The sequence below is a fragment of the Musca vetustissima genome, unplaced genomic scaffold, assembly GCF_032173495.1.
Source record: "Musca vetustissima isolate MV318-11 ecotype Yass unplaced genomic scaffold, APGP_CSIRO_Mvet_v1 utg36595, whole genome shotgun sequence".
NCBI lineage: Eukaryota > Metazoa > Arthropoda > Insecta > Diptera > Muscidae > Musca > Musca vetustissima.
In genome coordinates, this window is record NW_026880470.1 from 49101 (window position 1) to 187379 (window position 138279).

A 138279-nucleotide genomic window follows, 5' to 3' on the forward strand; every position below is an offset into this window, starting at 1 on the left:
GGTAATTTGTTCGAAAAAAAGGGAATTATGAAATAGCACCATCATGCAACCAACTGCCTGTTTGCTGCTGCTGCTACCACTCATTGTTGCACAATGTGAAAGATTTAATTTTGCCGACTTTTGTTTTATATTTTTCTATTGTTAAAAAAGCCTAGACATTTTAATAAAAAAAGCTACAAGTTCCGAATAATCCTTGGCAAGATATATAATAAAAAATGCAGTCAACCTGATTTACATTTGGTTGATTAGGATCAGAAAGACCATAAGTCATTCTTTCATGAAGAATATCAAATCTGATTTTCAGTAGCTTCACTTTATAGCAGACCAACAATGTTTTTTTATAGAAAACGAAAGTTCTCCTTTTGTTTATATAAATGTCATACAATATTCTTCATAGAAAAATCTCAGGCCTTCTTTATAGAATATCAACGAATCGTCCTTCTAATATTCCAAAATATGCTATTTATCTTCGTTAAAAAGCCACATATTGATCTACTTTTTTATAAATTCTATCATTCAGAGTTTGTCTCCATAGAATACCAAGAGGTTTCACTTTTTTTCAATACCATATGAGAATACAAGCATCTTGCTATTCTATAATGAAGACACGTGTCGATCTGTCCTAAGTGAGACATCATGAAGCCATCGGTATCAGCCGGAATACAAATTACAATCGACACTGTGTGTCTTCGAAGACCAGCAAATTCCAACGCGAAAGTAGCACTTCGAATCAAATGTTGGTCTGTTATTTCGCTTGAGCAAATCAGGATTTTCAGTTCTAAGTTTTGAAAACTTTGAAAATTAAAAATACGAACAAGCGATGTCGAATCATTGTGCTCCACACAGAAAAAGAGAAATTATTCGTATAAAATATTGAATAGTGTTCACAAAGTGTTGCCAATGTCGGAATTTCTGTATTTTATGAATGCAATTCATAAATCATTAAATTCTGGTTTCTTGTCAGAACATGTTTATGTTCTGCGTCATTAGAACAATCATATACAAAGTTAAACATTCGATTGGGTGTTTAGCATTTATATCGAAATAATTTGGAAAATCCATGTGCGAATTTTGTAAAACCAATAAACGATTACAAAGATAACAAACATCAAGTAAGGGGAGAGGCGGAGAACGATATCAAAACAAAACACATCCGAACAGTGGATGGTGGTTGTATTGGTTGTGTTTTTGGCTTGGTTGGAATACATTTGTTTTTGTCAAAAGAGAAAGTGAGAGAAAAAATTATTGCAAATAGTGCTAAAGTAGAACGAAGTAGCGAAACAGTTGTAATATTAATTAAATGTTTATAATTTGTACACTTTTTTGATATAATGTATTTACCATTTATATCCAAATAATTTGGAAAATACACTTGCGAATTTTGTAAAAGTGTCAGAAACAATGGAATGCGTTTTGATTCTTTAAAAAATATTTTGTTAAATAAATTCGCGCCTGTTGTTTTATTAAAAAACATATATTTAAAAAATTCACACCTGTTGGTTTATTGAACAAATATTTTTTAAAAAATCTACGCCTGTTGGTTTATTGAAAAAATATTTATTAAAAAATTCACGCCTGTTGGTTTATTTGTACTTAGCATTTATATCGAAATAATTTGGAAAATACACATACGAATTTTGTAAGAGTGTCAGAAGCAATAGAATGCAGAACAAGCCACAATCGAGTGAGTGGAGTGAATTTATAAACGTTAGCTCCTACAAAATCATCCTGAAACATATAAAAAGGTCGTTAGCCCTGATAGAGGGGAAGTAGTTTTGTATACAAAATTACTTTTTTATAATTTCATTACACATTTTCCTTCTACATTGTCTTGTGAAATAAAATTCTGAAACTGCGTTCTCCTCCTCTAAATTTTCTCAATAATAAAATTCTAATTAATTTGAATAATTTTCAATGATAAATAAATTTGATAAAACTCTTTCTAAATAATTCCTTATTATAAGACAATTGATTATTTCTTAAGTGGTGAGAAAGTAAGAAAGGAAAACCGATGAGAGATTCAATGAAAATGTATGATAATTATTTTCCTTCTTTTGTGACGTCAAAAACTTCGTAATTTTTAAAAATAAATTCTTAAAGAAATTGTAAGACCCTTTGTTTCTATCCCTTCCACGAAAAAGGGATTCCAATCCTTTATTGGTGGTTAAAAATAAAAAAATAAATCTTTACTAAAAATATTATTTATTTAATTAAATCTACCCCTCAAGAAATAGACAATGCGGGCTTAAGGGTTATTTGCTTGTTTAGAAAATGTTAAGTGAAAAACAAAAACAAAGAAAGACAACTTGAAACATCAATTAATAAAACTTTTAACAACCTTTTGACACAAAAAAGAAGAAGAAGAAGGGACAACAACCCTTCAAAAGGTTACCCAGTTTAGGATTATTTTTGGTTTTCGCACAGAAAAGAAAAAAACACTGGGAAATAAACTTGGGAAAAGGTTAAAAGATCCCTTGAAAGTCTCCCCCCAAAGGGTAAATCAAATAAACACAACTAGTTGGATATTTTCTATTTTCTTTTCCATTTTTTTTTTTTTTTTGTAAAACCCATAAAGTTTTTGTGGTCAGAAAGTGGAAAGCTGCTTGACAGACAGACAGCTCAGCTGATGATGAACTGACAAGAAAATGAAAATTGGTTATGCCCTCATAAGTTTTCCACAAACATCGGAGTCATGAGTTACAATTTAAACAACAACAACAATGGAAATGAGTTACAAAGATAAACACACACCACTTGTCTTTAGGCAATTAAAATTCAACTAAAACAAATCTAGAGTTTTTCAGCCACCCGTATAGTTAGCATATTTGCTATGGTTGGCTTGAAATCTTACCCTCAGAATTTTGAAATCTTTAGAATTTTTAAATTAGATCACTGGTTTGCGGAAATGTTGCTTGTCATAATTATTTTTTTTTTTTCGAGAACCCAAAATTCAATTTTACACACACACAGAATAGAAATTCATTCTACCTAGTACAATTAACAGTTGTTTGCCATATCATGGCCAACCATTATCATTATCGCCATTATTATCTTAACCGTTGATCATCATAATAACGACCATGAATTAACTGACTCGCTGGCTGACTGGCTGGGTTGGCTGTATGCCATCGTTTAACATTTAACGTCGTTTCCAGTCGACTAATTTAAATACCAAGACCAAGAAACTTTCTTTTATTTATTTTGAAAATTCTTAAAGCGTAAGAAACTGATAACCAACAAAAACAGCAACAACGTCGCGGCAATAAGCCAAGCTCAAAACTCCCCCAGACAAGACAGACAGACACCTTGTTGATAACAAGTGGTAGCAGTTTCGAATACAACACCTTCCTCAACGTTTTGTTTTATATTTTTTTTTTATTTATTTTTTGTTGTTGTTGTTCTACTTCTGTGTTTTTTTGTTGTCTTTCTCCGGAATTGTATTGTTAACACCCAACTTATGGATAATCCATACAAAAAAGAATCTACCTCAACTCAATTGCTTTGCTCTGGCAATAAAAAAGTCTGTAAGAATAAAAATAAAAAAACAGCTGAAAAAACGAATAAAAATTCATAGCAACAATGAAACAAGCAACAGAAGAAGACAGTTGTTTGGTGTTTTCCCCAAAAACGAGGGAGTTATGAAAAATGCAAGGGGGGTACACATCATATGTCCCATTGGATCTATGATATTTTACAAAAAAAAAATATTTTTTTAAATCCACGCCTTTTGGTTTAATGAAAAATATTTTTTTGTTTTGTAAAATTTACGCCTGTTAGTTTTTTGTTTCATTAAAAAAATTTTTTTTTTAGAACCCGCACTTGTTGGTTTATTTAAAAATATTTTTTTAAAAATTTGCGCGCGTTGGTTCATTGAAAAAATATTTTTTTAAAAATTTGCGTTCGTTGGTTCATTGAAAAAATATTTTGTTAAAAATCCGCGCTCGTTGGTTCATTGAAAAAATATTTTTTTAAATTACACGTCTATTGGTTTATTAAAAAAAAATTTAAATACACGCCTGTTTGTTTATTGAAAAAATAATTTCTTAAAATCCACGCCTGTTGGTCTACTGAAAAAATATTTTTTAAAATTCACGCCTGTTGGTTTATTGAAAAAATATTTTTTGAAAATCCACGCCTGTTGGTTTATTGAAAAAATATTTTTTAAAATCCACGCCTGTTTGTTTATTGATTTTTTTTAATCCATTGAAAAAATATTTTTTTTAAATTTCATGACTGTTGGTTTATTAAAAAAATATTTTTTTTTAAAATTCACGCCTGCTGGTTTATGGAAAAAATATTTTTTAAAAATACAAGCCTGTTGGTTTATTGAAAAAATATTTTTTAAAAAATTTACGCCTTGTGATTCTTAAAAAAATATATATTTTTAAAAAATCCACACCTTTTGGTTCTTTGAAAAAACATGACATATTTTTTAAAACATATTTTTTTAAAACTCACACCCGTTGATTATTTATAAAAATATTTTCTAAAAAATCCATGGCTATTGATTATTTACAAAAATAATTTTTAAAAATCCGTGCTTGTTGGTTTATTTTGAAAAATATTAAAAAAATCCCAAAAATCCAAAAAAAAAAAAAAAAAATATAAATCCACGACTGTTGATTTTTTAAGAAAATATTTTTTAAAAATCCACGTCTATTGGTTTTAAAAAAAGAAATATTTTAAAAAATCCACGACTGTTGATTCTTTGAAAAATATTTAAAAAAATAATGAGATTCTTTAAAAAACATTTTTTTAATTCTATAATGTGATTCTTAAAAATTCGTTAAAAAATATATATTTTTAAATCGACGCATGTTTTTCCTCCCCAGAAGAAAAAATAATTTTTAAAAATTCACGCTTGTTAATTTATTGAAGAAAAAATAAAAATCCACGACTGTTGATTTATTGAAAAACATAAACATTTTTTGAAAAAAAAAATATTTTTTAAAAATTGAAATATATGTTTAAAAATTCCATGACTCTTGGTTTATTGAAAAAATATTTTATTTTGAAGTTAATTTCTGATCTACGACAGTCGATTATATAAAAAATATTTTTTTTTTTTTAAATCTAACCATGTTGGTTCTTTGAAAAAATATTTTTTAAAAAAACCAACTACATTGGTTCTTTGAAAAAATCGCTTTTAAATTTCAAAGCCTGTTGATTTTTTAAAAATATATTTTAAAAAAATCCACGCCTAGCGATGCTTTATAAAAATATTTTCAAAGTTTTAATGTGTTTTTATTTTTAATCCAAAAAAAACTAGAATAATTTTTTTAATTCTCGTCATTTAATCTTTTGAATCTAGAAGACTCAAAATTCATACCACATTTTAATTCCAAAATTACCAAATAAATTTAATAGGCACACCTCGGTTTCGAACTCCCGGAATGACATTAAAATCACGTGAAACAAATAGTGTGCTTTGCATACGAAATTATCTCTTTATTACGGATGTTTTATTGTCTTCTGCTGACACAGCTATGCTTATTTTACTGTATAAATCTATAAATTTCTCGATTCTTGGATCTGCCAGCTGACAACTCTTCTACCTATTCATTATCAAAAAAAGACCTGTAACTGTCTCCTCCGCCCCCAATAGTGTAGTGGTCAAAAATGTATTGGTTTTACTCCCATTATTTGTATGATTGTAGAAGAAGAGGACACAAACAATGACATTTCACCACATAGAAAAATTAAGAAAAGAACAACAAAAAAATTGTCATCAGATGTCAAATTAATGTAAATGAAGAACATAAAAATTGCTGGCACTTGGACAAATAATGCTCATTTGCTTTTTCTGCTGCTGCTCTTCTTGTGTCAGCCAGGCGGTGAGTTCTGTCTGTCCAACTTTTTCTCTTTGTTGGCTTATTGTCTTTGTTCTAGAAACAAAGCCACCGCCACAACCAAAAATAGAACAAGTGTCAAGCATAGTTAATGTCTGTACTCCGTACGGAACATATAAATTAGTTGGATTATTATTGGAGCAAGTGCGTGGGGCCCACATTAAAATGGCTGAAGAAAAAAAGGTTTATTGGAGTATGAAAATCAAACACACACACAGGGGGCTCACTAAATAAAATACCGTAATGTCACTGAGTCACACACACTCACATGGTAATATCTCGACTATTTGTTTTAAATGATGAGCAGCAACAGCTATTAAATGCAGAGCTAGCTCACCTCATGTACTGAACTTGGTGTGATGATAAAGGTTAGGTTAAGTCCCGCTGGGAGGTTAAATTTTAACAGCTTTTAAATTATGTTGAGTTGTGATGTTTTTGCCTTTGTTTCCAGTCAAAGGCGGCGGGCTAACGGTCTTTGCTTGGTGGGGTTAGATTTTCTAACAAAAAGTCAATTGTAATTAGAGCTGCTGAGACAGACACTTGGCGCAACTTTGGTGACACTTTCTCCGAATGAATTTTATGTTTAAAATATGGTATTGTCACCATTCTTATTTGATTATGTGTAGATAAGCTATAAACCTAATTGTAGGCAATCGAATGGGGTGTAAATTCCAGTTATTTGGGCTAGATCAAGTAGGGTTAGGAAAAGCAGCTACTTTTGTATGAGGAACATAACCTACAAAATGTAACCTTGACAACAAATCTGAGGCGTTATTCTTTGTCATGATACCAATTAGATTAGAAACTACGTTTGTGGAAAATCTTATGCGAATTGGGTTATGTCCTTCTAAGATTTTTAAAAATCAAAAATCGTTTAGTATTTAATCCAATTAATTTAATCCAATCCAATTTAAATAGTATTTAAATTAATTTCTTTAATCCATTCTTTCGGTTTTTTGAAGTTTTTCAATTCACGCTTTAACAGTTTTTCAAAAATATATTTTGATATAATATATATGTGGAACATAACCTACAAAATTTGACCTTGATGACAAATCTGAGGCGCTATTGTTTGTCATGATTCTAATTAGATTAGAAAATACTTCTTTTTTTTGTATTATGTACTTCTAAGATTTTTTAAATACCTAAAATCATTTAGTATTTTATTTAGTCCAATAGTATTTAAATTAATTTTTTTAATCCATCCTTTCTTTTTTTGATTTTTGAAGTTTTGCAATTCATGCTTTGACAGTTTTTCAAAAATATGTTTTTCTAAAATAAAATAAACATTGGCAGTCTTTCGAAAATATATGTAATAGTTGCTTTATTGAAAAAAATCCACGCATGTTGGTTTAAAAAAAAGATATTTTTTAAAAATTCACGCCTGTTGGTTTATTGAAAAAAATATTTTTTAAAAATCCACGCATATTGTTTTTTTTTTGAAAAAAAATGTATTTTTAAAAAATCGACGCCTGTTGGTTTATTGAAATAAACATATTTTTCTTAATCCACGCCTGTTGGTTTATATTTTTTTAATCCACGCCTGTTGGTTTATTGAAAAAAATATTTTTCTTAATCCACGCCTGTTGGTTTATTGAAAAAAAATATATTTTTTTAATCCACGCCTGTTGGTTTATTGAAAAAAAATCCACGCCTATTGAATTATTGATTTTTTTTTAAATCCACGACTGTTGGTTTATTGAAAAAAAAAAATATTTTTGGTTCATTGCAATATTTGTAAAATATAAAAATATTTTTTAAATATCTACACCAGTTGGTGTGTATGCCAGTTGGTTTATTGAAAAATATTTTTAAAATCTATACCTGTTGGTTTATTAAAAAAATATATTTTTAAAAAATTGAAGTGTGTTGTTTTATTGAAAAAAATATATTTTTTGTTTTGAAAATCCAAGCCTGTTTGTTTATTGATTTTTTTAATCCACTCGAGTTGGTTAATAAAAAAAAAATATTTAAAATAAAAATGAAATTAATATTTTTCAACGCTCGGATAGATATATCCCCGTATTGCACAATCAATTTGTTCTTTAAACATATTCGCGTTCAGCCTTGAATATTTAAAAATTTATTTTCAAAATTTACCCATTAATATAGTTTATAAAATTTAACAATTTTATAGCTGTTGTAAAAACTATTAAAAAATTAATTAAAAAATATTTATTTTGGTAGTACTCCAAAATACATTTAAAACATCAATTGAAAGAACACATAAAAAATTAAAAAATAGTATTCCAAAAAGTAAGCGACTATATTTTTTCAATCATTACCAATTATGTTGTAATAATTTAAAAAAATAGTTCCATATGATGGACATCCTTGAAGAAAAAGTTTTAAAAAGAATAATTTGTCCCATCGTATTGTTTTTCTCAAAACATTTTCTCCTTTGATTAAAATTTTAGCTATTGTCTGGATATAAAATATTGAGATAATACCCCAAAAATCTCTCTTTACAATTATCAAAATCATTGTTGACATTATTTGCAAATTTTGGTCACATCATCTCTTCTGCGCTGACTAAGAATAATGCTTGTAGAATTTTAAAATCTTCATTATAATATTTAGGGGTTTCCCCTGCTCTTCTGCCCACCTCTCCTTCCCCTTTTCTAATTCATAATTCATTCGCCACATGAAAGACAACAATTCAAATAGTAATTTATTTTTGTTTCTATAATAAATCTATCATGAAGAATAGGATTTAATGAAGATAACAGCAGCAACAACAACAATAACAAATCATTAAATACAAAAACAAATGGTATGACATAATAACAACAACAACGAGAACAAATGATCCGTTTCAAATGTTTTTTTAAATGTCAAAAGTATCAAAATGTTAATGCAAATGCAATATTATCTATTCTCCCGCTCTCTCTCCCTCGTCACGTTTCTCTTATTTGATATTGTTGTCTTGTCTTCCTTATTAAAACCGAACAACACAATTAATTCTCCCTGGGAATTCTCATTTATAATTCTCAGTACAACAGTCAACGATCTCCAAAGCACACTCGTTGGGGGGGGTTCTTTACACAATGTTAGTAGTGGTATTAGTGTGGATATCGTGTTAACACGATTTTGTTGTTTTTTTCTTCTAGTTAAGTGAGAGCGAATGTTTGTGTTGTTGTATCGAATGATTATTCGAAACAATGAATTAATTCTAAATTTTAAAATAAATTTGTTTTTTTTTTGAAGTCCAAGTTGTTATTATTGGTTACCAGTGTTGCTGTTAATAACCCCCAAAATGATTACGACAACTTTCGTTGAGGTTGAATTGGTTTGGCTTGGTTTGTTTGTTCGGTCTTGGGCTTCGTTTGGCCTATTAACACATTATCATGCTAATGAAATGCAAATTAACCTTTAGCGCGGTAGCCGAAGACACAGAAGGTACAACAAATTTTGTACTAGTCATAGAATAGAAATCGAAAAACCCCACATGCTATAACACGAGTTCGTGTGTGTATGTGAAATAGACAGCGAGTGTGAGAGAGAAAAGAGATGTCTTTAGATCGTATGATGTGATCATGCCGGATTTAATGCCAATGACGATAACAACACTGATGATGATGATGTTCACCATGAATTAACTAAAACCGAACCCTACCCATCATATTAATATGGAAATCAATCTTGATTTTCTAGCTGGTTTGGATGGCAGGCAAACGATGGCTGAGTGCTGGACCAGCCCCTCTTTTGTAATTGATAAATTATAGTATTTATGTTCATGGTTTATTAGAACGATATTTGTCAGTCACTTAAATGTGATGAATTGGTCATTATTGAGATAACTCCGGGAACATGGTGACATGATAATTTGTTAACAACAAAAAATAATGTTGGAGTGAATTTTGATGAATTTAAGGGGAGGAAATGTCAAATTAATAATAGAGATGTTCTAAACTTGATTGATGGTTGAGGAATGCAGAAATTAAGTTCTATAAACTTTTTAGGAGGAATAAAAACTGTTGAAATTTAATTTCGGCTTTGACAAATTTTCAATTAAGAGAATAAATTATTAGAAACCGTGTTTTAGTTGTTTCCGATGTGTTTAATTGATAGTTGAAAATAGATGGAAGGGAGATTGTCGTTATAAAATATTTTTTTTTGGAAAATCCAACAAATAAAAATTTATCATTTACAAAATCCAAGATTGTTGTTAAAATATTTTATTTTAAAAACTTTTATACTACATTAAAAAACATGATTTCCTATTTTATTTGTTAAAATATATTAAAAAATATGGATTAGTATTTAAAAAATATTTTTAACAGTGGAATTCATATTTGATAAATTGTATTTAAAGTAAAAATAACGGTTCGACATTTGTTGAAAAAATATTTAAAAAACACCATTTCATATTTGTTGGTAAATATTTTTTAGAACAATGTAATTATTAAAAACGATTTTATAATAAAATTCAGGTGCTTCAGGAGTTCACAAATGAATTAGTTCAAAAATGTATTCCTTAAAAATTACATTAATTTCCAAACATGTATTCATACAAAAATATATACATAAAAATATAATTTCTTATATTCATTAAAAATTATTTTTTTTATAAAAATTTGATGAAAAAAATTATAAAAGTCCAATATTTAATATTCATCGATTTTTTTTTTTTTGAAAATCTAATTTTGTAAAATTAATTTTAAAAATATTTAAAAAAATATCAGATAAAACAAATTATAAAATTATAGTCATCAAATAAAAAAAATTCAAAAAATTCCAATTTGTAAAATTATATTTAAAAAATATAATATTTAAATAATATTAAAAATTTATTTAAAAAAATATTTTTCTTATATTCATTAAAAAATATATGTTGTTATAAATTAAATATAAAATATCCCATAAAAAATTATAAATGGACCAATATTTAATATTTATCAAATATATTTTTTTATAAAAAGTATAATATTTCATAATTTATTTTAAAAAATATTTTTTTATAATTATTCATGTTTTATAAATTAAATAAAAAGTATCAAAAATTAAAAATTCATATTTAATATTCCAATTTTTTTTTTGAAAATTTCAACTTGAAAAATTTATTTAAAAAATATTTTCAAAAAAGAAAAATCAATCAATTCATATTACATGAAAATTATCTAAAAATATATATATAAATATATATAATCTTTATATATTTATGAAAAAAATTCATTCTTCTTCTGCCTTATAGCTATTAGACAATAACGCTTCAAAATTCGCATTCGTAATATTTATTATATGTTCAAAAAAATCCAATAAAAAATAACCTTTAAAAATTCCCTGTTTTGAAATTGGGTCAAAAAATATTATGAAAATATACTTTACTTATAATATACTTTAAAATAAAAAAAGCGATCTGGCTATGTCATGGCTAATTACTGCCAGGAAAAAATAAATATTAAGCTACAGACATTCAATTTGGAAAATTAGTTTAGGACCATGGACATATCGAAAATGGCACCTGACCCTTGAAAAGACATGTCTGAAATTCTCAAAATACCGATATTTGAGTTGAGGGCTACACTAAAACTTGTACCGACCTAGACCGTTTTGGTAGGAAGATTTGGCGCCCAACTAGAATCTAAAAAATATCAAATTGGAGTCAATTCGATTGAAAGCCGTAACCTAAATGACAAATAATGGTACAGCTAAAATTAAAATTAAATATTGGTAATTTTTGGAAGAGAGACTTTCTACCCACTAGACATAAAGTTATAGCCAATTTGGTGCAAAAACTTGTCCTAAAATACCGAAGTTTTGAAGGTACCGGTATATATATATTTTATTCTAACAAGTACGCCAATATTGGTTGATTTTGGTAGAAAGATTTGCTACTCAAAGAGTATAGGTTATTTTTTGAAAAAAAACATTCCTTAAAAAACTTTACAACTCATAAGGAATATTTCAAATAATATTTTTTTAATTTGTTTCTTGGAAATTGCTATTTTTTTTTAATTTGAATCTTCCTTTAATACTTATAGAATATTTACCCACTAATTTAATTTAATTTCACATAGCATTTTGTTTATGTTTTATTTTATTTTTTTCATAATGTCAAAGTATCAGCTGTTTGTTTTCACATTTTGACATACAGAGGTCACTTGAGCTGCTGGCAGCCACCAACCGCACATGGCATCTTGTATACGCTAGAAAATTTCCACTGGGTATTTGGCGTGTTTTTCCTCTTTTGGAAACTATTCGTGTAATTTATTGCTAAATAGTTCATTGGGACATAGAACATGCGAAAAAAATGTAGTGGGGGAAATTATGACATGATATCACGCAATTGCGTGATGGTGTGATTTCGATGTGAAATTCACATTAGAAAAATAAATACACACAACACATTGAGTGTTTTGTGTATATTTGATTTACAGTTACAATAAAATAACACTTTTTTGTAATTCATTATTTGGGATATTGCGATAAGTAGATTTAGTTTTTTATTTTTGTTATATTAGACGCTAATAGTATGCCAAAACAATTAAATATAAATTATTATTATGATTTTTTATTATTTATTTACTTAAAACTGCTTACCGGTTTTAATGAGAATTTGTTAAACAATTTTTAGTTGTTCGTCTTTTTTCTTCTTCAACAATGGAATTATATTCAAGGTTATAACTCGAATAACCACAAGGTATTTCCATAATGATGATCTTACCAACAACAAACAAATATTTTTGTTACAACAATTTGGTGTATTCTTTTTGCTAAAAAAAGTCGTGGTTATTAAATTACAAAAAAATGGAAAAAATATATGGCCATTAAATAAAACCCAAAACTAAGACGGCAAAGCCATGCCATGCCACCTTAACCATTGTAAAAACTTGAACTAAATATTATTATTACTATTTCTATATTTGTATAAAACTTTAAACACACACACACATACAACAAAGACTTGTTCAACGAACTCTACTTGGTTTTGTTTTTGGTTAAACTAAAACTAAAAGAAAAAAAAATAAACAATAAATCTAAAGTTCCCACGAAAACTAAAACTGAAATTAAGATGAAAAATCTAAATTGTCGCCAACTTGGTTATTTGTATTTTTTTTAATTTCAGTTTCAATTTCAAAATATCTCCTCCACCTCTTCTACTACTACTGTCGGTCGGTCGTCTCAGGTCTTGTCTGCACTTTTGTCATTGTGAATATATTTATTTTACCGCGATTCTTTTTATTCCAGTCATCCGTCCATCCATCTATCATCCGCTACTTCTTAGCAATTCTACTTTGTTGTTTGTATTGGCCCTCTAAATAAGCAATGGATGTATTTTTATTATTTACAAAAAACAAACACAACTTCCAAACTTTTTTAAATAAATATTTTAATAATGATTAAAATAATGAGACCAGAGACCCATCACAGTAAATTTATTTATGGGAGTGTAAATATCAAGTGGAATTATAATACCAACAAAAGTTAAAAAAATATTAATGACTTCTCTACATCCGCCGCCAATGCTTTTATGCTATTTACACTATTTTAATATTGTAATACGAAACAAGGCCAGCAAAAATGAGCGAAATAAAAAACATGAACCGGAAAATAAAATTGTAGCAAAAATATTATTTTGTAGGTCTTAAATCTGGAAACAAATCAGAAAAAATTCTAGACAAATATTCGTAAGATGGGTATGGATTTCTATTCAAAATAAAAAGGGCACGGATTTCTGTTCAAAATAAAAAAGAAACATGAGCCATTGAAAATAACTACAATTGATCGGACTATGTCATGGTAAATTACTGCCGTGAAATAAAAAACTAAATATTAAGCTGCAGACACTCAATTTGGAAAATAAGGTTAAATCCATTAACATACCGAAAATGACAGTTGACGCTGAAAAGATATGGCCGATATCCTCAAAATATCATGATTTAAGTTTAGGGCGGCTTCACCAAAACTTGGAACGACATTGACCTTTTTATACCCTACACAACTATGTTGTCATGGTATTAGAGCTTTGTACAGCCCCAAGAGTTTGTAACGCCGCGAAATATTGGTCCTAGACCCACCTTTAAGTATACCGATCGTCATATCTTGACTAGTTGAGTTGATCTAGGCATGTGTGTCCGTCCGTCCGTCTGTCCATTATAAATTGTAAACACGAGACAGGCCTCAGTTATGGACCAATATTCACGGAATTTTTAATGTAGGATGGGTTCTGGCCAATGAAGACCCCTATTGTTTTATGGTAAAGATCGGTTAATATTTAGAGGATGAAATGGACCAAAAACTTTATTTTTGTCTGATTTTCTGGTCGCTCCAGACGCTGCAATTATGGTCCAAACATCGCGAAAATTTACATGGAGAAGGCTATCGAGCCAAAGAATGCCTGTTTTGATGAATGGACGCAGACTTTTGTGTGACAAATTTCAAAAATTGTATTCTATAGCGTATTAATTTACTCCTGAAGGACACAGACCCGAAGAGTTGATAGTATATCCATGAGAAGTGATTGGCCTTTGAATTGGTACCAATTATATTGTCGTATGTACTCGGATGTGGGAGTTGCACTTAAATGTTTACAGGTGCTTACGTACTGAGATATTATTTAATAACCAATTTCCACACTGGAAGGCGAAAATATAGCGCTGATCGGACGCACGAGGGTCCAGGTATGGTCAAAGACAACGCCTATAATTTTCGGTGATGATTAGATAATAATTTTGGGATGAAGTGGACCGAAAAGTTAATTTTTGGTGTAATTTAGAGTCGATCTATAGGCCACAATTATAAGCCGAACATCACAACACAGCCCACGGTGAAGGGAATCTGGACAAGTAATTAGAGGGGCTGTACTGAATATTAGTAATATAGGAAGAGGTGTGTAAATATCGCGAACTATTGCCCAGGGTCAGAATAAACATCCGCAGAAAGTTAGGCCCCGTCCGACTATACTGCTCCGCTCACTGGTTTGTGCGTAGATTTTGGCGCCCAATGAAGAAAATCCAGAATGTCAAAAACCAAAGATAAATTCGGTTGAAAAACATATCCAAAATACCGAATAATGTTGGTACTGTTATAAGGAGGTGTAATCGAAAATTTGGGCCAATATTGACAAATTTTGGTAGGATCAAATATCCGAATAAATTCCTTCCTCTTAAAAAATCTGAAATTATAAAGAAATAAAAAATTTACCTCCAAGGATTTTTGGAAAAATATTTTATTGTCTCTGGAATCTCTTGTTTCGTATTACAATATTAAAATGGTGTAAATAGAATAAAATTTCCAACAAACAAACACACATCTATAACTATTTTTAAATTTTACAGCAAAGAAAATTAATGGAAAATTACAGAAAAATTTTCTCCCATTCACGAAATACAAAAAAAATCTGAAAATATTTTCCAATTTTTTGTGAATTATTACCAAAGAAACTAAAAGAAAACAAAAAATATAAAAGAAAAAAGACGAAAAAGTGCAGAAAAATTAGGCACACAAGAAGAAGAACAAAAATATATCAAAATACACAAACTGACAAACACACACCACATACACACACCCGCATAATACAACCAATGACGCTGAGATAATGTTGAGGACACCTACGCATTTTGTTGAGATCGGTACGAATTCAACAAAATCCAGCACACCGCTCATACAAAAACTACAACATCATCATCAGCAGCAGAAGCATCATCACCAAACGATTACCGGTACCAAGTACCAGTATCATGAGCAATATTCAAAAATTGTCGACAACAACAAGCAGCAGCAACAAGTGGTGGTGGATTATCAATTACAACAACAAGCAACAGCAACAAAGAAACAATCTACAACAAAAAACATTAAAAATTTGAAGCAGAAAAAGAATAAAAAATCCTCCACTTCATCATCGTCGTGCAACTCAACTTCCATTTCTTCGGGTACAAGTGACGATTCAACCTCCTCGTCCAGTTCCTGCGCAAGTATTGGTACTACGGCAAAAATCCTATCGCCCACCACGACGCCCTCGTTAACGTTCAAGGAACATTTCCTGAGTAGGGGCCTATTGTCGGGATCACCGTTTTCTTTTATGCGCCTGAAGAAGGCCAAAACAATTGCCACAGCGACAAGTAAAAACGCCCCAGAGCTAAGAAAATCATCTAAGCGTTTTGTCGATTTTGTTGATTGCAGCAGTGGCAGCAACAATAACAACAACAGCAGCAGCAGTGGTAAAGACAGTAATAACAGTTATTATAAAATTAGCAAAACGGGTGCTAGTTTAGCAACATCGGAAAAAGAAAACTCTGCTGTGGTTGCGAGTTGTCGAACGCCGTTGCCATTAATAGAAAAAACAACGGCGGCAACTGGAGCGGCAGCAGCAACTAAGTCAAGCTACAATACACGCACAACAACAACAACGGGTTATTTTGCCAATATTCTTAACAGTAGTAGCAGTAATAATAATTGTAATAGTAGTTCCAGCAATAATACCAAAAACCTATACAACAACACCACCACCACCAACAACAACAATTATTTAAGTTCATTAACCACCGATACAAAAAGAGAGCCAACAGAAGAATTGACAAACGACAAGTTGCCAACAAAGACAACAACAGCTGATAACAGTGTTGCCAATCAAGTAACAGAACCAGAACATCCTAGCACCATCTTGCCGTTTGTTTCATTTACAAATACTGTTGTGGCACCGCCTACCCTGGTAGCAGCTGGTTCAACACCAACCAACAACAGCAGCCGAAGCAGTTGCAATTCATCTACAACAACAATAACAACTACGACGACAACAACCATGTCGCCCACAACGCAGACACCACCAGCCGCACGTACTTCACTATTTGATTCGTGTCATCGAAAGATACGCCTAATTGGCGGTGGTCCAGTTGCATTTTTGGGCGGTCTAGTTGCGTAAGTGTTAATGGCCTAACTTTTTTATTTACAGTTATTTGAACTTTACATAAATGTTATTGTTGTTGTTTTATTGTATTTTCTTTTTATTCTATATATAAATTTAATTTAGGAAGAAAACAAATCCGCAAAACTTCTTTTCGAGGTCATTTATCTTTCAGACAACCATCGACCGTAGCATAAAAAAGTTAGGTTATTATTATTTGTTTTGGTGATTTTTTTCTATTTTTAGTTTTCATTTTTATCTTATTTTGTCTTCCTCTAAATTGTTTTTTTTTTTTTTTTTTTTGCTCCATTTCCTCATTCGACCGCCGACCATTAACTTTAATTTATGACAATTGAATATTTAAACCATAAATTTTCGAATACTCCGCTATTAGATTTCACAGCTCTTTCTTTGGCTATTATGGTGACCATGGACATTGTCCATATGATATTGGATGACCGACCACCAATTCATAATGGTAGATCGTGAACACCCCCACCTACACAAAGACACGCTTCTATTTGAATATGGATAATAAAATATGAGTTTAATAAACTTGTTTTTTTTCGTTTATTTTGACGATTGCTCTATTTTTATTATGGGATTAATAAATAATATTAAAATAGAAATATATACGGGGGGTTCACATGGTGTCAGGGTTAACGTGGGCAAAGATTTAGCAAAAAAAAAACTTAAGAAATATTTATTTTAAAGAATACTTCCTACGAAATTTAACAACATCTCAAAATATTCATCGGTGACCCCGTTATGCCGATATAATCAAGTCCGTCCGTCTGTCTTTGAAATAAAAATAGGTCATATATGATATATAGGCCCCTATATAAAGGACCCCATACCACTTTGGCTTCTCAGAGGGCAACAGATATCCTGGCAATAGAAAAATGTTTGATACAGGTTTAGGTTTTATACAAAGGACCTCATACTACTTTGGCTTCTCAGAGGGGAAAATAACTCATGCTAAAAATGTTTAATATTAGCCCAATTCTTTTAAATATATATCGTGAAGGACTTTGACACCATTTCCAATACATGTGGCTTTAATTTACAATTTGAGGTTATCGAAAGGTTTAAATTTTCAATATGAACCATGGTTTTCATAATCTGATATATAGGCCCGTATATGAAGGACCCCATACCTATATATATATATAAATATAATCCTTTTCCCTAATATGCGGCTATTATTTGCCACTTAAGGTTCTTTAAAGATTTAAATTTTCAATATGAACCCTGTTTTGTCATAATCCGATATAAACAGACATATATACAATAATGTAAGTCCATTGTTTTGATATGGGTAACAAAAAAAGGGTCCGCTTCATTTTAGTGGCACTAGGCGGATTAACAACCTAAATAACTGCATTTCGGGTTATCAAAGAATAAGGAACATTCTTTAAAAAATGTTCTTTGTTTCAACGTTCTTTGTTTCAGGGACCATTTAAAAATTTTGAAGTTCATAACCTAATTTACCAACCGAGGAACCAGAAAATGTTCCTGTCCGAACTTAACATACAACTTCTTATTCCCGAAATATTTAACAGTAAACGTATTTTCTTGTCGATGTAGATGTAGTTTGGTATTACAGAGTCTCAACGTTTAAAAACGTCCAGGAAAAAATTTTTAAATAGGGGTCCATGGCAAAAAGACGTTTTTTGGGTAAAATGGCCTATTTTTCTTTAATTTTTTTATCTGAGGATATAGTTTTTACTTAAAACTGACTATATTTAGCGGCATTCCAAATTAAAAGGTTCAAATATTTAAATAAACCACGATTTAAAATTGAGTAGCGCATTCAGCAGACTCAATTCAGAGAGAACTGGTGAGAGCATTTCGTCGTCTACACATTCATTAGCCTATGTCCATGGTTTGAAAAAAGACCCATGGTTTGATAAAGCCTAGCCGGATCTATATGACTGTAATTCGACTTCTTAAAGGGTAAACATTTTAAAGTATTTTTTCAAAATATTTTAAAGGCTGACGTCGATATGGATGCCATGTGAAATTTCAAAGTTTGAGAGGCCCTAGCCGAATTTTGCAACCCAAGTGACTGTAATTCGCCTTATCAAAGGACAATGAAGGGACATGAAAAAACCCCTCTCCTTCTCTATGCAGAAGTCATTTTCCAAGACTTCCATTCATAAAAAGCTTTATGTAGGCCTCCTTAAAGCCTTAAATATATAAAATCACTTCTATAGGCCGACTATGTATACAAAGCTCTACCCCTGCCCTCCTTCATATGAAAGACTGTATTCAGCATTTTTATATAAAAGTCCTACCTTTATTCGGTTCATCTAAATGTGGTAGCACATTTTCTGCTCTTTAATAAATTGAGTTCTTCCATACATAAAAGGCCTTCCACAGGTATTCTTCATATGAAAGGCCTTACATATGTTTTCAAAATTATAACGAGTGGTTTTTTCTAAGGCTGAAGTAAGCTCAGGTGCAGCCAGGTTCAACTCCCAGACCCACAAACCTTAAATTAAAACACGATTGGTAAAGTTCAATTCTTTATTGTAATACTTTTATGTTTAATTTGAGAGTAAGATTCGGATTATTTAAGTCTATGTAGTTGTGTGTAGATTCTTTAGTTATCGTTTCGGTGCGTTGGAACTCGTTCCGTTGGACTGATGGAGGTATAACTGGTGGCTGTAAACGGCTTCTAGTTGTAGCAAGTAGGCTCTGTTTGTGACAGACGGCAGCAGTTGTATAATCGGCTTCGGTAGTGTTGGTTGTCGGGTCGTGTTGACTTGGGTTGTCGTAGTCGGCTCGGATTGTGCTAATCGATGCGGATTATAGTAGTCGGCTCGGGTTGTAGGAGACGGCTGGGATCGTAGCAGTCGGTTGTAATAGCCTCGGGTTATGACAATCGGTTCGGGTTGTAGGAATCGGTGGGGCTTTTCGATTAAACTTTTTCTGAAAGATAGTAAAAGCGAATGAATCGGAGGAAGCTAAAGAATCGCAGTCGCAAATTAGTGGCTGAAACAAACGAAACACAGGTCGAAGGCCTCGATTATGTTTGACACAAGGTACTACTACTCAGACACTGCCACAAGTTAATTTCGCTCGAACATGGTGTAACTCCATCACTCGACAACCTCTGCCGACGAAAACTGAAATACTTGTGTATACGATAACACAAAGTGAATGAGAATTACTTCCCCATATTTCGATACTATTCTCATGGTTGTTCACTGAAGTCTACTTGTCTAATTTGTATTCTTGCAGTTTCTTGAGTTTACTGCTTAAATGTAGGTATCCTAGTATTATATGAATGAGGGACATATATTAATAAAGAAGGATATGTTGGGTCTACGATTTTTATAAGGCCTTCTACAAATCTTAAGAAGTTATTCTAAATCTAAATATATAAAGCCTTCTCCATGTCTTCCATATACAAAAGTCCTTTTTGAAATTATAGGCCTCACATAATCTGCTATGGGTTGAAATAAAAAACCAATAATTTCTAATTAATTTTACACAAAAAAGTTTAGATAAATTCCTATTTATTAAAAAACCAACCTCAAAACAATTATATCCCTCCCATAACACGCAACTCGAAGGACCAACTAGTTTAATATATGTCACATACATATGACATGCACGCTTCATAATCAATTATCCGGTATTTCAAATACATCTCTCCTCATTATCTTGGATATTTAAACAAAAAATCTTTCACTTATTAAAAATCCATTCTACATTCTTTCAACTCATTCAACACTATCTGTTGTTTGCTTCTATGGCTTGTCATGGCAAAAATAACAAAACAAAAAATATTTCTAAATCCGATTTGTGGTTTTTTGTTGCTGCTTTTCTGTATCTGTCTGTCATACCATACAACCACATCATATGTCATCTCTCGTTTGTAAGTATAATTGTGAAATGGCATGAAAAACCACAGCTAATGATAATTGTTTTGTCTTCTTTTTGTGTGATTGTTGTTGTTGGTTCTTTAATACGAACAAATAGCAAAAAACTAATAATAAATTATAAAATTTCTTTAATCATAATCATCATCCTCATCAAATACACACTGTCAGACAAAAGTGTGTGTAAACACCTTAGATGAAACATCAATCATTCATTACAGACAGCCATTCATTGTATGTATGTGTGTATGCGGTTGTCATTACTTTTATAGGTTATGCTAAAAAATTAAGCAACTCCGATACCAGTTTGTGGACTCTTTTTGTTGTTAATACCTAACTGGTGTCACATATCTGTAATACTCGTATCGTATCTTCAACTCCTTCACCAAGCGTTTGCCTTTTTTGCTTTTGTTTTTTTGAAGGCAAGAAGTGTCGTTTTGTTTGTTTGATTTTATTTTTTTTGCTTTGTCGTTCGTTATGAGTGAGAATTTCCTGTTCCTCGGTTAATGCTATCTATCGCCATATAATCATCATCATTCATCCAGCCAACCATCCATCCATCCGTCCGTATTTTTGTTGAGCCTTCGTACCGTAAAACGGTTCCACACAGCTGTTGCCACTGTAAGAAAGAGGTTCCTGTTTGTGTTTACTATGGGGGATATTGTTGGCAATTGGTTTGTCGTAGTTGTTGTTGTCTGATGTTGTTGTTTATTGTAAATGTTCAAGTTGACATTGCTGTTTACCTGGTTTTTTGCTGCTGCTGCCTCTTTGCTGCATTAAGTGGCTGCTTGGCAACATCAACACAGAAAAAAACCAGTACACTCTACTTGCTCACTGACTGACTGACTGGCTCGCAGGCTGGCTGAGTTACTCGTTCATGGTGTGGAACAACAACAACACACATTGGCTTATTTATTGGATACAAGTTTGTCCGTCCTCCCATCTATCTGGTCTTCGACGTCCGTCCGTCCTTCATGTTATTTAACTAACTGTGTCACATTGACCTGCTCCAACAAACTAGATACTGACGACAACAACAATAACAGCTTACATGTTATGCTTCTGCTGCTGCCACAAATAGACATACTTTTTGTTGTTGTTGTATCTCCCCCCAAACGGCCTGAAGGCATTTGGAGGCGAACGAGTGAGTGTGCAACACAAATATTATGTTTGAACTCATTGGAGACTGGATTGTGGATGGATGGATAGATGGCCGAAACAGGACAACCAACCGGGCAGCCAGTCAGGCAGTCGGTCAGCCAACAATTGCCAGTGGGAGCATAAAAGACAGTTCATATTGTATGTATGTAACTTTGCTTTGTTTGTTTGTTTTTTTGTGTTGTCCTCATAATGACGATGATGGCTGCTATGTTAGAAAAGTAAACCAATGACCAGGCTGGCTGGTTGACGTTGCAAACAACCAACGCAACAACCTAGAATTACAGGAAGTCCATATAAAAAAAAACACTCACACACTTGGACATACACCCGTTTGTCTTGAATAACACACAAAAATTGTGTTGGCCATGGCTGCCTTTGCATTGACCAAAGTGCCAGTTGGTTGAGGGACATAACATAATTCTTAAACGGTTTCCTCTAGAGATACGAACGAAAAAAATGGTTTAGCAGGAAATTTATTATCAACTCAATTGCTGTTCGGTGTTTGATTAATTAAAACTAAAGAAATTTTCCACTTACTATTTTAAGTTTTTGTTGCTTCTACTTTTTCTTCTTCGTTTTATTCTGACACCAGAATACCATTAACCTATTTTAAATAAATGTTAGCATAGGTGTTATATAAAAAAGTTGTCACAGCAGCGTTAGTTTATGGACACGATTTTTGTTTGTTTCTCAGATGTCAATGATAACAATATCCGCATTGAAATTAGAAACCCACTTTTTCCGGCATATAAATAAAATATATATTTGGTTGGTGAATGGAAATATAGAATGGGACATAGAACATTTATTAATATTTGGTCCTTCGAACCACTCCAAGCTCAAAATAAACTATCATAAATTCGATTCTCCATTTGGCAGCCACTGTTAAATTAAACTTTTGAAAACCACTGGGGGTGAAGTTAAAGAATATTTGAAATTATAATTGTGTGTTTGATCTACTGTCGATTGTGCTAGGTGATGGGACTTGCATCTATCGTTGCCTAGAAACAACGTCTCCTTGAATTTTGTACATTGGTTGGGGTCCTTGCTTGTTTAGTGTTGCTATTTTCCTCTGGGTGGCGCTGTCTTTCCTCATGTGCCGAAGCTGATTATTAGAATGTCAAGATTATTAGAATGTCTTATTCAAATAATTCCTTTCAGGTCCATATACTGTTTTTAGTGGTCCCCAACATTTCAACATAATTTTTTAGCTCTATTTTTCATTTGCCCTAAAATAGCAATAAGTTTCTCATTGGTCGAAAACATCTTCTCTGCGAGCACTCCTTTTTTAACCTGAGAATATAACCATTATTACTGTAAATAGATCTGTAAAACGAACATCTTCCCATCTTACACCATTTTGTCTCCAAATTCCGTGTACATAAAATATCGCCATCTGTGTATCGTTTTTTAGTAATTTGAGGTGTCATTTTGTTCTTCAAGCTAAAAAAGTGAAGTATCTTCAGTAAATTTTCAATACAATTTTTATCGCACGATTTTTTCAGTTGCTTCAAAAAGGTATTAGTTTTGGCTACCAAGTCACTTGTCAAAAAAATCTTCCCAGCGAGCAATCGGAGAACATGAAATAGTTGAAAGGGCCAGATCTAATTCATGGATCAAAAGCTACCTGCTACAGTAGATGTTGATGGTCCTTCCATTTTCAAGGTAGTCAATACCACTGTCAATACCGACTGTACCATTTTCCCAAATTACGGTAAAGGGCAATAAGTCCACATTATTAGAAATAGAGATTTATCTCATCTATGTTGCCGTTTTCTAGTGATGAGTAAATGCGCTAAGTCCAATTTATCACATGTGGCCGCCTGCATTTTTTTCTCTTCTGTACAATTGTAAAATATGGACTTATTGCCTTTAACACGATAAACCAGGGTGTTGATTTGAGTTTGAAGAGAAATTACGAGGCCATATTTCGTCCTCTGTCAGACATTGACCCAAAACGTCGAGTTTAATTCGCACACAGGCACAGCTCTAATCAATAACATATTTCAGGTCAAAAGTGAATTCAAATTGGATCCTCCTTGTACCGAATTTTTTTCCATAGCCAAGTGCTCGTGAACGTCTTCATTTTTAATTAATTTCCTGAATTTGATTAAATTTTCTTTGTAACAACAACCGCATTCAACATTATCGGTGTTCCTTTAACCACATATGAACGCATACATACAAATTCTTCACGATTCATTATTCTACGACATTTTTGAAAGCTTGAGGCAAGACACACATTTTAACCCTTCAAATAATCACGTTTAAATTTAACATCGTCATGTATCTATCAGTCCGGGAACTTCGTAATTAATCTGTTATTTAGTCCTGCCTTGTGATTTTTTGGTTCTCGAAATCATGAGCCATACCTAGCTTAGAAAATTGGTATTTCCGAATAAGTTATTACCTTCATGAAAAGTATATGCGCCATCTGTGTCTCATCTTTTTTATTTATGTTTAATTTGGTCCTTCGAGCTGAATATGTTCTAACATTATTAAGTTAATGATAAACCGATAAATTTCATGTACATTCGATTATAGTCCACCCACAGAAGAATTTTTGTATATAGTCCATTGTTTTTGGACAATATTATAATTTTAGCTACGTCTGAATTGGTATGTATACCAATTCTTGATTGTTCATTATTCTGCGACATTTTTCGAAAATTCGTAGCAATACACGCACATTTAAATATATAAGCACACATGCATTTAAATATAATAGCGCCATCTATCTGCCAGATTGGGGACTTTTCCATTAATCGGTTATTTACTCTGTTTATTTAATCTGTTTTTTTTTTGTTCCCGAAATCAAAATGTACAAAATTTCCATTCTTAAATAGATTATTACCTTAATGAAAAATATATTTAAACAGCGCCATCTGTGTCTCATCTCAAAAATTAATGATTAATATGGTCCTTCGAGCTGAATACGTTTTAAAATTCTTATTTTATAAGAAACCGATAAATTTCCTGACAGTTGAATTATTTATAGTCCACACACAGAATAATTTTAGATATAATCAATTGTTTTTTGGACTAAATCTAAAAAGTGAAATTTGTCATAAAATTGATTCCTACTATGAGGTGTTATTAACTCATTATTCAGTACTGCAATTTTCTACTGTGCTGAACCAAATCGACTTTTAAATCTAATTAAAAAAATTTAATCATTATTGCGGAAATGTGTGTAAACAAACTTCGCTAAATTCCCTTTAAAAAGTTCACTCAACCCTTCTTCCGTCAAGGATTGCAATTAACCGATTATTTTTTATTAATTACAAAAACAAATTACTGCCTATAAATTACGAATAAGTGGGGTCACAATTAATTTAAGATATTTTTTCAAACATTTCATGACCTTGTTTAATTAGCCACAAAATTATTCTCCATTATAAAAAATACCATTCACTTATATTTCGTTCATTCAATCATCCATCCATTGTTCTTTTTTGAAGTGTGCTCAACTTCAAGTCACTGAACTGCAAAAGATTTGAAATCTGAAATAAACAAAACCATAGGCGATTATATATGGCGGTGTAGTGATGATTGACTATGAAGCACAAAATGGCAACGACAATTTATTTAAAAAAATGATAAAAATAAATATATTTTTGTTTACTTTTTTTCTCTCATTAGGAAATAAATATGTTTGTATGACCGACCAACTGAAAGTCAAGGTCATATATTTGAAGTGTAATACAATGGAAATAAATATGGTGGTTCAATGGAGGTAAAAATACAAAGCAAATTGTGATTTTGAAAAATATAGGAAAATAAACTCTTTTGGGGTTGCCAGACTTACTTAGAGCTTTTTAATAATGAAACTTTTCTTTTGAATTGTCAAAGGCTTTGTACCTCACAATTTATTTAAAATTACCATTTTCGGAAACCCTACAAATCATGCCATAACATTCTCCTTCCCCCAGTGCATAGTTCGGTTAGTCAATCGACCAATTGCATATCGATCAAACAATCAATGACCGTTTAAAAATTAATAAAGGAACTGATGTCAATCAAGTGCGCGGCTCTCTATTGTTTTTGTTGTTGCTATTGTTATTATTGGTTTGGCGTTGCTTTCCGGAGTACCTAACTATATATCTACCGACTACTACCACAATAACTTTCGTAAACAATAACAACTAAACTATGAGCGTATTAAATACAATAAAAATTGAAATATAAAAATGAAAAACAACATAACAATTTGTTTTCTATAGTTTTATGGAGGGATGACTATTAATTTTGGTAAAAAAATTATTGATGAAATGATATCACTTGAAGAGATGGGAAACTTTGGAAAATGTTCCATGCTTCGTTATATATAATTAGCGCCACTTTATATATAACTAGCGCCATCTTTGTCTATTTACTACAGTTTATTTACCTAACAGGAATCAAAACATTGATAGTTGACACTCCATGCTGAGGCCTGAAAATATGCTATAAAATATGTTAACATATTTAATTGTTTTTTCCGTTTATTTATGTTAATTATTTGGTCATTCGAGCTGGATTGCATTTTGAATTATATTCTTTTGGAAATACTTTGTAAGGTCCTCTGTTACGTAATGTAGGATATTTTTGTTCTGATGTCCTCCGGAAAGTGATTTTGACAATTTTTCGAGATCTTGCACTAATATTTTTATGACGGATTAAGATTTCTCGGACTTTCTTTTCACTATGTTTATTACATCTGTAATTTGTTTTTGTTCCGAAATCAAAACGTACAAAATTTGCAATTTTTAATAGGTTATTATCTGTATGGAAAGTGTATTGAAGCAGCGCCATCTACGTTTCATCTCAAACAATAACGATTAATTTGGTCCTTCGAGCAGAATATGTTTTAACATTTTTATGTTAATGGGGAACCGATAAATTTTAGTTACAGCGAAATGGGCAATTTTAGATAAAAAAAAATAGTTCAGATGAAAGACTACCAAAATTCGAACTCTTTAAAAAATCTAAAAAATTAAATCTAAAATAAAATAAAGTTTTATACTCAATAATATAGACATACATTATGGTACAAAGCGGATGAAAGATGTCTTCGTGTTAGTATCCACTAAAAAATTGACATTTTGGGAGAGTACATATGGGATGAAAAAAAGTACAGAAAATTATGCATGTTTCTGGTCAGGTCCTATTAACTGGTTCAAAGTTCGTACTCTTTTCGAAAAACACATTCTTGATTTTTTAAATATTTTGAGTTTCTAATATTATTAATAATTTGATTTCATTAAAGGGTCACTATTTTAAACTTATTTAATAATTGGGCATTTCGATTTAATATAAAAAAGAAAATTCTCTCCCAATGGAAAGGACAGAAGATTTTGTCATTGCTGTGGAACATTTTAATAGAGAATTCATTCTCAAGAACTCTATTTTATACATGTCACAGTTTTTAGAAAGAAACCATATAAAGATACCTCCCAACCGAAAATGTGAACACCGGGATATACAATTTTAATCATGCTCATATTTTCTTGGTTGAAACTTGGTATTTAATTTAGTTCCATATTACATTTTAGTTCAGTCGCTCATTGGTATAAGTCTTCTTAACTGATGGAACTAAATGCCCGAGAAGATTAGATAGACTAGATGAGCAAAATAGCCTAGTACCGATAGTTCTTTTTGGTGAATAATTCTATTGAACTAGATTGTTTGGGAACTATTCAACTCTAGCCTTTTGTAATCCATTCCTTCATGGACCTTTTTCTGTTATTTTAAGCCTGGAAAATCTAATGGATGCGTTAGCTAGGGATTTTTTGTGGTGCAAAAATTGAAGAAAACTGTGTGCAGAATCTTCATGTTCAGCAGAGTTTGCCGTCGTTTATGTGGCAGCGTGAAAGAACTAGTTCGTTCTTTAGTTGCTTTAATATATGTAAGTAATTTGTCGTTGCGTTAAATTTAGGTCAAGACAAAAGTTTGTGATTGAAGTAACTGTGAAATAGTTCTTCGGATAACAGATAAATTACAAATAAACTATAAAGAACTACTTTGCACTTTCAACTGAATAGTTTATCTGAACTAGTTCATTCGCGAACTATACATCTTTACCATTGAGCTGATTGAGGAGTTTAGGTTCGAACTTCATAACCAGGTACGATTCTTAGTGACAATTATGGGGTTCCGCGGTCACAGTACATCATCTCCTGAAAAATGTCAAACTGAAATCAAAAACGAACTTGTAAACATTTAAAATCAAAATTAAACATCTTAAAAATAAAATAAAAAATTTTGAATTCAAATTAAAAAAAAAAATAATGTTTCTAACCGATTCGAAATGTCCCTCGTTTAATTTGATATTTTACCTATTAAAAACAACCATGGGGTTTTGTTTATAGAACGATTTTTTGTTCATTCCCCACAAAAAACAACAATAAAAACTTTTAGTGAAACAACAAAAAATGAATGGTGGTGACTGAATTTGTTGTTTTTTTATTAATTCATTTATTATTGGCTATTATTTACTATCGTTTGTGTTGTTGTTTTTGTTATTATTGCTTTCATTATTTACCTTCACTTTACAGCGATGACAGGTCGGTCATTGCATTCACATTGTGTATGTGTAATAAAAAATATATATTTACAAATTTATTGTGTATATTTTTTTTCAATCTATTTCACTTTTATGGAAATATTGTTTGTTGTGAATATCACGCATAGCACGTTTTAATTTGAAATATGATTATATTTATTGTCAATTGTTTAAAAGAAATTGAACGGGAAAAAATCAATTCAAAGCAGCTGCAACAACAACAACATGATATAACAAGGAAGTTCATTTCAATTTAATTGAAGGTCAGAAATTATTGCCATCGTTGAGTGTAGAAAAATATTTTGTTTTGAAAAAGTTAGAAAAAATTACAAATTTGAGTAACTCTCATCGATGGGAGAGGGTGTTATGTAATGATTATTTGGTCCTTCGATCTGCAGAGAGTCAGAGAAGTTTCTTACAATGTTTGTTAAAAAAATAGTATTTAAAAATAAAAAAAATGAATCCCAACGATTTTATCAAGTAGAGCTTGCCTATTGTTCTATCATTATATATTTGGTCCTTCGAGGTATCATTTTGTTTAAACTTTCCCGAACACTATATAAATATAGCTTGCCTATTCTCCTATCATTAAATATTTGGTCCTTCGAGGTATCAGCAATTTTCAAACAAATTCGTACTTTAAAATAAATTGAATCCCAAACAATTTTTCAACTTTAATTGAATCCCAAATAAAAATATTCAAAATTTAATTACTTCGAATTAATTGAATGTTTTTTATTTAGTCTATTCATACCCCTTCGTACTTTAATATGTACTTTATCTATATTATTAATTTGTATTTGGTCCTTCGACTAGTATTTTTTTTCAATATTTTTTTCTCAAGATGATAATTTTTTTCAAGAATATAAAACATATATCCACGCATTATATGAATAATTCCAATTTCTAATAAAGTTCCGCTCGCCACAAATTTCATTATATTTACCTTGAAATTGAAATTGTTCATAAATTTCCCACAGTGACCTCTTTTGGTAGTTTTCTTTATTTTTTATTAGTCATTTGTAGAAAATTTGATTGCTGCAACAAACGACGGTTTCCATGACAAAACGAAAATGAACACAAAAAATGATTTCTTATTTCCGTCATATGTAGGCCTCTGAGTATGCCGTTCGCTCTCTATTCTCAATTTAATTAAATCAACCACGCCAAAACCCATTTGTAAGCAACAACGGCTGCAGTAGCAGCCACAGCAGACAATGCAGGGCCGAAATAAACGTACGAATGAAAGAACGAAAAAAAAAACACCTGAAATTGTTGGAAAATAGCCAGCCAACAAAATGCCCTGCTTGTTTCAAATAGAAAGAGCACTAAAGGTTGCCATAAATTTCTAGCCATGTTACATCGATGATTTACAAGCTTCATTTACACGAAGTACCACAAAAAAATTGGTTATAAAACCCAGAAATGAAAAGAAAATCTTAACCAGAGACAATGTAAAAAATATATTTATCATAATATGTTACATGACCAGCATAGTGCAATTGTGGATTGCAATCCAAGATTATGGGACGAAGTGATTGAAGCAATATTTCGTTTTTTGGCAAAGTATTACAGATCGTTATACTCATACCTCCAGTTACTTAAGGAAATAAAAAAAATTGGGATCCAAAACCAATATTTCCAATGGGGCAAATTTTTTTTGCCACTTTTGAACACAAACTTTTAATATACATTCAAATTAATTTCAAAATCTGAGGTTTCAACTTATTTAGTTGAACTGAAAGGTTAAAAGGCCTTATAGAGGTCATACAAGAAACTTATCTTGCAGTTTCAGTGTTGAGAACCCCTAGACCTTCAACGGTCTACACTGCGTTGAAAATTTAATAAGAGAGCCAGCCACCAGCAGGTATTAAAGGAGGTCCTTTGGTAAAACTATAGCCCTTTGGGAAATTATGGGGCACTTTATTCTGCGATGCATCAACTGGGTTGTTGAAGGAAGGAAAATCCTTTGAGATTGCCAGTTTGGATTTGGAGCAAAACATTCGAAAACTCACGCACTGACAGCATTCTCTACATATGTCACCAAAAGCTTCAAACTGAAGTGAGGAACTTTTGATATTGGTCTGGACTTTGCCAACACTTTTGACACATTCTGGCAACACTGCATACTTTATAAGATGCAATTGCTCGGATTCGATCAACAATCTTGTCGCATGGTGGCAAGGATCGAGTATTTCGTGTAAGAGTAGAAGATAAGATGTCTGAACAGCGAACGGTCTAAGCAGGGGTGCCACATGGATCACTTCTATATAAACTGTTCGTACATGGATCACTTCTATATAACCTGTTCGTATGTGACATACCAGGGCCACCTGAAAGAGGACTGCTGTTAACATATCGCTTATTTGCTGCAAAACAGGCATAACTCAAAAACCGTGATTTTCTTGCAGCAAATGAGTGATATTCTGATGATGTGTGTTACTTGCACTACGAGGCCACTTTGGAAGCACTGTGGAAAGAAGATTGTATGTGTATATGGAAACACTTCACAATTACTTCATCAAATGGGGACTTAAACTCAATGTTGGAAAGTGTGTATCGGTGGTTTTCAGGGGCAAGCCCAAGTCCACTGCGAAGAGCTTCCGAAAAGACATTTCACCTATAAAGGTTGGAAATTAATTCATATCCTATCATTCATCATCCTAGGTAAAGTAGCTAATATACAAGCAAGTGATTCGGCCCATCATAACCTATTCCTATGCTCCATTGACAGACATATCATCAGCCCAAATGGAATGATTTAGAATATGGGAGAGAATTATATTGGCATCATGCGTAATAACAATGAGAACAACACTGGATAGCAATGGAATTTATAGACGTCTGGCCAATAGGAACATCTAACTTAAGCCAGTTTTTTTTTAATTTTTAAGGCATATAAAGTTGTAAGAATATCTGTATAAGTACAAGTTTGTTTAAAGGTTCGCCTAGCATTCCAAATGCGTCGCTAGATATAAAATAGTTTCGTAGCCTCCTTCGTTGCAAACCATATGGCATAGAAGAAGTAGATTTATAGTTTAATTTTATGCTGTAGCCATTAAGTATACTGTACAACTGAAATAATTTTCTAAATAAATGGCAATTTTGAAATGATAATCGAGGTAGTCTTCTATAGATGGCAAATGGAGTTGAAAAACGAGCCCTTGGCTGGGGATGTAGTTCGTCGCCTGGGTCAAGTGGGGCTTTAAGACGAAACGTCTGGCTGCCGCTGTGCCAAGCTGTCGCCAATCTTATGTGTGCCGTATCCATTCATCGGGCTGCACAGTGCAATGCTTCCGCCAATTTTCTATGCGCCGTTGTCATACCTCCTATCTCCGGTTCATTGGGCTGCCGCTGTGCCAAGATGCTGCCAACCGGGTGCCGTCAACGATCTTTGAACGGAAGCTGGCTCCAGCGTACGTGTCGACCGCTAAGCTATAATGAAAATACATCTGGCAACAATCATAACATATATTTGATCCTCAGGCGCAGCTCCTATTCATCACATCTTTTCATTTCAAAACTTCTACTAACACCAAATATCAAAGATACCAAAAGTCGTCCTGGGACTACCATGTGTTATACAACAACCAGGAGTTTTTTTCACAAGATTGAGAACCTGATTTTACAGCTTCAACGCAATCTTCTGGTGACAAAAATTGATGATTGCGTATTTTTTCTTGAAGTGCGGGAATAAAAAAGTCCTTGCGTAGAATGTTTTGGCTGTCCAGCAGATAACCTATAAATTAAGGCTTTGACAGAATTTTTATTAATATTTTTGATTTGTGTCGTTCTAAGTACGTTTATGCTAAAAAATGTCAAATTTTCCATTAAAATTATGTCGGATGGTCAGTAATATATATATATATATATATATATAACACCCTCTTAAATGGACTATATTTGGGCATTTTATTAGATTTCATTTCCATCGGTTTCTTAAGAAGTAATATATTTTTAATAATACGAAGTTAATTGATTAACTTGCGTCAACATGAGACCAGTATAAGAAGTTATAATGTTACCTCTGGGTGAAAGTGTTAGTTCTGTGCTAATCGGTTTTTTTCCCCTCCTCATCATAATTCTTTCGCATTCCACCAACAACCTCACATTACATTATTAGCATAATGACGATGGTGTTGGCATCATTAGGAATTCAAAAAAAGTTCTGCTTTTTTCATTAAATCAATACCATATGACGGAGTTTTTGATAGTTTGTTTCGCCTGATTGCCTAACCATTAGGGCCACAATGATGTGATGGAGGAGATTTTGTTGTTTGCCCACAATTCTAAATCCATCAGTAGCCGATAGCCGATGGAAATTTGTTTGTTTTTTGTTTTACTGTTTTTGTTGACAACAAATTGATCCATGGTCATCATCATCCCCTTCATCTTTAAATAATTGTTAATAATGGTGTTGTTGTGCTGCTTTCCCAATTGGTCATTATTAAACCATTAGTTGCGCTTAATTTGCCAATATTTTTTTGCGAAGTTCCAAAATCTGTAAATTAGTACCAAAAATTACGAAGTGATTTTCGGTATGCTTATCTCTGCCATAATTGATTTTGGAAAACTTCTGTGATTAGCAGCAAGCAGCAGCGCCTGGTGAAGTAATGTTAGTTTAGAATTTATTTTGCCACTCGTTATTTATAGCCTGCATTCAGCGGTTCTTCAGAAAAAGAAGAAAAAAAGTCATCTAGAAAATCGTTTTTATTTTGTTGCCCCCCGAATTTGGAACTACAAAAAAAGAAGAAGAAGAAAACAGACACAAATTGAGACCATCTTTGAAAGTTACTCTATAGCAGTACCACAGCACAATATGATGTTTAACGCCTTCGAAACAAAGTTTGGCTATAATAAATTACTGTTATTAGTTGTGCTATTAGACATTTCACCTTTAAGCCAAGCGTTAAAACCGGCCAATACACCATCATCCGCCGCAGATAATCTCATAGGAAAGGTAAAACACTTTGACATACATTTCATGCCTAGCCGGATTGCCGGTTGGCTGGCAAAGTTGTTATACTGATTTTCTTCTGCTTCTTTTGTGCCTAAGTTTTTTTGGTGTTGTTGTTTAATCTTTGTTGTAAATCTAGATAAATTGTTTTATATTTTTTTCTTCCACTTCTTCTTTTTGCATGATTTTCCACTTCCCACTCCTTCTGCTGCCACTCTGTCTTCGCCATAGCGTGATTTTGATTTAATTTTTGAAAGTTTTATTTGTACCACAAATGAAGACGACGACGGGAACGACAACAACAACAACAGCAAAACTGCAACACTGCCATCATCACCGAAACGTGCCAAGCTACTGAAAAAACTCGCCTGTCACTTAAGCCGCAATGTTAAGCGACGCTATTTGCAAATGGAAATGTCATTTGAACGTCAAATAAATCAATTTGATTTCGATATTTCCATTACCATGCAACGGCCGTCGCATGCCCCAGAACCCCAATTTGTTCTACTGAATTTCACCGCTATCAATGGTTGTGATCTATTGATGAACAAAAATCAAGTGGTCCTCATGAATTTGGTACGCAAATCATTGGAACGTTACAGCAATATACCCAACCATTGTCCTTTCTTGCCACAAACATCCTATTATATTCGCAACTATCGATGGGATATGGAACAGATGCCGGCATTTTATGTTGAAGCTCCGGTACGTGTGGACTTCACATATGTCTTTGAGAAAACGATACGTGTCCGGGGTATAATTCAGGCTAAATTGGAATTGAAATCAAATAAGAAAATTATGGGGGCATAATATAGAGGGAGGGAATTTATGTCAATGAGAACTTAATATAATTTAATAAATATTTGATTGCAGGATCATTTTCGAGGACAATAAAAATCATATTTTTCTTGTGAAATCACTTTTAACTGTCTAAGCTGTCCCATAACACCTCATGGGATTAGGATTCTAGGGCATTATATTTTTATGAGCTGTATCTCACCAGCATAAATTCTAATTAGACTGTAATTTTGCAAATATTAAGATATATCTTCCAATACCTATTTTGTGTTAACGTCAAGCATTATATTTGGAGGGGTCTCTCTTTTACAAATATTTGAAAACGATTAGAAATATTGTTTTATCTCAGATCCACACTATTCCAATAATATATTTTTCCCTTTTTACGAAAATTATTGAAAGCGACAGTATTCAGAAAATACAACACTGTTATTTTCTGTCATACTGTGTGTGCCTGAAATATGTACAGGGTTGCCCATATTCGACGAACCCATCTGGCAACGCCATAACTTTTGACAGAGATGTCACATCGCTTAATGACATACCGCGTTTTAAGCGTCAGTCCAAGTACAATGTAAGGATCATCCAATAACATGTAGGAGGTCAAATGAAACCAAACGATTTTTTGATCTCGGATTTATTACAACTTTAAACCCATCATAGCCAAAATTATATGATAAATTACGCTTTTTGATATCGCAACATTTTGAGATATTTAGGAAGGTCTATCTACAATTTCAGTTGACTCAATGAAGCTTTACACAATATTAGTCCAGGGCATATGGAAGTTTAAGTTGATTTGCGCGATTGTATTCCAATCCGTCCATTTATGCTCATAATGACCACCGCGAATTTTTTTGTAGGGAGGTATATTTTGACATGGGTAGTGTAGTGCAAGACGAAAATTCTTTTCTACGAGGCTCTCCATTTTTTTAGAACCAGGCCCTCCACATGAAATTGATCGGAATCAAACTCTACCTCAAAATTAATACATTAATTAGTATATCACTAAAATGCCAGGAGATAGCGCCACCCAGAAAAAAATTGCAATACAAAATAAGCAACCATTGTACGACATTCAAATGGGCGTTGTATCTAGTCAACGATAGATGGCAGACCAGATTGAAACTAACACGAAGTAAAATCAAATAAAATGGCGGCAAAAATAAAACAATTTTGATATACAAAATTATTAAATTGTAGGGGAACTGGTATGAATTCATGTTTTTTTCTCCTCTTGATAACAAAGATCGTCGCAATTTTACTCGATTGCTGATCTATTGAGAGCAAACAGCTTCCACAAATCGTCGTCATCTTACACGATATCTGAATTTTGTGTCGGGGTTGAGGTCCTTGCATTTTTGGTGTTGCCATTTGCCGTTGGGAGGCGATCTGGAGTGGTACTTTTTTTTACAAATATTCGTAAACCAAGTGAAAGAATGTTTCTTCATTACTATCCACTGATGGTGTATTCAGGAAATGTTTTTCTCATTTACGAAAATTATTGACAGCTAGTGTATTTACCGAAATACAACACTGTTTTGTGTGTCATACTGTGTAAGTCTGCCTGCCTGCCAGTTTGCCTGTCAATCAACAAACACATAATTTTTCGTTGACAGTTTTTCCCAACACAGATCAAATGTCAATAATATATTTTTATTTGTTCTTTTTTTTTATTCGTTGTAGCTTTTTGACACATGTCAATTCATTTAGAACTTAATATAATATGTAGATTCGGTTTTTTTTTTTAATTTTCATTCAATCCAATGAAACAAATTTTCCTCACTTTAATCCAATATTTGAAAGCTTACGAAAAGCAAAAAAACAACAACAACTAAATAAATAAATTTATTCTGATTGCTATGTGAATGTAGCTATGGCTTGGTTAGTGAACTCAAATCATACGATTTTTTATTTAATTTTATATTCAGCCATGACTCATACCCTTTCCAAATGACTGGCTAGCCAGGCAGGCAGGCTTTGACTCTGGTTGGTCGGGTTTTGTGTTTGCCTCTTGATGGTTAGTTGTTGTATTATTGTGGTACGTGCCGTTGTAGAGTTTTATATTAAAAACACACACACACACAAATTACTAAATGTTTAAGCTTTTATTTAAAGCAACAATTCTTCGGTTGTTGTTGCAGTTTTATTTTCTTTTATTATTTTCGCATAATTGTCAATATTGTTTATAATGATGAGAGCCATTAACACAATGGAACATAAAATTATACACCACATAAAAAAATTGCCAAAAAGAAAATAACTGGCTGTAGTGGGGGTGAGGGAATATTACTTAACTTGTCTGAACGATAGACCATGAATCATTTTACGGTTCATTTACAAAAATTCCCATTAATTTGCTGGGATTTGCAGTTTTTTGTTATTGTGAATTAAGTGGCTCTGCCTGACTGGCTCTTCATATTGTGCTAATTCATCAGATTTTGGTTGTCTTTGTTTTTTTTTGCAATTCTTAAGTTAAGTTTTTAAGAATTAAGGTTTATTGTTGTTGCTGTTTGTATACATTGAGAAGTAGACAAATTCCAGAAACAAAAAATGATTATAGGGCTCTGAATCATATCTCTTCTTCAAAAGAATTGTTGATTAATTTCTTCATATAGGGTCGTCGAAGTTTTTCATTATGTGAATCAGAACTTTAGAAAATTTTACGTAATAACAGATATTTTTACATACATATACTGGATGAGATAAAAAACTGCAACAATGTCAAGCGCCATGATTTTTACACATTTTTTTTTAAATTTTATTGAATAAAAGCAAAAATGTCGGAAATATCGTCAAATTTTAGAATAAGTTTAGATTTGTTCAAATTGGTCAGCTTTGGCGTGAATTATGACTTTCAAACGGCCAATGAAACCATCACACGCTGCCCGATTGTTGCTCTGCGGTATTTTGGCCCATTCCCGGCGAAGCGCTTGCTTGAGGTGATCGACACTTTGGTATTTTTTAGTGCCAACCTTGCTTCCCAAAATACTCCAGACACAATAGTCCAACGGATTGGTATCCGGAGATGTTGGTAGCCATTGTGCGCTGGAAATGAAGCGAGGAACCTCATTTTGTAACCATTCTTGGGTGGCGCGTCAACCACCGCACTAAGGATGGTCCTGTTGGAATGTCCAAGGTCTGCGGCCAAATGTTTGCTTGCCCAAGGCTTTAATAATATGGCGGCCCACACCATGTCCGGCGCTTGAGTTTTGATGGCCAACCCAAGGTTCACATTTTCAGCTGACCCCTTTGGCAAGTCAACACGATCATGTTGTTTGTTTACAAACTGCTGGACAACGAATGTTTTCTCATCGAAGAAAACCGAATTCGGCAGTTCAGCACTTTCGGTCATGCTCCTTAGATTTTTAAACCCTACACAACTATGTTATCAGGGTATTAAAGCTTTGTGCAGCCCCAAGTGTTTGTAACGCCGCGAAATATTGGTCCTAGACCCACCTTTAAGTATACCGATCGTCATATCTCGACTAGCTGAGTCGATCTAGACATGTGTGTCCGTCCGTCCGTCTGTCCATTATAATTTGTAAACACGATACAGGCCACAGTTATGGACCAATCTTCACGAAATTTTGCATGTAGGATGGGTTCTGGCCAATGAAGACCCCTATTGTTTTTGGAAAAGATCGGTTAATATTTAGGGGATGAAATGGACCAAATACTAAATTTTTGTCGGTTTTTCTGATCGCTCCAGAGGCCGGAATTATGGCCCAAACACCGCGAATTTTTGCATGGAGAAGGGGATCGGGCCAGAGAATAAGCATGCATGTTTTGATAAAGATCGGTCAATGTTTAGCGGGACAAATGGACCCTGACTTTTGTGTGAAAAATGACAAAATTTGTATTCTATGGCATATATATTTACTCCTGGAGGATGTAGACCCCAGGAGTTGATAGCATATCCAAGAGCATTTAAATTTATACCAAATATAGTGATGTATCTACTCAGATGTGGGAGTTAAGTCAAATATTTACAGGTGCTTACGTATTCAGATATTATTTAGTAACCCATTACCACATTAGAGGGAGAAATATAGCGCTGATGGCTTTGAAATTTTTCATGAAGTTCCAGTTATGGTCAAGAACAACGCCTACAATTAACATTTTGGGATGAAATGGACCGAAAACATAATTTTTTGTGTGTTTTCGAGTAGAGTATAATCCGAAAATCACAACACATCCCACCGTGAAGGTAATCTGGACAAGTAATTTGGAGGACTGTACTGAATATTCGAAAAAAGTAAGGAAGAGGTGTTGTTGACCTCTAATCGGACAAGAGGGGGCCAATATCACGAAATATTACTCAAACTCGGAATAAACATCCTCAGAAAGTTAGAGTTCGTGGTAGTTGTGTAGGGTATCGTATGGTCGGCCCCGTCCGACTATACTGCTCCGCTCACTGGTTTCAGACTATTTTCTTTTTATTCCATCACGAAAAGTTTTTACCAAAATGCTTTTGTACGCTTGTAAACAATATACTGAGCTGTCACTGGAAAATTTTTAACAGCATTCGGACGAGTGGCTTAGAAATGACAGCAGTCCGAAGATGGTTGCAGTTTTTTCATCTCACCCTGTACAGTTATAATGCAAGTTTAATAAAAAAAAACAAGAATGAGTGAATTCAATTTGTACATCAAAATGCAAATAACAACCATACATCGGACGATGAGGTTTTCTAGGGGTCCTTCAAAAAAATTCCCGACTGTATTTGCACTAGCCTTTATATTTTCTGAAGAGATTTGTAAATATAGCATTGATTCTGAAGCTCATCTTACAACATTTTTAATAAGATTCTCAAATAAGATCTCTTCGTTACTGTTTCAACAAATGTTTAAGTTGATTCAAAATTTTGATTTTAATACAATGGGGTTATATCTTAGTCCCGTTTAAATTATTACCAATCTGTAACATTGTTTCCTAATTTTAATTAACTCCTATTAATTGTGGTCATTCAAAATAACTATTTATTTACAAACTTTTATTGGCATATCACGTCAATACATTTTTTTTCCTTTTTCAGTTTCCCACAAATCGTGTCAAAAGGTCATAAAACTTTTCATTTCCATCAAAAAGAAAAAGGAAGAAAAAATAATCTGCAACCATTTTTTACTATATAATCTCATAATTTGATACTCCAATGACCATAAATAAATAAATGACCGACCGACCGACTAACTGACATTGATATCAAACCGACCATGTATTTTTTTTATTTTTCTTCTTCACCCATTCACTTAGCAGTTACATTGTATATTTCTCTCTTGACCTATTATGTTATTGGTAATATTTTCATTTCCTCTTTTTTATTCAGAAAAAATTCAAACAGACAAGCCATCAAATAGCCAAATCAACTCCCAACATAACCGCAATCCTTTTTTTATTTTTTGTTGATGTGTCATTCCTTGATGATGATAATCATATTTTTTATTTCATTTTGTTTTTTCTCTCTCTCTCTTCCTTTCATTCAATTCGTACACATATGGTGACCTCATTTATTTTGATGGCCTTGAATAACCCTGAGAGATCACGGGAAACATAACTCTTGTTGTTTCTTTTTTTCGTTTGGTATGCCGCATAATAAATATATATGTTTTTGAAGGATTGAATGCTGCTGCAGCATCCGTGTCAATTATTTGTTGTATCCATCCCCCCATCATAATTGAATAATAATCCATTTCAGTTTGCCAAGTTGTCGATTGGTTGGTTGGTTATGTGAATGAAAATATTGATGTGTGAATGTGGGTTTTGTTGTTGTTGTTGTGCATAATATAATTTGGCGCAAATAGGTTTATGGTAAACCGATCAAGGACATTTTAAGGAGAAAAAGTGAGGTTGGGATTTTTGTTTGTGACAATGGAAATGGTTGAGAATATTATTAATCCACAATCAATGGTATTAAAAGAGAGGAATTAATACAAAGATTTGTTATTCCACTTAAAATCGGGATTTTAATTAATTATTTAAAGATAAATTCTTTCATACAATACTAGAAATTATATAATTTTCATTAAATAATTACTTATCTTATTTCATAATTTTAACGATATATTTTCTAATCGATTTTTTCTCTTTTTTATTCTCATTTTAGGTAAGTGTTGTATATACAAATATAAAATGTATAAACATATAAAATCCTTTTATCGTAAGTAAAAATAATAGAATATCTTAATAATATTGATTAGTTTTAAAAAAAAAACTCTATGGAAATTATATTTAAGCTTAATAATATTTCTAATAAATCCACTGATCCAGCCCTAGTAGTCCTTCATTTTTTTTTAAATATTAAGGGGACCCCCCCATTCTCGGGGTCAAAAATGTTGTTGATATAATTCGAATCTACACTAATTATTGAATGTCATTACAAAATTTCAAGTGAAAATCTCAAGAACTCTTGAAGATATTGCCGATTTATTGTGTCAGCAAAAAATAATAACCTAAATTTTTACACGTTTCTCTGTGAGTGTATAGCTATCGTATGAACTAGGATAAAGCCAATCGGTGAAGATCTTCCTTATTTGTTAACTTGGTTTTTGGTTATCATGCCCGCCATCAAAAATAAGGACCTTTCTTTAATTACAAAAAACAACAACAATACAATAACAAAAATTTTTTGTAAATTATTTTTCTTCTCTTTTAAATCTTCAATTATATATGTGCAAAGTTACAAACCTTTACAAGCATTTGTATTCATTTACCAGCCCATTGAAAATCTTGAAAAATTAAAATCGAGAATGGGGGGGTTCCCTTAATAATAATATTATGGCTCTTAAAGTTTTTCGATGAATACTTTTCCCCCAGGAGATCTTCTTGAAATCTTGAGCACCCAAAAAGCCAAGCTGGTTTTTAGAAGATTTTATTGGGAAAAAGAGATCGTTTCATATTGAACACAGTGGGGCAAACTACAAAATACTTGAAATAAAACAAACAAATTCTGATACTTAATTCAGACAAGGCTGGAAATACTGTGGCTATGTTAAAAAACGAATATGTCGCAAAAAAGAATTAAATTCTTATGGACGTAACAACAGGGCTAAATGATAGATGCAATAAATTAGTTATAAAATTTTTCGAATTAAACATAATCAGCAAAATTGAAAAGAATAAATTAACAAACATCCAAAAATATATAGACTTCTCAAAATGCATAAAGCAGGTATCCCGCTTAACTTGCCAACATTAGAATTGTCAAAGTACATGGTAACAATACCAAATAATTTGACCAACAAATCAAAATATAATATAAAGGACGCAGTTGAATTGAAATCGAGAATCCAAAATGAATACATTGACGGTAATGAAATGCTCATATCTTTTGACGTAATATCACTATTTCCCGTAAACCTGACAATAAACATTATAAGAGAAAAATGGTACACTCTTAAGAAATATACAAAGATTCCCGAAGAACTATTCATAGAAATTTTGACAATATGCGATAAAAATGGCAGATTATATATGAACAACAAAAAGGTATGCCAATGGGATCACCAATCTCACCAATAATTGCGGATATTGTTATGGAAAAATTACTTGCCGAAACTATATACCAATTAACTTACGAAACCAAGATTATTAACAAATTATGTAGATGACATATTTTGCAGAGTTAAGAAAGACCAATACCCTTGACAATACCCTTGCAGAAATGAACGAATACAACAAACACTTAAAAATTACAATCACATATCTTAGAACTGGAATTGATAACAGCTCTAGCAGCACACTGTTGCACATTATAAATGTTCCTGAAAAACGAATATAAAAATGATTTGATTTTCATCTTAAAGGGCCCACTTTATAAAAGTATATTGGACCACCTCGATCTCATTTCTTCAAAATTTGTTTGCAACAATCGACACAGACAATCTCGATTTTTTTTTTTTTTGTGGAAGAGGGCCTTGCATTTTTATGACGAAATATGGACCGTTTCCTATTCTCCGCTTTTTGAAATTTTCCGAAGATTTCAGGGAATAATTTTGTGGTATTCCACTCATAATATAGCATCATACGTTGTTCAAACAGAATCCAACTGTCGTGGGATTTGAATGGTCCGCGGGGAACCAAAATACATTTTTACAAGCTTTTCGCTCTAATTGATTGTAATTTGGTATGTTTGGTTCTAATTGGGTACCAATACACACCAAATTTTATTAACATTGTTCTAATTTTTGCGCGTAGCCCTATGTAACGTACCGGCAACTTTTCGGTATTTTGGGGTTTTTGGATTGCATACAATTTGGTATATTAGATTACAAATCTTCCCACCGAGAATTATTAATATTCGCCTCCGTTTGGGGTTCGAAAATAAGCTATATCGGCCCACATTTAGTCATAGCCACCGGCATTCCCTACCAGAGGTAATAAATATTGGTCCCCTGTACGAGGGCAGAAACAGGTGTTCAAAAAAGACGCATCCGACATTTTTTTTTAAATGAAAGCACGCATTTCTAATTTTTCCATTGTAAAAAATTGCGGATGCGACTTTTTTGAACACCTGTTTCAATATGATGTAGTTGCCAGATCGAAACCAAATTTAACATGTGTTCATAACGCAACAGTATTAGTATTCATTAGCATTTCTGGTCCTCGGTCGTTTCCAAGATATCATTGGAAAACATTGTTTGCATTTGTTCACTTAGTTGTTATATCTCCTATGTAAAGATTCCGGCCGTTTTTTGCTTACATCGGAGGTTTCAGGGACACGTCCCAACCTCATTCTCTGTTGTGTTGGTGTTGGAACCCACATATGGTGGAGGGTATCAAGAGTTCGGCGGGTCGAACTTTACGCCTTATTCACTTGTGATATTTAATTCGTACCTATAACTCAAGTATGAAATATAAGCCATCAGGTATTTGTATTTATATCGGATTAACTGCCAATTAAGTTCAAATTTATCCAACATTTGTCTTCTCTCTAGAAACTGTCCCTTTCCTAAAAAATATATATATTCCTCCATTTTATTAATTTTGGTTGTGCTACATATTTCAAATCCCGTTGGAGCGAGCATTAAAAACAACAACATTATGAAGATTTTTTATTCTTCAAGTCTCCATATACGTATTGCAAAGTTACTAAAAATATTCATAAAATTCAAGAGATTTTTTTTTAAATCTAAAAACCCTTTTATATTCATCCACTATTTTCAAAAGGCTAAAAATCCCCCACAACTTCAAAATGCAGTTTTTTACTCGCCTATCTCCATACTGAACTTTGGCATTTAAAGTTATCATTGGATACATTTCATTGAAATAAGTCCACTCGATTTCATTAAATATTTGATTTATTTTGTTGTTCTTCTTCTCCAAAAATTCAATTATTTTTTCGTATGAAATACCCATTCCAGCTGGACTTTATCCCATGCCGGCTCGTACCTGTTGTATATAAACGAATAGTTTATTTATCATGCCAAAAAGAGGCGTTTGCTGATTGAAGTGTGTGTGGTGTATACGTAAAATCTAGATTTGCCAAATTTTTTTATTTGTTTATTTTTTGTTCGGTGCGGAACATCATCATCGTCATTATCAACATTTACAGACGTATTTAGTGCAGTCTGTCAGCCAGCACGCCACTAACAAAGATCAGCCAACAGTGGCGGTCATAATGCACAGCATCATCACATACGGCAGACAGGCAAACAGACGCAGACACACATTCTTGTTAGACGTAAGAGCAGGAACCAACAAAAAATAAATAAATATTGGCAATTTGCAAAAATTGTGTTTAGGCGGAATTAGTTTTTGTTGTTGTTTTTGCGGTTCTTATTTTGAAATTAATTACAAAAGACTCGACTACAACAAAATATAACAAATTATGAGGAACAGAAAACTATACAATACGGAATTATTTATTATTGTTGTGTGTGTTGTTGCACTCTCGGAAAAACTCAAACGTTCACTCATAATCTCATTGTGTAGTTGTTGTATATTTAATATTGCTGTTGTTGTCGTTGCTGTAATCCATAGTTTATTTATTAATTGCTGCTACATATTCAATTATTCATTGTTGAACTTGGCACATAGAGACATAGGAGGAGAATGAGCACAAAAAAACGCAGCAGCAACAACAATAGAAAATAAACAACTTTTTTAGATATTAAATGGTGGGTAAATGTAGCCGACAAGAGTACGAATCACATATATTAAACAGACGATTGTTTGTTTTCATAAATAATGGGTTATGGATTAAAAACAGCTGTTAGTTTGCTTTGATGGTAACTGTTGTGTGTGTGTGTGTGTTTTTTTTTTTTGCCCCATGTGAACCCTCTACAACTGCTGAGAGAGAAGAAACTGAATGTTTTTTCTCTCCCTCTCACTCACATTGAATTTTGAGCTTTACGAAATTGTATGCAGATTTTACACCGTGCCGTATACTTAATACAACATTTGTTATGCATTCTATTTACAACTACCGACCTCTCTTGCTCACCCACTATATCACATCGCTTCTCATTCACCCACCTCCTGCAACAAATCAGACATCTGTCTCTTTATACACAATTGATCATTAGGCGGAATTACGTCAATAGAGATCGTTGAAATATTATTCTCAGACCAGCAATAGTTGAAAATACAAAAATAAATAAATAAACACATTTGACATCGGTCAAACGTCAGCGTTAGAGATCAGAGGGTTGGTATTGAAATTTAGGGAAAAATAATGGACATTGGTGGAATTATAAAATTTAGGTTGGATTTTTACAAAAATGACATCGAAGCTATAAGGATTTTAGCTTAAAATGCCCCTTTAACACGTTAACTTCCGTGTCACCCGTATTCGGATGACAGCAAGAGTTCTCATTAGGCCACGTTGGGTGACTCCTTCCAAAGGATTTCCGAACATATTTAGATAAATATATGACAGAAGATAATAATACTGTTGATTTTTTTTTTAAAATCGTTTATTAACAAAATTATTTACAGTGCAAAATATTGAAGCATTCAATGCAAAGTTGCGGTTGACCAGGGCAGCGTGGACAAAAAGTAGTGGGTTTTTTTTTCAAAAACCAAGTTAAAAAATGCTTCGTGCCTTTGATCGTTCCAGTTCTTCTCTTTTATTTGCGTAACACCTCTGAGTTATCGTGCCCGCAAGCGCAAAAGAAAAATTTAGAGAAAAACGCGTTTAAAGTTTGAGAAGCCCTTCAGCCGTCACTTGATGCTGACACAATGAATCGGATATATCTTCAAGAGTTCTTGAGATTTTCACTTGAAATTTTGTTGGGACATTCTTTAATCAGTATAGGTTCGAATTATATCAACAAAAATTTTGACCCCGTGAATGGGGGGGTTCCCTTAAAGAAGACAATGGATAAGTGTAAGGCATTGAAATGAAACAACAACATTAGAAGCAGGACAAATGCAATTGGCCAAGATGTTTTTTTCTATGTTGGTTTATAGTCAAAAATAGGGAATTTTGCAAAAATTAAATTCCACATGTCTGCCATTTTGTTAAGTTTTATGCGATGTTTATAATCCTAGCTCATACCAGAGACAGACTTGTACTCTTTCGAATGCCTTTAGAGTTTTTCGATTTGGACGTTCCAGTGGTCGAAAAATATCTTTTCTTTAATTACAAAGTACAGCTACAAAACAACAACAACAAAATTATGCCCCTTTAAGATCTTGGTGTCCTTTGAAAAATATTCTCAAAAACGTCTCTATAAGGGACGTTAAAATATAAGTATAGCTCGAATGGAACTCCAAATATTAAAAGGAAACCACAATCATTGATACAGAAACCTACATCTGTCTTTTTAACTGAAATTTGAACATTTATTGGCAAAAAGGTACTCATTGCTGTTTGACATACGACCATGTATAGTGTAGTGATTTATAAAATGTCATTAAATGGTGAGCATTTTCGTGCAATCATTTATTACAATTTTCAACGGGGAAATTAGCCACAAAAATACATCGGGTCACTCAAAATCAGCACAACACATGTTCGTACGTCAGAACTTATATATATTGCTAACAAATATTAAGTTTTTAAAAGAAAATGCTAGATGGTGCAAGGCAGCACTTTGTATGTCGCCTCAGTTAAGTTTAAAGGTTTTAAGGGATTTACTTACAACCATGTGTTGTGTTTGTTTACAGTGATTTCAAAAATTTATTTCTCTAACACAAAATTCAATGAAATTTTTTTTAAAACTTTCAACGTGGAAATTCGCGACATCGATTAACTTAAATCAGGGGCAAACAACACATGTTTGTACGCAAAATCGTAGTGGCTACGTTTATGCTAGCAAATATCAAATTTTTCAATGGAAATGACAGATAGAGGAAGACAACAATTTGTAGATCGCCTGAGGTAAGCTTACTCAATAAGGAATTACGTACTACCATGTGTTGTGTTTTTACAGTGACTTGAAAAATCAATTTACTAAAAAAAATGGAATGGTGTGATAATTTTTTACAGGTGAAAAATTATTGATCTGTGAATATGAAACCAATATAAAAACACTTATCGTGGAAAAATTGTTCGTGGAAGAAACACTTCGAAGCAGGTGGTCGCCTGTTTCTTTTGCAGAACTGGTCATATGCCGATGTCATATAAGACCGCCAATTTGAGGGGTACACCACAATTCGGGGAACATCCGAAGTCTTCAGAGAAATTCGAAAAACGAAATGCAAGCTCTCACACATCGGCTCAAACAAGAGCATTTTAGACCGTCAAAAACGTGGAATGACAAATGACTTATTTTTATACCCTAAGCCTTAGGGCTGAAATATTGGTTTTAGATTCCATGTTTCTTTGAACCAAACAGACTATCCGATTTTAACTATTGTCTTCACTAAGTTCTAAAAAAAGGCCCATCGGCACTCTCCCTCTGGCACCTTCCTTGAATAACCGATTTGTTCAACATTAAATCTAGAAACTCTTTGATAAAAACATATACATAATACGAGTTCGGAAAGTTCTTAGCCTAGCACAAAATGCGCGGTATAAACAGAAAAAGCTTATGTGCTTTGGAAACTTCCATCTCAGTTGCTCATTTGCTGCAAGGCAGGCATAACTAAAAAAACGATTTTGCAGAAAATGCGTTTTAAGTTTTCAATTTACACACACTTTATATGGGACAGAAGAACTTCTACAGATTCTCAATTAGAGTGTGTAAGAGATATTCATATCAATTTTTTTATCATTATCATTAACTCGGAAATCACGTTTTTTGAGTTATGCATGTCTTGCAGCGAATGAGCGATGTGTTCATAACAGAAATGGAAGTTTCCAAAACACTTAAATTTTTTCTGTTTATACCGCGCTTTTTGACAGAATTTTTTGTCTGAAACGGATTTGGTCCCAAGTGTCTATATCCACGTTAGCCTCTAAGCAAAAAAAAAAAAAAACGAAATTCCGCCCTTCAAGATTCTAATAAATTTCCCCTAAAATTACAACTCTTTCGAACATTTTAAATAATTTAAATAATTTAAAGAATGATCTTTAAAATCATCATAGTCTTAAAAATCGAATTATTCATTTCGATTACTGCATATAATCCCTGTAATATTCTGGATTCTGACTAATTTTTTATTTATTATTGACGTTTTTTAATTTGCCGTTTTTTGAGAAGAAAAATGAAATTTCTTTGTGTGTTTTCTTAAAACGCATAAATTTTCACAACATAACCCACACCAAGAATTTAATTCGTGCTTTTAACACGGATTTCACATAAATCTTCTTATGTGACTAACCGAATGTCGAAGTATTAAACAAAAAAACTCTGATTCAAATCATGACTCAGAACACTAAACTTTTTTTTATTTTTGAAATACGTATTTTTATTTCAAAGTTTTGTGTCTCATTGTTGTGATGATGATATAAACTCCCGGGGTTTTTCTTTGTTTCGAAATTGAATCACGTTTCAATTCTAAAGTGATACATAGCACCACTTGTTCTCACTAACTAATGACAACAACAACACCAGCAGCAACAACACCGAACGAAATAAGGTCAAGGTGAATGAAGTTTTCTGAAACGAAAACAAAAAAAAAGTAAAAATGAAACAACTGAAAACAATAACCCCAGTCATTCGAGGTGGGGGCTGGGCTGGCTATGTGACTCTCTTCCCTTGTAAAGTTGCTTTATTACTTGTTTTTTTTTAACCACCCGTCGTTACTTTTGTTGGGTGTCGAAAAAAGTACCTATTATTGTTTGTTGTTGCCATTGTCACTTTAGTTAGAATAGATGAGTTTTTTCGTCGTTGTTGTTGTTCATTTCGTTTCATTTCATTTTCGTCGTTGTTCATTATGTAGATTGTCAATTTAGCTGTTCTTCGTTGTGTTGTGCTGGGTTGTGTTTCTTTCCTGCTGCTGCTCATCATTTCCAACTGATTCTCAAATAATAATAATTATTTTGTTGTAAAAAATTTAAACAGTAAACGCGTCATTTGTTTAATGAACTAAATGTTCTCACAATGACAACAACAAAAACAACGACAGCCAGCCTGAAGAGAGTCAAAAATCATGCTATAACCAAAACAGCGGTAGTGTGATTACCCAAGCTGCCTATTACACTGGACTACAGGAAATTTGATGAATATTAAAATTTGCCTATGAAAATATTTAGAAGTTAAAAATATAACTGAAGTTAGAACGTATTATGCTTCGTCATTTACGCTCAATATTCTTTTAGTTAAATACCGAATCAGAATTAAGATTTTAATAAACTTTTGCAACATTTTTACATTCGAATTTGGATACTTTACAATACTCCGATATTCGAAATATTTTAATTATTTAACATTATCATTAAATATCGAGTTATATTATTTATAATTTGAGGATCTTAGATCAGATGTCTTCTACGAAACGAAAACGACCTTGCAGATGTCTTTGATGGCCCCATATAGACACAATATAACTTGGATCTTCTTCCAGAGGGTTTTCATAGATATAATAAATTACAATGGCCACAATATAACCTCGAAATTCGTCCAGAGGTCATTTATATAATATAACCTGATAATTTCAATCCAGAGGTCTTTTATATAAATAACCATTAAAAGACTTCTTAATGCTCTGTGTGTAGCAGGCAAAATGTGATATTCCGTGATGCGATGACCTTCTATAGTTCTTTTATAGCTACAATATAACATCGTCCAAGGGTATTTTATGGATGGAAACCCCTAAAAACCTGCAATATACTTATTCTATAGACAGAAGAACATAAAGAAGTCTTCTCACTGTGGTCCTCTATAAATGGAAGAACATGCAGAGGTCTTCTATAAATACAAGAACTTCCATATGACTTTAAAATAATATTATCAGGTTGGAAGGCCTTCTAGAGGGCTTTCAAAGCCACAATGGATTCCTGCTATAGATAGAAGAACTTAGAGAAACATTCTTACCGCCTTCAAGAGCTCTTCTATAGAAAAATAACATTCAGAAGATAGAAGACTTTTTAGAGCCATATAGAGATATTTATTTGTAGGAAAACGCTTAAGGCATGTTTGTAAAAGACAAAATTAGGCCATGATGATGGTTATCCACACAGAAAAAAATGTTAATGACTATTTTCATAATTTCATTCATAGTTAATGCTTTCCACGTTGTGCATGTACATGTATTCATATGTTTTTTCATTAATATTACAACTATTTTCCTTATTCCTCTACTTGAACACTATTTGCGCTCATTTTTCCTCCCTCTCTCTCTTTTTGAAAAAAAAACAAATGTATTTCTTCCAAAATAAAAAACACCACAACCACCATTCATTGTTCGGTTGTGTTTTGTTTGTTCCCCGTCTCCGCTTCTCCTCTTGTTGTTTTTGCAACCGTTTATTTGACTACTGTTTCTGTTGCTAAGAACCGCTGACTTTCCACACATTCGAGTGTGACTAGTTTTGCATTCCATTGTATCATTATTGCAACCACTCTTACAAACTTCGCATATGTATTTTTCAAATTATTTAGATACATCCACCACTTAAGTTATATGAATTGCATTCATAAAATGTAGAAATCCTTACATATACAATACTTTCTGAACACTATTCTTAAAATGTAGGACTTATTATTTTCTGTGTAGTGTAGATCTTCCCTAAATATTTTGCAGGTAAAAAAGGTGTTCTATAGATGGGAGATATTATCCATAGGAATATACTTTCTAGAGCCCCTGGATGATCTTAATACAAATGTAGAATTATGGAGAAAATGATTTGGATCGTATGATCGAAAATATTTCGAATTCCTATCAGGGTTCTTAAATTGCATATTTTTCATGAAGACTGCACGTTGGTCTATTTAATATATATTTCCGAATACCTCTGAGGGTGTTTGGTATTTGAAACCGGAATTAGGCTATACGTGTTTTTAATATTTCAAACAAGTCAGGTCTACATTTTGGGGTATTTCCTTTAAAACAATCTGTGCTCGATAATCTTTTTTATTCGTCCAGATTTCCATGCTATAAGAAATGGATGATGATGAAAGAAACGTCGAATGATGTCTCTATCTTAGCGTATGACCTTTATAACGCATTTGACGACCTTTGCCTATGGCCGAGCGTCGGCTATGATCCATTGTTTAATCATCAATGCCCTCTTACCAATATTACATTTTTCGGAAAGAGATTAGTCAAGCCTCTGTAAACAATACAACACATGTTCGTGCGTCAATCCGTACTGAGTACGTTAATGCTATAAAAAAATGTCTTATGACATTTCCATTGAAAATTTTGACATTTTTCTTATCATTTACGTATTCAGAGCGGTTTGACATACGAACATGTGTTGTGTTGATTATAGTGACTTTTAAAATGTATTTGGCAAAAAAAAACGACTTTTTCATTAGTACTAAAAAACGTCATATGACTTTGCATCAGAAATTTCGAAGTTGTTTACTATGATCATATTCAGTGGTGTTTCACGTACGAACATGTGTTGTGTTTTTACACTAACTTGTATTTACCAAAAAACTAATAAATTCGTGAACTTTGTGTTAATGCCAAAAAACTCATCACATTTCCATCAGAAAGTTTTATATTTGTTATCATGAAGAGCGGTTTGACGTACGAACATGTGTTGTGTTGTTAACAGTAAATTAATAAATGAATTTCCAAAAAAATTGGAATGCATCTGTGAACAGTTCCGTGCGACATTTTTTCACAACAAGCAAGATGTTTTGGGTATTTTAAGGTATTGTCCAATTTTTCACATTGACCCAAATTTTGTATTTGAATGTCCTCTCTATTGTAAAACCTTCCATAATTTCACTACTTTAAAATTTTTGTCCATTCCCCACTCACTGTAGATTAGTGTAATTTAAAATTCAGTTATTTATTTACATTATATGACGGAAGGTTTGTGCATTTTTATTGATATTGTCTGTCTCTGGCTTTTGCCACCATATCGGGGTAAAATGCCACCACCACCACTACCGCCATCATCATCGTCATCACAATTCTTCTTCAGTAGCTAATGTCGGGGCTTGTTTGGTTGGCGGTAGTTTTGAAAACAAAAAAAAAAAGCTTCCAATTGTTACCCCTCCCAAACCCCACTGCCACTGGGAAATAATGCAAAGCAAAGTAGCTGTGACTTGCTAGCTAGCTGGCTGACTGGCTGGCTACGTCACAATTGTGATAACAACAAAAGTCGACAGCGAACGACGAATCAAGTGTTTTGTTGTATGTCATTGCTGTTGTTGTTGTCATCGGGTTTTTTTCGATAACTTTACATTATTGCTCTTCATGAGTATAATATAAAAATTCTTGAGGCGGCGGGGACGAGCCTCACACACACACACTCGCTCGCTCACTCACTCACCAAATGAATGAATTAACCATGGATGGGGTCGAGGTAAATGGGGGTGGTGGGGGTTTGTTTCATTGTACACATTAAAGGCGATAGGTAGCGGCGCAGAGGTGTTGCCAGCGGCCAACTATCAAAATCAAACAGACGACAGAGTTCCCGTCGTCGTAATGAGTATGGCATTATTATTTACCGACCAGCCAACCCAACGCCGCTCTATCGACGCGACTCAATTCACTCAACCCATATCTAGGCATTGCAAGAAAAATATGATTTTTAGTTGAACGGCACGCGAAGTACCTGAGAGACGACAACGATTACAATACGCCGCCGAACTCAGCGAAATTTTTGTTCCTTCTTTTTTGTATAAAATAATTAAAGAAACAAAACAAAACATATTGTGGTATTTTATTTAAAAAAAAAAATACGGGAAATATTTTGTGTATTATAACAAAAAGAATTGAAAAAAAATCTGGAAACAAAAAATTACACTAGTCTCTCTCTCATCCATCATCATTCTCAAAATTTATTGTTAAAATTATTGCTAGTCATTGTTGAAAGAAAAAAAAATAAAATAAAAATAATATTTAAAGTTGAAAATCATAAATAAAAATAAATCACAATTTTGAAATCGTTCTGTTTTGAAATTTTGTTACAAAATTCGTAATATTATAACGCGTGTGTTGTGTCAAAAAATCAGTGCAAACATTTCGTTTATCTGTTGCTGTAATCATTCTAACTTGAAATTGTAAAGATTTATGTTATTTTTTTTTTGTTCTTCTCAAATGATTTTCTTATGAAAATCATTAAAACAAAATTGAATCATTTATTACCACACAGAACAATTTAACTATTGCAAATCCAAAAACAAAGCAAAATATAAAATATTATTCACCAGAAAGAAATAAAAAATTATGACAATATGAAAACTATAAAAAAATATCTTCTTACACAATTTTATTAAGCAGTAGAGCCTACACCATTTCCGAATGTAAAAAAATTAAATTTTTATGAAAAAAATTAAAAGTAAAATCAATAAAAAAGAAAAAAAATTAAAATTATTATTAAAAAATGCAAATTGAATTAAGAAATCGGGCACAGTTATTTCCCAATTTTCCAAAAAAAATTAGCCCTTAAAATTGGAAAATCAAAATATGTGTGCCAAATGGGATATTCCCTAACGTGTTTATGCCTAATAAGCTAATTTTTATATTAAATATGTGGTCAAGAGAAGTTCCAATATGCTGAATTAGAGTTTTGTTGTTTGTTTTGAAATTAGAGAAAATATTTGAATATTTTTAGTTTTATTTAAATTTGGGATATTTACATATTTCAACAGATCCCTAAAGTGTTATACGAGGGCAATTACATATATAAATATCTAGCCCAATAATCAAAATGCTAATATTTATCACCAAATGGTTTTAGTGTTTTTCAAAGTATTTTCCAACATGATGTATACATCTTTTTAAGCACTAAAAAGAGCACCTATTCCACTTCGATGGTGATTTATTCAATACATGGCATTTGGCTTCAAAAGCATCGTTAGAGGACCGAAAGGTTTTGGCCGATTAAAAAAAGTGCTAATTTGAGTCGATGTTGGAGAGCTCGTCTTGTGTTTTGTTTCGGTCTCATACGCACAGACTCAACATTGCTGTAGAAAAATTCTTTAAAAATCCACTCCTTGAGTCTCAGAACGGCTTTATTAACATAAAAGTCTTATAAAAATCGTCACCTTAATAACCTCAGAAGGGCTGAAAAAATTCTTAAAAAAATCCACCCATCAGAGCCTCAGAATGGCTGTAGAAAAATGTCTTATAAAAATCCTCGCCTTAGGGCCTCAGAAGGGCTGAACAAATCAAAAAAAAAAAAAAAAAAATCCACGCCTCAAGGCCTCAGAACGACTGTAGAAAAATGTCTTATAAGAATCCTCGCCTTAGGTCCTCAGACGGCTGTAAAAATGTCTTATACAAATTCACACACCTTCGCGTCTCAGAATGGCTATAGAAAAATTTCTTGTAAAAGTCCACGTCTTAGGGCTCTCAGAACGGCCGTAGAAAATCCACGCCTTTCTGATACATCAGTTCCTGTATACAAAACGTTGGCTTCTTTAAATTTCTCATCGAAAGTTATTCATACCCAATGGCGAATAGCTAATTCACTGACCCCAGAGACTACCTACATATTTTGTCCACCAGTTCGTCTATATAAAAATCTCTTGCGCTCGAATTATTTTTACGCACATCCTCTCTGGAGCCCAAATCGATCGTATAATTATTCATTGTCCTCGATATCGTTCGTATGTACTCAATAGCGCCCAACTATACTAAAATTAAGATTTTTGGCGCCAAGCTCACAGATATTGTCCTTTATCATAAACTTAACTTTACGTAAGGCGAAATTTCCACCATCTAGTATGGTAATGATAATACTAAACAATATCGCAACCCACCGGGTACCAAGTCGGGATTAAAAAAACAGATCAATAGCCACATCAAAGTGCTTCCGCAAGCAACTTCCCTCGGTTTTTGGCTGGTCTTCGACGACCAACCTTTACCCTTGATTGGGCTCATACGCATGATCCATGATTCGACGCCTGTGACTATCCAATAATCGCATTATAAAGCTTCGAGTGCCATATCAGGACTATACAGCGATTAAAAAAATAACGTGTTGACCACTCGAAACCCCCCGTTTTGAGCCGATGGGCTCGACCGTTTGCTTCATCTACAGAAAATAAAAGAAGGGAAATAATAGAAGAATGCTAAATGCTTCTCTCTCACGGATCGTCACGTGACATCTTGTATTATGAGTTCAGGCACGGCATTAATTTTCTATGGCAAAACAGCCGGTTTGAAAGATCGCGAAGATTGGTTACGATTTAATTTTAGTTTTTCTTAGTTTTATAGGGTTGAACTTCATACAGAAATTTAATTTAATCAATGTGCTCTTATCGCGATAATCCATGTCGAATTTTGTGAAAAATTCTGAAGAGTAACTTTATTTTATGGCAAATTGAATACAACAGTAATTATTCCGTTTAGACGTACGGTCATGTGTACGTCTAAACGGAATAATTACGATCATACTCATACCTTTTTGAGCGACTGTTGATTTGTGTGGGATTCACTGAGTACAAACCCTATTTTACGGCCACCTGTGTTCACGCCATATCGAAGGTATGCTAGTGAAAGAAGTGCTCAGGGATGTTTATATCTTTTGGTATGTCCCATGACGATTGAATCAGTTTTTCACAGTGCCATTGAATGGTACTTAATCGATATACAAAGATTTGATAATCGATTCTCTTTTGTCATTATAATTCACTATGAATGTTGCAAAAAATGATACCACGAAAATGCACACGGTTTTTTAAAACTGATTTTTCATGCTTTGTAACAACACAACACATGGCGGTACGTCAAATCCTACTGAGTAAGTTTATGCGAACATGTGGAAATATGTAATAACCCTCGAATTGTTATATTTACACGATTTGTTGGAATATCTTGACAGGGGTGTAAACATAGTCAGGTTCAATCCCAGTAGTTATTATAATTTCTATACAATAACTTTGAAAATTATTAACGTTTAACAAGAAATAATAATATTATTCAAGTTTGAGGATATATAAAGTTTCAGAAAAGTTTATAATACTTTGTAATGGAAAAGAAAAAAAAATAAATCATTTATAAAAAAAATTGGAAGGCTTGTAATGTTACTTTAGACATAAATGATTTTTAATATAAATATTTTGATTAATATTTTGGCAACATTGCTCTGTGCTATTGTTCGATTTCATTTTGCATTTATTTTTTACTGCACAATATTCGATTTTCAAATTTTCCCATGAAATGGTGTAGGCTATAACACTTGACTTTATTTTATCAACAATATATCTATCTATCACTCACAATACTTTCTTCCTACCTCCCTCACCACTATCTTTGCGCTGACCCTCACAATTGAGTGCCACCTTTTTTCACTTCTTCTTTTAATACACTATATGCCAGTAATCCATAGCCATAATAAAAATAGATTTTAAAAAAATATGGGTTTTGGCTTTTTACTTCGTTTTTTTTTTTCAATAAACTTTAGCCTTTTGAAATTTTTAATACAAGAGGAGGTGGGTGGGTGGTGAATGGTTGATTACCAACGTGATTAGCAAATCTGTATCGACTATTTTTTGTATTTTAATGATTCATACTACAATAAATTATATATACATATAGATTTTTTATAACTACTCGAAGAGATTATGTATCGATTTGAATTATGACGAATACATTGAATTTTATGATGTGTGTATGCGTGTGAGTAATTCAAAAATATTGTTCTTGACAAAATTAAAAAAAAAAATAGAAACCCTACATTTTGAAATAATTGAAATTATTTTCATCATAATCATCATATGGTACGCTTTCATTTTGTTTTTGAATTTATTTGAAATCAAAGAAATTTGACTTGCTTTTTATTTAATTTTCTTTTTTTGTAGCATTTGTTTTTGTCTATATTTTCGTAGGGGTCGCCCGCCCTTTGTATGTTTGTATTGTAGCTGTTGTTGCTATTTTTTCAACATTTCTTCCGTATTTAATAATTAAAGCTTTTTTTGTTGTGTGTATGTCTGTCTGCCCCTTTTTATTATTTTGTCATAATTGTTGCTGTTGTCGTCGTCGTCGTCTTGCCATTGTCAATAACATATGGCGGCTACACACGCTGTGTGTGAGTTGTTTAAAATTGTGTGTGTCAGCTAGATAATATTAGGGGTAAGAATTTGCAATTGATTACAAAAGATCGAATAATAAAATATTAAAAAATAATAATAAAATTATCGTTAGAATAAACGAAATTACTAAAAAATTACAGAAGCAATGCTTTCAAAGTATTTCAATATTTATTTGAATTTTAGCACATAATTTTTGTTATGTCTTGGAGTATCGTCGTTTTTAATTAGCATTGGTAAATTGTCTATCTATTTATCATATAACAGATATAAAAAAGTTTGATTTTTTTTTAAATATAAGTTGTGTAAATTTGCAACCAGTTGAACCACAAAAATATTTATTTATTTTTTTATTTTAATGTCCTACACCATAATGAAGAGAGCACACTAAATTTGTCAATCGTCGAAATATTCAGCGTATAAATATTTTAGATCAGAACAAAATTATGTCTAATTAAAAAATTATAAAAAACCGTCTTCCCTAAATCACGATATAGGTCGTAGAACGAAGGCTACTACATATAAAATGCGCATTCAAAATATTCTCCATCATGATTAATACAGTCTTTCATGCACTTAAACCTCCAGATCATGGCATTTGAGCACCTAAACAGTATCATCTTGTTACGAAGATTGTTGAACACGCATTTTTATTTGATAAGCGGAAATAAATGTGACTGTATGCCTGGGATGTAGGACTGATTTCCCATCAATTTTAGGTTTAGGCCCTGATTTGAGACCATTTATATGAGAGCTCGCATTGTCTGGTACACAATGATTCGTCTCCAAAATGTATTGTACTACTCTGATCAAGATGGGCAGTAGTTACATGACCGATTTTTCCGAAGAAATTGGCGACCGTTTGCTTTGAAGTGCTTCTTCCACGTACAACTGTCGATTTGACTCGTCTTCGAGTATCTACGGTTTTGAGCAGGTGTCAGGCAGCAGAAACAGAAATACAATCCGATGAGTCCACGTTTCGAATCCCAGCGGAGAAGGAAGAAATCTTTGAAAGCTGTATTCAAATATTTCCAAAAAATAATTTTATTTCCCTCCAGACAAAATATATCTGAAGCCTCCTGACATCCTAATAACCTTGTTCGGCTTCAACATCAACACATGAAGAGATGTCGCCACCCTGAGGAAATTGTCAACACTAAACAAGCAAAGATCACAACCACTGCGCAAAATTCAAGGATGTTTTGTTTCTATGCTTCGATAGATGACAGGCCGATCATCTACGATAAGCTACAGGAGGACAGTCATTTACTTATTTGATATAAAAACATTTAAATGATTAATGAAATTACTACAATAATTTGTCTGTGCTCTGAAGAAAGCTCTAGTAATAGAAAAAATATTCGATACGTTTTTGGCGCAAGTTGTGAAAGATGTGATAATTCAGCTCCCATTTTCGGTATTTTTAATGCTTTATCTGTATTTTCCAATAGAAGGTTCTGAAATTTGGAATTCTTGGAAGTTAAAAAAATTGTTTGCACACATTCTTCAATATAGGTCCATGTTTTGATGCAGCCCACATAAAAGGTCCCAATATTGTAATGGTCGTAGGCACATTTATCGCCATCCAGAGGATTTTGGCAACACTAAATGAGCAAGGAACCCACCCATTACACAAAATTGAAGAATGTGTTTTTTCTGGGCAACCGTAGATTGCAGCCCCATCACCTACGACTCATATGGACGGGCTATAGAAAACCAAACATCTACTTAGCTGAAATAAAAACATTAAAATTGTTAACGAAACTAAGACAAGGACTAATCGATGCTTTGAAGAAGCAATATATTCCCAAGAGCAGTAACAGAAAAAAAATATGATTCAATGCAATTTTGTCTTGATAATACAGGTCGAAAGCTGTCAAAACTGAGCGCCAGATAATATTTTGAAGTTAATTCCATATTACTGTGCCGGCTCATGTTAGGTATTTTAAATGCTTGGTCTGTATATTCCAATCTAAATATTTTGATGGTCTTAGACACATTTACCAACCCATGTTCCTCTAATTTTGCATTCAAGGATCTTGATGGTGACAATATCTTCGAAAAGGTCCCGACATATTTAGATATATTGTTGGTCCTAGGCGCATATTTCCGTATAATAGGGCTGTAATTTGGCATTTCAGGTACATGGTGGGTCAAAAACTCTTTTAGTTATTTTTCATGGTCATGACATTTTTTCAAATGAAATTCGGAATTTCAAGATATGGGAAAAGACAGATTTTCTGCAAAAAAAAAAAAAAAAAACATCCATGTTTACACATATTATCCATGTAAAGATCCAGCCCAATTTTCATATGCTGAAGGTCTTACCCGAACACTCCCATCTCAGTGCCTGTTATTTTATATTTCATGTTATTTCATGTTCCACTCCTGGGAGATATTTTACAATGAAATTCCCTCATAAAAATAGCCCCATGATATATTGAATTTTCACTTCATGGTGGAGGGTATTTAAAGTTCAGATCTGATTTCTCCTATACTCAACAAAATTTTGCATTTTTTCTAATATAAAATTTATTATACCGACCCTTCCTCCATTTTTTTTCATAATTAATAAATGTGCTACAATTTTCATTTTGTATACATGTATATTTCGTTGTAGTAGTTGTTGTTGTTTTTTGTTTGTTCGTAATTTTCTTCCAAGACTATGTAAATTGCTGTTAATTAAACTTTATAAATAGTTTGATTTTGTTCACAATTGTATAATTTATTCATTGAATTTAATTACAAAAAAAAAAAAAAATAATGAATACGAAACAAATACAACAAGTGGTTAAAAGTTTGCGCAAAACACAGAAAAAACAAAAATGAGTCGGTTATTTTGAAAGTGGTATAAATCCATTTTTTAATATTGAGATATTTAAAGGTTTGGGTTTGATTTGTTTAAGAATATTGTTAAGTGGTGTAAGTTTTGTACCCTTAAGCATGAAACTGGAAAACCAAGATTTGTATCAGAACCTAAAATGAACTTAAACCACTTTCAAAATAAACGACTCAAATAAGAATTTAATTGAAAAGTGTTAATTTGAAATTTGTTTGAGGCAATTTTTTTTTGTGTTGTGATTTTCAAATTAATTTAGGTTTTAATTAAAATATTTTAGAACAGAAAAAAAAAATACAAAAGAACAACGATTAAAAACACACGATATTGTAGTTTATTTAGAAAAAAAAGCATTTTCAATCAGATATTGTAACGACAACTTAACATGTAACGAGTTCACAATTTTAAACAGGCCAATCACGAGTATTACTGCGCCACGGGGAAATAAATATTATTTGGAATTATTTTTTTTTAATTGAGAAAATAAATATTGACATCTGTGCTGCTGTTTTTTTACTTATCTATGTAAAAATATGTAAATATTTTTTGGCGAGAATTAAAGTGGAATGTAGGGGAAAATTTTTGGGTATTAAATATTTATTTGGGATTTTGCGACCTTTTTTTCTTGTTTAGCAATTTTGTTTAAAAAAGGTTCGTAAATTATTTGTTTTTAAATATTCAATGTATAGGATTTTTTGTTGGGATAACTGCTGCCATATTTCCCACGTCATTTATTTTCCCCTTTGGTGTTCGTTATAATTATAGGCTAATATTTATTTTAAAAGTTTGCGACTTTGCCAAGAAAGCAAATCAAAGGATAAAGTTTTTTTTAAATTTAAGGGAACCTCCCCTTCTCGATTTTAATTTTTCAAGATTTTCAATGGGCTGGTAAATCAATACCAATGCTTGTTAAGGTTTGTAACTTTACACATATATAATTGAAGATTTAAAAGAGAAGAAAAATAATTTACAAAAAAATTTTGTTATCGTTTTGTTGTTGTTTTTTTGTAATTAAAGAAAAGTCCTTATTTTCGATGGCGGGCATGATAACTCCTCACTGGAACATCGGAATCCGAAAATTCCAACGGTGTTAGAAATAGTACATGTCTGGCTCTCGTATGAACTAGGATTATTTACTTCGCTCTAAAATTAACAAAATTGTGGACCTTTGAAAAAAAATTTTTGGAAAATCTCCGATTTTTTAGCAAAACCCAAGTCAATAAATAAAGAAGATCTTCGGCGATTGGCTTTATCCTAGTTCATACGATAGCTACACACTTACAGAGAAACGTGTAAAAATTTGAAGTCGCAAAAAATGTTTAGAGAAAAACGCGTTTAAAATTTGAGAAGCCCTTCAGCCTTCTCAAGACAAGACTTCTTGAGATTTTCATTTGAAATTTTGTAGGGACATTCTTTAATTAGTGTAGATTCGAATTATATCAACGAAAAAGTTGACCCCGAGAAGGGGTGGGTCCCCTTAATGTAAATGAAATAACAAATTTTTTACATTTCAAATAATTAAAAATAATCGGAACTATACATTCCATAGATTCTGAATATTAAATTTGTAATTAAATAATTAAATTATGCCGAAATCAGAGTAAAAATGTATATTCTAGTTTTTTTATTTGTAAATACAATAAGTCGTGATTGGGGCTCCCCCCTACTGAATTTCCTCACCCCCATATTATTGATAAACTTGACACTTCATTTTATGTAATTCTTGTGTCATTGATTTTTGTTGTCATTGTGAAGGCTTTATGTCAATTTCAAAGAAAAGAAAAACTACGAATAAAACAAAGAAAACCTTTAATGTTTTTCATTTATAAACACACACACACTCACACCCCTAAATAGATAACAATTTAGTATTACAGAATGAAGATGACCCTGAGGTGTCATGATTAAATATGAATGATGTAAATGAAAGGTATCTGTTTATGGGTATATAATATACTGAAATATATAATGGGGAAATATATCTATTGTATAGAATTGTAATTGCTTAAGTAATAAATATTTTATCAATTACCCCATTATTTTTGTTGTTGTTATTATTTTAACTAGAGTCAATATTTTATTTACTCTAACTTCTATAGTCATTGTTATTTACCAATAGACGTACGTATTTATATATTGACAAGTAAAATCAAACATACAGGCCTGCACGCACGACAAAGAAATTGGAAAAAATGTTCAGCGCACTTTGGAAACAAATCAAAAAATAAATAAATTACACTTTAATAATTAAATATTATTTTGTAATAAGATTGACCTTATGTGAGGTCAAAAGTATTTAAAGGCACCAATGGACTTAGGGGGTGAGAATTAATACAAAAGGAAATAGGGAAGGCAGGGGTAGGTATATGACAATATTCATTGTTAATAGAACAAATAACTATTAATATTTTGCTACTTTAAATTTTCAATTCATGTTGCTTGTTTTTTTTTCCAAATATTGTTGTTGTGCCTTGAGGCTAATAATATCTGACATATATGTTTTTTGTCAATATTACATCATGGCAACTGCAGTAATAAATTTGTAATATGAAACATTGTATGCGCGCGCCAAACTACGAAAAATATCAATTTATTTTTCGTCATTGGTCGACATCATAAATAAATAATTTTTGTATTATATGCTGAATGCTGAAATATGCAAATATCAAACGATTATTGCTTCATTGACATGTGGCAAACAATGAAAGAAAATAAAAATGATGCAGACTGAGATGCCGCAGACAAAGACAACATCTGTATAAAATCATGTAAGATAATATAAGTCGCCAAGAGGGGAATAATGTGGTATAATCAAGACAAACATTCAAATTACTTATAATAGGTCAGCAGATTTTCTATCCTATGAGAAAAGGAAGTTCAAAATTGCAGACAATTTGGTAGAACAAAGAATTGTGTGTCAAATGAAATATAAGATTGATATATTCCATTCCAAAAATCAAAACCCATATATATTCCATTTCTAGGGAAGGGCCGTGGGGAGGATATTTAAAATGTCGATAGTCAAAATATGACAATTTTGACTGTCGATATTCTATTCTATTAAACTTGGAAATTTTAGCACATACGCCCTCAGTGCGGTTTTTACGTACGACCATGTTTTGTGTTGTTTATAGTGAAATGAAAATTGTTTTACCAAAAATTTTTATTTTACCAAAAATGGAATTATATCACAACTTTTGAAGTGGATAATCGTTCCCAAAGCTCGCGACGATCTTCGTCCAGAAATATCCGTTGTACCGCCGAACATTGATGTCGTGCGCGAACTTACGTTCTCATTTCCTTCCGCAAAAAGGCTCGTACCGATTGTTACCAGAACTTTAAACACATGTTTAGAAAATCGCCACAGCCAAAAAATCACGAACCATAGCAGTAATCCACTATGTGAGTCTTCGAAAACCGGCCAAATTTAATGAAAGTTGTTCGTGAAAAAATATTCGGATTAAGTGAAATGTAGAATAATTTTGCCTTTGACGAAATATCCCTAAGAATCAGTCTTATTGAAGATTTTGACACATTTCTGCAAGGTGTTCAAAATTACACTCACTGAAGTTAACAAAGAATTTATTGACTTCAGTGAATTTAAATATATAGTTTGTTTGGTAATATTCGGAAAATATGTCAGTGTAAAGAAGAGGTGCAGTTGACTTCTACTCGGGCAAGAGGTTGCAAATATCACGAAATTTTGCCCAGGCTCGGAATAAACCTCCGGAGAAAGTCATAGTTCCGTGGTAGCTTTGTAGGGTATCGTATGGTCGGCCCCGTCCGACTATACTGCTCCGCTCACTGGTTTTATCCTAAATCAACGTCTATTAGGTACATATATTATATATAACAATTTCTCTTGTTCGGTGACATATACTAGAATTGATGGAGAATATTTTTGTCTTTTATACCATCCTTCTAAAACGACATCTAGTGGGAAAATCGGTACAAACTCGTATTAAGATCTGTTTTAACCCTAAAATGCGATTTAATAATTTTAAGATTTTTGACATTTGGGCTGATTTTTTGAGTATTGGTCTATTCTGAGATCTATAGAAAAACCTTATGGCGAACATTTTTGTAGAATATCCCGACCTGATATAATCCCATTTAAATTGTGTGTTTCAACCATTTCTGAAAAAGCGACCTATCTTTTCAGTTATGTTCAGCTCTCAAATCCATATTGAAAGACCCCTTATTTTTTCCAATTAATATTTTGCACTGTCATGTGAGCGTATATGGCATTCGAACCTCATCTATTCTTTATTTTTCCAAAATCACATGTCTAAACTTTCAATACATTCTGCTTTTGTTTTTCTTTTTCTCATTTTGTTTTCCAATCTTCATTCTTATTCAATATATATGCAATATTTTGCCAATCAATCAAATATTGGAACAGATTGACTGATACCCAATAATGCTAATAAAAAGCAAAAGCCTCTAATTTTGAATGCGGCGACATACATGTGTGGCTGGCTGCCTGGCTTATCTTATCAGGACAATTCCTCTTGTTGTTGTGTTTTTGTTCTTCATTTGTGGGTGTTGTTTTTTTTCGATTTTCTGGGTTAGTCCAAATTGGAGCATTGTCTTCTTTTGTTGTTTTTGTTCCAATATTACACTTTTCTAATAGTTTTTACCATAAACACTATTTGTTAGCAATTGTTTTTAATAGAACTTGCAATAACAACAATTGTTGTTGTTTCTTGTTTTATTGGTTATTTACTTTTTATAGTACTCTAATGACTTAGCTTGTTTTGTTGTGTGTGTGTGTTTTTTTCGTTTCGTGATGTTGTTGTTTTCCAAACATATGTGATTTAGTTTTTTTCTGTTGCAAAAAGTTTTGTAAAAAAATTCAGCTTTTTTCTCTTCCTGCAATTTTGTTATAATCGATATTACCACATATACAAGTTGTGCTATTACCTTACCTTCTTAGTTTCAATTGGTTTTTTGTGTTGTTATTCTTTTTTATTTTTTTTTATAAAAAAGTTGTTTACCAGAAACGTGGCAACACCAACCACTCACGTGCTAACCATGAAAGAATGAGTTGGGGTTTTTATTATTTTTTCTCTTTTATTTTCAGTCTTGTTGTTGTCAATGACTGGCGGACATGTTATCAGCTGAAGAAATTGATGTGTTTACCTTTTTTGTGTTATTCTGGGAAATCTGTTTGACTTTCAAATATTGGATGGCAAAAAAATACGAGAACAAAAAACATAGTCAGTGCACTCTAATATTCGCGAGGGCTACTATATTGATGATTTTTTTGGTAGAGATTTGCTCTCCAATGAGAATCCAAAATAATGATTTACAACCTTTTTCGTTGAAAAACTTGCTCAAACTTCTAAAAATACACAGCAAAAAATTAATTTGTATATTATATGAATAGTGTTCCGAAAAACTTACCAATGTCCGGATTTCTGCATTTTATGAATGCTATTCATAAAACATTAAATACTGGTTTGCTGTAAGAGAGAGGAAGAGAGAGAGAGAGTGCAACAAACAACTTTGGATTGTTTTTGGTGGTGTTGCCCGGTTTTCTATGGGAAATTTGTTTAACTTTCAAATATTGGATGGGGGAAAAAAATAAAATAAAATAAAAACATAGTCAGTTCACTCTCATATTTACGAGGGCTACTATATTCATGATTTTTTGGTAGTGAGATATTTGTTCCCAATGTGAATCCTAAATACTGAATTTCAACCAATTTCGTCGGAAAAAACGTACTCAAACTTCTGAAAATATACAGAAAAAATAATTCGTATATCATATGAATAGTGTTCAGAAAGTGATGCTAATGTCCGGATTTCTGCATATTATGAATGCAATTCATAAAACTCTAAATACTTGTAAGAGAGAGTGCAATAAACAACTTTGGAGTGTCTTTGGTGGTGGTTGCCGATTTTATATGGCACAAAAACTCTTTGTCGTTTTAATTTTTCTATGTTTTCTTCTTCGTTAAGTCGCGTCTCATTTCTTTTATTTACCTTACATGATCTAGTCTTGCGTCATTGAACTATCATATACAATGTTAAACATTCGATTGGACTTGTTATTCGTATCAACACTTCTTCGATATATCTATTTTTTTGGCATTTATTTATCGAAATAATTTGGAAAATACATATGCGAATTTTATAACACCATGCAAAGGTCAGTAACAGTGTCTAAAAAAGAAAACAATGGAATGCAAAACTACCAAACAATCGAGTGAGTGGAGAGACATGCAAAAGATACAGTAGTCAAATCACGAGGGCTTCTATTTTTATTTCTGGCACAATAATTCCCATTATCAATAATCAAGAATGGTTTAATTTTGTCAAATGGCACCGATCAATATTAAATGGTCTGGGCCAGAAATATATGGACTAGCCCTCATACAAATAAATAATAAATTGTGGGTATGTTAATTTTTTTTATAGAAAAAACAGTGGTCTATGTAAATCGAACTATTTAATTTAGACATCAATCATGGATATTTTTATAACAAAATATATAAAAAATGTCGTTAATTTGTTTTTTTTTTGTATTTACGTCGGTAAGGGAAAAGTTCCCATAAAAACCATGCAACATGAAAGAGGTACCATGTTTGGAATTTTTATAAAGAAAAAAATATATAGCTTTTCGTTTCTCCTCCAACAACTAGTTTTACTTTTTCTTGGAAAATAAATATTAATTTGTTTTGGTTTCCACTGTAAATCGAATCTACTGTGTATATAATATATGGTGATATTAAAACCATATGGTCATCGATCAACAATAACAGCAATCGCCGTCGGCAGCGGCGGCATTCTCATTTGAATTCTGATAACAGCTGAGACAATGTGACGTGTGTGGTGTGTACGTTCTCATTATACATATTTCAATATTTTCATTTCTAATTTTTTATTTCCATTTTTATTAAGAGTTTACAGTTAAAATATATACAAAACAAAAAATGTTTATTTATAATTTAATTAAAATCCCATAAAATAATTAGAAGAAAAAAAATGGAAACAGATTATCAACTTTCTTTATAACACTCACACACTTACACACGGCCCTTACGTCCTTGGCCTTACTGACCATTTAAAAGAAAGGAAAAATAAATAAATAAAATACAATTGTTTTGTTTATTCAAAAATCTGCAACTAATTTATGTCTTATCTCTCGCTCGTTCACTCACTCACCGACACACTCGCTTCGCCATTGCTATTACAATTATTCTAGTTTGCAAATTTGTATAGAAGTATCTGTGTGTGTTTTTATAGAACAAAATAAATTAAGACGCCTTGGGTAATTAAATTTCGCTTTATGGCAAACTGACTTCGAATGGCCTGGCCTGGCTACTATTACTACTACTACTTACCTAGCTTTTTGTGTTGATTTACAGAAGGAAGGTTGGAAAAATGTTTCGATTCTAGCAATTAGTAAAGTGTGTTCATAATAAACTGTTGTTGTTATATATAATTCTATCACGTGATGATTGTGATAGTAGCTGCAACGAGTGTCGTTCGATAAGGTGTGTTTGGACTTTAGAATTGAATATGTTAGAAGGGGATATAATAAGTTCGGTAGGCCAACAATATAATATTTTATACCACTTTGAGTATATGGAAGAGTATCTATATATGAATCAGATGAATATTTAATATTTCTTAATTCGAAAGAAGTATTTATAAGGGTGCCTGTAATAAAATCTGAATCGATTTGAACTACATTTGAAGATATACATGAGGGCTATTATGTTTGGTTCTGACCAGAGATGGTCCATCAGAAACAGTGACGTAAATGACATACATTTCCGACGTATAATACGTACGTCAGAAACGTCGGAAACCCCCCCAAAACCATTAGGTTTTTGACAAGATAGCTATTCCCATTAATCACTTCGAAAATTACGCACGCTTTACTCAAATCCATATAAAATGTCAAAATTTTCTTCTCAAAAAAGTTCAGAATTTTTTATCAGCATTAGTAAGGAATAGTCAGATGTACGTAAAAATAATATATATTCTTGAAAATAACTATATATGGTTATAATATTGAAATAAATGACGTTTACTACATTTATTACATTTTATACAAGTATATGACGTTTTCGACGTTTACAACTTTTTTTTATTATTAGCTTTATATAAGGCATATAGTTTTATCAAAAAGGTTTCGTTGATCAAATCGGTCCATATGAATCAGTCCATAAAATATTGCCCCTTTGTGAGGGAGGTACTAGAAGGAGTGGACCAATGCGTCCCATTTTAAGACTCGATTTAGGTTTGGTAAAGTTAACAGATTGTGCAAAGTTTGGTTCAAATCAGACATTCTAGACGCCTAAAATTGGATTTAAAAATATTTAACATTTTGACCATTTTTGGGGGAGGTACCAGAAGGAGTGGACCAATGGGTCCAATCTTTGAACTTGATCTAGACATTTTGTGTGGGAAGTACTAAAGAAGAGTGGGCAAATATTCGCCATCTTCGGTTACTCCGTTACTCCCTTCGAGGGTTATCGTGCGCACCAGATGGCCAGACAGACAAACAGGGGGACGAATGTCTGTCTACATTTGTAAATCGACTCCAAATTGTCTGAAACGAATTTTGTCCAAAGAAACATGGGGTCTAAAACCAATATTTCGATGAGGCAAATTTTTTTCTATATCATTGAACATAAGGCTGAGGGTATAACAAGTAAAAATATCGTTAAGTTCGTCCGGGCCGACATTTTTATAGACTTCCCTATGAGGTGGACATTCAAAATACCTAAAATTTTGACACCCAACGAAAGCCTAAAATATCGAACAATTCGATTAAAAACTTACACAATATTCTGAATAATGAGAATTCAAAAAATTGAAATACAAACAATTCATATATGAAAATCTCAAAACTACTTAAAATTTGGACATATATTGATGATTTTTAGTAAGGAGATTTCCTATCGAATGAGAATCCAATACTGAATTTCAACCAATATCAATGAAAAACGTGCTCAAACTTCTGAAAATACACAGAAAAAAATAATTCGTATATTATATGAAAAAGGTTCAGAAAATGTGTTTCTAATGTCCAGATTTCTGCATTTTATGAATGCAATTGCCAAAACATTAAATACAGGTTTCATGTAGGAGAGATAGTGAAAACCCACTTTGGAGTGTTTGTGGTGTCTCGGTTATATTTATTTACCTTCGTTAAGTCTCGTTTCTATTTATTTACCTTACACGTTCTTGCCTTGTGCCATTGAACGATCATATACAATGTTAAACTTTCGTTTGGACTTGTTGCACGTATCAACACATGTTTGATAAATTTATTGCATTTGTCATTTATATCGAAATAATTTGGAAAATACATATGAGAATTTTATTACACAATGCAGAGGTCAATAACAATGTCTAAAACAAAGAAACAATGGAATGCCAAACGAGCCACAATCGAGTGAGTGAAGAGGCGGCGCCTATTAGCAAAAGAAACAGTAGGCAAACGGTGGCAAAATTATGAACCGCCAAGTGTGAGGAGGGTCGGAGGACGATACCAAAACAAAACATTGCCAAACAATGAGTGGTGGTGGACTTTTTATTTTTTTCTTGGGAGGAATACATTTGTTTTTGTCAAAAGCGAGAGAGAGAGAGAAAGGAATATGAGCGCAAATAATGGTAAAGTAGATCAAAGTAGGAAAATAATTTCGATATTAATGAAAAGTTTACATTTTTTGGAAAATATATTAGTTATACGAACGATGTACATCTATAGAATATGATAAAAATAACCAATGAATGAAGTTATGAAAATATTTATTATTATTTTTTTCTTTGTACAGCGTCCATAGCAAACCTTTATAACAAAAACACTTAAATAATCATTATTTGTATTTTTTACCGAATCGTATTTATTTCTACTTTTATGTTTTTATTATGTCTATCATGCTTTAAATGTGAACTTATTGGCACATCTGTTAGAATATGGCCTGATTCTGTTCTTGATTCGTCATACCTAGTTATTGTAGTTGTTGTATTTTCCCGCTATTTGTTATCTAAGAAAAAAATACAATATAAATTTATTTTTTTTTAAATATTCACAGCTATTACTGGCGTTATAGTCAATATTTATTATGATGCCATGCTAGCCAGCCACCAGTTTATTTATACAGTTGGAATGAACTCGCACATTATATACTATGAGAGCGTGTTGCTGCTATTATATTCTCTGTTTCATATTGAAATGAATTGTTTTTCATTCAAAACAAAACAAAAAACTTGGAAAAAAGCTACGCATGCAGTCAATTTTATTTTTTTTTTCTTCTTCTTTGGACCAATTTTCAATTAAATAGATTTTATTTAAATTTAATTTATATTCAGTAGTAGTGATGTGTAAGCAAAGAGAGTGTTTGTGTGTGTTCGGTCGTGTATGTGTTTATTATTTTTTTTTTAATAAACAGAATAATAATTGTTTTATGACCCCAAAAGTTTGGCGGGATGGTGGTTGAACCAGCGCCGCCAACAATCTAGTTTATGATTTCGAAAAAATATACACACACGCACACAGAGGAAGGAGTTGTTTACTCTTGCAGTAGAACTATGTTGGAACTATAGACAATGTTCAGCCGCCAGCGTTATAGAAATGGGATGGGCAGCCAGCCAGCCACACTATTCCAGCCCCCTGTATATTAATGTTGCCTATGGTCGTTCTACATATGCAATGGACTAGCCAAGCGATTGCTGCGTTGATAAAACTCTCAATTGTTGTAGGTCAATGTTTATTTTGTTTGTTAGGTCAAGGTTTTTGGGTTTTTCTCGATGGGGAAGGGGGATTGGTTTCAATTTAATGCACATAAACGGAATGAAATTAATAAAAGTGAATATTTTTATTGGAAGAAATGGGGACATGAAATTGGAAATGTTTTTCAAAAACAAAAATATTTCGAATAGGTTTTTGATTTCTTGCATCACAATTTTCATGCTGAAGAGGAATTAATTGAATCTGGTGATTGGAATTGCTGACTACTTAATTTTTTCGAAAAAAAATTTAAAATATTTCCATTTTTCCAATTTTTATTATTTTTCGAAAGTTGAGATACCCCTTAATATTAGACGAGGTGTAAAAAAATGTAGACTATCTTAGCATTGCGATTTTTCGCGTGGCTTTTCTCCAAAAAAAATTGTTAATTAGCCTAGACATCATTGATCTTCTAATGGAATATTTTGCTTCTATTTTTGAAGTCTGTACAAGCTAACAAAGATTTTTTAACTCAAAAATCAAACCAGAATATTATGAAACAAAAGAAAATTTAATTGAACTCGGAATAATACCTATCGACTGAATTAATTAATATTTAATGCCAAAAGAATTTGCGAGTGTCCTCCAGTATGAAGGATACCTAGCGAAATATTGAATTTAATCATATTTGCTGTATTTTAAATTAGGAGGTGTTTTAGTTTTGTCCGCTTGCAATTCCGATTAAAAATGCTTTTGGATTTTTAAATTTTTTGCTTGAATGAATTCTGAAATATGAATTGAGATATAAATAAAAAATAAGGAAAGTAAGTATTGTATAACTACACTTTTTTTATTAAAAAAATCATCATTAAAAAAATGTTCTGTGGGGTACTTACGTTTTGGCCGACACTGTATATATTTTTATTTATTTTGAATTATGAAAAAAAAACTATTGTTTTTTTTATATCTTAATCACCTTCAGTCAATTACAAATATTTAGGCTTGGCGCCATTGACCATCACAATTATACCCAGTTTGATTAGAAAAAAAAAAAATAAAATTAAAAACTAATCCGAAAAATAAATCTTCAACAACAAACAATACCGAATAAAAAACAAAAATTATTATACGGATTTGAAATGAGGCTTTATTTGAAAAAATATCAACTTAACGAACCATGGCCGGTATTAAAAATAAAAAAAACACACACAAACAAACAAAATAATGACATAAATACTGATATATCTTCAAAACTAAAAAAAATAATTTTCTCATAACACTGTGCAACAACAAAAATAATTATGGGAAATTAAATGAAATTGTGATAGAGAGGCTAAAAAATATGTATCGGAGTTTTGAATGTTTACGCCGGGAGGTGACCTAAAATGACCACTTCCAAGTCATTTTATTAAATAAAAAAATTAAAATATTCGGTATAAGATTTCTCGATATCCTTGAATATAATTTATATGGTGTCTTTGTCAATATTACTGATATAAATGTGCGGAATATTTTTGTCTAATGCGTTAACCCTTAGTCAACTCTCTAAACTGGTCTTTTCAGTACATTTTTCCGGAAATTATTGAAAACTCATTTAAAACGGGATTATAGGAGGTCAGTATCTTCTACCAAAATGTTCGCCATAAAGTTTTACTATAAATCTCAGAATAGATCAAAACTCGGCAATCAGCCGAAACGTCAGAAATCTTTATAATATGAAATCACATTTTAGGGTTAAACCCGATCTTATTACGATCTTGTAACAATTTTTCCCATTATATGACCATTCCTATTTTCGGTTCATTTTTTCCAGAAATCATTGAAACTCATTTAAAACAGGATTATAGCAGGTCAGAATATTCTACAAAGGTTCGTCATAATGTTTTACTAAAAGTCTCGGAATAAAACAAAGCCCGATAATCGGCCTAAACTTCAAAAATCTTAAAATTATAAAATTGCATTTTAGAATTAAAACCGATCTTATTACGAGTTTGTACAGATTTTCCACTAGCTGTCGTTTTTGAAGGATGGTATAAAGGGCAAAAATATTATCCATCAAATTTTAGTATAAGTCACTGAAAAAAAGAAATCGATATATATTAGGTCGGGAAAAAAGAAAACAATTATTTTTATATGAACTATAGGACTTTATTTACATGCTTCGGATTGTCCGATTTGCACCGTTTTGTTGTTGTATTTGTTGCCATTTTAAAGGTAACTTCACAATGCCTCTCTCATAGAAGTCTTGCTTGCAAAAAAAAAAAAACTCTAGTAGTCGATTTTCACAATCCTCCCCAGATACCATTTTTTTATCATTAAAGAAATTTTGCAATGCAAGAAAAAGATGATAATCGTTGGTGCCAAGTCCGGGCTGAATGGCGGATCCATTAAAATTTCCCAACCAAGCTCCCGACGTTTCTGACGAGTCACTGTAGATGTGTGTGGCCTAGCGTTGTCCTGGTGGAACACGACACCTCGCCTGTTGGCCAATTCTGAGGTGCATCTTTAACTTCAAAAATTCCTGAACGGAATCTACGAAACCAAAATTGTACATAACTGGCTGTTACAGTACCGGAACCATTAACACCATTCACAACTGTAAAATGTACCGAATTTTCTCTTTGTCCACTTCCATTTTTAACACCCTGTAACTTACAACTGATTGCACTAAACAAAAACCAGCAACATATTTTTTTTACTGCGAAATGTCACCCTCCCAACGAGCATAAATCTGAAATTATTTGATCGATACTTTAAGAGAAATCTATCTGTACAGCCATCTGCCGAAAAAATAATGGATTTCTTTTTCCCCAACCTAATAACACAAGATAAAGATATTTAATATTGATTTGAAATATACTAATATTCAAAATAGTTTCATTTCTTGTTTCCATCTGATGACATAAATATTTATTTATGGTTTTTGCTAAATTTTGAGATTATGTCATAATATTAGTAATAACTAAAAATTACTACTGAAATTTCAAATTAAAAAAAAAATAAATAAATAAAAACCAAAAATTAACACATTTTTTATGAAATCATTCGACTAGAGCCACACTGTTAAATGATTGAATGAATTTTAGCAAAATATTGTCAAACGATTAGTTGTTGTTTTTCTTTTAATCATTCCTTATTTTGTTGTTCATTTCGGCGATGCCATTGATTTTTATTTTGAAAATAGACGCTAATAACTAAATAAATAGACAATCACGAAGTCGTCATCCAAGCAATTTGCAGTGGCAAATTTTTTTCAGTTTTATTTTCTGGTTTTTAACAAAGGCCATCAATTCAGTAGCACTCTAAAGTTGTAGTAACCCCAGTCATAAACCAAAAACCCCTGCGCCAAAACAAACATAAAAATAGCAAATGAACGAGCATGCGAAATTGTTATTCCCTTTTAATGCCCACGAATGGGTGTGAGTGTGTGTTTGTCTGTGTAGCTTCTTTGAAGTGGAAATATAATGAGTTTCCTTGAGCCGCGTTGTGTTTATTATATTTTTCATGGATATATTATTTATGACTTTTTGTTTGTAACATATAGATGGTGTATACACAATATTTGTTGTGGAACTAAGTTTTAAGGGTCTTACAACAAAGGCTGATATTGCACAAAAAATTGGTTGGCAATGAGAGTATGTTACTTGCATTATTTTCCCCATGATCGAAAAAAAAAGAGTTTGAGAAATCATTTAGTGTTTATATGTGAAATATTTTTTATTTAATGTGTGGCATTTGTTTTCCATTATTTTTCTCCTCCTTCTACTCCCTAGATATCATCAAATCCCCTTATTCCCCTAATTTAGATAAGATAAATATCCTCACTTAATTTGTTATGCCTCCTCTAAACAAATGTGAACATATTTTGCAAACAAATACAATTCAAAACTCTATTAAGGCCATTATAAATGACAAAATACAACAAACAAATAAATATTACAAAAAATCCCTAACATTTATTAATCATCATCGCTCAATGAAATCCTCACATTAAGTTTCCACCAATACCATGTCAACATATTGCCAATAGCCAACAACAAAGGCACTGATATCGATGATATCAATGGATGTAGTGGCCAACCCCAACTTCTGTAAAAATAAAAGGGTAAACAAAGAACAACAACAAGGGTACCACCACTTACAACAACTCCATTTCTGTTTGATAGATAATGGTTTACGCTTTTGTTGTTGGCTAGATTCGCAGCTATATATATATATATATATATATATATATATCGTGACATCATTTGGCCATAAGTAATTTTAATGGCTTTTGAAATACACGACACACACACACGTATATATGGCAATGGTTAAAGGTCCAATGAATAAAACAAGGCCATTACATTGTGTCCTAAGTAGGAAATTCATTAAACCAATTATATGATAACTAAGTGTGTTGATGTGATATTCACCACCACTACAAACACAATACCCAAAAGGATCAATTGACAATTAATATCGTAGATAAAATATAGTCTACAAAATAATTGAACTGCCCTGATACATAATTAGCCAGAAATGAAGGGGGAGACAATAATTAGTCCATGGTCATGTACACATAAATAGAAGAGGGGACATTAGGAAACTTTATATTGATGCCATAGTAAAATATTGATGAGTATAGTATAATATTCATTGAGACTGCACACAAATAATAACTAGGCTACACTTTCTGCAGACACCTTTCTTATGTTCAGCTAAAATGAAACCACAGTCACAAACAAAAAAAGCCTCCCTCCAGAACATTCAACGCCATTTATAAACTGAATATCACATATGAAAAAGAATTTTCGAAAACCTCCACTTTCCCTTACACCAATTGAGATTCTAATTTTGCCGCCTAAAAATGAAAGATAATAGAATAAGAACAACCTCAAATGATGTTTTTGAGGCCCAAAAATATGCAATATTAATAAAATTGGACTTGAAAAAAAGGTCAACGTTTTATTTTATTTTTTACCTCCGAAAATCTTATTTTATTTCTCGCAAAAACTAAGACTCTTATTCTTGCTCCCAAAAGCTTTCACAATATGCTAAAACTCTTCCAAAATATCTAAGGATTATTAAATTCGCACCACACATTTATCGCCTAAAAATATGTACAATTTTCTTCGTATTTGAAATTTTAATTTCTAATCATTCATCTTGCTTAGTTTGAAATTCCTTAAATGGGTGCTGATTAATTTGTGTATTTTGCTTGTATTTGTTTGCACCCACGTTTTAAATACCTTCTACAAATCCTGTTTAAACAAATGATTAAAATATAGTTTTAGCACCTAAAAGTATGCACTAAACACAAAAGTTACACTTCCAGTTCCTGTATACACTGGAAAGGGGGGCCTGTAACATTTGTTTAATATGATTATTGTAAAAATGCCTAAAAGTATACACTAAGCACGATCAAATAAGTGTTTAAAAATAATCAACTGTCTTAAAGACCATTTACAATTAATATTCCTAATTTTGAGGCGATGAAGATCTGTCTAGATTTTACAGTTTGCTGATTTTTTCAACTCTCTTCTTTCAGAATTAAAACCCTGTATAAAGGTGTCCCATTGGATTTAAAAGTTTTAGCCATATATTTAGTCAGATATTTCAGAAAGAAGAATACATTCGAGATATTACAAATATCATCTCTTAAAGACTCCAAAGATTGTGAAATTTTCTCCTCATAATATCAACTTATTTTTAGCGCCTGCAGTTATGCACTACATATTAATGAAATGCTATTAAATATAGATAACGCTCATCTGAGGCAATGAAACTCTGTCTAGATTTGACAGGTTACTGACATTTTCCATAGCCATATATTTTGTCGACTAGCTTGTAATGTGATAAGTCAGATACCTCAGAAAGTAAATAATACCTTCTAGGAAGTATAGTTAATAGAAGTCCTCCCATTATAGAGAGCATGTGAATTAATTATTTTTAAATATATTAGCCACCTTCTTTGAAAACATTTTATATAAAAATCCACGTCTTAATAGTGCTACTGTATTAAGGTACTTAAATTCTGAAAAGCAGAAAGACGTTTTAATAATTGTAATTGTAAATTGTTTTGAACATCCGTGCGTGCCTAGCCAGTAACATTAGAAAGAAACATTTTTCATTCGAATTCTCAATAATATTTAAATGAAAACATTGTATGACTTTCATTATCGTAATCAATTAGAAAATATTTACAATTATTAAATATTAAGAAGAAGAGGAAAAAAAACAAATGAAATTTATGTCCATAATTTCATCCTCCAGATGTCAACAAATCGAGGCTATAACAATTAATCGCATCTGTGACAAGCATCAATGATTAATTAATCGATTGTGTGTCTGCGAGTGTGTGTGTGTGGTTCTATAAAACAACGGAAGATTTTCTATTTAATGTAAACAAAAAAGTATATAAATAATTAATTAATATTAAATAAAAATAAATATGACAACGGCAACAGCAGTTGTTTGCTTATTCTACTAACAACAATAGGCATTAACGTAGAAAATGTGTGTTTTTTCTTATATTAACTAGAAAATAATTTAAACTTGCTTTAATTATAAGTAAACTACTTGTTGTTTTTATTTTTCCGCTCGCAACAATTATCCACCTAACTAATAATCCAAACGATCGTATATGGTGGCATTTTAATATGCCCACAAATAATTAAATGTAATTTTATTTAAATCGTATGTTTTTTTCTTCTAACGAACGAACGCCACATGAACGACATGATCATGACGACGATCTTGTCGCATTTAATTAGTACGGCTCTCTCGCTCTCTTAAGTTGTGTATTTTTTTTTCTCAAAGGTCACTGGAGCATTTAAAAAAGCACACACACACAGAACATTAACAAAATTATGTTGATTTTTTTGTGTTTGGTTTAAATGGGTTTCTAATCAAAATTTGAATATCTCTGGAATACAAAAACAACAACAACAACAAGAACCGTATAGCCCCACATGTTGTAATTAAAACAATAAATGTTGTTTATAACAACAACGTCTCCGTATAATATTGCAAGCTGCCAAAGCACGTGCGTGTTGTTATACCATCTGGCCTGTAAATATCAGATTTGTCGTCTACTCTCGTATATGTGTTCCGTCCATCAGTCAGTCACAATGAAATCCATTTAGACAAGAGTAAAATTAGAGTATCTAATATTCAAATGTTGTTATTGTTGCTGTTGCCGACTCAAATTATAATTTTTGGGGTAGGCCGTCAAACGTTTGTTGGAGCTGGCCGATTGTGTGTGCCTCTGCTTTATATTGTGAAGGCCAATTAATTTTATATATTGTGTAGCATTGTAAAAAGTGGTTTATTGTGTGTGAGTATGTGTGTATGTCTCTCTCATTTGATTATTTATGGTGTTAAATGTCAAGCCTTTCGGCCCTAGTAGCGGATATTTTGTATGGAAAATCTTAAATTAAGAGAAAGAAAAATATTTTTACAAATTGTGTGACTCAATTTTTGCCAGCTGAGGTTGGTCGTACCCATTAAATGTGGACAATGCCAATGTATAAAAAATGTATACAATATTGTGAAGTTGAATGGTAACGTGACAAACAAAAAAGAGATTTCGTCAGTCATCATCCTTCATAAGGGCCTTTTTATTTTTAAAATCATTAGGTCCAAAAACCCGCATGAATTTTTAAGTCTACCTTTAAACGTAAAACAAGTTTCTTGTTATAAAATTTTGTTATATATGGGTGAAAATTGCATATCATTGTTACTTCTTATACCATTGTATAATGAATTTTTGAAAGAGTCCACTTTTCCTAACAGTAATTAACTGAGACTCTTGTTTGTAGCCTAAAAGTATTGTGCATACTATTGTGCTTATATAAAATAAAAAAAGAATAGAAACAGAAATTCTACGATGACTGATTAATAATTCGGTGATAAGCCAGATGCACAACCCCCTAAAACACTATAACTAAATTAACTGTTGCATATCTTTGCACCCAAAAATATACAGTATGATTAATATAACTTAAGAAATCAAAGAAATTTTTTTTGCTAAAACGAGGCATACTTTTTGGCGCTAAAAAATCAAAACTATAAAAAAACTAGCATTTAAAATGTATAGAATATATAAAATCGCCAAACCACATTATTCCATTAGTGATCAATAATTCGGTGACTTGATTTTTAAAAAACGTTCGCCAAAGTCCAGGTATACAACCCTCTTTTATTTTGCTAAAAAGTTGGTATATCTTCGCATCCAAAAATATACACTATGATTAATCTTATTGAAGAAATCAAAGAGCATTCATTTATTTAACTATAAAAGATGTATACTTTTAGGCGCTAAAAATCAAAACTATAAAAAATTAACATTTAAATTTCAAACATATGTCAGTCGACCCGTTACTCATAGTTACTCTATACATGATGCTTGGAAATATATATAGAATATATAAAATCACCAAAACAAATTATGTCATTAGTGCGGAGGGGTCTACGTTCTAAAACGACCCGAGTCGTACTCGACCAACGAGTACGACTCGATTTAAATTGAAATTTATCAAGGTCCGACATTTGTCTTCACTCTACAAACAGTCATTTTCAAAGCTGATTTTTGCGTTGGATAATTAATCCACACACCATGGTATACCCATGCAGAATGCTATGTGGTCAGGCTACATTTATGTTGCTCTGGAAATCTAGGTTCGAATCCTAGCCGTGCTCAGCTGAAATAATCTGTATTTATTTGAGATTTGCCTGTAAGTACGATGGTCAATTGAATAATTTTAAATCAGTCACAATGTGACATGTTGTCTATTTTTGGGTCTATAGATCCCTAGTAGAATTCCTCTGATCTTATTAATTTTGATAAACTCTATATGTGTTTCAGTACAGCCTCTTATATATAATTCATCATGCACCGTGAGGCAATTACTTAAAATTTGTTGGGTTCTCTCCGGTATCCACCTCCTTTTTTGGTAGTCCATTTTGAGACAATATATAGATTCACGTTTTGGTAGTGTAATAATGGGCTCCAATTTTGTATAGGTTTAAATTTTCTCCAGTTACTCTTCTTGGGGGCACATGACTTCCACACAACAGTCTGTGTTCCGTTAATCATTCCATTGATTTTATTCCAGCTAAGTATATGATTGGTCCGCATTTGCCTGTGCTAGATAATGAGGCTGCCATCTATCCTTGTTTAGAAACAACTCCTCATTCAACTTTGTGCTATGGTTTGAGTTCTTGCTTGTTTAATTGTGTCTATTTCCTCTGAATGGCGCATTCTCTGTCATTCTTATTTCATCATCATGCCTTAATGCCGAGGTTTGTCGTTGGAATATCAGTTGTTTTGAAGGGAGACGAAAGGCTCTTTTTACAAATATTCCAAAACCACTATTTTTTTTTTTGGTAGGGGTTCTAGAACCAATATTTCAATGTAATAAAAACATCATAGATTTGTAGGCTATAAAGACTTCCAATAACTTCATTTTAATAAAGTAATTAATTTTCAGCGCCCAAAAGTATGTAATATTTTTTAATGAAAAGCTAAACACAAATTTGAAGTATAGATAGCGCTCATATAGTGCTATATCAACCAAGGACAAATTTTAAGAGGGCTTACGTCTTCCCTGAAATAATAGACCTCATGCAACATTTAATAGAAAAATTGTTTGTTTTTAATTATTATTAAATTCCAAATTTAATAAATTTTTTGAACCTAAAAATATGCACTATATTGCTACTAAGTATCCATTTCTCATATGTATATTTCCGTAATGCAATATTTTGTAGATTTTTTTGGAATTTTTAATGAGGACCCCAAATATAATTTTTTTCATCACCTAAAAGTATGCACTAAAATGCTACTAAATACCCATTTCATATATGGAGTATATTTTTCTAATAGCGGAGGTTTGGCCTGACGGAATACAACGACTTCACAGACAGACTTCCTAGTTGGAATATTTGATATAGAATTGACTGCCATGGTTCGTAAAGGGTTAAATCAACTTCCTCGGATTATGAAATAAACGAAATGTGTATTATGAAATATTAAACATGTTTAAGATATGTGGTTTTCTTGTTTGTTTTTATTTTCCTTCCTTTTTCATATCAGTAGAATGCGTAAAAAATCATAATTTGTTTTCGGGCTACTGCTACACGGTGAAAGATTTTTTACCCCTCCAAATACTATAAATATAAAAACACGGGTAATCAACACCCTCGAGGTTTTGACATTTAAAAAAAAAACAGCAATAATAGCAACAATAATATTAAGAACACTAATCAGCAAACGAAGTTGCTGTGGTAAAAATTCTAAAGGTAGTTGGCGGCTGTAGAGAGGCAGCGGTGTCGTCGACGACATTAGGTAAACGTCAGTCAGACCATTACCTAGTTACCAATACAATGAAAGCGATATTTTTCTTTCTTTCACTATGAGGTTTGAGTTATTATTTTTACGATTTTTTTGTTGGTGTTCTGTTCGGTACTGTTAGCGTTTCATTTAACTGATAAGCGAAAAAGGCAACAACAGCAACACGAAAAAACGCCATCAGATTACAATTTCATTGTTATTATAGTATTCGGTGTTGTTGTTACTTTTTTGCGTTTATACCTCAAACAAGCAAGCAAACCACCAATTCTAAAGGCAAAAACACAAAAAACGTTCTGGTCTGTCTGCTGGCAAAAAAGGCTAGGCACTCATTTGTAGGGAAACCTATCTCGCAGTACAAGCAACGTTTTCTATTTGTTTTCTAAATAAATTATTAATTTTTTTTAACTATTAACAGAAAGTATTAAATAACGTGATGGTGTTATGTTACCAAAGATCCGACACAAATGGATGTGCTAAGAACCGTTTAAAACAAACAAATCAACGAAAACATAAATAAATAATATTATGTAAATAAAATCTAAAAAATGTAACAAAAATCTTCCACAAAAAAAGAATTAAAGCACAAATGATACCAAAGAAGTATTACTTAATCTAAGGAAAGAAATAAAAACAAAACACAGAAAAATAAAAAATATAAGCCAAATTATTGAAAACACTTAAAACCAAAAAATCCAACTACAACACTTCACCTCAACATCTCTTATTGCACTTCGGCAAACGTTAACCCCAAACAGTTCGATCCCAAAAATATTTCACAATAAAACAAAAAAAAACAGCATCTAGTTTTTATGCCACAAATAAGCCGCCAAAAAAAAATCACAACAACAACTACACAATCACATTCATACCAGCCAACCAAACAACCAACCACCCACCCACCAACCTCTCTTCAAAATTCTGCTTCATCACTTGAGACAACTGTTAAATCCACCAAATGAAAGATATTGATGTGAACGCTTCCATAGCAGCAGACAGCATCTCCACCGACTCGACTGCTACCAGCATCAGTTCCAATACAAATATCAGTAATAACAACAACAATAATAATAGTATAACGAATAACAACAACAACTACAATACAAAAACCAAAACAAAAATTGCTACTGCTGCAGCAAATGCTACAAGCACAGCAACAACAACAAACAATACAACATTCACAACACCGCCGCCACCAACATCGTTCGTTTATAAATGCCTGATAAAGACGGTGCGCTTTATGTGGCAAGTTACGGCATTACCGACAAAAATCGGTGAAACAATAGGTACCTTATACCGTTATGCACAGACCTCAGTCGATAGTATATTGTGTGTAGCTGGGTAAGAAATCCAATAGATTTTTAGAATTGAAACTAATTTAAAATACCACATACACATACGTATAAATACATAGACTTGTTGGTAAATTATATGTCCATCATATAAGCCCATTTGTGACGGGTTCTGTCTTCAATTTTGTAAAGCATTTAAATTACACACCTGTAGAAATTTCACGCTATTTCACCACCAGCCACCCTATTATTAATAATTATTTGATTTACCAATTGTGTGCTTGTGTTCTTTGTTCCCTTTGTTGTAATCGGTTTTTATTAATTTTGTTCTTCATTTCTTTTTTTGTATCATTACAGAAAAGCTCGTCGCAAAGAACGAGATGGCGATCAAAATTCAACAGATACCAAATTATATTTGGAGGAGAGTGTTTTAGAACGTAAATTACCTGAAGCTGATCTCAAAGCTCTAGTTGATCTACCAGCTGGCTTAGATTATAATGAATGGCTAGCATCGCATAGTAAGTATTGCATTAAATTCGATTATTATTAATTTGGGAAAGAAAAAAAATTAATCAAATAATGAACTTTTAATTTCCAATAATGCACCATGCAGTTTTGTATTAAATCATAGTCATCACCAGTGACTGTGTTAAAAGGCGGCTAGAGCCATCTGGTAGCTCACACAACAGCGTAGGAAATTTCTGCAAAGATTAATTTTTCTTCTCTGTGTAAAGAATTAAGTTCCACATCTGATTCCAAATATTTTATTTATTTCAAATATAAATTGTAATTTGCTAACAGGCCGTTTTGCTTCTATATTCTATAGACCAGTGGTAGGCATAATTAAATTTAGAGTAAGTGTAGGTGAGTGTAACTTAGAATTCATCACCCAAAATGAGTGAGGAAAAGAGAACAAATGAGAGTACGTTTTTAACCATTTACGCTAACGTATAATTTTCCGAAGTTTTGAACACTGATTCGTCATTCGATGGCGCCTCAGCTTGTCTATTATAGACCAGTGATGCTTATATACGGAAACTAGTGCCCTCTGGTTAGGCACTTGGCCTCTGCCTTCGCTTTTCTTATGTCCACTGTCAAACGTTTTTTTTTTTTTTTTTTTTTTTTTTTTTTGAGAAATATCGAGCATACCTTTTATAGACCCACTATCGCTATAATGGCCCGTCAGCTCGTTGACAACCCAGTTCGTCTACGATTGACTGCTTAGCTCATCTATGACAGACTCTTGGGGCCTTCAATTATTTGAGAATCAATAAAGTGTTACATACCACGGCAATTAACCTGTTCTTGTACCCTCTGTAAAGAAAATCAATAATAACAAGTGTTAAATCACGCATATTTTTAGAGTATAGAGAACTTCAACATCTGGAAATACCATAAAAACGGCTTTCTATTTCCTGGAGCACAATATTCAATGAAGAGCTATTACACAAAAAAATTGACGTATAGATGGCTGTCGTATATCATGACAAAGCGCAAATTAAAGATTATATTTTATCAACGCCTAAAGGTATGCACTGCACTCTTTTTGTCTAAAAGGGTTGACGATTAGCTGTTCGATGGCTAACAAAAAATAGTATTTAACCATATTTTTTATATGTAAGAAACATCTTAGTTGTATACAGTATAAATTCACCTAAAATCTTCCCTTCTTCTCTCTTTTCAAAGCATTGAACCCTGCTACTACATCTTTACGCACAAAAGTATTAATTATTTTCAATAAAAATCAACTAACTTTGTATTTTTGAAGTTGAATAATACAATATTATTGTTGTTGCTATAAGTTCCAAAAATTTGCTATTATCTATTTTTAAAGACATTGGCTGCTACACATATTTCCAATTTTTATTCGGAATTATTCATTATGTCATATCATTCAAAAATATATTTTGTTCGACACCTAAAACTATGCACTGGTATGGTATGACAGTATACCGGAAAATGGTTGCTCCTAGAAGTTTCAAAACTTCCAAAAACCTATTTTCAAAGGTGTGGGCTGCCACCCATATTTCAAATATAATGTTAGGAATATTCGGTAATATTAATGTCATTGAATATTATATTTTTGTAACCCCTAAAACTGTGCACTGCTCCTTACACCTTGTTTCAAAGGCCTTGGCTGCCGCCCATCTTTAAAATATATTATTCGGAATTATTCTTTATATCATGCCCATTCAAATTATAAGTTTCGACTCCTAAAACTGTGTAATGTTTCTAAGACCTATTTTTAAAGGCCGTGGCTGTCACCAATCTTTAAATTTATTATTTTTCAATGCCTAAAACTGTGCATAGTGCTTTGTTCTCAATGAAGGGGTCGGGAACGTTGACATATGACGATCAGTGTACTCATAAATTTTTGTTATATGTTCCAAAACTTCCTACGATCAATTTTTTTAAGCGAATAGGTACATTGACTTCCAGGACCCTCAATTTATTTCTTCATTGCATTATTTCTTTTGACGCACAAAAGTATGTATTATACATTCTTAATATTATAACGATTCATGCATATTTGCATAATTTTAATAAATTTGTTTCTAGGACACGTTTTAAAAACGTGGGACAGTAGTAGTATCCCTCGTGAAAAACCTGGCACAGCAATAGTATCCCTCCTGTGAAAATGTTTAATGTAATATTCAATTATAGAAAGATGATTTTCGTTGAATAATTATTAATAAAAATGTTTATATTGCATTTAGTGCATACTTTTAGGGTTTGAAAATTACATCAATATTATATTTTCCAACACCTAGAAGTATGTACTTAATCACTACTAAATTGACAATATTAAGATTTTTTTGACGAAGATCATATATTTCACCTATTTCGTTTATTTAGTTCCTTTTGTCGTTAACGTAGCTGATCGATCTTTCTCTTTTTTTAAGGACTCTTAGACTCTTCTTGTATCTCTCACATAGTATCGTGTTAATTCGTGAATGGATGACAAAATTGAAAATTGTGCAAAAATAAAAAAAACTATTTTAAATAATTTCTATTTAGTAGAATATTCAAAAGCTACAACTGAAGAACGATAAGCACAAAATATTTTTTAATAAATATATATTTTAAATAAATAAATTAAATAATTCTACTATTTACACAATAAATTGACAGCATTTGAAAATCGAACGACAACGATTGAAGAATATGGTGATAAAGGAACGAGATCAGAAAAAAGAACGGATAAAAAAGAAACTATATTAATTAAAGAACTGGAACTAGTTCCGATCGTTTTTTTCTCGGTATAGTTGTAATGAACTAGTTCATTCCGGATCTACCCAACTATACTGAAGTCAATCGAAAACTTTTTAATACAGTAAACCCCGCTTAATTACCTCAGTGAAAATTTCCAGAATTTTGAGTAATTATCCGTGGAAGGTAATTAAGCGACCACGGTTATTTACCTCGCTAGGGTAATTATCCGTGGACCCCGGTTAAATACCTAGCAAGGGTAAATATCGGGGTTTAATACAGTAAACCCCGCTTAATTACCTCAGTGAAAATTTCCAGAATTTTGAGTAATTATCCGTGGAAGGTAATTAAGCGACCACGGTTATTTACCTCGCTAGGGTAATTATCCGTGGACCCCGGTTAAATACCTAGCAAGAGTAAATATCGGTGGACACTAGTGTTTTGTTTCTTTCTTTTTTGCTTGATATATTAACTGGAGCTTTAGTTTGATAGACAAAGATGTATTTCTGGGAGACATTTCACGAAAACTTTCAAAACAATAGGTTTTATGTTCACATGTGTGGCAAGTGCACTAGCAAATGTAAGCCATTTTAAGTGAAGTTGCCAGATTAAAAAAAATACATTGGGTAATTACATGGGACAGATTTAAAGGTACGGTTACTTTGGGGTTGGTTATTTAGGGGCAAATAAATGAAATGGGTAATTAAAAGGGGGTAATTAAACGTGTAATTTTATAAGGGATTGTACTGAAAATAACTGGGTATTCTGAAATCGGACTAATTAACCGTGGAAGCTAATTAGGCGTGGAGGTAATTAAGCGGGGAATACTGTAGTGCATTTTTCTATAATGTTAAAATGCCAACAAAAAATAATATACTATTTTCTAATTTTAAATTAAACCTAAGAGAATATGTAGGAAGGGATGTATAACAGACCATTTAATAAAATTAAACTAGGTATTTTATTTTGTTCTTGCCATTTTCAAATCGATTAAAATTAAAAACTGGCATGACTATTATCCATAATTGACGCTTTTATATACATGTTCTGCTGGCCTTGAAAGTAAAATATTATTATTTTTTAACACATTCAATTAATAAATATTTGTTACCCTGTGGCTTTGTAAACTAATTCGATTTTTGAATTGAAAAATAATATTTTCCTAAATTAACACTATATTGCCGAAGGCGGTCATTTTGACCGCTTTTCAATTTCAAGTACCAAAACAACTGCGCATATAATAACACTTTTTTAAAATTTGGTGACTTTTTTATAATAAACGTAGTTCTATGTGGTACAAAAAGTCACCAAATTTGAAAAAAGTGTCATTATATGAACAGTTGTTTTTGTACTTGAAATTGAAAAGCGGTCAAAATGACCGCAATCTTGTGTTAAACATTACTGCGTTTAAAAGTGTGTCCACTAATACGATATTACTCCATTGTATCTAAACCCTCCTTTAATAATTCCCAATAGACAATCAAGTCCCACAACATGTCATGCCATCTTAATGTGTTTTTAATATTGTAAATTGTGTGTAATTAATCTTTAAATATTTGCGTGTTTAAACTTGTCTGTTTCACGACGATTTTTTTTTTCATTTAGAAAATATAATAAATTAAATTTGCAATTTATTTGACTTAAGAAGAAGAAGAAAAAGAGAACAGCTGGATTATGATGTAAGCATTGCAACCCACATATACCGCCACTTCTATTGTTGAGAACTCTTCTCCCAGGGAGAAAGTTGTGATGTTGGTGGTGATGTGATATATGGCATAAATGCTAATTTATTCATTACTTTATGGTAATATATCATGTCTTACAAAATGAAATGATTTTAGCTAAATATTAAGGTGGGTGTTAGTGGAATTTTTTAAAATGTCTCCTATGGGATGGTCTGCTGAAAAGAAAACAATGTTTGTGTAAGAGAAATTCTCTCTTGTGAGTAATACAAACGAATAATTCCCAAACTTTGTAATAATAATTTTCTTCTTAGTCAATATTTTGAAATACCAAACCACATATTTAGCACTTATTTTTATTTCCAAATCAATAAAAGAGAAAAGTGTGACAAAAAGCACAACATTTTGCCAATTTATTTCATATTACATCATTTTTTCTTTCTCTCTACAAAATTCGCCTTAGAGCCAAACTAGCTTAATGTCCAACACCAAAAGAAGATATATTAACGTTAAGTTATTCTTTTCATTTTATTGTCATAATAATAAATACCAATAATTGTATTTATCATCAATAGCTGGCTGGCTAGCACCTTATCCAATATCGACATTTGTTTATTTTCACTTTCTTCTTTGCAAATAACCCACAAAAAATAAAAGAAGAATACCCAAATGAAATAGAAATAGACGTTAAAAATAAGATTGGCAAAAACTTGTTTGTATCGAATTCAAATTAAAATTTATGCAAATTTTTGTTTTACACTTTTTTCGGGTATTAGTCATCCTTGTTGTCGGTTTATATGGCGGTCCGTCCTATTCTTCGTTTTTCTCTTGTGGCCCATGAATTAATTTTTTATTTAAAACAAAAAAAGAAAGGAGATGTTTGTTTTTACGCAGTTACTGTTGTTTAATGAAATTGATTAATTTAAATTGCTAACCCATTTGTTGTTGATAGAGACTGACTTGGCCTGGCTGTGAGTGATTGTTGGGTAGTTGATTTTTCTCGAGGCCATATCAAATTAGATAGTTGTAATCAATCATGGTTCGGATGTAACAGTACAATTTTTTTTTTGTAAAAGAGAATTGAACAGATCATCTCAAGTCTGATCAATGATAAGCTTTCAATTGTATGTACCCACCACTCCTAGGTATTTGAAAACTTTGTTGAAGTTAATTTCACTAAGCGGATGGTTTAGTGAAATTTCATGAATAACAAAAGTAAAAAAAAAACTACAAAGAAAACGGTAGGATCGAACGGTGCCGAATATTTGATACCTTACTCAACTACCAATTGACTTAGGATCGTAGTTGTGGCCTTAAGAGCGGCTAAAAGAACTCAAAACAAAGAACCTCCAACACTTAACCGATCATCACCAGAAACTATAGGTGTCCATGGCCAGAATCGAATTTTGTTGGCAAAAAACGGCCGGTTTTAGACCACCCTTATTAGTTTTTCAAAGTGCTTTTGGTCGGTGCTTCTTCCCCATAAAAGGTTTAGGTTCATTGGACTAACTCTTTTCAGATCGACCTTAATCAAATTTGAGATCAGAAAATGTTCAAAAGAAGCTCGTATAAACATGTGTATGGGTCTATTGATTAATTTTTATTGGTTTAGTGCGGCTCCTGTTTCAAATTTTCTACAGATACATCAGACAAATAAGTAATGACATTGATCCTGAAAGGGCTAACATTTTGAAATTAAAAAAATATATATATTCCATTCTTATTTTAGATGCCTCCGTGCAACATTTAAAATACAATCCATGAAATTGTGAAAAAAAATTATTCATATCAAAACCATTCAATTGTCGTGTTAAAAAAATTATTTGTTGATTCAAAATTATTTTATTTAAATTTCAATATTTAGAACAATATTTACTAATTCCAATATTTTCTCCTTTTTTCTCTCTACTTGCAGCATTGGCTCTATTCGAACATGTAAATTTGGTATATGGCACTATTAGTGAATTTTGTACCACATCGGGTTGTCCCGATATGACGGGACCGGGCAATAGGTAAGTAATACACACACAAAATATTTTCAAATCCCTATTTAATGATAATCAAATTCCCTTCTCTCCCCCATCTAGAACGTACTTATGGTTTGATGAGAAAGGCAAAAAGACGCGTGTTGCCGCGCCCCAGTATATCGATTATGTTATGACGTTCACCCAGAAAACGGTTAGCGACGAATCGATATTTCCTACCAAATATGCCAACGAATTTCCCAGTTCGTTTGAATCGATTGCCCGTAAAATTTTACGCTTGCAATTTCATGTGATAGCACATCTCTATGCGGCCCATTTCCGAGAAATTGCGCTGCTGGGATTGCATACGCACCTTAATTTAACATTTGCCCATTTGACCGCCCTGCACAGGCGTTTCAATTTAATCGACGAAAAGGAGACGGATGTATTGCGTGATCTAGAAGTGGCTTTAAGATTGACCGATGACACAACCAGTAGTGCTGGTGGTGGCGATGGTTCGTCGCAGAGTGATTCGACGGCCGGCTCAATGATGTCGTCATCGAGCGCAGCAGGTGATAGTGGGAAGCAGTGTGGGGAAGATGTCAATTCAGTGCAACACAATAATACAGCAGCGTCGCTGATAGATGGCGGTGGCGTGCCGATTTGCACCCAGCCAGAGGCTGGCACAAAGTCACAACAGTTTGGTGGTGTGGGCGGCGGTGGCGGCCTGATTGGCGGTATTTTGGGTGATTTGAGCAGTGGCGAATTTGGTGATACTATGCATTATTGTACTTCGGCAGTTCCTGCTTCCTCCACTAACTGTTCGGTAACAAATCCCCTGCAGAATACGACACCTTCCACCTGCAATTCCATGAATGGCACCTGCAGTGCGGCAGATGGTGGCGGCGGCGGAGGAGTTACAGCAAATGGTAATAATGGCGCGGGCGCTTTTCACCAACACAACAATAACAACCATGTAACACAACACCATCTCCATCATCATCCACATCATCATCATGCGGTGCACCATCACCATCATCATCCGAATCATTTTGCGCAAAATACAGGCCTCATACAGTGCAATGCTAGTAATGCTCCTACAGCAACGGCTGCAACTACGTCAACAACAACAGCATAGCTGCTCTAGATTAATCCTCAACAACAACAACAACAAACAACAACCTTTTCCTACTACTGCAACAACAACTATAATAATATTAATAACAACAACAACAAATGTACTATCCTTACCCTAAGTTTTCTGTTTTGAAATGAACACAACAACAACAAAAACAAAGTAAATAAAATTAAATTTAGTTTTAAACGAATAATGAAAAGTTGAAAAATTCAAATAAAAACAAATTAATGTTAAATATATTTAAACAAAAAGTAAAACAAACAAAAAACAACAACAAATACAATGTTTTATTAGTTTTTAAAGAAAAGAAACACAACAACAAAGTAAATAAGTTTTATTTCTTTCATTTTTTAATTTTTAATTTAATTCTTATGTTTTTTTATTTAAATCAAAACCAAACCACAAGAAAATGTGTGTATTTTAGCAAAAATTGAAAAAACTGTCAATGTAAAAAATTTAGAAGAAAAAAAAAAACAAATGATGCAGAATGATGATGACGTAGAAGAGAATGAATCGTTTAAATAAATTTTGAAATTGCCCACGTAATTCAAAATTATTCTAGAGGATAGGGAATGTCAAATTTAAGGGAGATGTGCATAAAGTTTGTACCTTGCGTCAATATATTGCCATATAAGGCATTTTGCCACGTATTGAGGCATATATTGTTGATTAGATATGTAGGGGATTAGAGAACTAATTTAAATGTCCTGTCAAAATTATTTAAATAACTGTGTATTTGGAATATGTGAAGTAGGTCTTAAATTGATGTATTGGCTTTGAACAACTAATTTTAGTGATTTTTGGAAAATAGTTAATTTAATTCCTTTGTTATCTTATATGCGTCGTTTATTTTGAAAGTGGTCCCTTTTAGGTTCTGATACAAATCTTGGTTTTCTAGAAACATTAATACCACTTAGCAATATTTTTGAAAAAAAAATCAAATTCCAATATTTAAATATCTCAATATAAGAAAAAAAATGGACTTAAAGCACTTTCGAAACAAGCGACTCCATTATCAGTGCGGTTGTACTGTATTGGGCAACAGCAACGAATTTTGTTTATATTAATTAAATTTGTGTTTTAATTAAAGTTTTATGTTTTATCAAGGGACAAATCGAGAAGAAATGAGTATTACAGATCTCAAAGGAAAACTAAAAATAGTTCCAAAAAATTTTTAAATGATTTAAGGCTAGCGAGAAGCAACCAACCAATATGAATGTTAAAACATGACATTTGAATATTTGGGAAGTCTCATCCAAAGTAACGTTACGAGCACTAAAATTAAATGCTAGCTGCTTCTTTAATAATTACATTTGAACGTATTCGAGTGAGTTACTGACAACCATTCCGGGAAGTTCAAATCTTTTGGTTGTTTCGTTAGTCTTAAATTCAACTGGAACATACTAAAATGAACTCTGATCAACATACTGATTTAATTCTTGATTATATATGACCAGTCCGGTTAAATCAGAGGTTTGTTTATAATTTCTGGACTATTTCTGGATGGACTACTTAAATGACTTTAATTGGCTCTTTCACTTTATTTACAAAATTAATATCATACAAATTATCCCATTTGTTTTCTAGAATGGTTTAAAATTAATTAATCGAAAAAACTTATCGTTCTTTAAGCAGTGAAAGTCGGACAATTTATAAGTTATAGAGGAAGATTTTTCGAAAATCAAAGAAATTAGAATGAAAACTGTAATCTACTCATAATTGCCACGTTTAAGACTTTCTTTGAACCATTGAACTCCGAATTTTTTCTTGGTCCATATAACATTTTTATACACAGATAATTAATGCAATTCTAGATCGATATAGTACATTCTTACTGGAAAATAAAATTCATAAAATTTTAGGAGAAGCAAATATAATAATAAAAATAAAATAATAATAATGCTAGTGGGCCACATTGGGACTTAAAATTTTAAAAGGCTACATTGAAGTTTTTTTTGTAATGAAATAAATCCAAATTAGTCATTGTATTCATGAATTTAAAATTATTTATGGTTTAAAAATTTCTTATTAAAAAAACATACGAAGTAAATTCGTAAACTGAAACCATTTTTCTGTGTTTTAGGAAATATATGTTGCATATGGTCGAATGACAGACATAAACATGATTTGTTTGAATTAAACAAAATGTGCCTGTGGCTTATAACTTATAAATAACATGATCTCACTGCTGATGATTTTTAAATGTCATCCAATATGGCTACTTTGACACTTGCAATTCAGAAGAAATTGTCTCACATATACTTTGCGAATGCACCGAATACAGCAACACAAGATCAACCTACCAAGACTATTGACATCCTCTAAGGCGAGAATTTCATGAATAAACACCAACAAGTCAAATTCATAAGAGAAATCAAAATAGAAATTTAATAATTTGTCGTGGCACTAAAACGGATGCGATTCAAGCCGGCTAGCCATCAATACACCTTTCTCTAAAACACTAGACTAAGGCCTTTAATTCAGAAAAAAATTATATGAACTTATTGATAAATTGAAGGCGGAAACAAATTTATACGTAGGCATACCAAATTTATTACTCAATGCGTTCTGTTTTTAATTAATATTGAGAATTGGTAGAACCGAGCTGCAAATGTTCTATTTATAATGAAGTTTGAGAATGTACACTTTTGTACGAAACATACTTGCATGATTTGAATGTTGTGGTTTAATTCATTGCTGGAAAATTGTCCTAAGAATTATGTTCAATATTTCGAAGAGCTAGAAGAAAATTGTTAAAGTCTCGTCGTACTTTACTTATCAAATATTATTCATATTCTGGGAATTTATAATATTTATAGTACTTTATAATTATATAGTAGTAATATTTATAGTACTGTAGTATGAACTGTTGAAATAACTCAAGGATATGTTTTAATTTTGAATATCGAACAAACCGTCAACACTGCAGCAATTAGTTTTCTGATAGTTGTAAAAATTTAATTAGCCTAGCAAAAAGTTTAAGAAGAGGTGTGATATGTACCTATTTAACCAAGTTCTTCTAATAACTATTTTCCCAACAAAAAAGTGCCGACTGACGCTTTCTATGTTCAATGCCAAGGGACTTCTTTTTTTGGACAAAATATTCTGAGATTTTCTGAAATTTTTTTTAAAGAAGGGTTCAGAATTAACTATTACTGTAGTCAATGATTTGACATTTTCTTTTATTCTCATAATTATATTTATGTGGAACATCCCCATAAAAGGTCTGATATTTCCCCTTTGGAACAGTTTTTAAGATTTTTCACCTGTATCACTTAAGCTATACAAACATATAGCAATAGAAAATGTTTTTAACACGTTGACGGACAGTAGAAACAAGTGAAATTCGAAAACATGACATTAGGCTTCTACTTGTACGCTGGTAAATGCACATTTGTGCTGCTACAGCCGTCATGTCACATAGTGAAATTGACGGCTATAGACGCAACTGTCCGTCAACGTGTTAATACTTCTGTAATGTTTTTATGAAACATTTTATCTAATTCTTCAATTCTTAAAAAAATAAATAGCTTGCGAATTTATTTGAATTTGATATTCCCTATACTCTAGATGCGGCAATTGTTGAATTCATGGGTCACATTATAGAATGACACGAAAATCATTAAATAAAACCAAATTTGAAAATTAAAAATCTTACTATACTCTCTTTTTTCATTTATTTCAGACAGAAATTCTTCTATTCTTCAATTATGATAATGATGATGATGTAATCGTTAGGTAAAAGTATATAATGTGAACCTGTTTATCGATAGTGTTTGAAACAGGACACAGTGACACGCTTAAAATGCTTTATATTTATATAAATCTACACAGTATATATATAATAAATAAATGAAACATATGTATAACTACAAAACAAAAACAACAACACATTATAAAATACAAACATCTATACACTAGTACTATCACATAAATAATATAGTAATAATAGTAACAACAACAACAGCAGAAAGAACACTTTATATAGTTTTTTAGATTTTAATTGTAAAAAAGAAAACAAGGATTATGGATTGAAAGGAAACAAAAAATGTTAAAGCAAAAAGTTCTCTTATACAATAATTATAAACAAATAAAATTATTTAATAACAAAAACTTACACAAAACAAATGAAATTCTTTTAACAAAACAAAACTCGTTTGAAAAAAGGAGAAAGTTCAACTTGAAACAAAATAAAGAAATGTTAATGTAAAACAACAAAAAAATGTTATTCAATTTTCCCCCCACATCCCAAAGGTATGAATAAAAGTAAAATCCACAAGTAAAAAAAGAATAATTCTCCTGTTCTCCTATTGTAAAGTAAAATAATAATGATAATATTATGAACATTACAAAAAAGTAGTCTGATTATAGCCTAAAGAAATGATTAATTATAAAATAAATATAATATAATAAAAAAAAATACAAATGAAAATTAAAAACAAATCCTTAAATTTAACAAAAAACAACAAGCTCCTCCTACAAAGCACTTAAAAAAGGATAAATGAATGAATGCATAATAAAAACACACTCTACCTTACAAAAAATAATAAAACAATCACGTTTTTATTTTATGTTTTTTATTGAGTGTTTCTGTTGTAAATGGGTAAATGCGGACGAATTATATCAATTTTCAAAATCATATGTTTATGCTTTACGTTCTATTTATTTTGTGAGGTATAAAAATATAGAAATTGTTAGAAGAAAATGAATGAAATTTCAATTATCAGTTTTTATAGTCGATATTTTAAATTTTGATTTGAAAATTGTAGTACACTTCGAATATGGGCAAGTTTTCTCAAGTAAAAAGTTTGTAGAAATTGGAAAATATGTTTGTTTTTTTTTCTTTTCTTACAACTTTTCCAATGAAATATAATATCGATAATGGCTACCAAAAATGTCGGGAGTTAAATTACGACATTTTTGGTAGCCATTATCGATATTACATTTCTAGAGATTAGAACTATTAAATATTAAATCAGATTTTCCCAGCAATAATACTATTTAGACGTCGTTTACAGAACGGTTAGTAGATATTGAAAAGTTTTAGCTACATACGAGAACTCATAACAAGGGCTCGATCGACCAAAATGTGGAATTGAGGTGTCGTACAGACCTAAGTTAAAATACACTGAGGTCAGGTCATCAGAAAAATGCATGGCCAACGATTTTCGCAGCCGGAATATGCTGTGTAATCGTTCAAAATCCATGTTTCGGTGATTCGCGAATTCTGTTGGCTAATGGATACGTAGGGAATTTCTTACACAGTTTTTTTTTTAATTGTAAGCAGACAAAATCAATAATTTCGAACAAATTTTAAACTAATAATCGTTTATGATACTTGTTTTAATTTAAAATTTAATTCCTTTTGAAAATGGAAATTTTAAAATAATTTTGAAAAGTTGTTTTTCGTTAAAAACATTTTAATAAATTTACTTCTTAATTGCGGAGTACAACTTTATTCGAGGTATATAATTAATTAAAGCATACTTTACGGGTTTTATAATAATGGTTACCACTTGTATTTTCAAAAAAATAACGCATGTCATAAATAAACAATTATTTATAGCATACTTTAAGGATGATATAAAAATTCTTTATCATGCGATATTTTTTATAAATAACTGTGCTATAAATGTATCATGATATAAAAGAGTAATGCAACGTAGTTGACAAGGAGAATTATTATAGCATACTTTGCGGCGCTAACTTTTAACATAGATATGAATGGGTAATAAATGAACACTATGACACGGTAGAAATAATGGACCTTTAAATTTATTATACAAAAAAAATTGCAATGAATAAATGGCATAGTCATATTAAGAATTCTTCCTGAAGTGGGAATTGATTCAAAGTTAAAAATATATCTACCAGTGAGGATAGAACATATTGATTTATTTTGTCCTACATTTATAAGCGTATATTATATATATTTTTCAACACCTCTATTCAGATTAAAATCCAATGTCGATTTTATAAAGTCCTCTCTGTCACCAAATAGATCAATATCTAAGCACGACCACAGTATAGTTTTGACCAAAAATTGACCAAAGTTTCAGGGTAGCCGCCATATTACGGTGCACTCTAATATTCGGTATTTTGGAGAAGTTTTCCAACCGAATTGGCTGTAATTTGGCATTTTTGGGTTCTCATGGTATAGCACATTTACGTACTATTTTTTTTTAAATTTAGATCCACGATTAAGGGTTGCCCCATAATATGGTGCCCCAATATGGGGATTTTTAACACATTTTTCAATCAAAATGACAATAATTTTGTATTTTGGGTTCTCATAACGGTATCACGACATCTCCGCACTAAAAATTATGAATATTAACCCAAATCGGTAAATTCTTCTTTGGTTTGGCATTTTTTGTTTGGCTTTTGTAGACTTCAATTGGGAGCAAAATATTCCATTAATAGATCTGAAACTGTTGGCAAATCTTCAACTCACTAAGGAAAACGCGATATGAAGAGTTATTAATTAAAAAAACTAAGTAAAATGGTTCTACTACATTCTAGTCAAATACGAAACCGCATACATTTAAAAATTAGAGGAATAGCGGGCTATAAAATCGACATGAATTTGCTAAAGGACATTTCAACTATAGTGTACCAAAATTGGGGGAATGTACTGTATTCTGACGAATCTAAGTCCAAATGGACAACCGTTAAATACTTTTGCAAGTGCAAAACTTGGAGGAGATAACATTATGGTCTGGGGTTGTTTCTCGGGGCAAGGGGTGGGATCAATTCATAGAATTATGGATCGTTTCATGTTGCATAGTACATTAATTAATCATGCTTAGGAAGATATGCCTTTTAGATGGACATTCTAGCGAGATAACGACATAAAACCTGCGCTAAAAGAGTTGAAGGATTGATTTCTTCAATAATTCGATCTTTACCCAATCCAGAACTTGTTCATCAGATCATAATCATTAACTCAAAAATCAACCAAAGAAGATTTATTTGAATATTTTGTGAAACAATATCGTCATAAAAATTTATACATTAAAGTCTTATATACATAACAAAATATTGATTTTATTAGTTTTTCCTGTACTTTTGTTTTATCCACCTGCATTACTTAAAACCTTAAACCTTTTTTTGAATTTGAAATTTGTATCTAAGTACATGAAACACAACAAGTTCTTAATTAGGTTACTCATAACTCAGCCATTTTTTCCCGATCGACTCACAATTTTTTAATAAAATTCCTAATTTCTAACCGATGGTGATATTTGGCAGACCAACTTTTTGGTATACATATTATTTTTCAATATACCTATAATGTTTACGCCCCCATGACAATTTATATCCGAATTTGGAAATTTCAGAGAACACAATACCTAATAGGTGACACTTATCAAGGAAAATCGATATTTTGACCCCATATGAAGACCACTATCAATTTCAGTAGTGTGATTCTCCCCGATTGTCGATTGGAAATTTTGTGCGATATTCAACCGACTTGTAACTTTGCATATATGTAGAGTGAGTCACAGTCGAAAGTATACACTTGTTTTTTTTTTTTATTAAAAAATGGGGTAAGTGCGTATTAATTAACGAATAAAAATGGATTCTTTCTTTGTATGTGAACAAAAAAAAAAAAAAAATTTCATCATGCCGAAATCTAGTGAAAAAAATATTCAATATAAGATGTGAAACGTGGTTGCTCCAACAAGTGGCCGATAATCCAAAGCTAAATGCACCTAAACTTGCTGAAATCGCAGATAAATTTCCGATTGGAGTTCGTATGGGGAAGGAGAATAAAGCCGTGGAATCTAAGCACACAATTCCGATCGTAAAGCACTGATGAGGTTCAGTAATGGTATGGGTCTGTTATTTTTGCTGATGAAAGCAAATGTAACTTGTTTGGGTCGGATGGACCAAAAAAGGTATGGCGAAGGGAGAATAAAGCCGTGGAATCTAAGCACACAATTCCGATCGTAAAGCACTGATGAGGTTCAGTAATGGTATGGGGCTGTATCAGCGAAATCTCGTATTTATTGAAGGAATTTATTAGTTAAACATTCTAAAATATAAGATTTCATTTTTATCAAGATTGATTGATATAGTTACTCTTGCTAACATTTACATAAATTTCGTTTTGTTTTAATATTTTTGTCAAACCCTTCTTTTATAACACCACACCACTTATCACTTTAAGATGAATAAAAAATCACAAACATTTTAAAACTATAACACCAAACTCTTGGCAGCACACAAATGACATTCAATTATGTAAAAAAAGAACCTTGAATAAGAAGATAACTATTTTTCTATTAAAACTATTAAGGAAAGATTGTATTGTTAACAAATGAAGAAAAAAATTGTAGCGTTCCAAAAAAAAAAAAAACAAAATAGAGTAGTTGTAAGTAACAAAAAATGCCTAAAATCCTATATATAATTGGATTCAAATAAATATCGGCACATTAATCAATAAATTTTATTTTATAATTAAAAATCTTAAATTCTACTTTTTAACCCCACTTCCAAAATTAATGAATCAGAGCAGCCTAAAAGCACGCAATACTTTTGCATTTAATGAAATAAAGAAATACAGTATCCGACCACTTATAGACACACACAATTCTTGAAATGATTTAAAAGTTTTTGAACTCGTATTTACTATAGAAAATACGCTTCCTTCGTGAATATAATTTTTCAATGAATTGTATGTGGAAATATCCTATAGCCTGCAATAAAAATTCACAAAACCCTTAAATTTGTATTCAAAATAGAAATTAGCAATGAACATTTTTTGTTTAATATAAAAAACTGTTAAGAATTTATTAAACATTCTAAATTAAAAAGAAAATGCCCCTCACAATTATTTTGAAATTCTCATTACCGAAACAATAACAAAAAACAAATGGACAACCTATAAAACTGAAATCTTTTAGCATTTGCCGTTTATATATTAAGTGTTATTAAGTGATATAAAACAAAACAACAACAAAACAAAATGACAATTTTAATAAATAAGCTAAAAAAACATTAAAGATAAAATAATAAATTAGTTGATTAATATTTCATATTATTTGCCAACCGATACAACACACACACACACACACATGCAAAATTCGTTTAAAAACCAAACGAAGAAAAATATTTGTGTGAAATTTTAGTAAAAATGTAATTAAAAAATAACCAATAACAAAACATTAAATTCTAAAGCAAATTAATTGACAACAATAAGAATAATAACAACAACAGCATATATTTATATAGTTAAATACAAGAAAAAATCACACACACACAAATGCATATAAACAAATTCGAAAATAACATCAATACAAATCCACACACACATAGAAAGCAGCGAATCTTAATTCGCCTGCAGGTGTGATATAAAATAATAATAAAAAAGAATATGTTAAATATTTTATTAATAATAATAAGTTTACAACAAATAAAAAATAAATCGATAATGGTTGCAAAACAAAAACCGTATCTAAATAACAATAATTAATAAATGAAAAATACAAAACTATGTAAACACACATTGCAGAATTTTAATAAAACAAAGAAGTAACGTTGCAAATAAAATGAAAATATATGAAAATGAAAAAATTATGAATAAAAATTAAAAGAGAAATGTGTTATTTTAAAAAATATATTTTTGTGTAACTTGTTTAATTTATTCAAAATCGGGGAAGGAGTATTTGGGAATTTGTAATATAAAGATATTCTGGGGAGAATATCCTTTACAGAAAACTGAAGGACCTGATGTTGGCGGACAATGCCATACCATAACATGGTACGAAAATTTACTAAAAACAGTAGCAAATGTTGGGTGGATATACAAAATGAATTTTAGAAAATCGTATAAGTACTAAAATGTTATTCATTCGATAATAGAATCTTAGGGTTGTGTTGATGTAAGGATTCCATTTGTGGGGGAGTTACTGGAAGGAGCGGCCCGTTAAGTACCATCTTTCAACATTACACAGTCATGATTATAATATTACGTTGTATAAAGTTTAGTTCTAATCGGATGGTCCGTTCACGAGCTATTATAAAATAAATTGTCAGCAACATTTGGTCAACTTGTGTGGGTACCAGAAGAAGTAAATTCATATTCCCCATCTTCGAAATTGATTTAAGTTTCCAAGAAATATTAAATAAATTAAATATGTTTGGATGAAATCTGTTACTCCCATCGTGAGTTATCGTGTCAGACAGACAGACGGAAATTGTCCGAAACGGATTTGGCCCAAAGAAACATGATACTAAAAACCATATTTCCATGAGGCACATTTTTGCGTATCAATGTGTATATGCCCTCATTAGCCATATGACTGAGGGTATGAAAAATCCAAATGCTAAAAAGCACATATGCCATTAATCACAATGAGAGTGAACGACTCTAAAGAAAGCCTAAATCGAAATGAGATGACATTAATGGTTCGCCATTCTTTAACACTAGAACGCCGAAGGCGGTCATTTTGACCGCTTTCCAATTTCAAGTACAAAAGCAACTGTGCATTTAATGACACTTTTATTTTAAATTTTGTGATTTTTTTATAATAAACTTAATTCTATGAGATACAAAAAGTCACCAAATTTAAAAAAAAGTGTCATTAAATGCACAGTTGCTTTTTTACTTGAAATTGGAAAGCGGTCAAAATGACTGCCTTCGGCGTTCTAGTGTTAACAATTGATGCTCTTTAAGTTTAAGTAGTCGGTAGTGGCGTTTCCAAAGGCTCTTTGATACTTCTACTCTATGTCTTACCATGCATCTATGTCTGTAGACACAGTATCCGATAAGCTAAGTCCTAACTGCCGTATTCCTCAATGTTGGATTGGTGATGTCATTCAAAGCAGTTAATAAAATGTGTCCATCCACGATTAGGTGTCCTAGTATCAATCAGTCTCCGTTAGAATACAGTCATTACCCTGACTGTAAAACACTGATAACCATGTATTCGTTAGGGAAACATCCTACAGGGAAGGATTCCAATAACCCATTTGTATACACTTCACCACACTGTGGTACAGGGTATTATGTCTTTGTTTATAACAAACAAAAGGAATCGAGATAGACCTATGGTTCCTTTTGAGAATATGTATAGAATCACTTTCTGAGCTGATTTATGCATGTCCGTCTGTTCGTCCATGTAATTTTGTGAACAAAGTACAGGTCGCATTTATGATGAAATTCTGCACAGGTCACTTATTTGGCCCAAGGAAAATTATATTGAAATTGGAGAAAATCGGTTCAGATTTAGATATCGCAAACATATATAGTTTCGTCCGATTTTATATAAATGGAGCACCATACTGCAAATATTGGTCCGATTAGGACAACATTTTACACAGAGTACTGACTTAGGTCCAGACTTAGTGCATACTTAGGTCCAGATTGATGTATGCGAAGGTTTGTTGAAATCGGTTAATATATAGTTTCCTCCGATTTTATGCAAATGGTGCACTATAGTGTCAATGTTTGTCCGATTGAGACAACGTCCTGAAATTATTGCAGGTTGACGACCGCGGTTCAGATTTAAATATAGCTCACTTATATACTTTAGTCCCATTTTATGTTAATGGTTTACCATAGATCCTATTCTATTTGCATGATATTTTGTTGTTGAAATCGGTTGAGATGTAGATATAGCTCCCTCATATATTTTTGTCCGATTTTATGCAAATGAAGGAGCCTATGCCTGTTAGATTTACATGAAATAGTGCATAGCGTATTGGATTCAGTTTTAGATATAGCATCCATATATAAAGTATATTGTATGTATGAGCATCTCTTGTATGTACCCAAAGTGGAGAAGCGTATCATATAGTCGTTCCCGTCCGACTTTTGATCTTTCCAATACACAATTTGTCAGTCCAAGGATCATCCGCACCCGGTCAGTTCTTCCGAGACAAACCCAGTGACCCACTGACTGTCTGCTAGCCCAATACTTCTATTCGACTTTTCTGCGTCCGCAACCTGTGGATGCGTCCCTTAGCATTCGGCTATGCTTCACAGAATGAGAAAGCCAACCAACTCACCAGTAGTAATACTGACCTACAAAATATCTAGAAGTAAGGTCACGGACGATGGAGATTCTAAAATCGTTTGGAATAACGAGTGGACTGGACACAAGGACAGCAGGTATAGAGAATTTGCAAACCTTCAAACCCAGTAAACAACTTATTAGCTTTTGCCAGAAATTCATGTCTTTCAAAGGATATTCTCCGACAAAAATTACATTTTTTCAGTTCTGCATGCTAATATGTCGCATCATAGTGCAACTTTCAAGTTTTTCAAGTATTCTTGAAAAACACGAGTGCTAATGATTCTTCACATCAATTCACATAACGATTTCAATTTGTGTGAAAACCACAACATAATACAGTTCCAATTTGTCGCTAATTTACCTGTGAGACATTAGCCTCGAATTTTTCTTCAAAGTCTCATATCTATACACCGCAACAATATGCAGAAGTGATTCTGACAACTGCCACTCAGATGACGGTCTCATTTGCATTTCTGAATTAGTCTTCGAGTAGCATTTCCAAGGTACGAACGAATCTATCGGTAATTTTTTATTCAAAATTTTGTCTTCAATTGTGTTGATTATTTTGCGCTAATGATCTTGTTGACAGTTTAATGGCTAACCTTTTGAATGTTCACTGATATGAGAATGGACAGAGCTGGGATGTTATAAATACTGATTTTGTACTCCTGGAATATTGTCGTTGTTTTCGGATTAAAACGGTTCAAAGGACGGAACAAAGGTAGTATTTAAATATATATTTTTAAATTATATTTTATGCGGATTTTATTAGTGTTCGTAAATATTAGTTTTTCTGATCAAGGATCGTGTAAAAGTGGAAAAGGATGATGATCAATATCGATTTCTTGTAAGAAAAAGACGCACAAGTACTAGATATAAAAAATCATTCGAGTTCACTGAAGACATGTGATCTCAAAAATAACCTGCAATAGCCTCAAATAAGAAATATAAAATGTTTTCCCAAATTTTAGACATAACTCAAAAACCTAACCTATGGCAGACTTGTCCTCCAGGGCTCTTAATATAATCGCTCGTGATCGTCAAAGTTTTCATCCTCTTTTTTTGTCACAGTGTATCTTGTCCGTCGAACTCTAAAATTACTTCAAAAAGTTTTGTTTCAAATTTTGTCGATTCCGAGGAGCACATTTTCCTCACACATTCTAGGAACAAAATTGTTGTTGTATTTGATTACTGGGATTATATTCTCATTTGTGTAACAATTAAACTCAAATTGAAATCATTTTGGTATCAACAGATCTTTAATATATTTTATTATTAAATTTCAGCACATACCTATTTCAAGATGACGAAGGCGATTTCGTACGGATTTATTTTACTTTCCACAATCGTCGTGGGTTGCCTCTGCAACGAAACGGTGTCTAATAATAATTACCGTTTACCAGCCACGATACGCCCCGAACATTATCATCTCAAAATAATAACATTTTTGGATAATCCTAGAAATTTAATATTTCAAGGTCAAGTTGAGATAAGCTTTCACGTTTTAGAAGATACCGAAAATATAACTTTGCATGCCCACTATCTGGCTATCAATGAATCCAATATCGAATTAAAATCTAAGGGTGTCGACGATTTTCAAATGTGCTTAGATGGTGTAGAGAGAGTTGAGGAAAATGATTTCTTCATTTTGTTGTTGTGTCAAAGACTTCAAAAGGGAAAGGACTACGAATTACATTTGGACTTTGCTGGAAATTTGAGTGAAACCCTTTTTGGTTATTATCGCAGTTCGTATAAGGATGTGAAAACAAATATTACAAAATGGTTATCGGTTACGAAATTTGAACCTGTCTATGCCAGATCTGCATTTCCCTGCCTAGATGAACCAATTTATAAAGCAAATTTCACAATTTGGTTGGGTCATCACAAATCCCTGAATGCTCTCAGCAATATGCCATTGGAGAAGCAAATGCCGTTGGAAAATATTCCAGATTTCGTTTGGAGTATATTTGAGGAGTCACCACCCATGTCCACATATTTGGTGGCATATAGTATAAATGATTTCATATATAAAGAATCTGAAGCCTCAAATGTTTTACTGCGGACTTGGACTAGACCCAACGGTCTTGATCAAACGAATTATGCTGCTGAAATGACAGCTAAGGTTTTGAGATACTACGAAAGCTTGCTGGGACCATTTCCCCTTAAAAAATTAGATCAAATAGCCATACCCGATTTCTATAAGGGCGGTATGGAAAATTGGGGGCTGATAACCTATCGCGAAACTGCTATACTCCATCAACCAAATTCCACTGCTGGTTGGAATAAATATGATACCGCCCGACTTATATCCCATGAAGTGGCTCATCAATGGTTTGGAGATTTGGTCACAATGAAATGGTGGAATGATTTGTGGCTAAATGAAGGATTTGCCACATACATGGCCATTTGGGGTGTACAACATCTACATCCCGAATTTGAAGCTTACGAAATGGATTCGTTGCTATTTTTAATTTCGACCTTTGAAAGGGATGGCAGACTGGATAGCCACCCACTATCGGCAGAAATATTAAATATCACTCAAATTAGAAGTCATTTCGATAGCATATCCTATAGGAAAGGATCTTCAATATTAAGAATGTTGCATATGCTGGTGGGCCATGAGGCATTCTTTGAGGCGGTGCGTAATTATTTGTCGAAATATCAATTTCGAAATGCAGAGCAAAACGATTTGTGGCTGAAATTCAATGAAATTGGTCATAAATATAAACGCCTTGAATCGCACTATGACATAAAAACCATTATGGATACTTGGACTAAACAAACGGGATTTCCATTGATAAAAATAAAACGTAACATGGAAACGGGCTGTGTGGAAATGACACAGCAAAGATACTTAGACATCGTTACAACTCCCATGGAGTCAGATTCAAGATGTTGGTGGGTTCCCCTGAGTTTTACTACCTCTTCGGAAATGAATTTTAATGCTACGGAACCTAGAATTTGGTTGGAATGTGACGAATCGGATAAAACAATTCCTCTCGAACTGTGTAATGTAACCGGAAGCCATGAGTGGATAATACTCAATATACAATTGTCGGGAATCTATAGAGTAATGTATGACCCCATTAGTTGGCAATTGATTGGCGAAGTTCTGAAGAGTCAAGATTTCGAAAAGATTCACATCCTTAATCGTGGTCATATCATAAATGATGTTCTATCGCTAGCATGGAACGGTTATCAACATTACGACATAGCATTGGATATTATGGAATATTTACACCAGGAACGTGAATATTTACCATGGAGTTTGGTGATTCGCAGTCTCACCGATCTCAGTTCTATTTTGGAACAATTTCCACATCACTATGAGTTATTTAGAAAATTTCTGCGGTATATAATTTCACCAATTTACCATTATTTGGGCGGTATGGATATCTCGAATGACGTTAATATTACAAAACCTTTTCAAAATCGTCTTAAATATCGTGCAACACAATGGGCCTGCCGTGCCAATTTGGACAATTGTATTCAAGCAGCCATGTCATATTTCCAAAAATGGAAATTATACCAAAACCCCGATGATGGCAGTGAAATAAATCTGATGCCGCCACATTTAAGGGAAACCATATACTGCACATCCATACGCCATGGCTCAAAGGGAGATTGGTTATTTTTATGGCAACGTTTTGTGCAATCGCAAGATTACGATCTACTAGACGCTCTCGCATGTTCCACCAATGTCGAAATAATCAACAATTATCTGAATTTAATTTTCGATCCCGACAATCAAATATCCAATCATTCAGTTTTAAATGCCTTTAAGGCAATAGCGGAAAGTGAAAACCATTCTCAATTGGCACGAAAATATTTCATTGACAATTCGGAACGGCTATGTCGTGAATATGATGTTGGCGAATTGGTTAGGTCATTGGTGACGCGTATTTTTACCCGAGAAGAGGAGAAACAATTAACGGATGTTTTAGATTCTATGAAAATGAATTGCCAAAAGAAAGTTATCCTTCTTCCATCGACTGTGGAAACCATCAATTTTAATATTCAATGGATTGATAGAAATTTGGAAAATATAAAAATACATTTAATGCGAAGTTTACCCAAGCTGGGCATTTTTTTAAATGATTAGTTTGTTGATTAATGTTATAAAATTGAACTAATTTTAGAGACTGTATAATTTTTAAGAAAATATAAATATATATTTTATTACTATAATAATTTGACTGCATTCGAAATGAGTAAAATATGGTAAGTAGTCGATTTTGTGGAACATTTTCGGGACTATAGACCGATGATCTGAAATATGGATAAAGTCCATATTATAAACCGCCAAAAACAGATTGTTGTTCTCAATTGAATCTATATACTATGAGCCTCCAAAAATCAAACGAGAGTTTGATTTTTATTGTAAGATGGAAGAATAATAATTTAACTCAACGAATTAATGAGGGGTTTAATAACTTAAAGTTAGGGCGAGTTCGGCATATTATTGCAGTTCTTATAAGGAAATGAAAACATATGTATAGCAAAATGGTTAGATGGTAACAAATTTGAGCCAGGTAATGCCCGATATGCATTTCTTAGCCTAGTTTGGGTTGGGACATCACAAATCTGCACATCTTCTCAGCAATATGCCATTGGAGTAACCAATGACATAATATTCTGCATTATATTTGAAGAATCACCTCCCATGTCCCATGTCCACATATTGGTCCTATACCCACCTTTTAGTACCTATCGCCATATATCGACTAGCTGAGTCGATCTAGACATGTGTGTCCGTCTGTCCATTATAATTTGTAAACACGAAAGAGGCCAAAGATATTGCATGTCAACTAATGGTTCTGGCCAATGAAAACCCCTATTGTATGGTCGGTTAATATTTGGGAAATGAAATGGACAATAAACGTTATTTTTGTCTATTTTTTCTGGTCGCTCCAGATGCCACAAAGAATAAGCATGACTGTTTTTATGAAGATCGGTCAATATACAGCGGGTTCCAATTTTTTTGTGTGAAAAATTGCAAAATGTTTATTCTGGGGCGTATATATTTACTCCTGAAGCACATAGGCCCGATAAGTTGATAGCATATCCAAGGGGAGTGGTTGACCTTTAAATTGATACCAATTATTATATATTGTTGTATGTACTCGGATGTGGGAGTTATACGTAAATATCTAATAGTGTCTATGTGTTATGATATTGTTTTGTATTATTATTACCCCAATAGAGGGTCGAAATGTCGCGCAGATCGCTTTTAAATTTTTCATGAAGTTCTGGTTATGGTCTAGAACGACGTCTATAATTTTCGGAGATGTTGAGATGATATTTGGGCGGTGCAATCAACCGAAAACGAATGGCTGTTTAGATGATGATTGGTCAATATTCCGTGGGTCAAATCAATAAAAAACCAAAACAAAATTAAAAAATGTTTACTCGATGACGTAAATTATCACCTCGGGAAAACAAGATTTGAAAACTATGCCAGGGTTAGAAAGTGGAGCTGTTGAACTATAATCAGAATATAAAACCGCTGAATGTTAGATTTTCGTTGTACTTGCTCCGCTCTCTGCTTATTTTTTTTAATAAACATTTGTGAATAAATTTGTAAACGAAAAATTGTTGGATGTATTGCGTGTTAAATTTTTTCCAGCTAGTTACATGAGTAAAAACAAGTAAAAAAAGTGTCAAACGTTGTTTGCGACAGATATATACAGTAGGTGACACATATACACCCTCAGAAATTACACACAGGTTTTATTATTCGCTTTATATAAGGTATATTGTTTTATCAGAGAGGTTGTTCAAATCGGTTATCCCATTCGCTTTAAATTATATTTACAAGTTTATAAAATATTGAACCTTTGTGGGGGAGGTACCAGAAGGAGCGGACCAATTAGTCCCTTATTCGAACTTGATCTTGGTTTGGTACAGATAATAGGTTGTGCAAAGTTTGGTTGAAATCGCCATTCGTCTTGTATTGAATTTATATACATTGACGAATTGAATCATTTGTGACTATTTGTGTGGAAGGTACCAGAAGGATCTATTGGATTTATAAATATTGAAAATTTTGAGCATTTGTGGGGGAGGTACCGAAAGTAGTGGATCGATGGGTCACATCTTCGGACATGATCTAAGCTCGATAAAAATAATAGGTTGCACAAAGTTAGGTTCAAATCGGATAGTATGATCGCATGATATTATCAAATTAATTATGAGCATAATTTTGACTAATCGTGGACCAAAAGTCGAGACCGATATTCCCCACCTTCGAAGTTGAACTAAGTTTGGAAGACATTTTACGATGTGCAAAGTTTGGATGAAATCGGTTATTCCCTTCGAGAGTTATCGTGCACCAGCCAGCCAAACTGACAGACGGACGGTTATTTGTAAATCGACTCCAATTTGACGGATTTGATCCAAAGAAACATAGGGTCTAACCCAATATTTCGATGAGGCACATTTTTGCAGTATAAAAGTGTGGATACCCTCATAAGGCTGTCATAAGGCTGAGGGTATAAACATTATACCTTTGTTTTCGGCTACAGATAACTTTGAGATAGCATGACTTCAGTCGAATCAAAAAAAGAATATTATTGTGTACCATATCCTCCTTATATATCAAGTACTAATGCGTCGACTAAATTCTAATTTTTTGACTTCCGAATATTCTAATAAAATGTTCCACATAAGATTTTAGATATGTCCTCCAAAGACAAATAAATGCATAGTCGTATACGATGAAAACATACGAATATCAATTTCTCAAAAACCATTCTAAAAATTTAGCGATGCGGAACTATCTCCTTAAAATATATTCTATTAACGTGTTTAACATATTGCATTTTATTTATGAGGGCTTCAATATCCATAAAAAATTTTCCACCTCCCAAAATCTTTTTGCACACTGTTTTGAACTAAATATAGTTCAGAAAACAAAACATCGGTACCGCATAATTGTTCATGTCTATAATTCGGTATTTTATTTTGTTAGAGCACTAGCATAGGCCCGCTACGTTGTTAGCGAAACTTGTTATAGTTAAAAATATAAACATTAATTTAGCTACACAATATACTTTTAGATTAAGTATAAATTTGAAATATTTTAATTGTAGGTTTTATATCTTAATATGTTTGTTTTAATCTCAGATCTTACTCCGTATTTCTTTCGCACAGAAACGTTGATGTTTCGTATTAAAAATCCTCAATGGAATTGTCGGTATTTGTAGTATATCCTCATAATAATATATGAGGATATAAGTTACATATATCCAGCCCATTATTCATTACATCAAAAGGTCGATGTGGTATAATATATTTCCAGTGTGGTTGGGAACATCATTCGAAATATCAGTACTATTTTATTTAGAAAATTTGGAAACTTTAGAATTTAAAAGTGCCTACACTTTAGTACTTGTGATATTCAGCGGCATGTTTGCATAATTTCACTTATTTGTATATTAAGTCTCGCACAATCATTCGCTGTAGTATAGATCCATGTGGGATTAGAAACTATATTTAAATGTTTGAAAACTATTTTCATAAAACATTTTATTTGCCATAGTCAAAGAGTAATACTAAAATTCTGAAATCTTTCTCTCACCTTTTCTATTTAGCACTTTTTACTACAAATTTAAAAAAATATTTTTTTAACTTGTTAAAACAAAATAGAAATATTTTTGCATCCAAACATATGTTATGTTTGGGACTGTTTGCAAACATATATATGTTTGCTGCAAAATATGTGTGGGACATGTGTTAGAGAGGCGTTTTTTCCCCTCCGTGTACAAAATTTCAGGACTCTACCTCTACTCGCTCTGTCGTATGCAATATTTAGTACTTTAAGTACAAATATCAAACAAAATTGACAAACGCATTGTTTTTATAACCTTCACCACATGTTTGTAACAGGCAAAAGGAATCGAGGTAGACCCATGGTTCCTTTTGAGAATGTGAATAGAATCACTTTTTGAGTCGATTTACGCATGTCCGTCCGTCCATGTATTTTTGTTAACAAAGTACAGGTCGCATTTATGATCCGATTTGGATGAAATTTGGCACAATTCACAATTCAATGGAGGAAATCGGTTTAGATTTAAATATAGCTCCCATATATAGTTTCGTCCGATTTTAGGTAAATGATGCACCAAACTCCCAATATTTGTCCGATTGGGACAAAATTTTGCACTGAGTACTGATTTAGGCCTAGAGTGATGCCTGCGAAGTTTAGCTAAAATCGGTTCAGATTTAGTTATAGCTCCCATATATAGTTTCGTCCGATTTTATGTGAATGATGCACCAAACTCCCAATATTTGTCCGATTAGCACAAAATTTTGCACAGAGTACTAAATTAGGTCCGGACTAATATGTGCGAAGTTTTGTTGAAATCGGTTCAGATTTAGAAATATCTCCCATATAAAGTTTCGTACGATTTTTTTGAATGATGCACCAAACTACCAATATTTGTCAAATTGAGACAAAATTTTGCACAGAGTACTAAATCATATTCAGAATGATGTCTGCGGAGTTTATAGCTCCCATATATAGTTTCGTCCGATTTTATGTGAATGATGCACCAAACTACCAATATTTGGGACAAAATTCTGCACAGAGTACTGAATAAAGTGCAGACTGATGTCTGCGAAGTTTTGTTAAAATCGGTTCAGATTTAGATATAGCTTCTATATATAGTTTCGTCCGATTTTTTGTGAATGATACACCAAACTCCCAATATTTGTCTGACTGAGTAAAATTTTGCATAGCGAATGCTATTGAAAAAAAAAATATGATGCGTGGTAAGGTTTGTTGAAATCGGTTCAGATTTTGATATAGGCCTTATATATTTTCGTTTTATCTTATGTAAATGGTGGTTACACGAAATTTTGCAGAGGGTATTAAATTGAATATAATGATTACAAAAAACAAACGGTGTATGCAGCGTAAACTCAAATAGGTCCATGTGTTTATATATAGCTCCCATACATAATTTGACTCGATTTCATACAAATGGTACACCAAAAATCCAAGTCTGTCCGTTTGACATGCAATTCTTCATTGATTTCAGAATGTTATGTGCTTGGGTTTTTCAATTGGTTCAAATATTTATCTAGATTGCACATTTAATTTCGCCCGATTTCATTTCAATGGTCCTCCAACGATTCTATGACCGTTCTATCGACAGGATATTGTAGATATTAACATGTCTTGTATGTACCCAAAGTGGTGAAGGATATCATATAATCGGCCCCGTCCGACTTTTGATCTTTCCTTACTGGTTTATAGAAAAAGCATTGTACCCAAATTCTATATCCACCAGTACCGCCGTATACAATGTTTTGTACTTTCTAGTACATTTTATCTATATATATAAAAGAGTTGCGTTATAAGTGACTGACTCATCATCAACGCCCAGACGAAACGGCTAAAGCTAGAAACTTGAAATTTGGCATGTAGGTCCGGTTTGGTGCGTAGGCGTGTGATAAGGCGGGATTTTTGGAAATTCGTACTAAAAGGTACTAAAAAGTACTAAAAACTGTATTACGCGGGAAGGGTTAGATGTAGAACTTTGAAATTTGGTACGTAGCTTTGTATAAGACGAGCAGAGAGGAATGTGTGAAAAAAATTTGGAATTTAGTACTAGAAGGTACTAAAAAGTACTAAATATTATATTTCATTGGAACCGGTGGATAGGTATGTAGCTTAAGCTATTACAAATAGAATGATGTGCAAAAAAATTTTTTGGAAATTAGTACTTAAAGGTACTAAAAAGTACTAAAACTGTATTACTCCGGAATGGTTGGAAGTAGAACTCTGAAATTTGGTATGTAGCTTTGCCTATGATAAGCCAAGTGGTGCGTTGGAAAAATTTTTGAAATTTAGTACAAATAAGTACTAAACATTACATCTGAATGAAATCGGTGAAGATTCATATCTGAAACATAGTGTGGTGCTTAAGCTATTACAAATAGAATTAGGTGCGAACATTTTTTTGGAAATTAGTACTTAATAGTACTAAAAAGTACTAAAACTATATTACACCGGAACGTTAGGAAGTAAAACTTTGAAATTTGGTATGCAGCTTTGTCAATTATAAGCGAAGGGCGATGTGTGAACAAATTTTGGAAATTAGTACTTAAGGTACTAAAAAGTATTGAAATATGGTATGTAACTTAATCTATTACAAATAGAACGATGGGCAAAAATATTTTGTTGGAAATTAGTACTAAAATGTACTAAAAAATTATGAATATTGAAATACAATAGAACCGATAGAGATAGAAATCAGGAACTTTGTATGCAGCTTTTACTATTACAAAGTACTAAAGTGTTGATAAAAAGTACTAAATAAAAAATACAATGGAGCCGATATCTGAAATGGTACTAAATATTAAATGACAACTGAAACGGTGTAGATTAAAAATTGAAATATATATTACACTGTGCGACACGAATTTTTTTCAGGGGTTCTAATGTACCAATTCTGTTTAGTTGGAGACCCTGGACCACGAATATACCTTTGGTTTTTCTGGGTCACTTCGAAAATTAGTTTTATAACGGTAAATGTAGAGAAAAACGTGGTTTCATAGATTTTCACCTTGAAATGCGTATAACTTATTTTCTTTCTAACGGATTTATATTATTCTTCTTTTCGTTGAAAGAGTAGAATTTTTTCTTTCAAACAAGGTATATACTTGGTAAATCGGTTGAGCCTTGGCTGAGTTACAGTGGTTGAAATGTGAAAAAATACGCACAAAATGACAAAATTTATTTTTCTTCGGACTGTACGAAAAAATTATGACATCAAGCCGTATAAGTTTTATTACATTACGGGGAAGACAATTAAATAAGCTTTCGAAAATGAGAAAAATCGAAAAAATCGGTTAAAAAATGGACGACTTATACACATTTTTGTATTGATTCTATGCATATTCTCTAAAGGAAATATGGGTCTATCTCATTTTCTTTTGTCTGTTACAAACATAATGTGGAAACGAGGAAACGAGATAGACCCATAGTTCCTTTAGAGAATATGCATAGAATCAATACAAAAATGTGTATAAGTCGTCCATTTTTTAACCGATTTTTTTGATTTTTCTCATTTTCGAAAGCTTATTTAATTGTCTTCCCCGTAATATAATAAAACTTATACGGCTTGATGTCATAATTTCTTCGTACAATCCGAAGAAAAATAAATTTTGTCATTTTATGCGTATTTTTTCACATTTCAACCACTGTAACTCAGCCAAGGCTCAACCGATTTACCAAGTGTATACCTTGTTTGAAAAAAAAAAATTCTACTCTTTCAACGAAAAAAAGAATAATATAAATCCGTTAGAAAGAAAATATGTTATACGCATTTCAAGTTGAAAATCTATGAAACCACGTTTTTCTTTACATTTACCGTTATAAAACTAATTTTCGAAGTGACCCAGAAAAACCAAAGGTATATTCGTAGTCCAGGGACTCCAACTAAACGGAATTGGTACATTAGAATCCCTGAAAAAAATTTTTGTTTTGTTTTGTATCACAGTGTTATTGGAAATAAGTACTAAATAGAAATATACTAAATATTTGTACTAAAAGTGGGAAAAGTTAGTACGCAAACATAATAGTATAGTAATGAAGTTTTTTATTAAAAGGGTTCCAAAATGCCTGGAAACTACAAAATTTGTATTGAGCGATTAGAAGTGGTAGAGTTTGGAATTCGTGTATGTGGCTTCTAAAATACAAATAAAATTATTCCCAGCGCCATCAACAAGTTTATAAGGATAGAAATTAGCATTGCCTAATACACCAAGAACTTGGTAAATTGTACTTAAAGGTACCAACAAGTACTAAATATTGGGTACGGTAGAACGGATAAAGATATGAACCTGTTATTAAATACTTATCTGGAACTATAACGACAAACATTTATACATAACTGCTTTCCAGCAATAATTTTTAAAAGTACAACACATTGTATACGGCGGTACGGGTGGAGATAGAATTTGGTACAAGTCTTTTTGTATTACAAACAATGTTTTCGCAGTTTAGTACTTAGGGTTCTAAATATTGTGTACGACAGAACGGGTAGAGATAAAGTGCTGACATTTTGTTTGTATAATCCAAAATCTGATCTAAAAACGTTGACAGTTACATGAAATATAGTTTCCAATCCATAGACTTATAGTACTGCGAATGATTTTAGAATTTTACAAATAAGTGAAACAAGGCACTGAACAACGCAAGTACTAAATTGTTGACACTGTACAAGTTCCGATACAGGCGTATGGACTTGTAGGGGTTCTAAATCTACAGAGTAGCTTTAGAGCCGAAAGTATTTGTTGCACAAAGACGAACAACAATAAATATGAATATTAGACAACACAACAAGTATACAGGCGATACTTACGTGTTGCTAATTAGGAACTGGTGGTGGTTTGTAAAAATAAAACACTTATTTAAATATTTAGACGCTGGCGGTCTGATTTATGTTTTCTTTATTTAAACAACAATTCTTTATTGTGATTGCGGCAAAAATATTTTAGCTTTCTTTCTTGCTTCTTCTTCTTAGCTATTGGTATTCTCTGATGACTTGAATTGATAGTTGAGGTATCGATTATTGGTTTACCGCTGGTATTATCGATGGAACCTCAACAGACACTTTTAAACGCAAATATTTCTAAGATTTCTACCATAACAGTACTGACATTTATTTCTAATGATGTTTCCAACCCCACTTACGCGAATATTATGGTGTGATGAGAAATGTTGAACATTAATACCGTTGAATTTGAGAAATATATGAAAATTAGTAAAGTTTTCTCTATATAGTAAAATTCGAGCACCAACGCTAATTAAGCCTATGTTCGAAGACTAAGATCTAAGATTTTTTTTTTAAATTAAGGCATAGGAGCTATCCAAAAGTGTGGAGATTATTAAACAAGTTTAAAATGTGATATGGATCATTGTAAGTACATACTTAGAAATGCATAAATCTGTATAAAGTTATATTGTGTAGCTAAATCAATGTTTATTTTAACTATAAAGACTGGAACTTAACTATAAAGACTGGAAAGACCCGCTAACGACGTAGCGGGCATATGCTAGTTATATATATTAAATCAACATATTTATGTATAAATTGTTATTGTCATAGTTCCAGATAATTATTTAATAACAGGTTTCTATATTCATCCACTAGCAAAGTACCCGCTACTTCGTATGCGGAAAGGGAATAAAAAAATATACTACACTTCAACAGTAATCTAAGTTCCAAATCTCAAGATTCAACCAAATCCAAATTGTTTCAAATTTAGTAATTCTCATACTCATAGGTAAGAATTTCTAAAACTACATTAATCCTACACTCTAAAAGTAATCTTACGTACACCAATGTCCAAATTGTTCCAAATTTAGTGATTTTCGTACTCATAAGTACAAATTTCCAAATGTACCTCAATCCTTCTTTCAAATAGTCCAAATTTAAGAATTTCAGCTCTGTATGAAACCATTCCGCACTTTTCGTACCCATATACCAAAACAATCTCAATATTCCAAACCTGCTTTCAATCGTAAGTCCAAATTTAAGAATTTCAGCTCTATCTGTTCACTAAACTGTACCATATTTGGTACCATTCTGTACTTTTTCTACACTCCCAGAATATATAATAAAATATACCAAATTTTTCGGTTGTCGTACCCAAAGTACAAATTTCCAAAAATACCTCACTCCAACAACAACCTTAGGTCCACATTTAAAGATTCCAGGATAACAGCACATAGATCCAAATTGTACCATATTTAGTACTTTTCCTACTCATGACTACCTCATCCTACACTCCAACCTTATTTTTAAGTCCAAATATTAGGATTCCCGCCCACACAAAACGAATTGTACCATATTTAGTACCAATTAGGTCTTCTCGTATCCATAACTACGAAATTCCAATACTTCCTTAATCTTGAAATTTTAATTCCAAATTTACGTTTACTATCTCTATCCGTTAACTCGAATCGAAATTGTACCAAAATTTTTTTTCCATTTAGTACACATAATGACGAATTTTAAAAAATTACCGACATATCTCAATTCTGTACTATATAGTACTATTTAGTACACATAGGTAATATCTCAATTCTATATTCAAACGTCAACCATTAGTCCAAATTATGGGTTTCCAGCTCTTTCCGTTCACCCAAATCCATTTAGTACTTTTCGTACACATAAATACGAGTTTCCAAAGATGTCTCTATAGCTCAATCTTCAACAGAAATCTTAATTCCAAATTTCAGTTTTCAGTTCTATCCTTTCAAGCAACATCCAAATTGTACTAAATTTAGTACCGTATATACCTTTCGAACCAATAATCTACCTCAGTCCTACACTCCAACAGTCATTTTAATTCCCAAATTGAAGACTTCAATTTAGTACCATTTAGTACTTTTCGTACAAATAAGTACGATTTTTTAAAGCTAATTCCGATTATCAAGATTCCATCTCTACACACTCAACTGAAGGTAAATAGTACGGAAATTAGTACCATTTTACACTTTTTATACACATAAGTACGAATGTCTTAAACCATTTCCGTACATCAACACCATTTCCCAACCTGTATTCCATTTAAAATGTCAAGATTCCAGCTATATATGTTCAATATATATACAATAGGAACTAAATTCAGAAAAGTTTAGTACCTTTAGTACACTTATAGGTCGAATTTCCAAAAACCCTTTTGCACATCTTTCTAACTTTCCATCAGTGACCAACATTCCAAATTTCAGAATTCTAGCTCTTCCCGTTGGCTAATAAAAAGGGTACCATATTTAGTACATTTTAGTACTTTTCGTACCCTTGTACTTCCAACAAAACTTCCTGCATACCCCGATCCTACACCCCCATAATGATTCCAAATTCAAATTTAAATGTACCAAATTTAGTACAAAGTAGTACGAATTTCCAATACTTCTTACTAAACCCACACCCCCACAGTTATCCTAAATCCAATTTTCAGAATTCCAACTCTATCGGTTCATCCACAATTCAAATTGTACCAAATTCAGTACACTGTAGTACGAATTTCCTAAACTTCCTACTTAACCCAAACTTACACTCCACAGTGATCCTAATTCCATGTTTCAGAATTCCAACGCTAAAAAACTTACAATCCAAATTGTACCAAATTTAGTACACAGTAGTACGAATTTCCAAAATCTCCAACTTACCCTAACCCTACAACCCCACAGTGACCCTAAATCCAAGTTTCAGGATTACAACTCCATCGGTTCACTCACAATTCAAATTGTACCAAATTTAGTACACAGTAGTACGAATTTCCAAAACCTCCAACTTACCCTAACCCTACAACCCCACAGTGACCCTAAATCCAAGTTTCAGGATTACAACTCTATCGGTTCACTCACAATTCAATTTGTACCAAATTTAGTACACTGTAGTACGAATTTCCAAAACTTCCTACATACCCCAATCCTACACCCTCACAGTGATCCTAAATCCAAGTTTCAGGATTCCAACTCTATCGGTTCACCCTCAATTCAAATTGTACCAAATTTAGTACACAGTAGTATGAATTTCCAAAACTTCCTACAGACCCCAATCCTACACCACCATAGTGATCCTAACTCAAAGTTTCAGGATTCCAGCTCTATCGGTTCACCCACAATTCAAATTGTACCAAATTTAGTACATAGTAGTACCAATTTCTAAAACTTCCTAAATAATCCTACACTCCCATAGTGATCCTAAATCCAAGTTTCAGGATTCAACTCTATCGGTTCACCTACAGTTCAAATTGTACGATATTTAGTACACAGTAGTACGAATTTCGAAAACTTCTTACTTACCCCAAACAGAGATGCTAAATCCAAGTTTCAGGATTACAACTCTTTCGGTTCACTCACAATTCAAATTGTACCAAATTTAGTACACAGTAGTACGAATTTCCAAAACGTCCCACTTAACTCAAACTTTCACCCCTAGAGTGATCCTAAATCCAAGATTTAGGATTCCAACTCTATCGGTTCACCCACAATTCAAATTGTACCAAATTTAGTACAAATTAGTAAAAAATTTTAAAACTTCCTACATATCTCGATCTTACACCCCAACAGTGATCCTGACTCCAAATTTCATGATTCTAGCTCTATTGGTTCGCATAAAATTCAAATTGTACCAAATTTAGTACCATTTAGTACCCATGAATATAAATTACTGAAACTGGGTAAAAAAATTCCAAAACTACGTACATTTCCAATCCTACACTCCGACGGTAATGTTAATTTCAAATTTCAGGATTCCAGCTCGATTTGTATCTCCAAATTAAATTTGTACCAAATATAGTATCATATATTACTTTTCGTACACATGAGTACACGCTTTCAAAACCATCTCCTTAAATGGACTCTACATCTCATCCCTAATTCGCATTCCAAATTTCAAGTTTTTAGCTCTATCAATTCACATGCTACGAAATTGTACAAAATTAAGTACATTTTAGTACTTTTCGGATATTTATAGTTCGAATTTCCAAAAACCCGTTGGTACATCTATCGTACACTCAGCGACCACCAATCCAAATTTCAGAGTTCTAGCTCTACCGGTTCGCCAAATACAAATGGTATCACATTTAGTACTTTTTAGTACTTTTCGTACCGTTCTAGTACGAATTTCCAAAAACGCTTATGTACATCTTCCTAACTTTACATCAGTGACCCACATTCCAAATTTCAGAATTCTAGCTCTTCCCGTTCGCCTAATACAAAGGGTACCATATTTGGTACATTTTAGTACTTTTCGTACCCTTCTAGTTCGAATTTCCAAAAACCCAGCCTTATCTCACGCCTACACACCAATACCAACCCACACTCAAAATTTCAAGCTTCTAGCTTTAGCCGTTTCGTCTGGGCGATGATCTGTCTATCAGTCACTCACTCACTCACTTAACACTAAGCTCTTTTATATATATAGATTATACCGTACACAGTAGTTAGTACTTGTATTCGATTCGTATTCTATTTTTTTATAATATACAAAATAATATACAAGAAATATAATATCCTACATATTGAATTTCGGAATTATGCTTTTTCCCTCACTGTGCAATATTTTGTATTTTTGGTGCCATTTAGTACGAATTTTCAATAAACCAAACCTCTTATATGTACTAATAGTTGGACATTTTTGTGGTACAATATTTAGTACAATTTTGTGCATAGCGCTCTATTTGTAATAGTTAAGCTACATACTAAATTTCAGATCTCAATCTATAACTTTTCCATTATAAGTTAATATTTTGTACCATTTTAGTACAAATTTCAAAAATATATTAATATATAGCATATATTTTCAGATTTCTATTCCTATCGGTTCCATTGTATTTAATTATTTAGTACTTTCTATCGCAACTTTAGTGCTGTTTGTAATGGTTAAAGCTATATTTGAAATTTCAAAACTTTTTAATATATTCTAGTACTAATTTAAAAAAATATATGTTTGCCCATCATTCTACTTATAATAGCTTAAGTTACATACCAAATTTCAGATATCTATCCCTACCTGTTCCATCATAGTATAATATTTAGTACTGGTTAGTACATTTAGTACTAATTTCCAAAATTTGTTCGTACATTCTGATTTGTTTATCAATGACAAAGCTGCATACCAAATTTCAGAGTTGTAGTTCCAACCATTCCGGCTTAATACAGTTTTTAGTAATATTTAGTACCAAATGAGTACAAACATTTGCAAAAAATATTTGTGCACATGATTTTATTTGTAATGGCTTTAGCTACATACCAAATTTTAGATATCTATCCCTACCTGTTCCATCGTAGTATAATATTTAGTACATTTTAGTAACTTTAGTACTAATTTCCATAACTTGTTCACAAATTCTTATTTGCTTATCATTACCAAAGCTGCATACCAAATTTCAGAGTTCTACTTCCAACCGTCCCGGAGTAATATAGTTTTAGTACTTTTTAATGCCTTTTAGTACTAATTTCCAAAAATATTTTTGCACATCATTCTATTTGTAATAGCTTAAGCTACATACCATGTTTCAGTTATCTGTCACCAACGGTTCAATGAAATATAATATTTAGTACTTTTTGTTACCTTCTAATACTAAATTTCAAAATTTTTTCACACATACCACTTGGATTATCGTAGGCAAAGTTACATACCAAATTTTAGAGTTCTACATCTAATCGTTCCAGCGTAATACAGTTTTTAGTACTCTTTAGTACCTTTTAGTACGAATTTCCAAAAACCTGCCTTATCACACGCCTACGCGCCAAATCCCGACCTACATGCTAAATTTCAAGTATCTAGCTTTAGCCGTTTAGCCTGGGCGTTGATGATCAGTCAGTCACTTATAACACAACTCTTATATATATATATATATATATATACTAGCAAAGTGCCCGCTACTTCGTATGCGGAAAGGTAATACAAAACATATTTCATATGGAATCGTGAATACTGCAAATTTATTGTAATATAGTTTGCGATTTAGTACTCTTCATACACATAAGCACTATTTTCTGTAATATTTCTTACTTCCATTAAAGAGATTAAAACCAGTAAGGAAATAAGTAAAGTACCCCATGCAAAATTTCGTGCAAGTCGAAAGATATATAGGGACATTGGTACACCATTTACATTAAATCGGACGAAGTTATATATGGGAGCTATATCTAAATCGGAACCGATTTTCATGATGTTTAACACACATCGTTCTAGACTTAATTCAGCTCGCTGTGCCTAATTTCGTGTAAATCGAAGGATATATAGGAAGTTTGGTGCACTATTTACCTAAAATCGGACTAAAATTCCCAATTTATTCCCAATTTCAAGACTCCAGATCTGTGAACCGAAATCCAACTTGCACAAAATTTAGTACCATTAAGTACTTTTCGTACACAAACGTACGATTTTTTAAAGGTATTTCAATCCTGTATTCCAACAGTATTCCTAATTCCGATTTTCAGGATTCCATCTATATACACTCAACTAAAATCAAATAGTACCAAATTTAGTACCACTTAGTACTTTTTAATAAACATAAGTACGAAAATCTTAAACTATTTCCATTAACACTACTTCCCAACCTGTATTCCATATAAAATTTCAAGATTTTAGCTATATATGTTCAACTATATATGTTAGAACTAAATTTAGAACTTTTAGTACACTTATAGGCCGAATTTCCAAAAACCCTTTTGTATAGCTTTCTAACATTCCATCAGTGACCCACATTCCAAATTTCAGAATTCTAGCTCTTCCCGTTCGCCTTCTAGTTCGAATTTCCAAAAAACCCAGCCTTATCTCACGCCTACACACCAACAACAACCCACACACATTTCAAGCTTCTAGCTTCAGCCGTTTCGTCTGGGCGATGATCTCTGTTATATATATAAGCTCCTCTATATACATGGAGATAATTACGCATTTTTAAAACTACCTCCATGTCTCATCCTACACTCCAACCTTAATTTTAACTCCAAAATTTAGAATTCCCGCTCAAACAAAACGAATTGTACTATTAAGTGTCAATAAGTACGAAATTCCAATACTGCCTTAATTCTGTAATTTTCATTTACCATCTCTATCCGTTAACTCTAATCAAAATTGTACCAAATGTTGTACCATGTAGTACACATGCTGACGAATTTTCAAAACTACCGACATAACTCAATTCTGCACTCCAACTGTAATATTAATTAAACATTTCAGAATATCAGCCTTTATCATATAGTACTTTTTGTTTCTATTATTAAAAATTTCCAAACCTATGTCAATCCTACACTCCAACAGTAATTTTAATTCCAAAATTCTGGAGTCCAGCTCTATCTGTTCTCAAATAATCAAGTTGTATCAAATATAGTACAATTTAGTACACATAAGTACTATACTTCCATATCTCAATTCTATATTCCAACAGCAACCATTATTCCAAATTTTAGTTTTTCAGCTCTCTCCGTTCACCCAAATCCCAATTGTACCAAATCCAGTGCCGTTTAGTACTTTTCGTACACACAAATACGAATTTCCAAAGATGTCTCTATAGCTCAATCTTCAACAGTAATCAGAATTCCAAATTTAAAGGTTTAAGCTCATTCGTTTAAGCAAAATCCAAATTGTACTAAATTTGGTACCATATAGTACTTTTCGTACCAATAAGTAACTACATCAATCCTACGTTCAACATTCATTTTTTAACAATTTGAAGACTCCAGCTCTATCTGTTCACCTAAATCCAACTTGCACCAAATTTAGTACTATTTAGTACTTTTCGTACACATAAGTACGATTTTTTAAAGCTGCTTCAATCTTGTGCTCCAATAGTAGTCCTGATTCCGATTTTCCGGATTCCATCTCTATATGTTTAAGTTCTTACCCCCGTTTTTTCAATTTGCAATTTTATAGTCACATGTTCAACCTGAATAGGTAACATCATGAGACTCTTTGTTATAATAAATGCTTTCGGTGGAAATTTTGGTATAACCTTCACATTAGGTATTTTGCCTTGGCTGTTTTTAAATATTACTGATTTTCGTTAATTGTTCTCTTTCCAGTTGAGCTTAATGATCGATTTTTGTAAAGAAAATATCTTGTATATTAGTTTTCTCTGTGATACGCATTTTTGTGTGGAATGAATGTGAGGTGTTCTGTTTATAAGTTCAAAGATATTGACAAATGTCAATCAAATTGAAAAAATAATAATAAAATATTTGGAACATTTTTCAATAATTGACAAACGTAGACTTAGAGGACTGATACGCGGCCAATTTTCACCCAAAATATCTCAAAATAATATCTATGACGTTATAAACAACCTACTAAATGACCCTACCGATTAAGGGATTTTTTGTTATAAAAAGTTAAGACTAGCCAAACGTAAAGACGTTTTTACTTTTGTATAATTATACTCAATTTTCTTATGATTTTTTGCTTTTCGCTACACTGGACAAAAAATTCAAAACCTTATTTATATTTCAATAATTTTTTTATAGTTTCTTTATTAAATTTACTTTTAAACATTAAAACTTGTTTTATTTTCAGAATAATCAATTAATTTCATTCGTCATTTTCACACCCATTCGAGATAAACGCATATGCAGGTATTCTATTATTTTCTCTAAATTTCTTTCAATCCATTGAATTTTCGGGAAAATATTTTCACGAATCATCAGAACTTTACTGTCGACATTTTCAAAATATTTACGATGATTTTCAATAAAATTGATGTGAGTGTTAATGTCCTGCATGAAAATAATTCTCGAAGCCATTTGATCGAATAAAAAGTTAACATCGATTTTTGATGACACCAATTCTTCGATGTGATTCATACAAAACTCACGAGCTAATTTCAATCCAATTTCATTGTTTATTATTGAAATAAAAGCATTTTGAATTTCATTATTATCCAAAGGGGATTTAGTTTTGAAAATGTTTTGCAAATAGTTTTTTAAAATATTTTCATTACCGGTACAATTTAATGCTTGTAGAATTTTTCTTCGTTCTTCTTTGTTGTTGTTGGAGTTGTATTCGAAACGCTGCCACAGGAAATGCCAATCGCTTTCATTGCCATTCGCTATATCTTTACAATAAATCCGATTTCTTTTGTAAATGCTTATGGTGTTGTTAACATCCGGATCTGCCACGGATCTCCATTGTTGAAATGATTGTATATCGGATTGTATGTCAATTCCGAGTTCTACGTCCTTCGCCCAAGTGGAAATTATGGATTTGAAAAGTAACGCATCAGACTTGACATCATCGGTATCGGTGTGACGAAATGAATTTTGTAGGTGTGGCTTCAGTATCTGGCGCATAAAGGCATTGTAATAAATTCGATATTTTGGCAAAGATTTCAGTGTTGCTGCACAAGCACCCAACTCCAATTCAGCATATGCCGATTTCCATGGTGGATATTCATACTCATGCCTTAAATATTCCAAAATACCAAATGCAATGTCATACTCCTGATGGCCAGCGCAGGCCAATGCAAAGGCATCGCCAACTAATTGGGCTCGATTTAGAACATGAACTTTTGAGTACTGATCACTAAGCAGGTTTGTGGTTATAAGTTGCCAATTTCGAGGATCATACATTACTCTATAAAAAGCAGTTACTTGGAGGTTAAAAATCAACCATTCATTTGATTCTGCATCACAATTTATACGAATTGGTTTACTCTTCATCCGATCATCACATTCAAGCCAGGATGTTATATTAACATTGGTGAAATCCGACTCCGATGCTGAGGTATAGCTTAATGGCATCCACCAACATTTGTCCTGTTCTTCAGCATTTGCGGTGAATTCAGTTAAGAATCGTTGTTGGGAAATTTCTATTGAGCCATTCTCATAGTTACGCCAAATTTTCACAACTGGATAACCCGTTTGTAGGGTCCATGATTTCAAAATTGTTGTCATATTAAGATCGATATCTTTGGACTCGTGATTAAATTCTCTAAACAAATCATTTTGTTCAACATTTTGATATTGATTTATTTTCAAATATTGCTGAATTGCTCGAAAAAATCGCTCATTACCCAAGACAAGGTGAACCATTCTCAAAATCCAAAAACCCTTCAAATAACTTAATCTATCGAAATTTTCGTGGATCCAACTATTATTTGTAACCAATTGGGATATTGGATGTGTTTGTAATTTCGCATCAAAATTGAAAATTTCGAAAAATTTCAATGTTAGAGTTGTTTCGGAATTGATATCCGAATTGAGCTCCCTTATTGCTAAATAACTAAAATAGCTGGCAAAACCCTCATGCAGCCATGTATCTGTCCACCATGAGGTGGTAACGAGATTTGCCAAACCACTGGTGGGCCAATTCATGGGCAATTAATGCAAATGAATATTTCCTGAGAAAAAGGTCTTCCTCCGTATACGATTCAATGCAAAGGTAGTTTTCGTTATAAACAACAAGGCCCCAATTCTCCATACCCTCATTCGGGTAGTTGGGTATAGCAATTTGATCTATTTTCTTTAAAGGATTTGGTAATTGTAATATTTCTTCAAAGTACTTGAGGATTTTCCGACTCAATTCGGCATCATCATCACAATGCACAGATTTATCTTTGGGGCTCCATACACGAAATTCGGTTTCACCAATATTCTCTTCAGATTTTGTAGCAAAAAAATCATTAATACTATATGCCACCAGATATGTGGGCATAATAATCGATTCTTGAAATTTACTCCAAACATAGTGGTCCTCCAAACCCTGTAGAGGAATCTGTTCGTCCAAAGGCATATTACTTAGGGCGTTGAGGGATTTATTATGGCCCAACCATATTCTAAATTTGGCCTTGTAATTAGGTTCATCCCAACAGGGAAATGCCAAACGGGCATAAGTTGGTTGAAAGTCCGTGGCCGTAAGCCATTTAGTTTCATTTGTATCCGTATCTTCATAAGATGTGAAGAAATAGCCCTGAATTTCTTCACTAAGATTGCCCGAAAACTTTAACTGTAATTTATATTTGCTGCCGCTCTGTAATTTCTCACACAATACCATAATGAAATAATCATGTTCCGGAACTCGTTCGATATCCTCCAAACACAAATGAGATGCCCCATCCTGGCTCTTTAAATCGATTTGAGATTCATCAATAGTTAAATTTTTCGCATGAAAGGTAATATTCTTAGTATCTTCCAATATGTCGAGTTCGATCGTCACCTCACCATTGAAGGTGAAGTTTTCCGGATCATCCAAGTGTGTTATGATTTTGAGGTGATAATTATCCGGTTTAATGGCAGTCGGCAAACGATAATGTGTGTAAGTGCCAGCAACCAAGAGAGCATCAAACAACAGGCAAACGAAAAATAGTCTCAAAAAGAGAATCATTATTTTATGGATTTAAATTATAATGCTGTTTGCATTTGTTTTTAATATTCAGATTAATTTTGCGATCACACAACTTTGAGGTGTTACTTTCTCTTTACCGTAGAACTACTAACTAATTTTTACTTATGAATCGAATTGCAAATTAACCTATGGGATTATTAGGTCTGGCTCATTGATGAGAATATAATCTGTTTTGGAATTATCAACTATAAAATCTGAAAAAAAACATGTGTAACTAAAAATAAAATTCAATTCAGCTATTTTATAACATAAACTAGCATAAGTGCATGTTAATCAATGAATTACATTTTATTGTTTTTTATATGCGAACATGAACATCTGAACTTAAAACTTATGCAATAAAAAAATAAACAATATTTATGAGAATTCAATATAAACCAGTGAGCAGAGCAGTATAGTCGGACGGGGCCGACCATATGATGCCTTACACAACTTCCACGAAAATATAACTTTCTGTGGTTCTATATTCTGAGCTTGGGCAATATTTCTCGATATTTGAACCCTCTTGGCCGATTAGAGGATAAAAAATATTACTAATTCAGTACAGCACTTCTAATTACTTGTCGAGATTCCCTTCACTTTGGGTTGTGTTTTGATGTTTGGCTTTCAATTGTGGCCTATAGATCGGGTCAGGGTCCATTTGACCCACTAAATTTTGACCGATCTTTATCAAAACGGGCATGCTTATTCTTTGGCCCGATTACCTTCTCCAAGTATTTTTAGGCCATAATTGGGGCCTCTTAAGCGTAACTTTTTAACAATATTCGACAGTGTTTAGGTGCACTTAGCTTTGGATTATCGGTCACTTGTCGGAGTAACCACTTCCATATTCAATATTTTTTGTTGGTTTTCGGCTTGTTGCAAATTCGATTCTCGGTTTAGTGCCTCAATACAGTATGTTGGACAGCAGTTTGAATAATATTGAGTATTTCAATTGACATTTTACTAGTTCAGGATGGTGAAGAACTAATTTGCTCTCGGCAATCAAATTCTCACGATGGCTATCCAAGTAAGTAAATTCGCACGTTAAATGTAATTAATGCAATATTTAACTTGATATTTCAGGTGAAGGTACACCATAGGTATACTGACAGGTATACATACAGTTACCGACAATTGTACCAAGCGATAATGTACACCAAATACAAATTTTAACAATTTGTAATGGACATTTTTCCTAAAATCTCAAACCCCCAAAACTTGGGTCGATATTGACAAAGCATGGTAGGGTAGAACGTGTATATAAAATCCTCAAAATAGTGTAATTTAGAGGGCATAGCTTTATGAGGCCATCACAAACGTACACAGAATTTAATTTCGTTGGGTGGGGTGGTGCCAACTGGTTCAATATAAAAATTTTCAGAAAAAAAATTTTGTTTGCGTACGTTTCTGGAGGCTATACCTGAAGGGAAACCAATATTGATTACTTCGTGTAGGAATTACCGAGTTCGAAATTGTGCTATAATTTTGAACTAATATTTTGCATCACAATACCTTCATACACCCTAAATATTAAAAATGCCGAAAATCGGTAGGCATCATATATATATATCATGTACAGGGTGAGATAAAAAAACTGCAACAAAGTCAAACGCCATAATTTTTAAATTTTTTTAATTTTATTAAATGAAAGAAAAATATTGTCGGAAATAGCATCAAATTTTAGAATATGTTTAGATTTGTTCGAATTGGTCACCTTTGGCACAAATTGTGGCCTTCAAACGACCAATGCAACTGTTACACGCTGCCCGAATGTTGCTCTGCGGTATTTTGGGCCAATCCCGGCAAAGCGTTTGCTTTAATACACTCTCCAGAATATTTTCGCGATAACATTCAGTATTTATTTACATTGATGCCACGGTCGATTAATACGAGCGGAGAGCGACGATTGAACCATGTACGAACCGGTGCACATTTTCAGCTGACCTCTTTGTCAAGTAAACACGATCGATTTGTTTGTTTTCAAACTGCGGGACAACGAATGTTTTCTCACCGGAAAAAACTAAATTCGGCAGTTTACCACTTTCGGCCAAGCGAAGCAAATCTTTGGCTCTTTTGAGTCTATTGTCATTGTGTTGCTGTGTAAGTTTTTCCACTTTTTGGAATTTCAATGGCTTTGGATTTTCAATGGCTTATTTTTCAATATTTGCCGAATGGCTCACGAGCCATTTTTCGGCTACTGCGACGCGGGCTTCGATCAAATCGCTTCTTTACTTTTCGGACCATTTCTGCTGATGTTGCTGTTTTATTCCGTCCACTTCCTTGACAACGCTACCAGTATCACGGTTACGAGCGTTGGCACGAGACACAAGACATTTATTCACATTTAAATGCTGGAGTGTTAACGATAGCCACTTGTGGTTTTCAACCAAATATAAAGAAATCACACTATCACGCTTGAATTCCGTTACGAATAGCATTTTATCTGGAAAATTCTCACCAAAATGCTTTTGTACGCTTGTAAACAATATAATGAGATGTCACTGGAAATAATTTTAACAGATGTCGGACGAATGGCTTAGAAATGACAGAAGTCTGAACTTGGTTGCAGTTTTTTCATCTCACACTGTATAGGTAATATGGGGGCTAGGCCTAAATACGGGCCAATGTAGTTCATTCTCGAACCTGACGTTCTAGTTCGTTATCTCGCTATCTTCCGTAGGTAGAATGATTGCAACAGATAGCTAAACCGACTATTAATTGAATATCCCCCATACATGGGGGCAAATATAAATATTTTTTTTTGATTTCGATGAGTTACAATTGGAATACCCTCCATAAAAATTGTAATTTATAAGTTGCTGAGGATATAAAAAGATACATCATGAAAAATATTTTATTTTACGAAATGGATATTTTCGATATGGAGTATTTTCGAAGGTTTGGTTCACGTTTTTATTAAGTTCTGGCCGAATTTGATTATGTTTTGACTTACTGTATTCCTCACATTTCCTTAGAGAAAAACAAATATTATTTAATAGTTTGTAATTATATTTTGATTTTTTTCTTTTTCGTTAATTGATCCATTGTTAGTTGTACCCAAAATAATAACGTAACACTTATCAGCTGGCAGTCTTTATACTATATTTATATTGAACAATAGTTATGAGTATTTAATAAAAATGTATAAATTTAATAACATAACACTATTTAGGAGTGTTTTTGTGGAAAAGTTAAGTACAGACATGTGTTCTTTTTATCATTACAATCTATCACTCTGTGAGATTGCCAAAAAGAGGAATTATGTGGAACTTATGTATTCTATACCACTTTGGTCCGGGTCAACTATTGTCTTCTATGGTATTATTTTCAAGAAGTCCCATTTGTGTTAGACGATTATATAAATAGAATTTAATATCTTCCAAATTACGTTCGATCCATTGTAATCTGAATGCGATGGTACTCCGAGTATATTCTACAATTTCTTCATAATCTTTAAAATAGTCCGGATTTATATTTATAAGTTCTTCGAAGGCATTCAAATCATTAGGACGAACTAGATGAAAACTTAACAACAACAGTGTCTCCACATCCACGTCTATAGACGTCCAATTATTAATTGTCTCTTTGAAATAGTCGCGTATAATCTCCACCCCGGTAACACTTCTGTATATATAAAAGAATACATCGATATTGGATTCGTTACTGTTAGCTTGATAGAGTTGAACAAAATTTCTTAGAACAGTTTCGTTTCGAGAACAACCCAAACCCAAAAGAATTTCATGGTCTCGTGACTCTAGATAATGTTGCCATAGGAAATCCCAATTATCCGGTGGACCAAATCGCACAGCGTTACAGTAAACAATGGTTTTTAGTTCGCTGGGTATTTGCTTCAAGTTGGAGGGTGTGTTGAGTGAAGTTTTCCATTGTTCAAAGTATTCCTGTGCCGCGTGAACACAATCTGGGAGTTCGAGGAAACAGGCAACCATAATAATTTGACTATGAATATCGGACGTTTCGCGGGTGCCATTTAAGCCACCAAGACGGTGATAGTAGGGTTCTATGATATAACGCATAAATGTGTGTAAATATTTAGTCATCAATGGGAATGGTGCAAAAATATTGGAAAGATCTCTTAGACCGGCAATTGCCGATTCCCATGGCCAATTTTCATCCTCCCTGTGTAGATATTCAAAAATTTCAAAGTAGATGTCATAACTTTGATGACCTTCCCAGGCTAGTACTTTGATATCCTCCACAATTTGCATGCGGTTCATAACGTGAATGTCCTTAAAGTTTTCACTGTTCAGAGTGGCTGCCAACAGTCGCAAATTTGTGGGGTCATATGAAACCCGATAGACACCAACCATTTGGATATTAAATAAAATCCAATCATTAGGCGCCGCAATATTCTCCAATGTTAGATTTAAACTGTTACCCGAATTCGAATCACATTCTAGCCATACCTTGGCTATGGTAGAATTAAAATCTAATTCCGCAGCTGTTGTATAGCTTAGAGGTGTCCACCAACATTCTCCTTCCGGGCTGGTCTTATTTGAAGCCTGTGACAAAAATCGTTGTTGGGAAATTTCCATTGTACCCGCTTCATAATTTCGTTCGATTTCAACTAAAGGATAACCAGCCTGTAGGGTCCAAGAATCCATAATTGTTTTTATGCTGGTTGGAGGTTTGAGATCATTTGTGGTTTTAAGGAAAGCATCCGTAAATGCCTGCCACAAGTCATCTTGGGTAGCAGTGGAATATCTATGTTTATTCAAATAACCACATATGCCATCAAAGAACCAATCCGGACCCATAGACATGTGAGTCATCCGCAGCACAGCTGCTCCCTTTCTGTACGCTATAGCATCAAAACTTTTCATGATATCACTTGAGTTACATTTGTCGTTCGATATGGCATGACTGTCCGTCTTAGCATCGGCCACAAAGAATTCCTTGAAATTATCATAGGTATCAAATGCCTGCCAAGGTAGCTCGGGATATAGACTGGCCACTCCCAATGTGGATATGTATGTGGAAAAACCTTCACTGAGCCAAATATCGGTCCACCATTCCATGGTGACCAAGTTGCCAAACCATTGATGAGCCAATTCGTGAGCTATGACCGTGGCTATATTTTGTTTTTCTTCGAAGGTGGTGGTGTCACTTAAATTTTCCTTCGTTAGGAAAATATCTTCGTAGTAGGTAATGAGTCCCCAATTTTCCATAGCATTTTGTGAAAATTGAGGCACTGCAATTTGATCGACTTTTGTAAAGGGAAATGCGATGCCAAATAATTCCTCATAGTACTTGAGAATATCAGGAGCAATTTCGGCAGCATAACGGCAACGTTCATAGTATTCTGGCCGACACCAGGTACGGAATACCACTTCGGAATCATCTCGTTTTGTTTCTTTACACACAAAATCATTGATGCTATATGCCACTAAATATGTGGACATGCTGACAGACTCTTCAAATATGCTCCACACAAAGTCGTCAACGTCATCCAGGGGAATTTGTTGCTGTAGTGGCATATTACTTAAAGCCTTGAGGGACTTGTTATGACCCAACCATATGGTAAAAGTGGCCTTATAATTTGGTTCATCGAAACAGGGAAATGCCTTACGGGCATAAGTCGGTTCAAATTGTGTCACCGACAACAACTGGGTTTCATTCATTTCATTCACATAGGAACTGCGATAATAACCCGTAAGATCATCATTTAATATTCCCTCAAACGACAAAGTCAAATTGTAACGCTGTCCAGAGGATAATGGCTCACACAGTTGTATTATATAGTAGTCATGTTCCGGTATTGTCTCAATATTTTGCAGACAAAAATTAAAGTTATTTACATCAACATCGCCGGGTATGTTATGAAGCGCGATTTGCTCTTTATCCACTGTTAAATTACGAACGTGCAATGTTATATTCGAAGTTTCCTCGAGAACTTCAAATTCTATTGAAACTTTGCCACTGAATGTAAAATTGTTACTCTCCTCCAAATATGTTATAAGTTTAAGGTGATAATGATCCGGTTTTACGGCGCTGGGTAAGCGGTAATGTGAATAGCTCGATTCGCTCGTTGGCAATATAAACAGAAATATTAGTCCCCAGAAGACTTGATGAACGATGAATTTGTTTGACCTGCTAATTGTGAACAGTTTTTTAATTATTTTATTCAAATAATTCAGAGGAAAAGCAGGATGCTCACCTCATATTCGCGATATTTTATAAATTAAATCGGAAATTCAAATAATTGCACCTTCTTCTAAGTCTCTCCATTGTAAACTAAATATTTAGAATTAAGCATGGCCTTTCGTTAGACAATATTTGATAAGGTATTTATTATTTTGAAATTGTTTATATTAATTTTATTAAAGTTGATAAGTGCGAACACATTGCACAGTGGTATCACTTCTTATAGAAGGAGTAATAAACATATTTTTGTTTGAGCGAAGAAAGTAAGAACTGATAACAGAAATAATTCTATGGTAGAATCAAACCAAGCCTGTCTCCACTAGCTAAATTTGAGATGATTTGACCTAAGTTTGGCATAGTGCAAGGCTTTTTATTTAAAACTGTGTTCAGAAAAAATAGCGTTACTGTATCTGAGCACAACGATAATCGTAGTGTTCCATATTTTGTAAACCGAAGTCTGTACACAAAAAATCGTAGGACACGAAGAAATTTCCGTGTGTGTTGCACTACCAATGTAGTTTAGGTTACCGAATCTGTGGTAAAAAAACAATTTCCATTGTGCTCGGGAAAAGAAACGATACGAATATTAATAGTGTTTGTGTACCGGTGCATTATAGCATTATAGTAAAATGGCTGACTTATAGGTATTTTATATAAATGTTCTAAACAAAATTTTTATCACAAGTAAATGAGGGGAACCACTGTGCATTGCTATATTATATTGCGAGAAATTCTGGGATTTTGGTATGGGAATTACACTATTTTCTGAAGAAGTGTTCTTGTTAAACACAAATTAGTTTTGAGATTCACTGATAGTTTCTATCAATCTCTCTTTTTCGTTTAGATTATGGCTTCATATTTGTGACGAAAAAATTGATAATATTTTCATTCATTCATTGAATCTGAGGTCAATATTAGTGTGCTTATAATTTACTATATTACTGTTTATAAAATCAAATACACGATGCTACATAAATTGCCACTTGACAAAGAAAGCAAAACGACAAGAAATCGAAGACAAAAAATATACTGCCTTGTAATCTAATCATATATGAAATAAACATTTCGGACACTATAAAGTATATATATTCTTGATCAGCGTAGGCACTTCCGTCTGTCTGCTGTAATCGCTTTAGCGTCTAAACAAATTGAGATAAATCGCCAAAATTTTGCATAGATAGATGGGCTATATCGGTCCACGTTTAGGTATAGCTACCATATAAGGGTAAACCCCCAATTTGAGGATTCTTAAGCTTGTTTTTCAACCGAATTCACTGAAATTTAGTACATTGGGTTCTTATTAGATACCAAATATCTCCACAAAAACTTATAAATGTAGGTTCATTTATTCGGGTAGCCCCCGTGTAATGGTACCCCCAATTTTTAGTTTTTGTGGGGTTTTGACCATATTTTTCGCTCGAATCGGCTGTAATTTAGTACTTTGAGATCTTATTGTGTAGTAAATCTCTCCACTATAAATATATGTCCCTTATCCGGTTAGCCCCAACATAAAGGTAACCACCAGCCCTAGTCCCTGTTTGGGAGGTACAAGAAGGAGTGGACCGATATTCCCCATCGCGTCTCATTTAATGATAACTACAAATGTTCGGTAATTCTTACACAATTTTCATATTGAAATGATGTGTACGTTGTTGATGGCTTCATATAAATTTACCCTCTAAATTGCAGTATTTTGAGGATTTTATACACATGTTCCGCCGTACCATGCGTTGATAATATCGATCCACATTTTGGAGTTTTGCGATTTTTAGTACCTGTCAGTATACCTATGGTGAAGAGTATCCATAGTTCCATAGTTAATTGAGACAGCTTGTGAAAAATTTAAATTGAACTATAGACCCATCTTCGGATTTAATGTCAGTTTGGATGGAATATTGCGATGTAGAAAGCAATAAATCCAATTGACATCACCATTCGCTTATATGAAATATAATTTTTTCAAAATTATAACCCTATGTCGAGGGAGATACCAGACAGATCCCATCTTCAAAATTGATCTAGATTTGGCGAAAGTATTTCGATGTGCAATATTTGGATCAAATCGGACATTTAAACATTTAGAAAGGAGGTACCAGAAGAGATGGACGATTTACTCCATTTTATAGGTTTGGTAAACTGACATGCCCAGCTTGGATGGAATTTGATATTGATGGGTTCCACTATTGTAGAAATACGACCTTAGTGGTGTATATTAATAAAAACCTTTTAAGCATAAAAAATAAAACAACTTCGTTTGTTAAATTTTCAATTGTTTTTATTTTATTTGTTGTTATTACTGTTGTTCATATTCAATCGCCTTGTAGATTTGCATTCCAAAAAGATTCAATTTATGCTGTTTTTCATTTGTTAAATTGTTGGTTGTTACATTATTGTTGGTGTTTATTTGTTTGGAAATTGTTCCTTAGAAATTTTGGAATATAATATTATTTTTGATTTTATAACAAACATTCACACACACAAATACTTAAATACACATTAATGTTGGATAATTTAATTTTTTTATTTGAGAATTGATTATAATTTCTATTTACGGGGGGAGGGGTGGAGCAAAAGTCCACTCTCATTGTCTTGATTTAAGTAAAGAAATTTTTTAGCGACTAAATAACATCTGTTTCAAAGTTTTCATTAAAATATTTTGTGTTCGATAATAACTTTTTTTTAAAAAAACAAGTTGGGGTGTATTAATTAATAAAAGGTAAGTAATTAATAAAAAGTAATTTGAATAAAAAACTAGGCAGAATTTAAAAATAAATTATGTTATACATAATATGGTTTAAACAATTATTATTCGATAAGAAAATTGCTTAAATAATTTTGTTTAATAAATTACAAGAAAGAAGTCAGTATATATTAACTCTAGTTGTGGTGTTTTTTTTTAAATTCTTAATTTCTTATTATTTGTTCCTTGTTGTTGTTTGTTTTGGGTTTGTATTTGGTTATTTGTTAAATAGACACTCAAATATTAAAAATTTGCAAAATCACTAGACTTACTAACTAACATATCTATATTTTGTGTTTTATTTTTGTTTGTTTGTCAAAAGAAAATATAAATATATAATAAAAATAAAAACGAATGGTTAGTGGGTTGATTTCGATAGTGGAATTCTGGAATTAATAATGAAAAATGTCATCATTTTAAATAGTTTTAGATTTCGGTGTTAGTACGATGAAATGAAACGAAATAAAGGTTTTTAGTTGGTGTATCTTGCGTCTTTACTCCCGTTCTATAGGACTGCTTAGGACTATGCGTTATGACACATAATAGTTAAATCTAAACCCCTTACAATAACAATTTCCCTCATCTCAGACTGGTACAAATTATTCGTGTACCCGGTCACGCGGGGGTTATAATGCTTAAATCCGCATACTCGCTAGAAGTGTTAACATTTTTCAAACTACACAGGTAATAATGCAAATCCTTTTGGGCAGCAAAACCTTTTTGGCAGAATATGCGGGGAAGATAGTCTAGCTGGAATTGAACGGGTTTGTCTAGGAAGAAACATCTCATTGTCCGAAATTGCAGGAGAATGTTGGAGTAGGACTTTGTTGCCATTTTTGACTTCGGAGTCCGCATTCGCTACCGACAATTTGTTGACGTCCGATGGAATGGCGTCTTGGATGACTTCACGGTAGCGCCTGAAGTCCTGACGGGTGTGTCGCGGAGGTGGACCTGTCATCACTGTATGATGGTTGGGATGACACGGTAAATAGCATGCCAACAGGACTGCCTAGTCTAAAACACATTATGTTGCTTGACTGACAGCATCCTGGTCTCCTCATGGTGGTGATCAACACTCTGGACGTGTTGTTTGCAAGGGCGTCCATTGTGTGTCGTCAGGGAAATAAGTCCAGACTGGGGCAGCGTAATTAAGGATGGAACGACCTATGTCCTTTTATGTCGTTACCAACGTTTCTTTCTCCTTACCCCAGGAGGAGCTAGAACTCAGAACTTTATGGACAGTGGGGATGCGCCTAACTTCAGTGACACAGTAAACTTTGCAGTGGATAATTTTAGATTGCGTTCCCGGAAATGTTCGCACTTATGTCGTCAACGAAATAACCGTACAGTCATCGGCGTACGATACCACTGAAACATCTGATGGAGGAATTTGGAGTTTCGTAAAATATATATTAAACAAAGCGGCACTCCTATTTTGATCTAGAGATATTTGGATTTTTGGCAACGGAACTCAAGGAAGGCTTTCAGCCCATTAACATAGTTGGCTAGCCAACACTTGATATCACTCGGAAGGTTGGAATTTGTGATTTCGGATATCAGCTCGGAATGATTGACCGTATCAAACGCCTTGGTGGATCCTTTCGTGATTGAGGCCATTCGCAATCTTGGAACTAATTTCTTGAAAAGCCGTTGCAGTACCCTGTTCTCTGAAACCATTTTGGAGGTAGCAAGAACGAAATGCTGTTCCAGGGACGAAGCAATAGAGACTCTAAACCTTGGCTACTGGTGAAAGAAGAGAAATAGTTTTTTGAATTGGAGTAATCCGGGCAACTTTCCAAATAACAGGAATTACCAACTGTGACATCGATAACTCAAGAATTTTGGACAGATAACCCAGCCCTATTGCACCAATCTTCTTTAACATGAACATGGACCTAGGGCTTTGGTTGACTTGGATTTGGAGGTAATTGCCTCTACCCCGATAGATGTGAATGATAGGGCCTGCAATTCTCTTGTAAGATTCTTGCATCTCTGGATAGCTGCTCGTTCGATCCTGTTCTTCGAAAATGGATGCTCAATGAATTGGCGGCAGAACTGCAATGCACATTTGTTGACAACAGAATGTTGGATGTTATCGAAGGAAATATCAGGGAGATTTTTATTTCTTTTCGAAGCAGGTAGATTCTTAATTGTAGAGCATAGCAGCTTGGGACTTATATTGAAGGGTTCTAGGTGTTCTAACCATTCAGACGCCTATCAAGGACTAAAGCCATTTCAGCGCTTAGCTACGGGATTCTGTCGTCAGTGAGCCTTTCGGAACGAAAGCTTTGCTGTGTCAATCTGGAGGCCCTGGATGGATAGTTTGGTCTTATTAGAGGAATTCATTTTGCAACTTTTAGAATAATTTCAAAGAATATCTTCTCACCCATTCTGGCACATACGGTTGGCGGCATAGGACTTAAGGAGTCCTCAATGAATTTTGTGAAGTCGTGCCAGTTGGCCAGCGACCTTATGAAGCCTAGAATAAGGCTTATTCAGATTTTTTAAATCGGTTCAGATTTAGATATAACCCTTGTATATATTTTCGCAGATTTCATGCAAATTGTTAACCAAATAACCAAAAAGTCATTTTTTTTAACGGCCCAGATAAAGATATAGCTTTTTCAAATAAAATTGCCTACGTCAGTTCGATTGACAGACAGGTTACTGGTTTTCGGTGTGTGGAAGTTCCAATTTACACTTTTCCCGCCTAGTGCCTGTAACTTTTCATCTAGTTGTCTCAGATCATAATCAGCCTACTAGCAGACAATTGCCAATGACATTAATCTCATACAAACGTACTAACTTTTGTAAGGTATTTTGAACGGACACAATATAGCGGAAGTAAAAAAGATGGATCCGGCGGCGTTTTTTTTTATAAAATTGCGTAATATCATTAATCTTTCCTCGTATTGCGAATACCAAATATCGACAAATGTATGAAATGTAAATATAATAAAAATTAATTAATTCAACCAATTTTTAAAATAATTTATTTCAATTTAAAATGAAAACATGTAATTTGTTATTTATTACATAATAAAATTATGTTTGTTTATTTGTTATGTAATCACATGGTGGGTTAGACACATAATTGAATTTGTTAAGTTGTTTTTTGTATTCATTTTTTTATATATATTCATTTTTTTTAAATTTTATAAACTACATAGAAAAATTGTGTGATTTTTTTTATTAGGTGTAATTTCATAATTATATTATTTGTTGTTTGTTTGTTTCTTTGCGTTGTTCTCAAAACCATAAGTCAATATCATTTGTAGTATTAATTTGTTTGTTTGAATATGCTATATAATTTCTTTTTTTTCATTTATTTTATATACTTTTATATAAAAAAGTTTTTGTTGTTGTTTACCAGGCTTCTTACAAAATTTACCATCCTTCATAAAGTTGTTTGATTCTGTTTTGTTTTTATTTTTGTTTCCTTTTTTCGTGTATTTTTGTTTTATAAAAAATGATAAGTTTTATTTTTGTATTTTATAGTTTTGTTAAATATATGATATCATTTTATATACCACATAGTAGTTCTTTTTTTGTTTTATTGTTAATTTAAAATAAAAATATTTAATAAATTTGTTGAATAATGGTTAGCTGCTTTTGTTTGTGTGTGTTGGTTGGTAGAAAAAACCATAGGCTGAAAATCCGTTATATGACTTGCACAGATGCTGATCGGTTGACGCACTCCTTTCTCCAGAAGTTCATTCCCAGCGATTCAGATTGAGGTTAACTTTGAAGAATTATAACAGATCACGCCGCGAATTTTTCAGCCAAAGTTTTATTAGTAACAATTATTGTTTAAAA

At 32.6% G+C, this 138279-nt stretch overlaps 5 protein-coding genes across 6 annotated transcripts; 3 read left to right on the forward strand and 2 right to left on the reverse strand.

Moving 5' to 3' along the window:
* Positions 1 to 15390: 15390 nt before the first annotated feature.
* Positions 15391 to 16573, forward strand: LOC133326146 (uncharacterized protein DDB_G0271670-like). Its single transcript, XM_061534824.1, has 3 exons — positions 15391 to 15609; positions 15664 to 16425; positions 16508 to 16573. Exons 1-3 carry the CDS (start codon positions 15391 to 15393, stop codon positions 16571 to 16573), a joined length of 1047 nt encoding a protein of 348 aa, XP_061390808.1.
* On the forward strand, positions 16568 to 89861 carry LOC133326151 (MOB kinase activator-like 2). 2 transcript variants are annotated; one of them, XM_061534830.1, is made up of 4 exons: positions 16568 to 16709; positions 82047 to 82207; positions 88497 to 88593; positions 88669 to 89861. In XM_061534830.1, exons 1-4 carry the CDS (start codon positions 16594 to 16596, stop codon positions 89681 to 89683), a joined length of 1389 nt encoding a protein of 462 aa, XP_061390814.1. In that variant the 5' UTR covers positions 16568 to 16593; the 3' UTR covers positions 89684 to 89861. The 2 variants fall into 2 exon arrangements, with proteins under 2 accessions (XP_061390814.1, XP_061390815.1); XM_061534831.1 differs by lacking the exon at positions 16568 to 16709 and adding an exon at positions 56046 to 56122.
* Positions 89862 to 103009: 13148 nt separating this feature from the next.
* Positions 103010 to 117692, forward strand: LOC133326147 (aminopeptidase N-like). Its single transcript, XM_061534826.1, has 2 exons — positions 103010 to 105643; positions 117669 to 117692. Exons 1-2 carry the CDS (start codon positions 103010 to 103012, stop codon positions 117690 to 117692), a joined length of 2658 nt encoding a protein of 885 aa, XP_061390810.1.
* A 5066-nt stretch (positions 117693 to 122758) lies between these two features.
* On the reverse strand, positions 122759 to 125558 carry LOC133326148 (aminopeptidase N-like). Its single transcript, XM_061534827.1, is given in 3 exon segments — positions 122759 to 123054; positions 123178 to 124516; positions 124518 to 125558. Coding segments are annotated over 3 exon segments (2676 nt in total).
* A 3302-nt stretch (positions 125559 to 128860) lies between these two features.
* LOC133326149 (thyrotropin-releasing hormone-degrading ectoenzyme-like) lies at positions 128861 to 131741 on the reverse strand. The gene is made up of 2 exons (XM_061534828.1): positions 131737 to 131741; positions 128861 to 131669 (listed from the first exon to the last, which is right to left on the reverse strand). The coding sequence occupies exons 1-2, from the start codon at positions 131739 to 131741 to the stop codon at positions 128861 to 128863; spliced, it is 2814 nt and encodes a 937-aa protein (XP_061390812.1).
* Between the last annotated feature and the right edge of the window lie 6538 nt (positions 131742 to 138279).

What these genes read in the sequence shown, in the direction of transcription:
- LOC133326151 (XM_061534830.1), top strand. Translation starts at nt 16,594, where the DNA reads ATGTCGCCCACAACGCAGACACCACCAGCCGCACGTACTTCACTATTT. An exon ending in TTTTTGGGCGGTCTAGTTGC is followed by an intron (nt 16,710 to 82,046) that starts GTAAGTGTTAAT and finishes GTATCATTACAG; the next exon opens with AAAAGCTCGTCGCAAAGAAC. An exon ending in TGAATGGCTAGCATCGCATA is followed by an intron (nt 82,208 to 88,496) that starts GTAAGTATTGCA and finishes CTCTACTTGCAG; the next exon opens with CATTGGCTCTATTCGAACAT.
- LOC133326147 (XM_061534826.1), top strand. Translation starts at nt 103,010, where the DNA reads ATGACGAAGGCGATTTCGTACGGATTTATTTTACTTTCCACAATCGTC. An exon ending in AGGAGAAACAATTAACGGAT is followed by an intron (nt 105,644 to 117,668) that starts GTTTTAGATTCT and finishes TTTCACCCCTAG; the next exon opens with AGTGATCCTAAATCCAAGAT.
- LOC133326146 (XM_061534824.1), top strand. Translation starts at nt 15,391, where the DNA reads ATGTTGAGGACACCTACGCATTTTGTTGAGATCGGTACGAATTCAACA. An exon ending in ATTATCAATTACAACAACAA is followed by an intron (nt 15,610 to 15,663) that starts GCAACAGCAACA and finishes AATTTGAAGCAG; the next exon opens with AAAAAGAATAAAAAATCCTC. An exon ending in ATAACAGTGTTGCCAATCAA is followed by an intron (nt 16,426 to 16,507) that starts GTAACAGAACCA and finishes CTACCCTGGTAG; the next exon opens with CAGCTGGTTCAACACCAACC.